Source organism: Panthera leo, chromosome B1 (genome assembly GCF_018350215.1).
Source record: "Panthera leo isolate Ple1 chromosome B1, P.leo_Ple1_pat1.1, whole genome shotgun sequence".
NCBI classification, from domain to species: Eukaryota; Metazoa; Chordata; class Mammalia; order Carnivora; family Felidae; genus Panthera; species Panthera leo.
This window is the reverse complement of record NC_056682.1, coordinates 99,729,647-99,873,825: the sequence shown is the minus strand read 5'-3', so window position 1 is coordinate 99,873,825 and position 144,179 is coordinate 99,729,647. Positions and strand designations below refer to the sequence as shown.

Here is a 144,179-nt window from a genome sequence, read left to right as displayed (position 1 = left end):
AAAACAGTATGGAGGTTCTTCACAGAGTTAAAAATAGAACTACCCTATGATCCAACAATTACACTACTGGATATATGCCCAAAGAGTACAAAAATACTAATTCAAAGGGATAAATGCACTCTGATGTTTATATCAGCATTATTTACAATAGCCAACATATGGAAGCAGCCCAAATGTCCATCAATTGATAAATTCATAAAGAATATATATATATATATATATATATATATATATATATATATGTATATAAAATGGAATTTTATTCAGCCATAAAAAGAATGAAATTTTTCCATTTTCAGTGGCATGGATGGAGCTAGAAAGTAAACTGCTGTGTGACATAAGTCAGAGAAGGACAAATACCATATGGTCTCACTCATATGTGAAACACTCATGTGGAAATTTAAGAAACAAAACAAATGAGCAAAGGGGAAAAAAAGAGGCAAACCAAGAAACATACTCTTGAACTATAGAGAACATCCTGATGGTTACCAGAAGAGAGGTGGGGTGGGGTGATGCATTAAATGGGTGATGGGAATTAAAAAGTGCACCTGTCATGATGAGCATGGAGTGAGGTATGGAATGTTGAATCACTACATTGTACACCTGAAACTAATAGAACACCGTAAGTTATCTAACTGGAATTAAAATAAAAATTTAAAGAATGATTATAACTTAAGCCCCAGAACAGGAACATAGAACACAAGAGTTAACAATGCTTAATCTAAATGCAAAAAAAAAAAAAAAAAAAAAAAAGGCAAACTTGAAATCTATAGCAAGTCAAGATTAGAAGATTCTAGAGAAGAGAGCTTCTGTTAGTACTCGTCTACTCTTCTTGATGCTATGATAATGTTAGTTGTCTGTGTAAGTGAGTAGAGGGCTACACTGCAACACCGCATCGTGTATTCTACTTGTGCTCCAGCCTTGTCTGGCTTATTAACACTGTCTCCTGCAACTAGGTTTGACATTTTGTTAATTGCCTCTCTAGAGCCCAGTTCAGCAAATACAGCCTGAGGGCTAATTCCAGTGTGTTTTTATAAATAAAGTTATATGGGAACACAGCCACACCCATTTGTTTATATATTGTGTATGGCTGTTTTCACAGTACTGCAGCAATGTCCAACAGTTGCACAAATCCTAAAATATTTGCTGTCTGTTCCTTTACCCAAAAGTTATGCCAACCCATACTGCACTGTATGTTATCTGCACATTTCTTGCTACCCCACTCTATTTAGTGCAATAATAGTGTTTTTATTTGTCTTATCCCTTGGGTTGATTTTAAGCTGTTGATATTTGCAATCTGTCTACTTATATGTGTGTCCTTTTTAATGTCTTTCTCCAGAAGAAAAGCAGTAACTATTTGTTGAATAAAGTTAAACTGAAAGTAAATCAAAATAAAATCTTGCAATTTTACTTAAGGAGAGCTATAATAAGGCCCTTATGTATTTTGGACCCAATATGTGTCTAACATTTTTACAAAGTTCATGCAATCACTTTTTCTGGCATTTTGTATTCTTAATCAAATAAATTATTTTATGTTTTAACATTTTTATTACTCTGGCAGCTATAGACAGCTATCCATTACAATGCTCAATTCACCTCTCAAGTATAGAGTTGTTGGCAAGGGGCTATTGGGGAGGAAGAACTTCCTGTGATCTTCAAGGTCCTTCTCTCTGGAATAAGAATCAAACTGACATGAGACAGATCAACAGGAGAAAATCAAATTTCATATTGTCTGTATGGGGAATCCACAAGGACCTGAAATTCCAAAGACAGTGAGGCAATATGAAGCTTATATGAGCTGAGTGAGAGAGTAGGGTCTGAGGATACAAAGGGTAGAAAGACTCTTAGCAGGAAGGTGAGAAGAGATGTTTGGAAAACAAAGGCCTTGTTATGTGGACAAGTAGGTAAAGAGGAATCTCTGATAATAGCTCTTTTCCGATACACGTAAGAGAAGTTGAGGGAGAGGTAAAGAGATTTTCCTGATCTGTTGGGTTTTGGTTGCTTTTTTTAGTTTACTTTTTAAAAGTTTTTAGATTTATTTTGAGAGAGAGAGAGAGAGAGAGCGAGGGAGCAGGGGAGGAGCAGAGAGAGAGGGAGAGACAGAATCCCAAGCAGACTCCAGGCTCTAAGCTGTTAACACAGGACTCAAACCCACAAACCATGAGATCATGACCTGAGCTGAAGTCAGACGCTTAACCAACTTAGCCACCCGGGCGCCCCTTTTAGTTTATATTTTTGTTCATAGTTGCTTCTGACTCAAAATAATGTTTATGCCAAAGTGGTTCATCTTGGGGTGGCCTGCCCTTGACCCTGCAGGGCCATCCAGGACACTTTGCAGTTTATGTGACCGTGTGACAAGGTGTTGCCACTAAATGCCACTTCCAGAGAAAGCATTTATAAGAAGTTGGTATACTATCTCCACTCTGTCTTTTTCCTTCTGCCACCAGAGTTCAGTGGATCCCAAGACCCTAGAGGGATGGCAAAGCCACAAGGTGGAAAGAGCCTAACCAAGATACTTCCACTAGGTGGTTACATGCCTGAGGAATAAGTCACTATTAAGCTCATCCTGTGAAACGTGGAGGTTTATTTGTTTCAGAGGCTAAGCTACATTAATGAATAATGTTACTTTACACAATATTTTCTTCAAGTTTTCCCAACAATTGACTATCCTCTGAGATATAACATGCATTACTTCATTAACAGGCCAGATACTATTCCCTTCAAGTAACATCTTATGTCTCTGGATTAATTTAAGATTCATATGAGATCTGCACAAGAGAAGCAGAGCATAAGCACTTCAAGCCCTTGAAATATGGCCTAAAGAATTGTCCACATTAAGACAATGTCCTGTATCCCTCCAACCCCCACTACTCATGTGTTGTCGTTCCCATTACATAGGACAGGTTCTCGCCAACATGTCTCTACATGCATAGGTATTTATGTAAGTCAATCCTCCCCTGAACCCCCTGAAACAGCCAGGCCCAGTGTCAGGCCTATGAGCACATTGTTTGACTGCTTCTTAAATCTCATCAAGTCACAGGCTATGACAACAGAATTGCTGAAATAACAAATTTAATTAAACAAGTTTACTTTTTTATAGGATAGCTGCAATCCAGTTTAATTTTTTGACATAAACTTGTGGTTTTATGTTTGCCAAATTAATCAGATTAAGTCATTTTTTTGCCATTGGTGAAAATAGAATTATTATTTTCACATATACCAAGTTAGTTTTGTTCAACCTATATTTAATAACAGACATCCAATGTCTTTTTTTAGCAATAAATCTTTGTTAAAATGAAAGGGATTGCCCAGCATGAGGAGGGATGAATGTCTATACATTCTGGTTGAAATAAGAGAGTGAATAGAGTCAGACCTTTTTCCTGCTGTCTGGGCAAAGGCCTCACACGGGTCTTCATAGAATCCCCAGTACTTTGTAGGGGACAGTTTTAAATCTATTGGAGTTGAGAATTAATTCATATAAGTGAAATTTCTATTGGAGAGTTGCATATATTTCTTTGGTTCAGTGTCTGGTGTTTTACAGTTTTTAAAAAATTGGCAGGGCTTTCTTCAGCTTTGGGAAATTAAAAATTTTTTTAAGTACCATTTACCAGAAAATCCAAACCATTACTCACCTTACCACTGCTTATGGATATAATCAAGATATTTCATTTTATAGTGCTTAACCTTTTAAAAGGCTGTATTTCTAAAAACCCAAGTAATTCCTTTAGTCAATGAGGGAAACAGAAAGTTCGCTGAATGGTAATATGACCCAGAAATAGCATCATCCCCTTCACATATTGGTTTGGCACATGCTTTCACCTTAGAGTAGAAACAGAAACGAAGGTGTTTGTATCCATTTTTGAGCCTTCAGTCACAGTTAAAATTATTTAAGTTTATTAAAGTTTCATTTTCAGTTATATAAAATAGGAATACCTATATGAGTAGTATTTTTTTTTCTCATTGACCTTATCACCATGATTATATCATAAAATATTCATTTTATCATAATTTGTGTTTGTGCTTACAGTCATAAAACAAATCGTAACAAGGTACATGGCAGGTATTCAGTAGATGATAACTTTTGCTGTTCTTGTTCTTTAAATAACTTAATAGAGCATCAGAAGTCTAGAATTTGAAAAGAAATGGAGCAACACAATATGCTCTACATGAAAGGAACAGCCATTAGGGGCCTTTTTCATAGAAGTAAAAATGGAGGACTGCTCTGCCATCTAGTGGACACAATGAGAAATGGAAAAGTTTTGTTTTGTTTTTTATTATTTCAAATAGAGTTGTATTAAATTTCACCAAAATGCTGATTTTTTTTTTTTTTTTTTTTTTTACTGAGCAAAGTAGCACCTGCTCTTTTTATTGCTTTTGGCAGATATTGTGAGGATTTCTGCATGGATGGGGTAAGATCATTTTTAGAAAGTAGTTTAGAAAAAATGGGATTTGGAGATTCCAGGTTAGAAGCTTAAAAGGCTACAGTGCTGGATAAATGTTTTCATGTGTGGCACATTACAAAGCGAGAACATGAGAGAGTGAAAGAAAGGAAGGAGAGAGAAAATGATATTTTTATTGAATTGTTTAAAAGGGGGAATGAATAAAAAAGAAGCATTGTTTAGCCAATTTTGAAAGCCTAAAACCGGAGCCCCCAGGGTTCAAGGAATAATTCTTTAGTCTAACATATGGAAAGTTTGGCGGAGAGGGAAAATGTCTTTTGGAAGAAGTGCCAGTGTCTGGGAAGAAACGGGCAGATGAAGAGCAGCTGCGGAAAGAAAGTGCAGCTTGTCAGGAATTCTGCAGCCTTGCAGCCGGTCAGAACGGTGCTTGCTTGGTGGCAGTTTTCCTTTACTTCACTTAAAAGTTCCTGGGTTGTAGTGGGAGAGAAACCGGGAGAGAAGAGTATCGCTGAAGGAGACCTTTCAATAAGCTGGACGCTAACTCTTTGTATTACCTCGTTAAAATGAAGCACTATCATAGAAAAGAAGACTGTCAAATCACACGACGTGGAGAGTCATTCTCCGAGTGTAAGCCCGTACCCTCTGCCAGCCCAGTCATTGCGAGGCCTGCAACTTGGGAAGCTTTGGATGGACCTGACGGGCTGTACTATCACGAATAATGAAAAGAGAAGGAAAAACAGGCAGTTGGATATTTTAAAACTTGCGATGGCCAAATCCAACGTACTAATGATTCTCAGTGCATTAGAATGGTTTGCAGTGTATCAGATACAAAGGAAGCTCTCCTGTGACCTTAGTTGGGGACAATATTCCTGTCCCTGGCTCTGGCCAGTGCCGAGGATAGGTTGGGTTCTGACCCAATTCATTTGGAATAGTGCGAAAGTCTTAGACAAGGGGATGATAAATAGGGAAGACAATAAAATTGGGACTACTACCATTGCTTTATGAAATGGAGAGAACATCTTCTGAGATCTATTGGAATGGTGTCCTACTGGCAGGAAAAAGATAGCCCTCACATCTCCTTCTCCAATTTATAGCCTTTTGAAGGGGGGAAAATTCATAGAGCATGGAGCTGACAGGATGGAAGAACTTACAGTAGCACAGGGATTTGGGGCCCATCCAGAGTATGGTGCGTTCTGTAGATAGTGGTGGGGGCCTAGATATACTGGGCAGGATAGGAGACTTCCAGCTACCTGGGAACTAGGAAGGTCTGAGAGGGGTGAGTATAGAGGAAACCCAGAAACTTCTCTGTGACAACCTTACATCGTGTGACAGTGATGTGGCCCTGAGTGTTGTATTTCTGTATTTTTTGGATACAGCTCACTGGGTCAGATGTGGAGCTAAGCAATATTGAACCCATCAGATTCTTTCTTTCAGAAACTTAGAGTTGGGACCACTTCCAACTTGGACCTGAGGCTGCAAGAAGCTAGACCTTCCACATAGAAACAGGAAAATTGTGCTCCATCCATGGTTTGCTTGTGGAAGAAGGAGCAGAAAAATCTAGTGTACAGAGAGACAAAGGGAAATGAATGCAAAGTGAGAAGCAGAGATGAGAAATATTGAAAGAAATATCTGAAAAGTTTTTAAATTCTTTGTTCTCTTTTCTTTCTACAGCCAGCTATATTTCTGCTCTTGGGTTTCAGTTAGATACCTCTCCATTCTAATAATACATACCCATTTTGCTTATGAAAGCCTAAATATCTGTTATTTGCACAAAGATTCTTAACCATATGGTGATTTTGCACCCCCACTGTCCAAATTCAGCTATTTGAGCCAGAAAGAGGAAATTTGAAAAGTTGGGCTTCCATCTGTCCCTTCAACTCCAGGAAATAGGGACTTTCATCTGAGCATGGCCTAAGAAACCTGACCTTTTTAGTTCTTCTTCAAACATTTTAGATCTGCTTCCATTGTTTGGGACCGGCAGGAACCTGCAGTACAGTTTAGGAGGGGCACCTGGTCCTGGTCTCTTTCTCCCCTTGAAGAACCTACTCTCTAGGACTCTCAATTGCCCCACACACTTTGAGGCAGTCATTTTCCTGGAAGATCTCCAGTATGAATCCTTATGGGGTTCCTTTGGAAGCCCATGGCTGGGTCCCCGTTCCAGGAGGGTGGCCTGGCAACTAGATGTATAATAGTGGTTGGTGGAGGGCGTGCACTCAGGCACCTTAAAGGAAATAAATAACATCTTGCTGGAATTTGAAGCTTCATTGGGACTACCCAAATGATTTGATTTAGTTTCTCCTAGTTAGAGGGTTCAGCCAAGTAAAAAAAGCCAGAGAAAAGAGAGAACTGCGTGCTTTCAAATACATGAAAGATTTTAATATTGACAGGGAGAAAAAAGATAGGAAAAGAATGAATAGGAATAGGGTAAGATACTGCCAGAATTCATAAGACGGAGGGTCTAAAAAAATTGGACTCTATCGTCAAGTCAATGGGAAGGTATTGAAAACAACTCATAATTCGTGTTGTAAGGAGTTGCTCTGGTCGCAGAGCAAATGCAGGAGAGTAAGTAGACAGCTTTTCAAAGGTGGTAGCCGTGAAGATGAGGAGAGATGATTGACTCTGATGAAGTATGTAAGACATGGAAGTGGTGTAGATTGGCTGAAAATGTGAGAAAGAGAGAGTTGCCAGTGCCGACCTCCAGATAGGCTGCACCATTTCCTGGAAGTGGAGGTAGGGATGGCTTAACGGGAAGAGAAGTTGAGGGCACGTGGAGTGTGGGATGCCCGAGGGGCTTCCCAAGGGGACACGTACAGTAGGAAGTTGGAGGCACGTGATTAGAACACTTATGATGAAATTGGCTTGTTCTCCTACTGGCAAAGCCCTGTTGTTTGTTGCTTTTTCAAATGGAGAGCAGAGTGTTGAGCCTGGACACATGCTTTCCTCTCTTCAGAAATGGCTTTCAAATGCAAAAGAGTACACATGCTGAAGTAGCTGATCTAGACCAGAGAAAACGCTCACTTACTTCACACATTGACTTTGCCCCAGGCTGTGTCTCCAAACGTAATTCAGAAACTTCACCCATGCTGAGGCTAGAAGTTTTACACAAGAGTGTTTCCTCTCGCATTGACAGGAAAAATACACAACCTTGCCCTTTATAAGCCATGGTCTGTCTCCAATGGTTACACATTAGCTGCCCTAACAGGACTAGAAGTGGTTCCTTATCATCATAATAGGCAGCCTGTTTATAGAAAAGAACATGTCTCTTATCCATAATATGAACTTCAAGGTAGCTATTTAGCTATGCAAATAACCACATAGAAGGGCCAGTACAAAATTTATATATTTTTGAATTTCTTGAAATATTTTCCCATTTCCAGATGTCTTCTGTATTTTTGGTTTGACTATCCAAAGTAAGGAAATCAATGTATTTATTCTCCATGCTGAGAAAAACATTGGCCTGAAGAAAATGTGAGAGGGTAGCTTAAAAAGAAGGATTTCCTTAGAAACTGTGCATTACCAACCTGATAAAAAAAAAAAAAAAAAAAAAAGAATATTCAAGTTTGAGTTTTCCTTCTGATATTTTTTTTAAATGATATTTTGCAAATTTAAGTTACTTTAAAACTATAATGGATCTTCACAAATGTGAAACAGTGTGGTTGATACAGCAATTTAACTCGCCTGGAAAGCATATGTTCAGATTATCTTTTATGTGACCAGGCATACAAGAGGGAACTTCATTCCCATTTATTTAATGGTCTTCACACTTTGATACTTTGAAGGTATAAAAGAAAATTCTCTTGGCCAAAAACCTAATGCTGAGAATTCTAGTTGTAGATACTGTGTTTACAGTGCTTTATCTTGGACTTGGTGTGTCTGCGAAAGAATAAAATGTGAACTGGAATGCTTCTGTATGTCACAATTGTTCCAATTCAAACTCACACTTAAGATAGGAGGGAACTAATATTTATGAAACTCACTGTGTTCCAAGGACTTTTGTATACTTGAGTTTATTATAGTAATACACTGAGTGGGGGATTTCTCATCCGATTTTTTGATAAGGAAACTGACTCTCAGAAGGGATATTTGAGTGATTCACTCTGCTAAGTAAAGGATGGAAACAAAAGGCTGATTTTTTTGCCCAACATTCATGCAATTTCCACTCTGCCAGAGGTTTCTAAATTGAGTTCCATTGAGTCCAGGGCCATGAGAGGCACTGTGGGAGCCACCTCGTGGTGAGAATGTAGGGGGAGGAAGGCTGTCTGACTAGAGCATGGTTCCCTGTGCTCATTTGAAGCAGAGCGGTTCTTTTCGTTGTCTTACTTATTGGGTTCACTTAAAATTGTTACTTAGGAAAGTGGCTTCTACTACTTAAAACTTATTAATAAACTATTGCACCATAAAATTAACTCTGATGAAGCTAATCAGTGATAAAACTAGGGAGTTATAGGTAAAAATAACATCAAATTTGTGGTATAGTAAACTCCACATGCCACTAATTCTATTTAAAATTGCTTTATGTCTTTTTGTCTAATGTTTCCTGAGAAATGACCAGTCAGGTATTACTTTTCTGTCTGTGTTTTTAGGATGAATACACAGGATTCTGGAATACTGAAAGAGAGGGTTCTAGGTATGCCTGAGAGAGCTAATGGTAAAGACTACTATGGAGTATAGAAAACATGGAGCCCTTTTTCAGCAAAAGATTAGAAAATTGTAGGTTGTAACCTTGGTTCAAGGAATGCATTGAAAGAGATCATGATTCTGATTAAGAGCAACTCTCAGTGGAAGCCTAGGCCTGGAAAGGAATTATTGGCTTTATTCTAACATTTAATTTTCAATCGGCTTTATTGAGGTATAATTTGCTTGATGCTTTGTTATTCTGACTTCTATGTCCAAAAAAAAGAAAAAAAAAAAAAAAAACTGCTTGTTTTATATCCACTGAAGAGGGACACAACCTAAATTATTTCTTTAGTAAAAGATGATCACTATTTGCTTTGGGGCAATTTTTTTATTGTTTACTTACTTAATTTGAGAGAGAAAGAGAGAGAGAGAATGAGTGGGGAAGGGGCAGAGAGAGAGAGAGAGAGAGGGAGAGGGAGAATCCCAAGCAGGCTCCACACTGTCAGCACAGAGCCCAACGTAGGGCTTAGGGCTGGATCTCACAAAGATCTCAGGAATGGTGAGATCATGACCTGAGCCAAAATAAAAAATCAGATGCTGAAGCAACTGAGCCACCTAGACACCCCACTTTGGGGCAGATTTTTAGAAATACAGTCCCTGGAACAACAGCATCAGCATCACCTGGGGACCTTTTATAAACACAAATACTCAGTTCCGCCATCCCTGGCCGAGGTCTACTGACCGGAAACTGTGTGGATGGGGCCCGGTAATCTGTATTTTTGTTTTTTTTTTTATTAATTTTTTTTTCAACGTTTTTTATTTATTTTTGGGACGGAGAGAGACAGAGCATGAACGGGGGAGGGGCAGAGAGAGAGGGAGACACAGAATCGGAAACAGTCTCCAGGCTCCGAGCCATCAGCCCAGAGCCTGACGCGGCGCTCGAACTCACGGACCGCGAGATGGTGACCTGGCTGAAGTCGGACGCTTAACCGACTGCGCCACCCAGGCGCCCCATAATCTGTGTTTTTATAAGCCCCCCAGGTGACCCTGATGCACAGTAAAGTTTGAGAACCCCTGCCCTGGCAGGTGCCCTCTGACCAAACAGAGTCAATCTAGAGACTGGCCAGAGGAAGGCAGGATTGCCAAACTTGTGCCAGAAGTAATTCTAATGAGCGAAATAATACCTTCCTGAATCAAAATGAGAAAACTGGAAGAAATTAACCAGCTGTTAGCAGAAAGAGGTAGAGAAGACACTTAAATAGAAGCAGAGACCGAAAGTTATTAGAATCCTGTCAACGGCAGGCTGCTAAAATTCCTCTTGGTGAAGGGATGAGGTTTGTGTTTCTCACTTCTACATGTATTCTTACAATAATCTTTCATCATGTGAGGTATCTCACAACCAAAATGGCTTCAATCATCTTGTTCCCTGAACTCACAGTCTACATGGAAGGGAAAAATTAACAGAGTAATTGAGCCAAGAAGATGGGGAAGGGGACAAAGAAGCAGTGTTCCTTTAAAAGGAATCAGACGAACACACTCTCTGATAAGACATCTCTTTCAGACAACAAATGCCTTCTGCAGAGCTGGTGACTTAATAACTGTGTGGGCTCAGTTGTGCACTCAGTTGTGCAGGATGCTGTTTTGTACCTGTATGTGTGTACATCTATGTATATATTATATATGCAGATTCGCTTAAGTCACATGCTAACCAACCATGTTTGTACTATTACTGTATTTGTTTTATAGAGTTATGTATAATAACATTAAGGTAGAGGGAAATTAATTAGCTTGCCCAGAGACATACACATCATCTGTTATGGAAAGAGGATTTGCATCCCGGCAACCTGGCACCACAGCCTGTACTATCAACTACGATGCTATATTGCTTGTTGATGGAAGTTATTAAAATTAATCCTCTAGGTTTGTGATTCTGTAAGTTGCTTGTTTGTCTCTACGGCAACCATATTCTAAGCCATGTGCTTCTAGACTCTCATTTGAAATCTCCAGTAACCATAAGAACCACATGGCTCCTGTGTGTCCCACCAAACATGTGCATATGATTACACTTTATATATGACTCCTAACATCTTCATCATATAAATGCTCTATATTGTGAACTCTGGTTTTAGTTTATATATGAATTGTTTATGTTTGATTTACTGGTTGTAATCCTGAACAAAAGAGGAAGAGAAGTAGGTACTGTTCTCCCCTTTCTCGATCATGAATATATTCGAAAGATTTGTGGTGGACCAGTTTGAAACCTTAGATGTTTTTGTTTGTTTCTTTCTTTCTTTGCTTGCTTATTTATCTATTTTTTTTTTGAGTTTATTTGTTTATTTTTGAAAGAGAGCATGAGCAGGGGAGGGGCGGGGCAGGGAAAGAGGGAGAGAGAGAATTCCAAGCAGGCTCAAACCCACGAACCATGATATCATGACCTGAGCTGAAATCAAGATTGGGATGCTTAACTGACTGAGCTAGCCAGGTACCTTGAAACCCTAGAGTTTTTTCTAAAAGATATGGAGGCCCTCACCTCCATAAAGACAGTCAACATAGTCCTGAGTTGATTCTGAGAAAGGCATGCCCTGCTAAGCTATTGGTCCTCAACACTTTTAAATATTTTTTAACACACACAGGATACTTCAAGGAAAAAACTGTATATAATATAATATAATATAATATAATATAATATAATATATAATATTTACATATATACGATGTAAATATATCATATATATTAGATATATATAAATGTTAATTTTATGTGTTAAAATGAAAGTGGCACAATGAAAGTGGCAACTCAATGACTGGTAAAGCAGAGCCTAAGGGCTTTGTCTTTTTTTTTTTTCTTTTTTCTTTTACTGCGGTCTTCATATCTGAGATATATCAAGGATTGCACCCGTCAATACAGGATTTTCAGAGAAACAGTTTGTCCCCACCCTACCCTCATCTGTCACTGTCCGGGCTTTCTCTGATGTTGCACTATCATTGCTGTACTCGGCGGGTCACAGCAGGTGCCCTGCGACTTGCACACCAGCAAGATCACAAGGGCTCTGGGAGAGTAGACTGCCTGCATCCTCTGCCTTCCCAGAGCCTCAATGGCAACAGCCTGATAACTCCTGCCACCTGGAAGCCTTTGTTGGGTGAGGACCTCAACCCAGTTCCGGAAATGGATAAAGAATGCTCTCACAAGGTGTAACATCCTTCACCTATCACTAGCCTCCACCCTTGGTTCCCTAGAATGTTCTTTCCATCAATCCATCTCTGGTATGGGTTAAAAGGCTGAGTATATTCTACTTGTAATCACAAAACCTAGGAAAACAGTGTGTATGTGTATATGTGTGTGCATGTCCCTATGCATGCATGTGGGTTGGTGAGTGAGTGGAGGGGATATCGGATAGGGAAGTGAAGCAATTTCAAGTACAGATAAAAGGAACTGAGCATGAGTTTCTGGCTTCTGGCTCAAGATATGGTTCTCAGAAGTTTTGTAGTATTTAGAAGCCTTCCCTGACATATCGGGTAACCCACATTTTCCCACTGGTCTGACCTAGTGGAAATGGAATGTGCATTTTCATAATCTGCTCAACCTGAATCCCTAAGTATCTTTTATCTGGTGAGAAAAATATATGATCATTTCAGAAATCCTAATTGACATTTAAGAAGTGCTTTTTTTTAATCTAAATATGACCCAGTGTAATTACAGCTTTTCAAATAAAACATAAGATATTCTGCTGAAATTAGGTGTTTCAAAGAGCAACCATTTGCAAATAAAAAAACTATAGAAAGCTTATAATCACGATCATTGCTTTGTATAATTTATATATATTATAGAATCATTAGATTCATTTCATTTGACATATTAGAAATTATACACAGTGGTTAATGGACTCCCTTTTTAGAAAATGCTATCACATACACCTCTCCACTTCTTGCCATTAAAAAAAATGATCCCACTTTCTTTCCATTTAGCATAAATCAAATAAAAATATGATATTAAACACTATAGCATTAAGGTCAAATAATTGGAAAAATGATGGAAACAGTAACTGTTGAATAATACTACTTTAAACAGAACATAGTTAATATTTTATAATTTTATTCAAACTATTTAAATTAAAAAAATAATGCCATGAACAGAAAGCTAAATGCTAGCTTTAAAACCATAATACCATCTGGGGGAGATGCCACTAGATGGAGCCCATGGTTTCTAAGATTTAAGGTCAGTCTCCTGCATTTTTGGGATAAGTGTTTTCGAGCTGTTGAACCACAGCATTGTTAGGGATAGTCAGCAGGCTGGTATATTGTACAATCCTTTGGCTACCACAATTAGGAAATAGAGGAATTTGAGAACAGGGCAGTCCATTGTTCTTTCTGTACAAGTACATAAAAGAATTTAAATATAATCTACCTATTTCTGGAAGTTAACAGTAATTTACACTGACCACCCGGAAAAGAATTGTCAATAATTTGATAACCTAATAGCAAAGAAAGTCAGCTATGGAATGGATTTATTAAAATGCAGGTTCTTTTCTTATAAGTGGGCATCCAGGGTCCACTTTAAACAGTTTACTACATGAAAAGTATAATAGAAACACACTGTACAGTGTATTAGTTGGTCATATGACAAATAAAAAAACCCATTGGGACACATTATTTAGATTGCTTTCATCAAGCAATTACAATGTGTTAAGTACACTCTGGGAAAAATGTAAATGCAATACAGCTATACTCTAGTAACTGTTCTAAGATAGTAAGTGAACAGCTTTCCATACTGTTGATACATGCTTAAGCCTATTAAAAGGGATTTTAAATTACTGACTTAACAGTCATTCTTTTTGAATTTATTTTTTTTAAAAAATTAAAAGTTTTATTGAAGTATAATTGACTTAAATAGACTATATGTATATTTATTTTTATTTAAAAAATTTTTAATGTTTATTCATTTTTGAGAGACAGAGTACAAGTGGGGGTGGAGCAGAGAGAGACACACACACAGAATCTGAAGCAGGCTCCAGGCTCTGAGCTGCACAGAGCCCAATGCTGGGCTCGAACTCATGAACCGTGAGATCATGACCTGAGCCGAAGTTGGATGCTTAACTGACTGAGCCACCCAGGTGCCCCACATTTTTTTAAATTATATACCTCGATAGATTTTCACATACACACACATACACACAAAATCACCACCACAAAGATTGTGAACATACTCATCTCCCTTGAAATTTTTTTTTTTGTGTTTTTTTGTCATCCCTTCCTCTCTCCTCTCCTTGTTCTCCCCTTCCCCACCCAGGTCACCACTAATCTGTTTTCCATCATTATAGGTCAGTTTATATTTTCAGTATGGATTTATACACCATGAACACTTTTTTGGGGGGTTGGTAGTCTGGCTTCTTTCACTTAGAATAATTATTTTGAGATTCATCCACATTGTTGCATGTGTTGTATTCATTTATTTTTATTGCTAAGTAATATTCCCAGGTTTGGATATTCCACAATGTGTGGAATGTGTTTATCCATTCATCTGTTTATCCAACAGATGAATGTGTTTATCCGTTCATCTGTTGATGGACATTTGGGCTTTGGGTTTTTTCCCCCCCACAGTTTAGAGTTATTAGAAATAAAGTTTCTATGATCATTCATGCACCAATTTTGTGCAGACACACATTCCCTTTTCTCTTGGCATGGGCAAACATAGTATCTGCTTAGCTTTTTATGAAACAGTTGAGCTCTATTCCAAAATGGCTGTCACATCTTCTTCTTTCATATATAAGTAAGCACAAATATCCATTTTATGGATATCAATAAAAGCAATGAATATCATGAGTTACTTAATTTAAATTAGAAGACAAAAGACATTTTGCTTTTCTGTTTAATACTACAATGTCCTGTACCGCAATATTGAATCTGTCTCTGTACTGTGCAGGGACAGAAATAAATCCATCATCACTACCTTTACTTGACTACAATAAATAATTTAAACACCATTGGACAATTTATGGAAAAAATAAAGGAACAAATAGGATTTTTATTTCACCAAAATACAAATGTGATGAAACACCCTAGAATTGTAAGCTGTGTGCAGAGTCTCATAATTCTGTCACTTTAGGTTTATGATGAATATACATCTTAAAATAAGAGAGCAGTTTCTGTTTCGATGTCTTATCTTAAACCCAGGCCATGTGTTCCTATTCTTTATTGCAGAAAATTCAATCACTGTATTTCCAGCAGAAAACTTTCTCATGAAACTTCTCCAGCATATTAACTTTTCCAGTAACAAGAGACCCTGGCACACTTGGGGCATGTCCTGGTCTTTATTCAAATAAGTTATGCTGTCCACCGTTTAAGGTGCACTTTATTGGGAAAATAGCTTTGTGTTCTTAAATTAATGAAAGTACATTGTAAGAAAGAAGGTATCAGTTAAATATTTTGAAAATATTCCCTTACTTACCAGTTCTGTGATCTTATATAAACTACTTAGTTGTCTATTTTGTCACCTGTAAAATGGGAATGATATTTTTGTATGCATTTTTGAGTATTAAGGAAGTTAAAACATATAAAGTACTTAGAAAAAGTACTAGTCATACAGTGAGTACTCAACAAGTATTAGTTTGTGTTATTTTTAAGGTCTCCAAATATATATGATAGTGTTACGTCAACTTGTATTATAAAGAACAAAAATGTATACAAAGAAACATATTTAGACACCCTCCCTTGCTTTCTTCTTTGTGGACACCTATAAAGACCATTCCTGTACTGCCCTTCAAATACAATTAGATATTGGGGCACCTGGGTGACTCAGTTGGTTCAGCATCCAACTTCGGCTCAGGTCATGATTTCAGTTTGTGAGTTCAAGCCCTGCATCGGGCTCTGTGCTGACAGCTCAGAGCCTAGGGCCAGCTTCAGATTCAGTGTTTCCCTCCCTGTCTGCCCCTCCTCTCTTGTACACACACTCTCCCTCTCTCTCATCTCTCTTTCAAAATAAATAAGTAAATATTAAAAAAAAAACAAATACAGTTAGATCTTTTATACATCTCTAGATTCCCAATGACTAGAACATTTTCTTAGTTTCTCTAAGTTCTGTGATTTGCTTGATGATTTTTGTGTCAAATGTGTTTCCTGATCCACTATGATGAGTTTATTAAGCATAGTGTTTGCTAAACTCTAAAATATGAAGGTTATGTATATTAAAATTAACATGACTTAAATATGTTTAATTTAGGAGTTATTTTAATGTGCCACAATGTATTACCTTGGTTAGAAAGATGTTAGATACTTTTTTTCAAAGGCAGAATAAGCCCATGCATACTAATTCTTTTTAGTTTCGAGCTATTGGATTGCTAGATATTTGTTTAAATACTAATAATTAAATACATGAATAAAAATATCCAAAACAAATGAAAAGTCTCCTGGCCCAGGAACAGACAGGAATTATAAGCAGTTTTTGTAGCCAGGAGACCTCATGGTGAGGTGGGACTACATGTCTGTGGCCACAAAAGGTTAATTCTGGATGAGAGGGAAGGCTGGGACCTCAGACTGACTCCCTGACTGAAGCTCCTGGACCGTCAGCATCCCAAGCCCTACAGTGTTTCAAATATAAAATAACCCAATATTACTACATTATTTTTGCAACTGCAGATGAAGTCAATTTTATGATGATGTCAGAATAAGGTAAACCACCAAATTAAGAGCATTCTGTATCGTGAGAAAGGCAGCCTAGTGTGGGGTTAAAGAACACAAACTGGAGAGCCAGAGTATTGAGGACTGAATCCCAGTCCAGTCCTGTTGCTTCTAGTGTGTGACTCCCAGCCTCAGTTTCCTCCTCTGAAAATGAGTAATAACGGTGCCTATAGCACTCTTGTGTGAGGATGAAATGAGGAAGCACTTAGAACTCAGCCCATAGCAAAAACTATGTAAGGTTTGTTATTATTGGTGAGAAAAATGCACTCACCCTGTATATGCAAAGCATCTTATACAGATCAAACGTTTGGGAAATTGATTATTATACGAAATACTTCCTTGGCTACTTTTGCATGCAATATTAAATACCCTCCCCCATAATTTTTTAGACTTCTATTCTTTTTTTTTAATTTTTTTTAAATGTTTTATTTATTTTTGAGACAGAGAGAGACAGAGCATGAACGGGGGAGGGGCAGAGAGAGAGGGAGACACAGAATCAGAAGCAGGTTCCAGGCTCTGAGCCATCAGCCCAGAGCCCGACGCGGGGCTCGAACTCACAGACCGCGAGATCGTGACCTGAGCTGAAGTCGGACGCTTAACCGACTGAGCCACCCAGGCACCCCAAGACTTCTATTCTTATGTTTGAACACCTATGTGAAATGATGATGCTGGATTGAAGTGTCCGCAAAAATAAACATCACCTTTCAATATTCAGAGAGAGAGAGTTTATGCATAGTTCTTCACCTCTAGAAAATAGATTTCTCTTAGATGGAATTCATTACCTCCAGAACGTGGTGAGAAGTTGAGTTCAAGTTCCTAAGTGCGCATTGTTCTCTCTAAAACTCTCTCTGCCTACAGTCTGTATTCTTTTACAGGAAGGATCATCACTCACCTAGTTTCTCAAGCTGAAGATCCCGGCATTTTCCTTGTAGCTTTCCTCACTGTGTCCCCACCTCATATACAATCACCCATTCTACACCCTGCCCATCTGATTTCTAAATATTTTTTAACTTTGAGCCCTCTTTTTCAGATTAGCACTATCCTCAAAGAGTTTCTCATCATTCCTCAAATGGTCAGGGTCCCCAGCCACCTAACTGGGCTCTCTGCCAGCTGACCCGACCCATGGATCCATCTGCCTCCCAGCTGCTAGAAAGAGCTCTCCAAAACAAAAGCCTGCCAGTGGCTTTGCATTGCCGCTGTAGGATACAGTTTCATCTCTGTCATAGCTCCCAGACTCCCTTTCCAGCTTCACGTGGGCTGCTCTTACATCTACCGGAAGCCAAAGCTGCCCACTCTCTATGGTTTTCCTCACGTTATGTGCCTTTTCTCATTCTGTCAATCTGCCCGCCATGCCCTCCTCTCATCCGTCACACTTCCGCTGTGGTCACCCTGTCACCACAATGCCTAGCTGATCACTATAGGTCTTACAGGATTTATTTCAGGCAGTACTCTTCATAAAAAAAGCTCTCCCCGAAGCTCCAAAACGACTTTAGGTGCCCTTCCTCTAGGTCCTAGAATTCTTGGTCATTCGTGTTTTGCCTGTCTGAATAATTTTTTTCTGGTAAAGTGGGTTCTAGACTGAACTATTTTTGATCTTTCTCCATAAATTAGACTTAGTAACTAGAATATAATATGCAGGACTTTGATGTTTAATGATAAAACACAGTGCATTTTAGCATTTAAATAAAAGCCTTTAACACGTATAAATGAGAGTTCAAAATATGTAAGGAATTTACATGTAAACACTGTCATCATATTTTTTTTAAATTTTTTTAACGTTTATTTATTTTTGAGACAGAGAGGGACAGAGCATGAACGGAGGAGGGTCAGAGAGAGAGGGAGACACAGAATCTGAAACAGGCTCCAGGCTCTGAGCTGTCAGCACAGAGCCCGACGCGGGGCTCGAACTCACGGACCGCGAGATCATGACCTGAGCCGAAGTCGGCCGCTTAACCGACTGAGCCACCCAGGCACCCCACTGTCATATTTTAAATGAAAAAAAAAAATGTATGGCATAAAGAGCAGTATGATAGTATGACACTACTAGTTGTGTTTTGGTTTTTGTTGTTGTTTTGTGGGCACTGGGTAATAAGGAGCTGCACCAAACCGTAGGACTAAAACTGTGGAAATTGTTTTTGGCTCTGTTCCCCTTTCCACCAGTTTCTACCTCCATCAGCAGCTGTGGAGAGGGTTAGGCAGAACTCCTTGGTTCAGCCAGCATTATATATATCACATTACAAACTAATAAAAACCAACGTCCCACACCCTGTGCTCTCCCTATCAGCCTTTTTCCTGTGTTATTATCTGTGGAGATGTTATTATCTGTGGAGTAGTGACTTCAAACTGAGGAGATGGTGGGGTTTATGATGTCTTAAGAGGGGCACTGGAAAAATTTATTCAGTGTGTCAGCTAGCAAAAATATATTAAGTACATGTAATTAAGCATGCTTTGTTATTTAAGATTAATTTGAAGAGAAGTTCTAAAATTGCTCTCTGTTTGCCTCATTCTCCTACACAAATAACACTGACATTTACCATGTGACATTCTGTTTTCACTATTTATCTTTCTTTTATTGACAGCAGAAGCCAGATGACTATTTTGTTTCCTCAGTGCTTTGTGTTGTGCTTGCACATAGGGTGTACTCAGTGTGATTGTTGAGTGAATTAAATTAACAAATTAAATAAATGCAGGAGTGATTGAATAATTCAATCGATCGCTCACTTCTTTAATAAGAACGTAAAGGGCCAAATGCTATATTGGTATTTACACCAGACAACAAATTAAATGAAGAAATGTCAAAAGCATATTCAAAATTATCCTGTTGGAGTTTCTCTTCATAGTCTAATTTGTTTTTAGTATTCTTTAACTCAAACAACTAATCATTATTTTTATATTTTGAGTAAAATGCATGAGTTTGAAACCTCAGGAGCTTCCCGGGTATAATCTAAAATCAGACCCTGTAGGGGCGCCTGGGTGGCTCAGTCGGTTGAGCATCCGACTTCGGCTCAGGTCAGGATCTCGCAGTCCGTGAGCTCAAGCCCCGAGTCAGGCTCTGGGCTGATGGCTCAGAGCCTGGAGCCTGCTTCCAATTCTGTGTCTCCCTCTCTTTCTGCCCCTCCCCCGTTCATGCTCTGTCTCTCTCTGTCTCAAAAATAAATAAACACTAAAAACAAATTTTTTTTTAAATAAATAAAATCAGACCCTGTATGTGGAGGGCAGGGAGAAACCAAAGAAAGAGGCAGGCCATTCCAGATTGGTAGGTGGCAGATTCGCCTGCCAGAATCTTTTTTTTTTTTTTTTTTTTTTTTTTTTTTTTTTTTAAAAGTACGGTTTTTTAAATTTTTTTTTTTTTTCAACGTTTTTTATTTATTTTTGGGACAGAGAGAGACAGAGCATGAACGGGGGAGGGGCAGAGAGAGGGAGACACAGAATCGGAAACAGGCTCCAGGCTCCGAGCCATCAGCCCAGAGCCTGACGCGGGGCTCGAACTCACAGACCGCGAGATCGTGACCTGGCTGAAGTCGGACGCTTAACCGACTGCGCCACCCAGGCGCCCCAACGCCTGCCAGAATCTTAAAAGTTTATACAGAGGCCTTAATGGTGTTTAGTCACACATACCGTCTAGATGGTCTCATACCACATTACCGTCTCAAGGCTATGACCTTGGGACAACTTTTGGGAGTAGGGGAGGCAAGGAGAATGCACATTCCAAGATAGGGGGAGGGGGTTGGTGAAGAACTTCGACTGCCTGGCTCCAGCTCATGGGGTCAACTGGTGGTCACATCTTCTTAATGATCTCTCCCAACCAAATGAGAAAGAAAATGACGTTCATTTCTACTGTCAATTACTGATTTTTTTTTAGAAAGTTCCTTTTTTGCCTAAATAAAAGCTGTTATAAGGAGACACAATAGCCCGGGGGAACTTGAGAGCTTCTAAATTCATAGTGAATTTAAAGTGCACTCAATCAAAACTTACATGTTGAATACAAACTACAAATAGCTCATTTTAACATAAGATAGACTATAATTTCAATAGATCGTTGTCTGGTTTTTAAAAAATAATGGAAAGTCGTTTCACCTATGACACCATTTCTTTGTTTCTGTGTAACTGAAACAATTATTAACTGAGGAATTTATGAGAATTTTTAAAAACTGCATACATTTTCAATATTTTTTTCTTATTGACTATTAGATGATTACTTTTGTTCCCCCTCCCCCTACATTATCAATTCACTGATCTGGTTGCAATATAGAAAGATTTAGTAAAAACAGTTGAAGTGCTATGAATGGCATGGTATATTTTGAATTATTTTACTTCTCAAGATGTTTACAGAAATTATACACACTCCTGGAACTTCCAAAATTTTGGGTTTTTTTGTTGTTGTTGTTAAGAAGGAAATTGTGTTATTGGATATACTGAAAAAGTTATTTGTGTTCTCTTTCTTTGAGAGATTGGAGGGTTTATTTTAGTCAGTACAATTAATAACATATATGTTTCTCTTATACCTAAACATAGTACTATGAATGACTAGAAATTTGCATTTTCTTTATAATTTGAAAGAAAATTTTACAACGTTTTAAGTAATTGAAATAAATGACGGAAGACCAAAAAAATAGAAAACAAATACAAAAACAAAAAAATCTTTTACTCTTTCAAAATATTTAATTTACCCAAGAATTACATAATTTGTTTCCAAATATATCTTCATATCCTAGATTAGGGCTACAGTAGTGTTAAATGATCATTCATGTCCTGTCAAATCCTTGGATTCTAACAATTTAGAGCACTATGTCTGGAAAATTCTAAGTAAAATAAATTCAGGCAAGACAGACATATATGGAGTTTTTATTCAGTTATTTCATATTTTTTTAAGTGGGAGATAAAGCTATTTTTAAAATTTATTTATTTTAGAGAGAAAGGGAGACAGAGCAGATGGGGTTTTGGGGGGGTGGAGAGAGAGAGAGAGAGAGAGAGAGAGAGAGAATGAATCCCAAGCAGGCTTCACCCTCAGCATGGAGCCCAACTTAGGGCTTGATCCCAAGACCCTGGGATCATGACCTTAGCTGAAATCAACAGCCAATGCCCAACCGACTGAGCCACCCAGGTGCCCCTCAGTTATTCCATACTTCTAATTAAACACTTTTTCCATGTTTAAATACTATTTTTGTTTATGAATTTGGAATTTCTTGTCTTCTTGCAAGTAACAGGAAATCCTACAAATAGTAGCAGAAATAATCCAGAGGTAGACGTACTAGAACGGCTGTGCTTATTCCATATTTACATTCCTTCTGTCTCTCTAATCTGCTCTCCTTATGTGTTCGTTTGTCCCTTTCCTACAAAACCTCATATCTCCACCCTTTATTACTGTCTACTACTGATTACTTCTAGCTACACTGAATAATTTTGAAATCTTTGGTCAGGATAGGCACACCTCCAATCCTCTGTTCCCCTTACTCCTGTCTGGCAAATTCTAGTAATCTTGCAGATCTCAGCTGAGACAGTGCTTCCTCTAGGAAGTCTTTCCTGATTACCAAATTCTGGATTCAGTGCCCTTCTGAAGTGCTCCTCTTCATCTTTCATAAATGTATTTATGTATTTCTATTGTCTTATCACTTGTTTGTTTCCCATGCTGAGCTGCTTGTTCTATGAAAATAGAGATTGTGCTAATCTTATTCACTGCTATGTTTCCACCCATTAACCAAGTAATAACACATACTTAGATTTTGTTTAAATATATTGTGCTTTGTAAAATTTGGAATAAATTCTAAATAGGGACTCAATAATTCTGAAGTCCAGTGGTTTTGATTCACTCAATCATTATTCTTCATATAAATATGTATTGTATCCTGTCATGTAACAAGAAGTGTGTGTTTTTTTAATTTTTATTTTCTTAGAGAGTGCACGCATGCACTTGTGGGTGGAGAAAGGGCAGAGAGGGAAAGAGTGAGAGAGGAAGAATCTTAAGCAGGTTTCACACTCAGCACAGAGCCGAACATGGAGCTCAGTCTCAAAACCGTGAGATCATGACCTGAGCCGAAATGAAGAGTCGGACACTCAACCGACTGAGACACCTAGGCACCCCAAGAGGTCTGTTTAATATTGGCATTCATGGGTTGTGCGTTATGAATGCACTAATAGAGACAGATACGAAACTAATAGAGACAGATACGAAATGCTGGAAGTGTTCTGAATAAATAGTCAGTAGCTGTACTTGAGGAACTCAAAGATAACTCTCCAGAGTAAGTAGGATTTTGAGATCATGAGGGCAAAAATTTTCCTATCTTCTTCCTCACAGAATCCTCAGTAAATAGAGTAATTTTTATCTTATAATCTTTGTTAAATAAAAGAATAATCCATTCAAGAGTAAGAGACAAAGTGGGATGATTTGCACATTAAAACATAAATTTCTTTATAAATATAAATCTCTGAAAAATGTTAGGTTAAAGTGTATTTAAGTTAATTATGTGGATATTTGAGGCAAAGATATGTCTTCAGCTTGAGATACCTGGATAATTCTCTAGCCCACCTATGACACAACCAGCTTTTCTTGCCTGATTCCAGATTATGGGTCTATGTTATAAAAAAATAATGATCATAGTTATGCCTAATAATATTGATGTTGTTTTCTGTATTCAATTTGGAATCTCTAAGAAGAAAAACATTTGTAAGGTCCTATTGATCAAAACATTCCTTGTGTTAATTACTGCCATAAAAGAATTATTAGGTTAACATAAATAGTGTTAAGGGTCAAGTTGAGGTATTATAAGCAGTGAGTCTTAGATTATATAATCTAGAAGATTGGTTTGTAAAAAGAAAACTAGAGTAAAGAGCATCCAGGGCAACTGAACACACATGTATGCTCATTTTTCTGCACACAAATACATCCAGATTTATGTTTCAGGACATAGAGTTTAATAGGCAATACTTATTTTCAACTGTACAAACTCATACCACTTGGGTGAGGCACAGGGTCTAAATGACTTCTCCATGGTTATGTATTTAGTGAGTGGCAGAGATATTTTACTTTTAGATTTTGAGTTCTACATTATTTTTAATACAATCTGCAGTCCCCAGGTTCCTGAGGAACTCACTGTGTATACCTTCCTTGTATATTCAAGGTGGAGAGCACTCAACTGTATTTCAAGTTGCAATCTGGTGAATTTTTCTATACCTCTGTATTGAGATCCAACCACTCTAGTGCTGAAGGAGAGAAAGAGTTCTCAGCTCCAAGGTAAGCTTAAAAAGTTCAGGAATTAGGGTTCTTAGTCAGTGAACAGTAGGATGGAAAGGCAAAACAGTTGGGTATAGGGATTGGCAAAAATTCAAGACCTTTTGCATTTTTTTCCTTCCCTAGTCCCTACTCCAAACTGCCCCACTGTTAATAAGTTTTAAAGCTGTTTAAGCAGTCATTAAATCTTGCTGGGAGATTTCTGGGTACTCTAAATTTACAAATAAAAGTTCAGAACTGGGAGCCATTGAATACTTTCTGGCACAACAGTTCATTGCTTTTTGTCCCGAGCATAAGCTTGGCTCAGGAAGAGAAGATGGGAGGCTCTCTTCCCTCCATGCTTGAGAATTCATATTCCCTGATGTGAAGAGAGAAAAGAGTAATATATGAGGGAGAGAGTGTAAAAGCACATTCTTTTATTAAATATAAGTTAGAGTTAGGGGATATAATGTGTGGGGTTTGTTTCAGTGTTTTGAAGTGGGCCCTGAATAAGTACAGTTTTATTCTAATGATACACATATGTTTGTACTTGGTATATTGAAAATATTATTTAGAACGTTTGGTTCAAGGGACTGAGGTCCTCAGGAAGACAGAAAGAAGTCCAAATGGACATTGGATAATTACAGTAGGTGCTTTGTTGAATGAGTCTTTATTTACACAAGTTTCATAAGATAGTTGAAAGTACACAAAGCCTTCCCAAGTGCATTTTCTCAAGATTTCTTGAGATCAAATTCCAAACAGCATTTCCTATATTAATGTCCCTTTTCAAGTTAACTTTCCAGGTGTTTCAGCTGTTTTCCAGGAAGTATAATTCATGTGGGGATGTGTGTGAATTCTTCCTTAGCTATTTTATGTTTAATATGTGCTGGGGCTTATTTATTTATTATTTCCCCATTGTTTTTATTAATTTTCTAATAGTATATTTGGGAAAATAGTGTGTCTATTTTTCTTTCTACAAGCAAATCCGGTTTGTGAGTAATTTCCAAGTCATTTTCTCATATTATTCAATAAATTATGTTTTAACATGAGACAGAACATTGGAGGAGACTTCTTTCCAAAAAATAATATAAATGGAAAGAAAGAGAATCTTGAGGCTCTAAAGCTTAGATTTTAATATTTTTATTAAAAAAAATTTTAATGTTTTTATTTATTTTGGAGAGAGAGACAGAGGCAGAGCTCAAGCAGAGGAGGAGCAGAGAGAGGGAGCCACAGAATCCGAAGCAGGCTCCAGGCTCCATGCTGTCAGCACAGAGCCTGACATGGGGCTCAAACTCGTGAACTGTGAGATCATGACCTGAGCTGAAGTTGGACACTCAATTGACTGAGCCACCCAGGCACCCCAAGATTTTTAATTTCTTATTAGTTTATCATATAATAACTACTTTTGTATTTTTAACTACTAGGACTGTGGGAAGACATGATAATTCCTAAATATTATGAGAATATTTTCAATATTAAACTGAATATGTCAATTACTAAGCGTCAAGTAATTTTTGAAAACAGAAATAAGCATGCGAATTGAGCTTTTTTTTGGGGTGGGGTATGCTATCTTAGGAACTTATTTTAAGTGCTAGGAATTTTTTTTAACTAACAATAAAAGAGTTTACAACTAAAGATAGAAAGAAACCCTGTCTGCATGCAGTGAATATTTTTGGATTCTAGGTTACAATCTCTTTTCTCAGCTATTTACATAACTGGCAAAATAACTTAATGTAGGATTGAAATAAAAACATCAAAGTGTTGTATGAAAAGCGTACTATTTGCTAGGCACTGTCAATTATACTAGCTCAATTCCTACTTCGAAATCTTTATTATGGCTTTCAAATTATTGTTTCACTGACTGCTGTTACCATTCTTTCCTTTTTATTAACTTCACATTTTCCAAGCCCACTATCTTCTCTCCAGTGTCTTCACTGTTATTCAATGACATCATGGTCTTTGCTCCATATTCATAATTCTTTTTATTCCTAACTCACCACCATCTTCTCTTGACCTCATCTTAAATGACTTTTGTGTCACTATTAATAAGATACTTATCATTATAAGTACACATCAACTTGATAGTAAACTGAACTACATTCCCCAAACCACATCCTGATCCTTGTTATCACTTCTGGAAAAAAGAAAATAGGAAGTCTTTACTATCTGATCTTAGCAGTGGCATGTGCTGGTAAATGTTTAACAATCAGCTCTCTGGGAAAAAAAAAGAGAGGGCCTGATTTGTAGTTGTTGCTGATTTTCATGGTGTAAACACTTCCACTGTGGCTGATTTCGAGTTACCACCGTGATTCCCTTGAACACACAGTTGGGAAGAAATGCTTACAATCTGCTCTCTGTAGCTGGAACTGGCTGCTGCACACCACTGGATCATAGATTCTTATTTCTACATTCTTCATGCCTTTTTCCCTATTTTTCTAATTTCGAGTTTCTTAGCTATTGCTGTCCTCACTCAGTTGATCATCCTAACTTTCTTTTCTTCCATGTTAAAGCTTATTGGCAATCCCTTCAAACACAACTCCCCAAGGGGAAGGAAAAAAAAAAGAAAGAGGTTAGAGTGGGAGAGAGCCAAAGCATAAGAGACTCTTAAAAACTGAGAACAAACTGAGGGCTGATGGGGGGTGGGAGGGAGGGGAGGGTGGATGGTGGGTATTGAGGAGGGCACCTTTTGGGATGAGCACTGGGTGTTGTATGGAAACCAATTTGATAATAAATTTCATACATTAAAAAAAAAAAAAAAAACTCCCCAAAGAATCGCATTTTCCAAGCCTTCCCATTGCACTAGACACACCCATCAAAACTAAGCCAGGATCAACCAAAGTCTTTTCCTTTTTCTTTTTTATCCATTTCTCCCACTTCTTTTTCTTGAAAGTGAAAGGGCTGAGAGAAGATTGTGCATCTGTGTGTTAGGATTGTGTTTTAATGCAAATCTATACATTCTGGGGAGTCTTTTGTGCCTTTATTATGCCTTTTAATTATTTCAATCAGTTCCTCCAATTACTCCTCATAATAGCTCTTACAACCCTTCATCACTCATTTTAGGTCTTGCTTTAGTTCTATTATTTTAGCAAAATCCGCCTCCAAGAACAGAGAGCTCAGGAATGATGTTATATATACTCCTCCCACCTTGACCTTTGTTTCTGCTCATCCCTCACTACTTCCACATCCCTCTTTTTTTCTAAAACTTAACCTTTACCTTTGCTTTTTTGAGGGAATCTCATTTTATTTTCTTTATGTGGCTCAATCCATTGTTACTCCAATTTCCCCACTGTTTTTCACACTCTCTTTCTATTCTTACCCTTCACTTTGCTTGAAATCGGATGGAAACATTTCCTGCCTTGAAACTAAAACAAACAAAATCCTTTTCTCAACATCTTCTCATAAAACCACCAAACGTTACTTCTTTCTTTTATTACTACCCTATAAAGAGTTTTTGTACTTTGGGTTTTTATTTTCCATATTACCCATTTTTTCCTTCCTTAATGGGAATATAACTTCTGTATGTTTGTAGGACCATAAACTTCAGAACGCTAACAGTGTATCTTGTTCATAGCACTTTGCAATATGTCTAGGCAATCAATAAATATTCAGTGAATAAATACAAGCCATCACCACTCCTAAAACTGTCTCCACTTAGTCAGTGACTTCTTGCAATTGTCAAAATGATGATTGATTGATTGATTACCACCTGTAAGACTTTCTGTAGCATGAAGCTTTCCTGGAAACTTTTTCTTCTCATAGCCCTTTCATTTCTTGATTTCTATGTTCATAACTTTCTTTTCATTTTCTTCTTGTCCTTTAGAATACCCTTTATTTTCTTTGGTAACTTGCTCCATAAAGTTTGATGAGCTCCAGTGTCCTTTCTTTTCTCAGTTTTATTTCTTCCCAGAGTGGTTTTCTCTTGGCATATATGAAGAATATATGTGTATTAACTTATCTATACATCAATGGACAAGTCTACATTTTTAAAAATTATATTAATAAAGATAGTGTGAAATTGATATAAGGATAGACAGCTCAATGGAACAGAACAGAGAGTACACAAATAGATTCACCTATACAAGGCTGAATAACTTTTGACAAAAGAATCAATGCAATAGAGTGGGCAATCCTTTTAAGAAATAATGCTGTATCAACTGGATAATTACATGAAAAAAAAAAAAGCATTAGCTCTAACTTCTTCATTAGAACAGACAAGCTATTAACTTGAGATACATTTTAAATCTAAATGGAAAAGGCAAATGATTATGCAAACCTTCAAAGTTCCTAAACATAAAAGAAAAAGAAATTAACTGGATTTCATAACAGTTAAAAACATCTGCTCATCAGAATATATAACTAAGAAAATGGGAAAGTCTACAGACTGTGAGGAAATTTCTCAACACATATATTCAACAAAGGATTCCTATAAAACAGTAGCTAAAAAAAATTAAAAATGGCTAAATGACAGATTATTTCAAAAAGTAAGTATATGAATGGCCAATAAGCACCTGAAAAAGTGATCAACACCATTAGTCATCAGAAATGCAAAGTAAAATCACAATGAGCTATTGCTACACACTCGGTAGAATGGCTAAAATTTCAAAGGTGAACAGTAAGCACTATTATGTTGAAGAGTATGTAAACCAACAGAACCTCTCATCCATGGTTTTTCTGAGGGTAATAGGGTGCAACCCTATTTGGAAAAGTTGAACATGTTCCTACATTATTATGCAGCAATTCCATCTTAAGCATCTACACATAAAGAGTGACAGAATTTGTCTCTCCCCCCAAAAAACTTGTGTAAGAATATTCACTGAAGTTTTACTTATAATAGCAAAATATTGGAAAAAACCTGAATATCCATCCGGAGAACTGACAAATAGATTGTAGCATATTCACGCAATGGAATATTACTCAGCAATACATTAAGTTAAAGAATGAGCTTCTAATGCACATGGTTAAATGTCAAAAATTACACATTGAGTGAAAAAAGCCAGACCCCAAAAGTTTACATGATCCCATTTATATGAAGTTCAAAACCGGGCAAACTAATTAATGGAGATAGAAATTAAAATAGCTATTGACCTAGGAGGAAGGCGATCTTCTTGAAGAGGGAATTGGACCTTTCAAGGTGGTAACAGTGTTCTGCATCTTGCTTGATTGGGATATTGGTAAGACAGTTGTATAAATTGTCAACACTCTTGAACTCTATTCTTAGAGTTATGTATTTTACTCTATTTAATTGTAACTCAAATAAAATTAATTAAAATATCAATATTTTCATCCCTCATCTTGCTCTCAAAATCCAAACCTTTATTACTATTGATTGAATGTCTCCACCTGCAAAGTTCTATTTCAAATGCAATGTATTAAATAGTAGAGCCAAGTATTTTTTTTTCCGAATTCTCAACTTTTCTTCTCTTCCTGGCTTCACTCTTTGGTTGATCGCATCGCCATAACTTCAATTAGTCACATCTCAGAATGTTGAGCCATCTGTCTTCTTCTCACCTATTTCTTCTCTTCTCTTTCTATTCTGGGTGTCCTATGGTTTCCACTTCTAAACCATACCTTGTATCTTATCATCTGCATGGTTCTGCTGGCACCTACAATGCTATGCTGCTCTTAAGTCAATTATGATCTAATCCTCTTGCTTTGAGTATCAATTTTTTCTATCTTTTATACAGCATTGGTCATTTTTCTACCATTCATATAGCCTGTGCAAACATGATATCATGTCAATACCTGTCTATAGGCCCCAGTGTCTTTATTGTCTACAGTAGACTTTGCAAACTATTGACCCCAAACTGGATTTAGTCAACAAACATGTTTGGCACTTATGAATTGAACCTTAGAATTTGTGGATAACTCTTGACAAACTGTAAGACCTCTCATGAAAATCTGAATTGCCAGCTTTTATGAACAAAATCAGAAGGTCTGACAATGCTGTGCTTCAATTCTTACAGATCACCAATTGGCTCATGCTGAGTTAGTCACTCTCCTCCTTTAGATGGGGGCATGCATTAGCTGCTCTCCATCATCCTCTTTACTCCCCCTGACAGGTTCTCCTTCACTTAGTCACTGTACTTGCTTGGTGTTTGAGCTTTAGTAAGACATGACAAATAATAATCTTCACAAAATTGGCCTCAGTTTTCTTTTTAGAATATATTCACACGATCCTTGAAAGTTCACAGGTTTCTGTGATTACTTTCTTCCCTTTCTGGAATTCTCATCTTTTTTTCTTTATATAACTCCATCTATCTTCCTATATACCGGTTTCTACTCTAGCAAAACTACAACTCCTACATATTCTGCAAAGATTAGTTAAAATTTAACTTTTCTCTTATCCCTCCCTGAACATTTTTACTTTTTATGTTTTATATGTTCCTGAAATAACTTATGTCACGGAATAATTTTGGCCCACATTTCTGGTTTCTCTGCCAAACTCTGAGCACAGGGTGAAGAATCATATAATGCTTATTCTTAGATCTCCAGGAACTGGCATCTGGTCTGTGCACTATGAACTAGCCTTCACAATAATCCTTGAAGTTGTGTATTACTGTCCCTATTATAGTTGTGGAAACTGAAGCTCAGGTCATGCATCCGGCCAGTAAAGGGGGCAGTGGTCTCTCTGACTTGAGTTCATGTATTTGTTCCATGAAACCAAACTGTCATTTTGAAGTCTTAATAAAAGACATTAATATAATAATTTTATTCAAGAGAATCTTAGGGACAAATTTTAATAATCATATTTATTTAAGTAAATACATTTCTATATAATGAAAATTATTTGAAAGCATGTCAGAAATAAAAACAGAAAATAAATTTGATAGAATGTGGGCCATTTCTTGTAAAGGAATTATAAATTATCAATACATTGAAATGTTTATCAATATCTTAATTACAATATAATTAAATTGCTTTTCTATTTAAAAAAAGTGTGGACAAATTTTAAACTTCACCTAAAGATACCATTAATGCAGAATTGAGTGGAAATAAAGATGATAATACTATCTTCAGAATGGTAGAGAAAAAAGAAGTCAATAAAAGGTGTGTCACAAATTTCATGATGATTTGGCCATTCATTGCATTTTGCTGCAGTAGAGCAAACCAAAGCAAAAAAACAAAAACAAAAACAAAACTATCTTATTGTGATGTTAAAAATAATTGAAGAGAATAAAATGTGCGATTATTAAGTCAGTAAATACATAGTGACTTTTATTTCAAGTTTTCCCTCAATAGTTGAAAAAGAAACAACAAAATTAGTCACATTAAATTAAAATTCATGTCAAATAAAAAAATTTTCAACAACATTTAACAGAACCTGAGAGTGTAACTTTGGACAGATTTAAAATGGCCTAGATTCTTGTAGACTCAAAGAAGATAAGATTTTTTAGATAGAAAGATGTTTAAAAAAAGCTGTAATTTCAGTTAAGGATGTTTTGCAATGGAATTATGAGGTATATTATTAACAACTGTCTTACCAAAATAAATCTTTCTAAAAATATTAAATGTCATTTGATTCAAAGTTCAAAAATTTGCAAGATTTTCTTTTTTAGCCTTAAATTAGTCATGTGGTATAAAAGGTACTGCCCAGTGGATACTTTGGGTGCATTTTGTGTCAGAAGACTTCCACACTTATAAAGAAAGTCAGTCCACAGCCCAAAATATCAGATGTAGAGTATAGATTTTTAGATTTTCTATTACTGTCAAAGAAGAATTTTAGCATGATATGGAAAAATTGGTTTTTATCATGACAATTTTGCATTTTACATTTAGCTCTATGATCCATTTTTTAGTTAATTTTTGTGAAGGATGTAAAATCTGGGTCTAGATTGATTTTTTTTGTATATCCAGTGTTTCCAACACCATGTGTTTAAAAGAATCTTTTTATCCATTGCACTACCTTTTGTTCCTTTTCAAAGATAAGTTGAATATATTTATGTGAGTTTATTTCTGGGTGCTCTGTTCAGTTTCATTGATTTATTTGTCTTTTTATTTTTGCCAATATCATACTATCTTGATTGCTTTAGCTTTATTTTTTTAATGTTTAGTTATTTATTTTGAGAGAGAGAGAGACAGCATGAGTGAGGGTGGGGCAGATAGAAAAGGAGAGAGAGAATCCCAAACAGGCTCTGTACTGTCAGCGCAGAGCCCCATGTGGGGCTCAGTCACATGAACCATGAGATCATGACCTGAGCCAAAATCAAGAGTTGGATGCTTAACTGACTGAGCCAGGCTGCCCCTACTTTAGGTTTATAGTAAGTCTTGAAATCAGATAGTGCCAGTTCTCTGACTTTGTTCTTCTCCTTCAATACTGTAGTGACTATTCTGAGTCTTTTGCCTCTCCATGTAAATTTTAGAATTAGTTTGTTGATATCCACAAAATAACTTGCTGGATTAAAAACTTTGGATCTGGATTGCATTAAATTTATAGATCAAGTTGGAAATAACTGGCTGACATTTGAAAATATTGAGTCTTCTTATCCATGAACATGGACTATATCTTCATCTTCATTTATTTAATTATTCTTTGATTTCTTTCATCAGTGTTTTGTAGTTATTTTCATGTAGATTTTGTACATACTTTGTTAGATTTATAATTAAGTATTTCACTCTGTGTGTGTGCTAATATAAATGGCATTGTGATTTTCATATCAAATTCCACTTGTTCATTGTGTATATAGGAAAGTGGTTGACTTTTCCATATTGTATTTTTGCAACCTTGCTGTGATTACTTATTAGTTCCTGAAGTTTTTGCTGGTTCTTTTGGATTTTCTACCCAAGTGATCATGTCATCTCTGAACAAAGACAATTTTATGTCTTCCTTCCTAATCAGTGTATTTTTCATTTCCTTCTCTTGTCTTATTGATTGGCCAGGACCTCCAGTATGATGTTGAAAAGGAGTGTGAGAGAGGCCATCCTTGCCTTGTTCCTAATCTTAATGGGAAAGTTTTGTTTCTTACCATTAAGTATGATGTTAACTGTAGTTATGTGGAAGGTATTCTTCATCAAGTTGAGAAAATTTCCCTCTATTTCTAGGTTCCTACATGTTTTTATCATAAATGGGTATTGGCTTTTGTCAGATGCTTTTTCTACATTTATTGTTATCTCCATGTCTCAGCCTGTTGCTATAATAGATTACATTAATTGATTTCCAAATATTGAACCAGCCTTGTATATCCAGCATAAATCCCATTTGATTATGGTGTATAATTATTTTTATATGATTTTGGATTTGACTTTCTAATATTTTTTGTGAGGATTTATGTTCATGAGAGATACTGGTTTGTACTTTTCTTGTGATGACTTTGATGTTGGTATTAGAGGAATGCTGGCCTCAGAAAATAGTTAGGAAGTATTCTATTTCAGTAATCTGGAAGAGATTGTAGAGAATTCATATAATTTCTTCCTCAAATATTTGACAAAATTCACCAGTGAACCTGTCTGGGCCTGGTGCTTTCTTTTTTGGAAGATTATTAACTATTAGTTAAATTTAATAGATATAGTCTTATTCAGATTATCTATTTATTCTCAAGGGAATTTTGACAGATTGTTTCTTTTAAGAAATCCCTTTTGTTTAGGTTATAAAATTTATGAGCATAAAGTTTCTCATAATATTCCTTTATTACCATTTTAATGTCTATGCAAAGTTTAATGATGTCCTCTATTTCATTTTTGGTAATAGTAATTTGTATCTTCTCTCTTTTTCTTAGTTAGCTTGTCCAAATACTCATTGTTTGAATCTTTTTAAATGGTTAGCTTTCGGCTTTATTGATTTTCTTTATTGCTTTCTTTTTTAAATTCCATTGATTTCTGCTCTAATGTTTATTATTTCTTTTCTTCTAATTACTTTGGGCTTAATTTGCTTTATTTTTCTAGTTTCTTAAGGTCAAAGCTTACTCCTCCAGTGCTCTTCCTTTTTGCTATAGATCCAAATTGCTAACCTATATAATTTTCCTTCTTTCTGAAGAACTTCTTTTGATGTTTGTTACAAGGAAAGAAAGTCTTTCTACATGAAAAGTTATTTATTTCTCCTTCACCCCTGCTCTGAGTCTGATTCTGATGCTTTCTCAGTCTCCTTAAATTGTATTTTTTGTCTTTTAGTATGCTTTGTAATTTTTTGTTGAAAGCTGTACATAATGTAGTAGTAGGTAAATGGAACTCTAGTAAATAGACTTTTGATGGTGTGCTGCTAAAATGTGAAGTGAGTGGGAGTGTTGTACAGTACTATGATTATGTCAGTCTTTTAGTGAGCCTGGACCCCTGTTCTGTGAATGTTGCAAACATATTCACAGGTTTCAAAATTTAAGATACAGGCATCTTGGGAGGGGGACATCCTTCTGTCTACACCTTGAAATGCTCTTGTTTTAAAAGTAAATTAAAAAAAAAAATGACAGGGGCACCTGGGTGGCTCAGTTGGTTAAGCATTCAATTTCGGCTCAGGTCCTGATCTCACAGTGTGTGAGTTCGAGCCCTGCTTGGGCTCTGTGCTGACAGCTCACAGCCTGGAGACTGCTTCAGATTCTGTGTCTCCCTTTCTCTCTGTCCCTTCCCCACTCTCATTCTATCTGTCTCTCTCTCAAAAACAAATAAAACATTGAAAAAAATTAAAGGCAAATCAATCCATGCAAGAATATGATCCAGCTTTATCAATATGCATGTAAATAATTTGGTTGTGAGAGGAGGCTAGGATCAGTATTTGAAAACATGCAAGTATTTTTGGAACGACTTGAGTATGTGAATTTATTACTTCAAATATGTATTTTATGAAATCTAAATACAACTCAATATTTCTACTGAAAATTTAGTACCCAAAAGAGATGTGGTATAAGCATAAAATATATACTTTATTAGAAAGATTTTGTATGAAAAAAGTAAAATATTTCATTATAATGTTGTATTAATTATATTTTGAAATTATTGGGCAAATTTGGGGCTAAATAAAATATATTATTGAAATTTATTTTATTTGTTTTATTTACTTTTTTCTTTTGAAATTTTTTAAAGTTTATTCATTTGTTTTGAGAGAAAGGGAGAGAGAGAGAGTTAAAGAGAGAGAAAGCAGGAGAGGGGCAGAGAGAGGGACTGAGAAAGAATCGCAAGCAGGCTCTGCACTGTCAGCACGGAGTCTGATGCAGGGCTTAAACTCAGGAACCGCGAGATCATGACCTGAGCTGAAACCAAGAGTTGGATGCTCAACCTCCTGAGCCACGCAGGTGTCCCCCCCCTTTTCCTTTTTCTAGTGTGGCACTAAGAAAGCACATATGCACCTTGCGTTTTAGTTCTACTGGACAAAGCTGACATAAGACCATCATGGTACACATTTTGTTTGTATTGTTACTTGACCTTCTCCATACTAATTCCATTTATTATGTAAAAGAACTGGGTGAAGCTCAGGCTGTAGTGTATGAACGTGCAGGGTGCAGCTGGCACAAATGCTATTGGCTGCTCTTAAGGAAGGAATGTTAGACACAGGACACAAAACTCATCAAGTCTACCCCGTGTGATAGCTATTGCCTGTTTGCTTCCAGAATCTATATCCAGTGTCTTTACTATTTCTTTTATATTCCATAGATTAAAAGATTGGAAAGCAAATTTGCCAGTCTCCTTCTCCATCAGAGTGTGATTGAGCTTCTGCCAATGAGACAGCAACTGCATGAGTTTTTGGAAAGCAGGAGGAAGGTAGGAGCCATCCCCTTTCCTTTGTCAGTGGTTTTTGGGGAGGTTGTATTCTACATTGAATTCCCTAGTCACCAGCTTTCTGGGCAGTGGTGGCCATTAAGTTGACAGCAGTTCCCTGCTATTCAGTCCCTGATCTCTGGCTGGCGTCTGTGGTCCTGTGACACAGAGTGACAGCCCTCTGATCTTTCAAGCTCTTAAACATGGTACATGCATTTAATGATCTATATAAAGAACTTTTTTAAAATGCAAGCAATTCAGTTGTGATTATCATTTTAGTTTCCTTATCACACAGGTTATTATAAATACTAAGATAACATGTATTAAATTTCTTGAAAAAATATTATAAGAAGTTAATAAATGCTCATGCTTTTTTTTATGTTGTGAATATGAGAAAGAAATAAATGCAGTACTCATCCTTAGGAATTAAGACGGGTGCCTGGGTAGCTCAGTCAGTTAAACATCCGACTCTTGGTTTTAGCTCAGGTCATGGTCTCATGGTTTGTGGAATCGAACCTCATGTCCGGCTCTGTGCTGAGTGTGGAGCCTGCTTGGGATTCTCTCTCTCCCTCTCTTTCTGCCCCTCCCCATTCATGCTCTCTCTCTCACTCCTAAATAAATAAACTTGAAAAGAAAGAAAAAGAAATTAAGACAACACATGAAATTCAATAGTCACTGGGAAGTACTTGTATGCAATATAGCCCATAGAAATTATATCACATTCAGTGATAAGAAGACACTGTAATTCCTTTATGTTCAAAGGCAAATTATGTTCAAAAGACAAATTTCATCCTTTAAAAATGGATGATTCACAATTTATTTTAATGTAAAATTTCCTTAAAAGCCTATTGTTAGCCGGGTTACCCTCAATTGGATGTTATTAAATTTTTAAAAATGCAATTTACTCTATGTTGATACAAGTTTTCATAATATTGATTCTGACTGCCAGAACTGCAAGGAGTACAAGGAGTAAAAGATCTTATTTACTTACTCAATATGTACCTGGAAGCTTCTAAAGTGTTTTTGAAGAAGAAATGACATTATTAGAAATGCCATCATATGGAACAACTATTGAAGTGTAGAGATTAGAACATTTAGGAGCAAACAACAGACAATTGCAAAGGTTCAAACAAATTGTCTCAAGTATTTAAACAAATATGGAGGAATGTAAATGAAAAGGAATCACTGGTGAGTGAAATTTGCAATAAAAAAATTAACAGAAATCGGGGCTTACTAAACATGAACCACTGGGGAAAGGACCATGGTGAGTTTGAATTTCCAGGGTTCATATTTGTTCAGATGACATTAGTTAGTAGGAGAAGGAAGAACAAGAATTTTACAATTTTAAGAGTGGCAGATGAATTAGGTTTATAAGATTCTTAAGAGAATATCCATATAGAGATTCTTGGCAAGAGCTGAGAGAGAACACATAGAACAGAGAAGAATTGATCCTGAGGATCTTAGGTGGTTCTCAAGAGTAAGCTATTTCTCAAGAAAAAAGAAATAAGGGAATATGAGCAAAGACAAAATTTTAGTGTCTTATTCATATTTTGGAATCTAGGTAGAGAAAAGAACTTGAGAAGGAGGTGAAGAGAGAGGCACTATATAAAGACAAGAAAATAAGATGAATTATTAAATCTTAAAAGCAGAGGAGATAAAATAAGTGTTCAATAAAGTGAGATCCTACAGAGAAATGAAGAAACGGGACTCCAGAAACACTAATGAGTTTGGCAATAAAATGGTGAATTTCTTTTGAATTATGAGAGTAGAAACCTAAATCTAAGGATAAAAGCAAACGTCAGTGGTGACTAGAGGCACTACATCCAGACATTTTTTATTTTAGCATTTTCAATAAATCATACATTATAACTTTATGGATACTGACAATATTATGCATTACACATCTGGATATCATAACTACATATGTCTCATTAAGGTATATTTTTTATTTGTTCACAAATTGCCTGCTAACAGTCACAATGTTAAAATTTTTGTGCTTCTTCAAACTTTAACTGTAGTCAGGCCTTCATAAAAAGGAAAAAAGAAAAATTTGGTTAATTTGGTTACTTTTTTGAAATGCCATGTGAGCCCATATTTGATTTCTGAATTCTAAGATAATTTATCAACACTAACAATTTTCTTTTTTTTTAAGTTTATTTATTTACTTTTAAGAGAGAGAGAGAGAGAGAGAGAGAGAGAGCACAAGCAAGGAGTGGCAGAGAGAGAGAGAGAGAGGGAGACAGAGAATCTGAAGCAGGCTCCAGGCTCTGAGCTGTCAGCACAGAGCCTGACGTGGGGCTTGAACTCACAAACTGTGAGATCATGACCTGAGCTGAAGTCAGATGCTTAATTTATTGAGCCACCCAGGTGCCCCAACACTAACAATTTCTAAGCTGATTTAAATTGTAATATTGTCCTTAAAATAAATAAATAAATAAATAAATAAATAAATAAGGCTATACAGCTCTATAGCATCCAGAAAGTAGTCATAGGAAAAAAAAGTCCAATATATCCTAATGCTTCTACCTGAAGGAGAGTTATTTGTTTGATAAAAAATAAAAAGCAATAACATAAGACTAATAGAACTTATTTATTTACCATTGCATTTGCTAGGGACACAGCTTCATAGTTTAAGTCATGCCATCTTGTCATATTATGTTCATTTCTACTTGAGCCTTAGGCAAAGCTACCAAATACAGGAGGCTCATATTATATCACTATTTAAATATATCTCTTTGAGAAAGGAGCAAGAAACAAAAACTGCAATGATACCTTTCTCAATTTTCAGACAAAATATTGAGATGACTTTTTTTGTTTGAAAATTTTTATTTTGTCTGAAAATATCTGGTCAAGATTATTTTTCTTAAAAATGGAAATGATAAACAAACATTTCCATATATTTTCATTTATATAACTCATCAATATACTTAGTCTTGATATAGTTATATGACATTTCAAAAACGTGATTTCATGAGATGTAAATAATTAAAATAAATATTAAATATTATATAAACTGAGCTTATCATATTTCTTAAATTAGGCATCTACATTGTTGTATTTGAAGGCAGCTACAGAACATTTGAATGATCATTAAGATATAGAATGTACTTTTCAAATATTTAAAGATATTTAAGTGTGTTGACTGAGCCTAACCAGGGATTTTAACTTTTATTGTGCTGGATAGGTTAAAGAAACAATTTATATCATTTTTATTTTATTTATTTATGGCTGTTTACTCTTGCTGTATTTTTAGGCTATTTTTCTAAGAATGTGGAACATGTTATGTCATTAGGACTACTTTATGGTGAGAAATATTTATTTTGTAGGAAGTGTGTGAATTTAGAGAATTAAATAAAAATTATGAAACAAATATTGGTTCTGTTTAAATTAATATAAATCCTAAAGGCTGACTCAGCATTTTATTTCACTATATCAGGCAGGATTAGAGTGGAAAACTTTAATTTTCTTACACAAATAAGAAAGAGTGTTGACTTCATCCAATAATTGCAGTTCTACACGATGTTATTTAAATTATGGTAAGAAATCACTATCGCAAAATAGAAGTCTGTTTATTGTTTAATAATGGGCTCTAAGTGTAAGAAAAACAATTATATGAAATCGTAAATGTGATATTTGGGTACTATGGCAAGATCTGACTCAAAGGAAATTTAGATGTGAAGTTTGCATCTAATAAATCCAAATGTTAATGAAATATTCCTAACACAAGATAAAAAACAAGTTTATGTGAAACTACTTTTGTTATTATATTCTTATTGAAAAACAGATACTAGGAACCTCTAATACTACAAGCCCTCAGAACAAGAATGCATGTTATCATTTTTAGGGTAATCACTAAAAGAACAAAAATTAAATATTAATGGAATAGAAAGTAAGTAATAAATTACTTGATTAATCAAAAATAAAGCAAAAACAGGAGAAAGAGTAACAAAACAGATAAACTAAATTAGAAACAATAGAACAATAGTAAGAAGATAAGTATAAATACATGTATGTCAGTATTTACATTTAAGATAAATTGACTATTCTTAGTATTAGTCTATGATTGTCAGATTAGAATAAACAAAACAAAGCCTGACTCCATGATTCATCAAAAGTCACTTTTATAATATAAGGACCTAAAGAGGTTGAATATAAAAGGAATAGAAACATACAACACAAATACTAACAAAAATAAAGCTGATGAAGCTGTAGAAATATTAGACAAAATAGACTTTGGGCAAAATAAAGAGAGTTATAATGAAAAGGATTAGTACAACTGGATGATAACATAATTTTAGGCCTAAATCACACAAAATAGAACTAAAGCATAGAAAATTGACAAAACTAAAAGAGAAATAGACAAGTCAGCAAACATAGAGAAAGACTTTAGTAAACTCCCCTCAATAGTTAATGGAACAAATAGAAAAAAAATATTCACAAGAATATACAAGATCTAAACAAAAAATTTTGAAAACTTGGTCTAATGGATTTATGAAGAATATTACATACAACAGCAACACAATTCACATATATTTTTTCAGGTGCACGTGCAAGTTACCATATTTGCAAGTGAATATATAATAGGATGCACCATGTTTGGGGCAATAGAGAAAATCTTAATGAATGATAACAATGGAATTAATTAGAAATTAATAAAAAAATAAGATAATAGAAAAACACTAACTTAGTGAAATTTAGAAAATTTGTGACCTCTACAGTCACAAATATATGCTTTAAATAAATATGTTAAAAGGAGGAAATATTAAAAATCAGTAATTCAAAATTCTATTTCAAGAAACTAGTAAAAAAAAACAATTTGCAAGAACATGGATGGAACTTAAGGGCACTATGCTATGTGAAATAAGTCATCAGAAAAAAAACAAATACCATACAATTTCACTTATACATGCAATTAAAAAAAAGAAGTTTACGGATACAGAGAACAGATTGGTGGTTGCCAGAGGTGGTGGTAGTGGGAGGGGGCAAAATGAGTGAAGGAGAACAAAATGTACAAACTTCCAGTTATTAAATAACTCATGAGGATGTAATATATGGCTGTTGCTATTTAAAAGTTTCTAGAAAACTAGATCTTAAATTTCCTCATCATACACAAAAATGTTATTATGTTTGGTGACATATGTCAACTAGACACTGTGGTGATCATTTTGCAATATATAGAAATATTGAATCATGTCGTGTAACTCAAACTAACACAATATTATATGTCAATTAAAAATAAAATTCAAAGATGGGAAAGCAAAGAAATTATAAAGATGATGACAGAAATCAGTAAAATAGAAAATAAATATTCAAAAAAGAAAATCAATAGAGCCAAAAGATGATCCTGGAAAGAACAATAAGCTGTAAGTAAGACTGATCAAAGTATAAGCCGAGAACAAAAGGTTACCAATATCAAGAATGCAGATTCTACAGATAACTAAAATAAACAAGAAAAATATTATGAACAACTTTATGTGATTAAATTTAATTTAGATAAAATTGACACTTTTTTTTCAAAAAATACAATTTACCAATGTTGGTTGAACGATAAATAGAAAATATGAATATTATTCTTTCTGCTAAAGTAATTCAAACCATTTTTATACCTTCCCACAATGAAAAACCCATGGTTTTGTATGGTTTTTGCCTGTGAAATCTTCCACAATTTTATGGGTGAATATAGACAGATTTTGAAAAATCTCCTCTATATAAGAAAAAGAGACAACCCCCCCTAACTATTTTAAAGGACTAGTTTAGCTCAATTCTAAAACTTGTGAAGAATCTTAAGAGAAAGGAATGACAGATCAGTCTCTGTCGATTAGAAAGGAACTTCCTTAATATCTACCAAAAACTTATAGCAAGCATTCTACTCAATGAGAAATATTGAAAATGTTCACCCTGAGTTTGGAAAAATAAAAAGACAATTCACAATTGACTACTATCACGATTTCCATTCATCATTATTTTGGAGATGCTGGCTATAACCGTAAGACAAGTATAAGAAATGAACCATATAGATTAGAAAGAAAGAAATTGTCATTATCTGAAGGCAATCTTATTATGAACCTAGAAAATCTAGGGGAGGCTAGTAGAATTAACTAATAGAATTAATAAGAAAATTTAACTTTTTGTCTTATGTACAAGTCAAAATATAATATCTAATTGTTTTTTTTTTCAATATATGAAATTTATTGTCAAATTGGTTTCCATACAACACCCAGTGCTCATCCCAAAAAGTGCCCTCCTCAATACCCATCTCTGACCTCAGCCGTAGCAATCTCTTACTCGGCACATCCCCAAAGGCAAGGGAATTAAAAGCAAAAATGAATTACTGGGACCTTATGAAGATAAAAAGCTTCTGCACAACAAAGAAAACAACCAACAAAACTAAAAGGCAACCAACGGAATGGGAAAAGATATTTGCAAATGACATATCAGACAAAGGGCTAGTATCCAAAATCTATAAAGAGCTCACCGAACTCCACACCCAAAAAACAAATAACCCAGTGAAGAAATGGGCAGAAAACATGAATAGACACTTCTCTAAAGAAGACATCCGGATGGCCAACAGGCACATGAAAAGATGTTCAACGTCGCTCCTTATCAGGGAAATACAAATCAAAACCACACTCAGATATCACCTCACGCCAGTCAGAGTGGCCAAAATGAACAAATCAGGAGACTATAGATGCTGGAGAGGATGTGGAGAAACGGGAACCCTCTTGCACTGTTGGTGGGAATATCTAATTGTTTTTTATGTACCATCAAAAATAAAAAAGGAAACAAAAATAAAAAACGTAATTTACATAGAATAAAAATATCAAATAAGCTGGGAATAAATATATCTCTAGATGCACAAGACTGCTACACTCAAATCTATGAAACATTATTAAAGGGCATGTTTTAAATGTATATAAATGGAAAGATATATCATATTCATTGATTGGAAGAAAATATGGCAATTCTCCATCAAATCAACGTATATATTTTTCTAAATTCTAGTGACAATTTCAGCTTTTTCTGTGGCAGACAATGAGAAAATAGTTCTAAAATTTATACAGAAACCCAAAGAACAAAGAAAAACAAAGCCAATTTTGAAGAATAAATGTGGAAGATTTACCAATACCAGAGGTGATGATGGTATGGTATTCGGCCAAGGTAGAAAAACTTAGCAATGGAGTAGAACAGTTAAGAAATAGAATATACAAAAGCAACACTGAAATACTATGAGAAAAATGATAGCTTGATCTTTTTAATAAGTGGTGCTCAGTTAACTATTCATATAATAAAGGTATTTACATCTCTACCTCACATCATTTATGAAAAAAAAAATCAACCCTAGTTGATTTGAAGACTTTTTTTTTTTTAAATAATAGGTAAATCATCAAATGGGAATGGTAAAGATTTCTTAAAAATAACATAATATGTGCTTATCAAAAAGAAATTGTAGATTGAATTTTATTAATTTTAGAAATTCTATTAACCAAAAGACACCCGTAAGAAAGTGAAAAGGAAGGCCACAACAGAGGGTAAAATGCAATACATGTATCTAACAAAGAATTTGGATTTAGAATACTGAATAAACTCTTAAAAGAATGTGAAAAAGATAGACTCTAAAATAGAAATATGGGCCAAAGACATTTCACAAAAGGATGCCCAAATGTTGGTAAACATGAAAAGATGTTCATCATTATTTACCAAGACATGCAAATTTAAATCACACTGAGATAATACTACCTATCAAAATTGCTAGAATAACAAGATCTGAAAATACCAAGTATTTGTGAGCATGTAAGGAACCAAAACTCTATTGTTAGTAAGAAGGTGATTTTGTATAATCTCTATGGGAAAATTGGCTGTTACATGTATAAGATGTATATTTCCCGATAATCCAACAATTCTACTCTACTGTATATACCCTGAGGGATGAGAATACTCAGAAATAGACGTGTGTTAGGATCCTTCTATTAAGATCTGTACCTAATAGCAAAAAACTACCAAAGTACCCACCAAGAGTAGAATGGATAAATAAATTTTGGTTTATTCACACAATAAAATGCTATACAGTAACGAAAATGAATGTTCAACAATGCTACAATAATAAAAATGCATGTAACAGACTATGTTGGTTGCAAAAGAAATAGGGGACGCCTGGGTGGCTCAGCAGGTTAATATCTGACTTCAGCTCAGGTCATGATCTCGTAGTTCAGATCATGATCTCATGGTTTGTGGGTTTGAGCCCTGTGTCGGGCTGTGCTGACAGCTCAGAGCCTGGATCCTGCTTTGGATACCGTGTCTCCCTCTCACTCTGCCGCCCCCCCACCTGACCCCTGCTCGTGACTCTCTCTGTCTCTGTCTCTCTCTGTGTCTCTCTCTCAAGAATAAACATTTAAAAAATTTTGAAAATTAAAATTAAAAAAAGGAAAAAGAAATAGAAAGCACACATATTATTCTTTCTATTAAGGTAACTCAAATGATGTCATATTATTAATAAAGTCAGTTCTAAATGGATCACAAATATAATTGTAACAGAAAAAAATTAAGCCCTTTGGAAAATAACTTATCCTACTCTTAACCTTTGGATAAGAAAGGATTTCTTGGAAAGAAATTATAAATGTGAACAATAAAGAAACATTTAAATTATTAACTGCATGCAGTATAATTAAGATACATTAAATATATATATATATATATATATATATATATATATATATATATATTATCAAACAACAGCATAAAGAGAGTGAAAAGACAAGTTACACCTGGGAGAATAAATTTGCAATACATTCAGTTGGCAAAATGTTTTATATTCAAAATAAAGAACTCACTATAAATAAGAAATAGAAAAATTAATAATGAAATTCACAGAAGACATCAATGTCTTCCTCAGAACAGGATATGCAAAATGTGTAGGAACATGAAGAGATGCCAAACTACATTAGATATTGGGTAACTACAAAGTAAAACCAAAATAAGGTATCACTTCACGTAGAACTGATTGGGACAAATTTTAAAGTTGGACAAAACCAAGTATCAGCAAGGACATGGATTAACATGAACTACCCATGGGGATCTACATTTTACCACCACTTTGGAAATAGTATCACATTACCTAGTAAAGTTGAATATGTACTTATCATATGGTCCCAGGATTCCATTCCTTTACATATTCTTGAAACACTAACAATAGATCTTTACAGCATTATTGTAACATTATAGACATAGTAGCATGGTTTATGATGACAAAAACCAATCCATTTAACCTTTGAATACTAGTAGGGATAAATACATTTTGGAATACCCATATACTAGAATTATCATACCTCAATAAAAAAAATGTAAAACTCTAAGTTATATGGACCAATATGTATGAATCTCAAAAATAGGACTGAGAGAAAAGAGTTAGCTGCAAAATAATTCCTATTATTCTTCTTTTTAAAATTCAAAAATGACAAAACTTAACAATATATTATTTACAGATGCATACATATTTGATAAAATTATTTTTTAAAGTAGGTAAATGACACATATCAAAAAACTGCCTTAACAATTCCGAAAAAAAAAATAACTAGATATTTTGACTGAAGTGTATACAATACACAGAGACATATTTCAGATATGTAAGGACCCCAAAATATTGTCCCCATGCACTCCTTTTTAATGAGTGATTAAAAGAAGTAGTAATGTAAACTAAGATAGAGAAAGATAACCCAGGAGAATGAAGAGAAAGAAGCTTTAGGGTGACCAGCAATCAGGTAGATTTCTAAAATATCCAGGGTAGTTTTTAGCTTAGGGACGAAGAACAAGCTCCAGGAAAATAAGAGACTTAGTAAATAGATAATTTGAGAAGTGATTTGTTGATGATTATTGTTGGTGATTTGGTGGTGATTCCATACAGAGACATTAGAAAAAAGAGAAAGGATGGCAGAAGGGAGAAGAAAGGGAGAGAAAGACAAGAGAAAAAGAAGGAACTGTTGACTTAAGGAAAACAAGTTTGTACAATTAAAAGTACAGTTCTTGGTGCTATAGTGAACAGTAGCATATAGTTATGATGATGCAAACACTGTTTAATTCAATAAATCAGTAGTTACATACTTATGTTGAGAGGGTGGGAAGAGACAGGTTGAAGAAAGAGATCTGTCTCCATCTCGCTTCACAGAAGTCCATAGATAAAAATGCTAAATTGCTAATCACTAAAAACAATGTAAGCATATTTTAGTTAGAAATGTGGAAATAATTACCAAGAAACAAAATTCTTGCCTCTGGAGAAGTTGTCTGAGTGATGAGACGACATATGGTTAGTGACCGCACTCTTTAATATAAGACTTTGATACATTAGAAAACAACTTTGCGTACCAACTTTTGATACTTAAAAAAAAAAAAAATAGCTAAAACAATGAATGAAAATTGCCCCAATTATAAATTTTCAAGTTTCTACTTTTATTCTGCAAAATCCCACTAATGTTGATTGGTCTGTTTGGTAAACAAGTAGTGTCTATCCTTGAGAATTTACACGACACATATACAAGGGGATGATTTTTTTAAGAAACTTACTTTGCAATGGGCAAGAAATTTAGAAGGCACTCTACCATCCAAGGTTAAATACTCCATACAGATGAAGTCAGTGGATGGTAGAACTCCAAAGGTCCTTCTGAATGAGAAATCTAAGCAAACAGTTAGTCTCTGCCAGAAAATAGCTGCTTTCTCTGAGATTCTTCTTCCACCCTGGGTTCCTTTGCTAGAGTACTTCCTTTCCATACAATTTTCCATACAATTTTGGTAGCTTGATGGGCTAAACACCCTAAAGAGTTATATCTCCTATTGTTTATGTTTTGTTGACATGGTTACAGAAACAGCAACTATGGCAGGCAATTAAACTGACTTCATGGTGTGCCTTTGCTGCAAGACTAAAGTCCTAATTTTCCAGTTGTACTTGGATCTGAAATTTGGCTCCATACGAGTGCAGTCTGTTCCAGGACAGAGTGAAGCCAAGTTTACATTGTGTATTAAATGCTCCAATGGTTGACACTTTTTTCAAACATGACATATACTTTATGGACTGGAATATAATAGTATGGTAGTAAAACCATAGAATTTATTTAAAAGCTTTTTTTTTCTTTTTGTCTTCTTTTATTCCAAAGCCTTTCCTCTAATGTTAGATTTCCCTTAGTGTTTCTACTGCTATCTTTTATTTGATAAAGTAAATATATCTTAAACTTTGGAGAGAAAAGACCAAAAATAAGAGCTAATCAATCTCTAAAAATTCTTTCCATTCATTTTGTTTACTCTCCTTTTAAGTTTTTCACTATGAGTCTCTGCAACTTTCAAATCAGAGTTTCGTTGACCTTGTATAAAGAACTACTGTTCGTTAACCACAGAAGCTTTAGATATAAGGCAGAAAGCTCTGAAGTTGACATAAGGAACTAGATCTCCTACAGAGATGTGATTGCCATTTCTTATTCCAAGAATTACACACTAATTCCAGTCTTGTCTTAGAGGTAACTGCTTTCCTAACTTCCAAAGGGAAAAGTTGGTGAAACTACTAAGAACTAAAATCTAATCTTGAGGCATATTATGAGATTAGAGTCCAAATAGACAAATTTAGCAAATCTGCTTATATTCAAATTCAATTTGAATTTATAAATGAAAACAAGGGACCCCAAGTTATTTGAAACAGTATATGGATATTTATCACTATCATGATTGGTGACCTTGGAACTTCAGTTGAAATTAAATCTGTACCTATGGCTGCTAAGTTATCTGGTGTTTTCAGAAAGAAAATAATACTAAATTCAATTTTTAAGAAAAGAAGAAAATTAAAATGCAAAACAGAAAAAAAAATTCTCAGTTTGATTGTTTTAGACTTAGGATATCAAGTTTACCAGTATATCAAGTAATATTGTGTTGAGACAAATGGAGTGATGAGTTTTCTTGTTTTAAATTCTTTTTAACATTTATTTATTTTTGAGAGAGAGAGAGAGAGAGAGAGAGAGAGAGGGAGAGAATGAGCCATGAACAGGAAGGGGCAGAGAGAGAGGGAGACACAGAATCCGAAGCAGGCTCCAGGCTTTGAGCTGTCAGCACAGAGCCCAACGTGGGGCTCAAACCCACGAACTGTGAGATCATGACCTGAGCTGAAGTCGTAAGCTTAACCAACTTAGCCACCCAGGCACCCCAAGGAGTGATGAGTTTTCTTAAATATTTGCTTAGACACACCAGGTTTTACCTGATACTTTTGGGGGGAATGTCAGCACTCATGAATGACAAGCAGTTGTGTGCTTGTGTATCACACTCAATATTAGAATCCAATTCAGAATGAACAGTGCTTCAAAGATGATCGAAATGGCCACAACAGTCCTAAATTGAACACTCTCTGTAAAATGAGGGGCTGGGGAATAGTGCCACTGGGAAGAGGTGAGGGAGCCCCAGTCACCACTACACTTTCTCATTAGTTCAATAAGCTCTGGTTAAACATAGGTTAATGTTTAGGTCAACATATTAACCAAACAAACTCATCATCTCAAAGAGGCATATTTCTGTTCCAGTGTTCCTTTTCACTGCAAAAGGGACCACCACCTCCAAGCTAGTCAAACTTGATATCTGGATGTAATCCTTGATTTTTCATTTTTCCTCATAGTCCATATCTAATCATTCATCAAGTTGTTCTTCATATCTCAGAAATATGTTTGGGATATTAATAATATTCCTTCTTACACCATCATTAATGAAGTTCAAAGGCTTGCTTACCTCTGTGAAGGTTTTTGGTCATTCACTCCGTGTCTATACTTGTCCTCTCTGATTCATTCATTCTTGGCCCAGAAACCAGAGGAATCTTTGTGAAAATACAAATCTAACCTTGTCATTGCCATTCTTAAAATCATGAGGTAGCTTCATTTTGTCTTAAAATATCCAAAATCCCTACACAACTATCCACACTATATTTCTTATACCTCCAAACTTATCTCATGTCATTTTATCTTTGATCTTTATGCTATATATCTTCTAACTTCATTTCAGATTTCAAGCATTATTTACAGAATTCATTGTTTTTTTTTTTTTTTTGTTTTGTTTTGTTTTGTTTTTGCAGGGGGATATATTTTTATGGGATCCTATCACTCCTTCATCCTTACCCTATTCTTATTTATCCTCTCATGTAAGACTCAATTCTTTAAGGAAGCCTCTCGTCACTAGACAAGTTTAATTCCTCATGATTTAATCTAATGACTTTTTACGCCAAACCTCTTCCTTCTTTTTTTTTTTTTTAATTTTTTAACGTTTATTTCTTTTTCACAGAGACAGAGCAGAGCAGGGGAGGGGCAGAGAGACAGGGAGACACAGAATCTGAAGCAGAACTTCTTCCTTCTTAATGTACTTCACACTTCACTTTCCAGGTCAGTGTCCACACTTGACTCTAAGCCCCATATCTACTGGGATATTATCTACCTTCTCCATGCTTGGCCTCCTTATTTGTGCTATAAATCCTGAAACATAGTAGAAATTTGATAAATATTATTTAATCAAATAGAATGAAGTATTTAAAAATGATTTTTAAAAATGTGTAGCAGCTTCCTTTAAAATGCTCAAGACTAGAGGTCTCAAAGCATTCTATCCATACTGTCATAATCCACATTTTACTTCTGTTTTGCATATTAGGATTGTCTGTGAGTATGTGCATGTTGGGTGTTTGTGTGTAGGTATGTGGTAGAGGGTGGAAAGTGTGGAGGGTGAAAAGAAACAAGGTATTATTGGCAAAGTCCAATTAATATGTATTTTGGCCAGTAGTATGGAAAGCAGTATGGGGGATAATTTGTCTTTCTTTTATCAAAGACCTTGCCATATTCTGAAGTCTTTTCTAGTCTTCTTGGTATATATACTCTAGAGAATCCTATATACCAAAACAAAAATACTTATAAAATGCAAATAGAAATTCCCTTGAAAATAAATCATAGCATACCCTGATACCTTTGTCTTCCTTCAAAGATGTGAGGATATGAGGAATATGTAAAACCTAATCCCTTCCTGTGGTTTTAAGAAAATATTGAGAACAAAATACATGCAACCCTCAGCACATATTTGCAGTCACTCCAAAGTAAATGTATCTTTATACCTTGTGGAAAAAGCAATTTTGGGACTCCCTGCTTTTGAAAATGAGCTAGAGTTTTTTTTTCAAAGACCACTTCATTGAGAGGCATATATACTTTAGAGGCAACACCCTTCTAAAATTTTGTACCTTTGAATGACATTTCCTTGAAATGTTTTAAGTTACAGAAGGAAATCCTACATCTTTTGGGGGTGGGTGGTTCATATCATATTGTATGATACAATTAAAAATTTTGAGAAGTATTGCCATAAATAAATTTGAGCAACATAGATTACTCTAGATTTTCTAAACATTTTATCATGCAACCAAACTGTGATGGTTATGTTTGTTTGTTTGAACCCCTGTTAAAATCTGAGTCACTCAGAAAAAATTGGCAAAATTTAGGTGTAATGGGACAGAAAATTAGTTCCAAACTAGCAACCGTATCAGTCTCTTTTATCCCTCAAATAACCTAGCATCTCACAGCCTATCTTCATTTGTACAATGGCAATAATCACACCTATTACTTAGTGTAATGAGAATTTAATGAGAAATGCCAGATTCCCTATTCAAAAATCTCATTTTCTCTTCTAAGCTCTAAACCAGAGGAGAAAATTGTGACCAGCCATTTTGTATATAAAAAAATACGTAGCAGCATTTAGAAATAAATATTTCCTCTAAAGGGAAATAATCAAACCTGCATTATTATAAATGTAATATTTATGTAAATCTCTCAACTGCAATATTTTTTTGCACTGGGGTAACTTCAAAGATGGAGGCTGTGAACAATTTTGGCTGTTACCATCCTATGTCATGTAGTGGAATGGCAAACAGCATCATGCGTGTGCTTGGGGAGAACCTGACTGGTGCTACAATCAAAGTTCAGGGAGACACGCTTTACAGACTAACAAAGCAACTGCAGAAACAATAACCCTGAACCCTCTTTTACATTCAAATCACTCTCAGCATGTCTGCAAATCATAAAAGGACTTTAAAGAATGAAAAGTCAGAAATTCGAGCACAGAGTACATGGGTTTCTGGACAAGTCTAGGTATAGAATTGGAAACGAGTGAATATGAGTTCTGTATCGAAATTGTGCCTGCACAGAAACCTGACCTTTATTCCTTCACCATTCCCTGCCCTTCACCCGATGTCCTACATACTTGTGTTTGAGTAAAGGGAAATTCAAGCTGAGAAGAAACTTCAAACACCACAAAGTAAACACTCACAGCATCCTCTGCCTAAAGAGTCACACTTCAGAGAGAACAAATGATTTTTTTTCCAAGAGAGAACTGCTGTTAGCAAATACATGACAGTTCACAGGCTTCCGCTCTAGTGAAGTTGACTGGAAATGGAAATCACTGAATCAGACTGGGAATGGAAATTGCCTGCGGGAGGCTCAGTTACTTAAATTTTCAATGATTGCCTCACGTACATTTTTCCTGAATTCATGTTTAAGAAACAAGAATGTTATAATGATTCCTCTTTTTAATTTTTTCTAAATGTTTTTATTTAAATTTAAGAGAGAGAGAGAGAGAGAGCAAGCTGGGGAGGAGCAGAGAGACAGGGAGACACAGAATCCCAAGCAGACTCCAGGCTCCAAGCTGTCAGCACAGAGCCCGACGCTGGGCTTGAATTTACGGACCTTGAGATAATGACCTGAGCTGAAGTTGGACCCTTAACCAACTGAGCCACCCAGGCGCCCCATGATTTCTCTTTTTAAAAAGCAAGAAAATAATACTAAAGTTTAAAGCTTTGAAATCATACATTGCTTTGTTTGATTAATTTCTGAGAGCCACATATCTGATTATATTGTATGTTTCTTCATTGTTTCTCAGAGGATAAGAACGGCAAAGATGTGAATAGATCTTTGGAATGGGTGAAAACCCTTTCATTTGATATTAAGGTGAGAGGAAACATGAGGCATAGGAAACAGACTCCCAGACCGGGTGTATTGGAGGAACAGTTCATCTGGCAATGGGATATTTCAGCTTCTGAAGCTAACATTTGTCCATAGGAACGATCACAAGTTCGTTATCTAAGTTATATTTGACTTTTTGTATTGATTTTTCATATATGACACACTGTCATCATTGGTCCAAGTGTGAGGCCTGCTTAGGCCTTTTTATAAGAGTGTATTTTACTCAGTCCAATCTCTCCTCTTCCTTCACTTTCTACACAGAAATCTTCTCAGATTCTGTTTTCCAGAGAACCCAATCTTTGACATTATCCCTGGGCTTTTTTCAACAAATGATGCAGAAGCACTTGTACATCCATAAGCAAACAAATAAAAATAAACTACGACTTAAACCTCACACCTTATACAAAATGACCTCAAAATGGGTAAAAGAAATTAAGTGTAAAATATACAATCATGAAACTTGTAGAAAAAAATAGGACAGAATATCTGGCATATGAAGAGGTTTTCAATATCATTAGCCATTAGGAAAATGCAAATTAAAACCACAGTAAGATCTCTTTACACATCTCTCAGAATGGCTAAAACAAGAAATAGTGACAATAACAAATACTGACAAGGATGCAGAGAAACTGATCACTCGTACACTGGTGGTGCAAGTGTGGAATTGTACACTGGCTTTGGAAAATGGTTCGACATCTTCTCATAATATTAAACATGTAATTACATGTAACACAGTTATTGAACACTTTGGCATTTATCCCAGAGAAATGGAAACTTACATTCATTCAAACAAACAAACAAACAAACCCCTGTACATGAAGAATGGCCGCTTTATTCATAATAGCTGAAAACTAAAAACCACCCAGATGGCTTTCAGTGGGTGGACAGTGGAACAAGCTGTGGTACATCCATACCACGCAATACTACTCAGCAATAAAATGGAAAAATGACTGATCCAGGTGGTGGCATGAGTGCACCAGCAGAGTTGTAATGAGAGAAAAAAGCCAGTCCCCAAATGTTACATACTGTAAAATCTCATTTATATAAGATTCTTGAAATAACAAAACTATGGAAATGTGGAACAGGTCAGTAGTTACCAGAGGTTAGGGATAATGTTGGGGAAGCGTGGTTATACAAGGGCACCCTGAGGGATCCTTAGGATAGAATGACTCTAGGGGCCCCTGGGTGGCTCAGTTGGTTAAGCGGCCGACTTCCACTCAGGTCATGATCTCGCAGTTCATGAGTTCGAGCCCCGCATTGGGCTCTGTGCTGACAGCTTGCAGCCTGGAACCTGCTTTGGATTCTGTGTCTCCGTCTCTCTCTGCCCCTCCCCTGCTCCTGCTCGCTCGCTCTCTCTCTCTCTCTGTCTCAAAATTAAATAAACATTAAAAAACAATTTAAAAAGAGATAAAATTACTCTATATAACTGAACAATCGATTCACAGACCTACACATATGATAGAGTTGCATAGAACTAAATATGCCCACAAAAATAAATACAAAGTAAACTTGGGAAATCTGAATAAGTTTGGTGGTTTGAGTCAATGTTAAAATCCTGGTTGTGGTAATATGCTATAGTTTTGCAAGATATTACTGTTGGGAGTAACTGCATAAAGGGTGCACAAGATTTCTCTGTATTGTTTCTTGCAATTGTATGTGAATCTACAATTATCTCAAAATAGAAAGTTTAATTTAAAAGTACAATGCTTGTTTTAGAGTTTTACCGTAGAGCACACTACAAATCGTCTTCCGGGACTTCTTTTTTTCTTTTCTTTTGGTTACTCCAGCTCATCCTATGTGACAGGTTAACTACCAGGAGATATACAGTTTCTTGCATGTAGATTTTTTTCATTCATTTTTACTGTTGTTTAATATTCCAATATGACTATAACGTGTGTATTCTCTTTGTTTGTTTTTTTTTAAGTTTATCTATTTATCTTGAGAGAGAGAGAGAGCAAGCAGGGAAGGGGCAGAGAGAGAGAGGGAGACAGAATCCCAAGCAGGCTCTGCACTGTTAGCACAGAGCCCTACATGGGCCTTGATCTTATGAACCATGATATTGTGACCTGAGCTGAAATCAGCATTCAGATGCTTAACTGACTGAGCCACCCAGGCACTTCTATATGTGTATATTCTTCTTCTGATTAGCATTTGTGCTCTTCGCAGCTGTTGTTATTATAGACAGTGCTGTGAACAGTCTTGCCTTGAAACGCATGGTAAATGTGTGCAAGTGTTTCTAGTTCTCTGATTTGCTCCCATCGTTCTTTCTAATTTGGGATTTATTTGGCGTTCCTTTTATAAGTAAGTTCATTCTTTTCCAACTGTTTTTCTTTTCTAGTTTAAGATTTAAGGCTATGTATTTCTTTCTAAACATTGTTTCTGCATTTTGATGTACAGTATGATTATTTTTTAGTTAGTTCTAAGTTATTTTAAATTTGCATTATGTCAACTTCTTTCGCTATAAAGTGTTTAGATGAGTTTTTTTAAATTTTCAAATATATGAAAATATTTATTCATCTTGTGTTACTGTTGTTTCTTTTACATTTTTAACTGAAGTGTATTATCCTGAAAGAACATGATCTATATGATATCTACACTTTGATATTTATTGTTACCTTATCTGTAGCTGAGTGAAATGATAAATTTTGTAAATGTGCCTCTATGCACTCAAAAAAATGTGGTTACTCTAATTTGAGAGCACAGAAACCTGTGTATCTCCATTAGAATAAACGTATCATTTTTACTATTCAAATAATACCTTTAATTTTGGAGGGAGTTTCTATTTGCCTCTTCACTGATTAATAGAAAGATATTGAACTCTCCCTCTATATTAGATTTACCTAAACTTGTCAGAAATTCTATACATTTTTTGATTTATATAATTCAAGGCTAGCTTATTAGAGACAAATGCAATCATAATTGTCATATCTTTGGGTGCATTTACACACTGATCTTTTATGTAGTGACCCTAAAAATGTATTTTGCCTTAATGTCTATTTTTTTCTGAAATCCTAATAGCTAAATTACATTTATTTTCTCTCCTGGTTTCCTAAAAAACTGAGCTAGTTACTATGAATGTAGAAAATTTTCTTTCATTCCTTCTAAGTGTAGAAAACAATAAACAATGAGTACCTTGGATTATACTGGGATTATCACTTATGATTAAAGATGAACCAAATTTAGTAAACATTTTAAATTAAACTTAACTTTACATTATACTTTATTATTTTTAAATATTTATTTGTAATCATGATGCATTGAAAATGTTGATATAATCATTTTAAATCATATATAATACAGCATAAGTCCCATTTTATTTCCTCTAGTCAGCTTTTTAACATTTTTTAAAAATTTTTATTTATTTTTGAGAGAGAGAAAGAGACAGAGGGTGAGTGGGGGAGGGGCAGAGAGAGAGGGAGACACTGAAATGGGCTTCAGGCTCTGAGCTGAAAGCACAAAGCCTGACGTGAGGCTTGAACTCGGGAACGGAAAGATCATGACCTGAGCCGAAGTCGGATACTTAACCTACTGAGCCACCCACATGCCCCCTCTAATCAATTTTTAATTACATGTGTGAAATCAAACAATACCCTCTCTTAAAAAAAAAGTAAGAAAAATGCCCGTATTTACTTTAAATCTTCATATTTAGATTCTTACGAGAATGAAGAATCTCTTGAATAGGGAAAGTTAGGTAGAGTTGTGTACCATGTAACATTCTACATTCTGATAAGTCTGTCCCCATCTTTATAATGTCCCTTAAGTAAGCCTTATGCTGTCCTATGTTGCCATGTTCATTTTAGGCAGATAAATATAGACATGGATATATAACTAAGGTCATTTAGAAGAAAAGACAAGCAACACAATAAAAACTTAAATGGATGAGTATCCTAATGAATTAATAAGTAAAGAAATAAAATGGTCATCTTTTCTATTAAAATAAGTCAGATAGGTTAAAAGCATTCAAAACAATGTTTTGGCCACTGGAAGCTATTTAGCTGATGTTATTAGAATCTATCCTAGCTGTAAAATACTGACCCTTTTCTGAGTAGCAAATTTTGTGCTTTTATCAAGTGATTAGAATATTTTGAAGCTTTCCACTTTGGCAAGGTTTGGGGAAAGTCTCTGCAAAAAGTAAGGTCATCGCTCTCCCTATTTGTGGAATTTTAAGGAGTCAATAAAATTTCTGAACTTGTTTTATTTGTGACTTTTTAAATTTGTTTAAATTGTTTAATTTTAGAAGAAGCCTGATGGAAACAGAAGAGACATTGGCCATGGACACGTGTCTAGTTTAACCTGCGCTTCCAGAGCAAGGTTGACAGCAATTACTACTCGCAGCCTTTCAGCTTTGTCTCCAGACACGCAGCTCCCTCATCCATCTTTCAAAAGCACAGGTCTTATCATGTTACACCTCGCACCTCCTGTCTTTAAAATGTAAGTGGTTATCTATTAATTTCAGATTTATATGGTCAAGTTTTGACCTATCTTTCAAAGCCAGGTCATCTCCTAACCAGGTCAGAATTTACATTTACAAATTAATTTTATACTCTTCCCCTGCTTTCATTAACCCTATGCTGCTGTCAAACTCAGGGATGGTATATATTCTTTTAATCATGCAAGTTTCTCTCTTTGGCTGGTTCTTTACCTCACTCTTTACCAAGGATGGCTAACGTCCTTTATTGTTCTGCTCAGATAGGATTTCACCTCTTCAATGAACTTTGGTTCAGACCCTTTGTAAGCTAAAAATATGCTCTTTCTTCTGAATTACATTATTATCATATTATGTGTAGAAAGTAGAAAATATGATTTCTATGATAGTATATATTTATATGTCTTCAATTTCCCAGCAACCTTTTGGCATTTGATGAACTGAGTCACTGTGCTGAGAATGAGAAGAGAACGGTGACCCTAATATAGCATTCCATGTAGACAAAAGGTTCATTCAGCCAGGTGTGGGAAGACTAAATCTTGTTTAGACCAATATAGGATAGTTCAGAATTATGAATGATGAAACAATAGGCCGAATTACTAACAACCTGCTAGAGTTGGTATAAACGGAGAAAAAAATCTGTAATATGAAACTGTTAACTCCCATTGTCCCTTTGGACTCTCCTCCTCTGGGCTGTTTTTTTGTGACATGAGACAGACTGTTGCCGTGGCTGTCATCAAAGCAGAAGATAAGAAGGCAGCTGGAGCTGGCAAGGTCACCAAGTCTGCCCAGAAAGCTCAGACGGCTAAATGAATATTGTCCCCAATGCCTGCCACCCCAGTCTTAGTCAGTAGTGGGAAAATGGTCTCAGAACTGTTTGTGTCAATTTATCCACTTAAATTGAATAGTATAAGACTGGTTAATGGTAACAGTGCCATCCTAAAGTCATCAGAAGGGAAGGAGAATGTTTAGTGGACCATTCGTGTGCGGTCTGTGTGGCAGTTTTAAGTTACTAGTTTTTAAAATCAGTATCTTTTAATGGAAACAACTTGACCAAAAATCTGGCACAGAATTTGAGACCCTAAACAAAAGTTATATGAAAAAACAAAACAAAACAAAACAAAACAAGGTTAAAGAGGTGTATACTCCAAGTAAAACCTCTTACAGTTTAGACTTTAGCTGAAGAATATTACAGTGTTGACAAAAGCTTTTTAATGAGGCAGACTTTCCTTCTAAAGCCAAAAAAAAGATGATGTATACACATATTTAGCAAATTATCCTCATGTGTTCAAAGGAGTTAAGATTAAAATTTGGGCTTCATTTTGTAGGCTAGTATATATCAAACTAAGTCTGCTGATACATTCTCAGGTGTTCAGATTGTAAAGAGGTTTTTAAAAATTAACTTTTTACATTGGAAAAGTGTCTATTCATGTCTTCTGCTCGTTTCTTTACCAGATTATTTTTTTTGGGGGGGGGGTTGAGTTTGGTAAGTTCTTAATAGATTTTGGACACTAACCCTTTATTTGATGTGTCATTTGCAAAGATCTTTTCCTATTCCATCGTTTGCCTTTTAGTTTTGTTGTTTGTTTTGCTCTGTAGAAGCTTTTTATCTTGATGAGGTCCCAGTAGTTCATTTTTGTTTTTATTTCCCTTATCTCTGGAGACATGTCAAGTAAGAAGTTGCTGTGACCACGGTCAAGGTCAAAGTTGCTGCTGCCTGTTTGCTCCTGTAGGATTTTGATGGGTTTCCAGGCTCACATTTAGGTCTTTCATCCACTTTGAATTTATTTTTGTGTATGGTGTAAAAAAGTGGTCCAGGTTCATTCTTCTGCATGTGGCTCTTCAGTTCTCCCAGCACCATTTGCTGAAGAGACTGTTTGTTTGTTTGTTTGTTTGTTTGTTTTATTAATTGGATACTCTTTCCTGCTATGTCAAAGATTAGTTGGCCATAAATTTGTGAGTCCATTTCTGGGTTCTCTATTCTATTCTATTGTTCTGTGTTTGTTTTTGTGCCAATACCATACAGTCTTGATAATTACAGCTTTGTAATACAGGTTAAAGTCCAGGATTGTGATGCCTCCAGCTTTGGTTTTCTTTTTCAACATTACTTTGGTTATTTGAGGTCTTTTGTGGTTCCATACAAATTTTAGGATTGTTTGTTCTAACTCTGTGAAGAATTCTGGTGCTATGGCAACAATAGCCAAATTATGGCAGAAGCTGAAATGTCCATCTACTGATGAATGGATTAAGAAGATATGGTAAATACATACAATAGAATACTATTTGGCAATGAAAAAGAATGATATCTTGCCATTTGCATGCAACAACGTGCATGGAACTGGAGGGTACTATGCTAAGCAAAATAAGTCAGTCCAGAGAAAGACATATGATTTCACTCATATGTGGGATTTGAGAAATTTTAACAGATTAACAGAGGGGAAGGGAAGGAAAAATAAAATAAAAACAGAGAGGGAGGCAAAACATGAGACTCGTAAATATAGAGAACAAACTGAAGGTTGGTGGAGTAGGTTAAATTGGTGATGGGTATTAAGGAGGGCATTTGTTGGGATGAGCACTGGGTGTTATATGTGATCAATCACTGGATTCTACTCCTGAAGCCAAGACTACACTGTGTGTAAACTGAGGGGAAAAAAGGGAGAGAGAGAGAAATCACCAGCATCCAAAGGAAAAAAAAATAACTTTTTACATTTATGTAATTACCTAAAATTAACAAAAAGATATTTTGACTCATTTAATCACCACTTAAAATGCTAACACAATTGCTAGCAGCCTACCTGTTTCTGTCCTACGACTTTTTCCTTCCCTTCCCTTCCCTTCCCTTCCCTTCCCTTCCCTTCCCTTCCCTTCCCTTCCCTTCCCTTCCCTTCCCTTTCCTTTCCTTTCCTTTCCTTTCCTTTCCTTTCCTTTCCTTTCCTTCTCTCATGGGCTAAATCCTTTCTGTGTGCCTGGAATATCACCCTGTCTTGCTCCCCAAGGACTCCCCTACTGCAAGTAACTTTTTTCCCCAGATTCTACATTCACCAATTTCTTCCTTTCATTTTACTTATTTCCATCTGTACACAAATATGATGTTTTGTCTCTTATCTTATAAAATCCCACCCATGGCCCTTTATACTCCTCTACATATTGTACTCCCTCTGTTTACATTCTAGAAAAAAAAAATCTCCAATGATAATACCTAGTTCCTGTCTCCATTTGATCACTTCTCTTTCTTTTTTTTTTTTTTTCTTTTTTTTTATTTTTTAATATATGAAATTTACTGTCAAATTGGTTTCCATACAACACCCAGTGCTCATCCCAAAAGGTGCCCTCCTCAATACCCATCACCCACCCTGCCCTCCCTCCCACCCTGCCCTCCCTCCCACCCCCCATCAACCCTCAGTTTGTTCTCAGTTTTTAACAGTCTCTTATGCTTTGGCTCTCTCCCACTCTAACCTCTTTTTTTTTTTTTTTTTCCCTTCCCCTCCCCCATGGGTTTCTGTTATGTTTCTCAGGATCCACATAAGAGTGAAACCATATGGTATCTGTCTTTCTCTGTATGGCTTATTTCACTTAGCATCACACTCTCCAGTTCCATCCATGTTGCTACAAAAGGCCATATTTCATTTTTTCTCATTGCCACGTAGTATTCCATTGTGTATATAAACCACAATTTCTTTATCCATTCATCAGTTGATGGACATTTAGGTTCTTTCCATAATTTGGCTATTGTTGAGAGTGCCGCTATAAACATTGGGGTACAGGTGCCCCTATGCATCAGTACTCCTGTATCCCTTGGATAAATTCCTAGCAGTGCTATTGCTGGGTCATAGGGTAGGTCTATTTTTAATTTTCTGAGGAACCTCCACACTGCTTTCCAGAGCGGCTGCACCAATTTGCATTCCCACCAACAGTGCAAGAGGGTTCCTGTTTCTCCACATCCTCTCCAGCATCTATAGTCTCCTGATTTCTTCATTTTGGCCACTCTGACTGGCGTGAGGTGGTATCTGAGTGTGGTTTTGATTTGTATTTCCCTGATAAGGAGCGACGTTGAACATCTTTTCATGTGCCTGTTGGCCATCCGGATGTCTTCTTTAGAGAAGTGTCTATTCATGTTTTCTGCCCATTTCTTCACTGGGTTATTTGTTTTTCGGGTGTGGAGTTTGATGAGCTCTTTATAGATTTTGGATACTAGCCCTTTGTCCGATGTGTCATTTGCAAATATCTTTTCCCATTCCGTTGGTTGCCTTTTAGTTTTGTTGGTTGTTTCCTTTGCTGTGCAGAAGCTTTTTATCTTCATAAGGTCCCAGTAATTCACTTTTGCTTTTAATTCCCTTGCCTTTGGGGATGTGCCGAGTAAGAGATTGCTACGGCTGAGGTCAGAGAGGTCTTTTCCTGCTTTCTCCTCTAAGGTTTTGATGGTTTCCTGTCTCACATTCAGGTCCTTTATCCATTTTGAGTTTATTTTTGGATCACTTCTCTTTCTATTGTAAATATATTCTAATTGGTCTTCCATACTTCCATACTCATAATTCTACTATGACTGTTTTGTGAAAATCACCAATTACCTTTACATTACCAAATTAACACTCTGTTCTTCACCTCACACAGACTTCCAACAGCAAACAGTAGAGTTGAAAAATCACCCCATAATGAAACACTTTCTTCTCTTTGGAGATTGTATTCTCCAGACTTTCTCTTACAATAAGGGTCTCTTCATCTGCAAGAATTTAAATGTGAGTATTGCCTAGGGCTCACCTTCTCCTCTTCTCTTCTTTACTTTCCTCTCTTCCCTTCTCCTTCCTTATCCTTGTCTGTCTTCTCTGAAGTTCAGTTACTCCAGCCACATGTCTTTAACCATCATCCCTATGCTAATGACTCCCAGTAGTCCTTACATCTTCAATGAACTTTCGTCCAAATGTCAACACGTCATTTTTACTTAAATGTCTAATAGTATTTCAAACTTAACATGTCTAAAACAGAACTCTTAATTTCCTTCCTCTCAAATCTATTCTTCCATACCCTTTTTCTACATCGCTCATCCAGATTTGTGAGGCCTGTTTTTTCCCGTTTCCAAGTTTTTACATCCAGCCCATCAAAAGGTTCTATTAGTTGTACCTCCAAGATTTTTCCAGTTCTTTATACTTCCACTTTTTCTCATCTCTGAGAAACCAATTCATTTTCCTACTTCCTTCTTTATGCTTTCATTGAGGAGTTTACATCAATTTTCCACAGAGGAGTCAGAGTTATTTTATTATTTATAAGGGCATCACCTCATATAACTCTCCATTTAAAACCCACTGATGATGGCCCCTTGTACCAGACTAATGTCTGTACTCTTCCTCGGTGCCTACAAGGCTCTCCAGAATCCCAGGAGAGCCCCAAATATGTTTCTCTTGTAATCTCACACCACTCTCCATCTAGAATGCTATTCTCTCACTTTGCTTGGGTGGCTGCTTCATGTTATCCATTTCTTGTTTGAGAGTCATCTCCTCAAAGAGATTTTGATCACTCATTTGAAATTAGAAGTGTCTGGCACTCTGTTTAAATTCTATCCCATCAGCCTATGCTTTATTTATAGTCTCTATGACCATCTAGAATTATATTACTCATTCTGCCCATGAATATATGAATTTGAGAAGAGTAGAGATTATACCAGTCTTGTTTCTGATATACTGTCTAAGACTACCACAGTGTCTGGTACATAGGAAATACCCAACGAATTCAAAATCAAATGATGACATGAATTTGATACATTTCTCAAAATAGGGTTCTTAGACTTCAGGGGCCTATAGAAATATTCCTAGAGTTTGTGAGTTCCCAAGTTTGAAAAGCAGTCTTAGATCATAAGGATCTAACAAGAGCTTATAATTCGAAAATATATTAATTTTCTAGGACTGTTATAACAAATTTTCATTAACTTGTGGCTTAACAACAACAAGAATTTTTGGCGCCTGCGTGGCTAAGTCAGTTAAGGGTCTGCCTCTTGGTGTTGGCTTAGGTCATGATCTCACAGTTTGTGAGTTCAAGACCTGCATTAAGCTTTATGCTGATAGCACAGAGCCTGTTTGGGATTCTATCTCATCCTCTCTCTGCCCCTCCCCCGCTAACTGTCACACTCTCTCTCTCTCTCTCTCTCAAAATAAATAAGTAAACTTAAAAATAAATAAATAAATAAATAAATAAAAAGCAGGAATTTATTTTTTTCACAATTCTACAGGCCAGAAGTCTGAAATCAAGGTGCTGGCAGGGGCACACTCCCTCTGAAGTCTCAGAGAAAATCCTTCCTTGCTTCTTCTAGCTTCTGGTAGCTCCAAGCATTGTTTACTCATGGTTGCATAATTCCAGTCTCTGCTTCCATCTTTGCATGGCCTTTTTCTCTTCTCTGTATGTTTCTGTGTTTCTCTTATAAAGATTTTTGTCATTGGATTTAGGGACTACCTGGATAATCCAAGATTATGTCATCTCAAGATCCTTAATTACATTTGCCAAGAATCTTTTTTCCTAAATAATGTTACATTCATGGGTTCTGGGATGTAGTCATATCTCTTGGAGGACCTACCGTTCAACACACCATAGGACGTATAATAGGCAGTTCAACCTGACCACAATGTGTAGTTGTCCTATCTGGGCAGTAAGTAATGACAGAAGCCACCAGACTATTGCAAAGTGGTAGGCAGTGATGCTCTGAAATAATTCTGTGACATAAAACAAGATGAAGAAAAGAGACTGACCTCAAGACACATTTATTAAGTAAAAAGCAGCATAATTTGAGGATCCATCCACTTCACAAGTTTTATTTCCTTTGGAAATTTTTTTATTTTATAATTGGCACCCACTAATCCTTCACCCTGCTATGAATGGTAGCAATGAGAGCAAACCTGGACAACTGGACGGAATGTAAAAAGTTTAGAAAAGAGTATCAGACAACCAGCACCACCAAAACCAGTCCATATGTTTAGTCATAGAAAAAATGTTTAAGATTGATGTTTCTTCTCTAGTCTACCTTCAGGCTACACGTCCATTAGTATATATTCCTTGCATAAACCCATTGTTTCATTTGTTTTTACATAGCATCACTTTTTGCTGTTATGAAAGCCCCTCGTTTATATTGAAGAAAATTTCATGAATACCAAAAGGTTAAAAAGAAATAGAAGCATTAATATTACAGTCCCCAGAATGAACCAATATTTTTATTTATAAAAGTTAAAAGGAGGGGTATTTGAGTGGCTCAGTTGGTTAAGTGTCTGACTCTTGATTTTGGTTCAGGTCATGACCTAATGGTTCATGAATTTGAACCCCACTTCAGACTCTGCACTGTCATTTCAGCTTGGAATTCTCTTTCCCTCTCTCTCTGTCCCTCCCTGCTCACACTTTCTCTCTTTCTTTCAAAATAAATAAATAAACTTAAAAAAAAAAAAGTAAGAAGGTAGTCATTCTCTGTCTGTTATCCCTATTATCACACCATGCAAAAATGGCTGTAGAAATGGCACCAAACTTTAACTATTAGGGCATGTGTGAAATATATTGTGAGCCCCTCATGGCTAGGCCTCACCCTTCAGAGGCAAAAACTCATATACAATGAGGATGCTACACGTTGTCAACCAAGAGAGACACCATTCAGAAGCCATAGAGAGGGGCGCCTGGGTGGCTCAGTTGGTTAAGTGGCCGACTTCAGCCGAGGTCATGATCTCATGGTCCGTGATTTCGAGCCCTGCATCGAGCTCTGTGCTGACAGCTCAGAGCCTGGAGCCTGCTTCAGATTCCGTGTCTCCCTCTCTCTCTGCCCTTCCCTCACTCACGTTCTGTCTCTATCAAAAAATGAATAAACGTTAAAAAAATTAAAAAAAGAAGCCATAGAGAAAATAAATATTTTATTTTTTTTAATTTTATTGTAGAGAAAGAATGAGCAGGGAAGGAGGAAAAGAGAGAGAGAGAGAGAGAGAGAGAAAGAGAAAGAGAGAATCTTAAGTAGGCTTCACTCTCAGCACAGACCCCAGTGTGGAGCTCAATCCACGGCCCAGGATCATTACCTGAACCAAATCAAGAGTCCGACACTCAACTGACTGAGCCACATAGTCACCCCAAGAAAATAGATGTTTTTAAAACATTGCTTTAAAATATATTCTGCATTTAATTCACCTGCCTTTGAATATGGGCTGGACTCAGTTGCTAATTTCTAATGAATAGAGTGCAGAAAAGGAAAAATAATAACTTTATAGTAGAGAAACCTGAATGCATCACCTTAACCATTGCCAGTAGTAAGTCATGTTGACTCCATGTACTCCTTGATATCATGTAGTGAGCAGGGCACTTCTCCTCTGTAGAAGTCTTGCAACAAACAACAAACCTCAAAAACAAACGAAACAAAAAAGTAAATACCTTCAGTCTAATTATAAGGCAATACCACACAAACCTAAATTTAGAAACACTGCCAGGACAGTGTTCTTCAAAAGTGTCAAGGTCATGAAAACCAGGAAAACATAGTACTGTCAAGACTGGAGTAGACAGAAGAAATAAATTAAAAAAAAAAAAATTGCAACTAAGTGCAATATGGTATCCTGGGCCAGAAAAAGGACATGGGGGGGAGGGGTCGGGGACCTAATGAAATCCAAATAAAATATGTAGTTTATTTAAATAGTGTTTTACCAATAATTTCTTCCTTTTGATAAGCATGCCGTCATTACATAAGATGTCCATATTAGGGGGATCTAGGTGTAGGGTATATAAGAATTCTTTGTATCTCATCTAAAATTATATCAAAATAAAAAGTTTAAAAAATTTCATGTTTTCCACTTCCGTGTACAAAAATAGGACCTCAGACTTGTGAGTGTACATTTTCAGTTGAGCTGTTTTTTCTAATTGACTACTTAATGAAGTTTATGCCAGGGTGACAAACTGTAGGAATATTTAAATTTAAAATGTTTCTTGATTCTTTAAGGCAATTCTGGACAGAATAACTTTTTTTAATGTTTTACTTACCTTTGAGAGAGAAAGAGAGAGAGTGTACAAATGGCGTGGGGGCCAGAGAGAGAGGGAGACACAGAATCCCAAGCAAGCTCCAGGCTCTGAGCTGTCAGCACAGAGCCTGACACAGGGCTTGAATCCATGAACCACAAGATCATGACCTGAGCCAAAGTCAGATGCCTCAGATACCTAACTGACTGGGCCAGCCAGATGCCCTCGGAATAGTTATTTTGGATGTATCTCCTTTCATATCTGTATTTATGTCTATCGATTTTTATCTTTCCATTGAACATACTGAAAGTGTTTTCCATGTCATTAAATGTTCATACCATCTTGATAGCAGAAGAACATTCCACTGTTCATTAGATTATGATTATTTAATTCTGTTAACTTTGATGTATATTCATATTATTTCAGTTTGTGCTTGTCCTGGGAATTAGATGAAGTTTGTTTTTCTTTGTTATGATTTATTGGGAAGCAACAATTTACAGAGAGGAGTGATGTTGCTGTCTTGGATGTAGAATCTTCAAGGGTTTATCAGCACTCAGACTCTGTAAAAGGAAATAACCAACTAAGTCACACGGGAATAGACATGACATTGTCACAGTTGTTACCATTTACACATTATAGAGCAGAGACCTGATAATTTAGAAAAATAGGTCACAAGGGACTGGTGTATCTGCAGAGTGTCTTTGGCGAAACAGAGTAAAGGAAAGAATTCACTAATAATGAACCATAGTGTGAAACTCCATAATCTGCAAAGCATCCCTATACCTAGTTTTAAAAACAACTATCATTCATATAGCTCTTTAGAATGTCTTCACGTACTATTCATTTATTTTAAGTCAATATATATTCTTTAAAGAGAATCTTTAGGTTGAGAGAAAAATTGAATAGAAAGAATAGAAAGGTCCCAAATACCCCCTTTCTCCATTACAAAGTATTACTGACATCCTGGTCAACTAATGTAGTACATTTGTTACAATTTGTGAACCAATGTTGATACATTGTTATTAACTGACATCCATAGTTTACATTAGAATTCACTCTTTGTGTTGCATAGTTCTATGGGTTTTGACAAATGTATTGTTCATTATTTGCCCCATAGAATAGAATAGAATAGAATAGAAGTCAAATGTGCTATCCACAAAGATAAAGATGCAAGAGTACAAGACTGAAAAACTCCTTGAGCAGTTATGCAGTAGGATACAAGATAGAATTCTCTTAATTACAGAGCTAAAGAAGATTGAGAATCACAATATTACAGACTTTACCTCTAAAGCAGTATTACTATGGCATCCAGGAAGTCTATGGACTTCATTCTTCATGTAATGACTCCAAAATGTAGATAATCTAGACAAATAATAAAGTAGGAATAACTAAGCAATTTTTTAATTGATGAATCTATGAGTTTAATATTATTAAAGAATAACTTTCCAATTCAGTGATTTAAGAACATGATTCCATAAATACTGGTCCAGTTGGTTCCATGTTAGTGTAAACAAAATCTTGGTAAAATGTTAATTTAAAAAAAAATCAGTTTATTTTGCTACCTCATTCTATACAACCAAATAACTTCTGAATTGGTTAGAGAAGTTAATTATTAGAAGGTAGTTCGATTATAAAATAAGCTAACCAATTCTTTACAAACTCTCCCAAAAATAGAAGAAGAGGGAACTAATTGCATTAGTTGGTCAGTATTACCTTGATACCAAAGCCACATAATGCCATCACAAGAAAATTGAAGACCACTATCTCTTACAAATATTGATATAAAAATCCTCAACAAAATCCAGAAATATTAATATAGGTAGATAGTATAGTACACCATGACCAAATGAGTTTTGCTCTGATAGATTGGTTTAACATCTTGAACATCAATTAATGTGATACACCACATCAATAGAATAAAAGACAAAAATCACATGACTATATCAGGAACCACAAACACTTGAAAAATTCAGCATCCTTCATGAAAAAAATAAACAGGCTATTATGCCATAAGGGAACTTTCTCACCTGATAAACTGAATTCACAAAGACCCACAGGAGTTAATTTCAAACGAAATGATGAAAGACTGACTGTTTTTTCTCTGTCTCTCACAACATCTACACCACAATGTATTAGCAGTTCTAGTCAGGGCAGTTCAGCATAAAAATGAAATAAAAGGCATCCAGATTAGAAAAAAAAAAAAAACTTTCCTTATTTGCAAGTAATATGATCTTGCATTTTAAAAAGTCCAAAGGAATATATTTAAAAATTATTAGATATAATGAGGTTAGAAAGGTCACTAGAATATATAGTCAACAAAAACAGGAAAGAATTGAGATCCAGAAGGAAACCCACACACTTAATAGTCCGTTGAATTTCTATAGGAGTATCCAGACAAATAAATGGAAAAAGAATGCTTTTTCAACAAATGGTATTGGAAAATAGATATCCACTATTGAAGGAATGATGCTTGAACCTCTACCTCACACCATCTACAAAACAAAACAACAAAAATGGCTTCAAAATGGATCAAAAGCCTAAATGTATAAAACCCTTAGTAGAAAATGTAGGCATAAATTTCCGTAGCCCTAGATTAGACAGTTTCTTAGATAAGACAACAAAAGAACAAGCAACACAAGAAACAATAAAAAAGATATCATCAAAATAATTTTTAATTTTATTTTTAATATTTATTTATTTATTTATTTATTTATTTATTTATTTTTAAATATGAAATTTATTGTCAAGTTGGTTTCCATGCAACACCCAGTGCTGATCCCAACAGGTGCCCTACTCAATACCCATCACCCATCCTCCCATCCTCCCTTCCCTCCCCCCCCCCCCCATCAACCCTCAGTTTGTTCTCAGTTTTTAAGAGTCTCTTATGTTTTGGCTCCCTCCCTCTCTAACCTTTTTTTTTTTTCCGTCCCCTCCCCCATGGTCTTCTGTTAAGTTTCTCAAGATCCACAGAAGAGTGAAAACATATGGTATCTGTCTTTCTCTGTATGACTTATTTCACTTAGCATAACACTCTCCAGTTCCATCCACGTTGCTACAAAAGGCCATATTTCATTCTTTCTCATTGCCAAGTACTATTCCATTGTGTATATAAACCACAATGTCTTTATCCATTCATCAGTTGATGGACATTTAGGCTCCTTCCATAATTTGGCTACTGTTGAAAGTGCTGCTGTAAACATTGGGGTACAAGTGCCCCTATGCATCAGTACTCCTGTATCCCTTGGGTAAATTCCTAGCAGTGCTATTGCTGGGTCATAGGGTAGATCTATTTTTAATTTTTTGAGGAACCTCCACACTGCTTTCCAGAGTGGCTGCACCAATTTGCATTCCCACCAACAGTGCAAGAGGGTTCCCATTTCTCCACATCCTCTCCAGCATCTATAGTCTCCTGATTTGTTCATTTTGGCCACTCTGACTGGTGAGGTGGTATCTGAGTGTGGTTTTGATTTGTATTTCCCTGATGAAGAGCGACGTTGAGCATCTTTTCATGTGCCTGTTGGCCATCTGGATGTCTTCTTTAGAGAAGTGTCTAGAGGAGAAAGCAAGGAAAAACCTCTCTGACCTCAGCTGCAGTAATTTCTTACTTGACACATCCCCAAAGGCAAGGGAATTAAAAGCAAAAATGAGCTATTGGGACCTCATGAAGAAAAAAGCTTCTGCACTGCAAAGGAAACAATCAACAAAACTAAAAGGCAACCAACGGAATGGGAAAAGATATTTGCAAATGACATATTGGACAAAGGGCTAGTATCCAAAATCTATAAAGAGCTCACCAAACTCCACACCCAAAAAACAAATAATCCAGTGAAGAAATGGGCAGAAATCATCGAAGTAATTTTTAAAAGGCTTTGTTCTTCAGAAGACAACATCAAGAAAGTGAAAAGACAATGCCCAGAATGGAAGAAAATTTTTGGAAAGTATCTATCTGATAAGGGACTTGTATCTATAAATAAAGCACTTTCACAAGCCAGTAATAAAGGTAAGTAATCTAATAAGAAAGGTAAATAAAAAAGGAGCAAGAAGGCATACTATGATTAAAATGTTCATAAAATGAAGTTCAATATTATTAGCTATAAAGAATGCAAACCAGAATATCACTATGATATACTTTCAGATCCATTAAGGTGGCTATAGTAAAAAATACAGAGAATAAGAAGTGTTGGCAAGAGTGTGGAAAAGTTGGACCCTTTGCTCACTGGTAGTGGGACTATAAAATGGTGCAGGTGCCTTGGAAAATAGTCTGGATATTGCTTAAATGATTAAACATACAGTTACCATATGACTTAGTAATTCCACTCTGAGGTATGTATCCAAGAGAACTGAAAACAAGCCATGTATATTTATAGAACTATAATTGTACATGGATGTTTATAGAACTGTTATTCATAACAGCTCAAAAAGGAAAACAATTCAGATACTCATCAACTGATGAATGGATAAGTAAAATGTGTGTTATTTACACGCATTGTGAAAAAATGCTCTAAGATTTTAAGCACTGAGGTGGGGTAGGAGGCTGGTTCATTTAGAACTAACTTTCCAAGTATTTTAAATGAAATGGACTTAATGCAGGGAGTTAGGTGCATATATAATGGTTACGAGGACTAGGGAAGCAAGTGTGAGGCACCTATTACTGGCTTTCAGTCACAGATGCAACTGTGATCCAGAAAATAGTGAAGTTACTGCCACTAGAGGTCAGGAAAATGCAAAAAATGACTATTAGTGTCTCAACTGCCCCCACACCCCCAAAGTGGGTGATTGAAATGGATTCAGACTGCCCTTGTAAGAACTCCTGTCTGCCAGAGCCTTTGTGGCTTTCACCTCTGGCAAAGAAAAACTGGGCTCTATGTTTTATCTTTCAAGTTACATACAAGACCATATTATTGGTAGAATCTAAAACCATATCCAGAAACATGGAAACATGCTATATCCATTAAATAAACACTAGATAGATAGACAGATAGATAGATAGACAGATAGACAGTTAGAGTAAATTAAATAAGGCACTTGTCTAAAGGCCAGGATAGCACAGATGCCAGCAGAACTGTATATGGTAATTTAATTCCAAATTGAACTAAGACTATATTCATTTGAGTTATTCACAGCCTTGTCAGAGGATTACAAGCTAATTTTTCTGGGGCACAAAAGCCCTAGCTGCAATCTGGGAATGTCTTACTCCTGTTTTAGAAGAATGGATTTAAATGTCATTAATTTCCCCTGATGACTCAGAGTTGATTTTATTTAGGTCTCAGTTAGTGCTAAACAAACATCCACACTTTCCTCAAATCTGTTAGTCATGATTTGCGTTGCTTTAAGTGGTGTTATCACCTGCAGTAAACTATTCTTTTTACTTCCTTGTGATGCCTGGGGGTGTTTGTGTCCCAGCTGCCATCTGGCAGCCATTGCTAAGCCGGTGGCCCCTTTTACTTTTCTTAGATTAGTCATCATAGGAAAGTGCAGTGTTCATATGAATGTCTGTTCTATAAATGAATGAAGAGGAGCCAGCTATGCTCAAAGTCAAAGATTTGAAAATAAATGAGATTATTTTCAGAAGAATTGAATAGGATTTGAATTGAAGAAGTTCTAGACTTACACATAACTTTCCAAGTTTTACGTAATCACCAGATTCCATGTGTGCTGTTTTATTTTCATTGCCTTTAGGTAATTCACTGGCTCTGAGTCACTTGATTTCTATTTACTTATTTCCTTTAATCACTTACCCCTCCACCCTCTGACCTCCCTTTTTTTAATGTATCTCCTTCCTACTTGGGCACGTTTGGCTTGCCTATGTGGCTCTAATCTTCAGTAAGTGGATGATTTTCTCAATAGGATGCTTTTTAGTATTTCCCTGGCATTGTTTAGCATCCTAACCAGAGTGTCAGCTTGCATTCTCATAGCTCTAATACACAATAGAATATACTCTTGGGTGAAGTGGAAAGGAAACTCTTGTCTGGTAGGCAGAGACATAAATACCAGGGCAGACTTAAGGGTGGTTATGGAAGATAAGTAACTGGTGCGGCTTTTGATCCTACCTGTTTATGTCAGGAGGATCTTAAGACAAAAGAATGAGCAGAAGGAAAGTCAGAGTGAACTTTGTTTGTGAAGAGGTGTTAATTAATGGTTTCCTGAGTAGAGAAGAGGCACGCAAAACTTTTGATCTTGGCAGATCCTAAGAGTGGCACTGTGAATTAAAGTTTCAGTTTGTAAGCATCTGAACAACAAGAGCTACATCTGTGCAACTGGCTTTGTACAGCCTTAGTAACGCAGTAAAGGGCTTCTGGTAGACTCTGAGACTGCATCCAATGAGACCAATATCTGTGATGATTAGACAATGTGCTAGGTTTCTCTCTTTCAACCTGGGAGCAGGTGATGCTGTTTACATTTATGTAAAAATTTACTTATAACCTTCAATATACTTAAATAATAAATAAAAAAATAAATTAAAAATTTTTATTTATGAGATTAACATTAATAAGAATGATTCAAGCTGTTGCCCACATCCCAGTGACTAAAAATATTAATGGTAATAAAGAAAGCCAAGAGGGGTGCCTGGGTGGTTCAGTCGGTTAAGTGTCTGACTTCGGCTCAGGTCATGATCTCACGGTTCGTGGGTTCGAGCCCCACATCAGGCTCTGAGCTGACAGCTTAGAGCCTGCAGCCTGCTTCAGATTCTGTGTCTCCCTCTCTGTCTGCCCCTCCCCCACTTGTGCGCTGTCTCCCTCTGTCTCAAAAATAAATAAACATTAAAAAAAAAAAAAAAAAAGAAAACCAAGAAATTATTTGGGGATAGAAGTGGACCAAAATATTATGAGAAAAAGCTTTTCCACTTGCTTATCCTATTCTTCCAACCCTGATTTATTTGTTCAGTGCCACATACTATTTCTGTTATGTACTTGCCAATCTCCCCTGCAAAACTGGAAACAACTCTACGTTGGAGGAAACTAGATCCAAATGCTACCATAATGACTAGGGCATTTTGACTAGAGTAGACTATTTTAAACATAACCTATGCCTAATACTAGTCGTGGGTCCACAGCAGGGAGCAGAACAGTGACAGGAATTTTGGAAAGGACACATAGTTCATGCAGGGATTTGGTAACAGAGAAATCCACAGGAAACAGTCCCCAGTCTCTTTATCTTCATTTTTCTTCTGATTCTTACTTGCTTCAACATTATTTCCAACATGCTGAACTCTTGAAGATAGGTCGTGAACAGTAGATAGGATTTTAACAGGCAGAAACAAAGCTGGAATGTTTTTGAGGGAACAGCCTGAATAAAATGAGGATTATGATTGGTGAAGTAGACTCGGTGAAGGAAAATATGCCTCTGACACAAAAATCATTTTGAGCTGAAGACAATAAGAAGGAAAAAATGCAGGGAAAGCTCTCTCTACCCTCCCCTTTCCTGCCTAAAAGCAGGATATAGTTTTTCTTTTTACTGGAGACAAACTCTTAGCAGCACAGAGGTACCAGAGGAATATGCAAACAGACTTTACTCCATTACTCCCCTCCCACAATTTGCTGCTCTTGGAAGCATGAAACTTTCTTTTCTGCTTTCTTTTCTTCTTTTCTGCTGTCATTTTCTACAAGTATGTTGTTGTTTTTTTTTTTTTTTTTTTTAAGATGCTATATAAGCTGGAGTTCTGACCACCACTCTGAGTTACTTTTGTCAAGATTTCTCCTGTGATTTGCATAGCATATATTAATAAACTGTTTTTCTCTTGTCAATCTTAGTTTTTGTTAAAGAGCCCAGCTAAAAACCTAAGATGGGTAAAGTTTTCCCTCCCTTAGAATGGTCGGAGTACAGACTATGTAAGCAAGAAGGGAAAGAGGTATAACCTTGGTAAAAGGTTGTGGGCTATGTTATGGGTAGGAAGTAAGTGATAGATTAAATTCTCAGTTGAAGAGTTTAAGCTTAATTCAGTATGCAGTGAGAAGTCATTAAAGGTTTTAATTATAGGGAAGTGACTAGAAAAGAGTTGTGCTTTAAGAAGTTTACTCTGGGGCACCTGGGTGACTCAATTGGAGTCTTGATTTCAGCTCAGATCATGATCTCACCATTTGTGGGATCAAGCCCACATTGGGCTCTGTACTGACAGTGCAGAGCCTGCTTGGGATTCTCTCTTCCTCTCTCTCTGCTCTTCACCCACTCATTTTCTCTCTCTCTGTCTCTCTCTCTCTCAAAATAAATAAACTTAAAAATTTTTTTTTTTTAAATAATAAGTGTACTGTGGTATTGGTGTTCACTCACATATATTTACTAGCCAATTATTTTCATAATAATGAAATATACATTAAATGCCATGAGAAATAAAAAGGATAGCATGATAAACCTTCTATTTCAACAAGCATACAATTTAGAGAACCATTATAAAATGTACATTGGACCTGTGCTACCTAACACCAGTAATAAATATCTTAAATGTATAGAAGAAATTGAGAGGAGGGACAAACTGCTTCTGGCCATTGGAAAGATCAATAAGGAGGCTAAAACAAGAGGCCAAGCAAGAGGAATTTAAAATTTTAAACCACCAAAGAAATTGCAGTCAGAATAGAGAGTGCATAGAGAAGGAATGCTGTAAAAGTACTCAAGAGACTTGGCCACCATTTTGATTAGTGAGGTAGTGGGAAGAAGAGTTAAAAATGACTGAATTTCTCAAGCTTAGATAAGCAGGATTCATCCATTCATTTTCTCATTCATTAATTTGGCACATATTTATATACCAAGGACCATGCGCCAGCATTTTTTTAGTTGTTCAGAGAGAGGGATGAACAAACTAGTCCTCATGGAACTTACTGTTTAGGAGGGGGATGATAACATGAACAGAGAAACAGTGTTGAATGATCAAAACTGGAAACTAGAAGGAGAGGTTGATTTGGAAGGAAATTTCATTTATAATATTTTGAGCTGGAAAAGCTGATGAGGTTTGAGTTTAGAAAAAGGGGAGCGCCGGAGAGATAGATGGTTATTGATTTGTTCAGTGGAAATAGTTCAAAACTTAAGGATAAAAGGACTCATCAAAGTAAATCACAGAAAGCAAAAATAGCGTTTAGCGTAGAAACAGGAAATACCAATACTTAGGACACTGAACACTTGAATAAGAGTCAATTAAAGAGACAAAAAAGGGATGAAAATTGTGGCAGCAGCAGCGCATGCCACAAATATCAAAGAAGAAGTGAACAAACAAACAAAAACAAGGAGCTCACACTGTTCAGTTGAACAGGGAGTGTGAGAATATAGACTGTCCAACATGGCAATTACAATATAGTAGTCAGGGCAGAGGCCAGATGGTAAGTCAGTCTTCTGTGTGAAAGGAAGCGGAGACTGGATAAGAACTTAAGAGAGGAGTAAATTATGAGAAAGTTGTTTTATGACTATTGGTCATGCATGGTCACAAATAAAGGAATAGGAATTTTTAGAGCCAGAAAGAAGGAGAAAGCAACATGAGGAAACAGGTACCAGTGAAGAAGGAAGTGTGAGAAAGTGAGATTGAGTACGCACACAGGGCCTTGGCAAGGAAGACGGGAACCTCTTCCTTAGAAGTGTGTCAGGCATGCAGAGATGGTAAGTCTAAAGTACGGGTGCACTGAGAGGGAACTCTGAGGAAACTGCTGTCAAATAGTCCTGATATTCTTGATAGCTTCGAGAGAGAGAGTGATTTGGAGGGTGTTGGATTAAGCATCTAAACATGAAAAATAGAGACAGTTTGAAATAACTACGGTAGCAAATGAAATTATGACTCAGTGAATGATGGATCAAAGGATTACTCCCTAGCCAAGAGGATCAGTTGAAATTAGAGAGTGTTTGTGTGGAATGGACCAATGTATATGATTTTATGATTTCTTTCAGTAAGCATTGGCTGCCTGGTGGCAGAAAAAAAGGTCCGGGTGATCCTAATTCCCCTTTCTCATATTCTACCAATCTTGCTACTGGCAGGGACTAGGGTGATCCATCTGGTGTCAGATGAGATACAAAGGGTTTTTCTCTTCATGTTCTCCATGGTTTGTTTTACTTCTTTGATGAAAAGACGCTGTATGCCAAAGTGAAGAAAGCAAAGTCACCAAAACATAAGCCCACTCATCTATCACTGACAGTGTTTCAGACTTATTTAGCCCAGTTGTCGTGCTGATGAGTTGGGATAGAATTGCCAGAAACCTGAGGAGAAAAGTTCTCAGAAAGTTAAACCAAGTGGGAGTAATTCATTTTCTCAAACATGGAGTGAAATGTCTCTCCAAGTAGCAGTAGGAGATCACACTCCACCTTCAGAAACTCTCTGTATTGCATAGCAGGAACCCCAAGTACTTTCTGTCGCATTTCTAACTCCTCCTGTGGGAGCCTGGAAGACTTGTTGCCAGTCAATGTAGCTGATCCTTATGGACATTTCCACCTCCAGCATTCTGAAAATTTATATAATATAAAGATGTTGAGCTTTAATATGCATAATTGTGACTCACATCTTAAGCTCAACCTCAGAATCCAACTGGGAACAGGGTAAATATAGTTTCTGATCATCCCAAGTGAATGAGTCAAAAATATGTAATGCACATAATAATAAGGAGTAAAATAGCCCAGGAGAATAGGTTTTTTTTTTTTTTTAACTTTAAAGGAGACCATTTTGATAATATAAGCCAGAAGGGAGGCACATATTCATTGTAATCCATCCACTGAAAATTAGGAGAAATCTCTCACCAGAGAATTTTTAAACTACTGTGGTCTCTCTTTTCACAATTAATCTTGCTAATGGTCAAGTTCCTAAGTGAGGCAATATCATCCAAGTTCAGCTCTATTCTTTCCCAAGCAAAGGGTCTGTTGAAAGGATGCTGTAATAGAGCAAAGATAGGGCTTCTTTGTGCCTTTTGATGGAGTGAGACAGAATGGCATCAGATTGGGGATAACTTTAAGCACTATCACTGCTACATGAGGAGATAAAACAGAAAGCAGTCAGTGTCTCTGAGTTGTTTTGAAGCAGAAGCCCTGTACTCGAGCAAGGGATAGTTGTAACTAGAACCGGCTGTAGTCTGAACTAAGAACTGCTGTTGGCTGTGAGTAATGAATTCTGTGCCTGGGGTCTGTGTTATTACTTCTGTTATCCAATATCTTGCTTCCAAGGTATATGCTATTGGACTTGGGCACATTTATAAGAGAACAGCATAGTATAAATTTCTAGAACTGATGGAGACAAGGAAAAAGAAGGACTGCAGTATAAAGCACTCTCAGCGACTTCCTCAGAAGGGAGGAAAGGAAGCAATCTAATACGTATTAATGTCTTTTTAGGTGGCTGGCTCTTTTTAATATATTATATCACCATCACTCAGCAACTTAAGTATATTAAGCTCATTTTTAAAATGACACTAAGGCTAAGTATTTAAGAACCTTGCTCAGTCACACAGCTGAACAGAACAAACCCAGTGATCCGACTTGTCAAATTTATCATTGCTTAGTGTGTCTCAAAGTATGGACTTTGGACCAGCAACATTAGCATCACCTGGAAACTTACTGGAAATGAAAATTCTCAGGCCCCCCAAAAAAACCCAAAAAACAAAACAAAACAAAAATCCTCAGGCCTTATGCCAGACCTTCTGAATCAGAAACCCTGAGAGTGGGGCTCAGCAACCTGTGGTTTAACAAGCTCTCTAAGTGATTCGGATAAATACTGAAGTTTGAGATCCACTGAACTAGTAAAAAAGTCAGAGTTCCCTCCCACTTTGCCACTCTATCCCCACTATATGAGAATTTTAGAAATTGGGATATTAAACCGGTATGTGTCCATACTATGTGTCCATAGCTCCGTCATCCACTTGGATGCATTTACTTCTGTACTCATTCATTCATTCATTCCTTCAACAAGTACTATATAAAGTATTCAATACTGATAACAGATAAAGAAGTTAAGACAAATTATGTGGTGTTAGAGAAATATGGCAGGCACACATGAAACAGTTATGTAACAACAAGAGGTAATAACCAGTAGCTGACAGAATGCAGAATTCAGAGAATTCCTCAAGATTTGGGATGAGAAGGATGTGATGGAATTGTCACAATAGACCTCATGGAGAATATAGGACTGCAGGATGATCTTGGGAGAATGAGAATATTAAAAGATAGTGGTGATGCTAGGGTGGTAGTGGGATATTTCAATGCTTAGAAAAATAATCTCTTTTCCTAGAAAAATATTTTTCATAATTCCCAGAGCAATATCCTGTTTTCCTAGATAAGGATAATTGCCACACTGTTTAAAGCATTCACAAGAGGAAGCTGAGGTATAAAGAGTCTTGGAACCTGAATGAAGAGACCTGGGTTCTATCCTCTCACAGCCAATGGCATTTGGCAAACCTTCCATTTCCTTATGTGGAAAACAGGAGTTTCTGCACAGCACTTGTTGACAGAATTGTTGTAAAGAGTAAAGGAGATCATACCCGTCAGGGTTTCCCAGTGTGGCTTTTATGTATGTACTAGGAAAAAAAGTTCTATTTTCAAGTAAGTAATTTTGGAGAACAATGAGTTAAATTATAAGTTCAAGAGATAATGACTCTCCTAGGGGAGAAATTGGTATGTGCTACACCCCAAACTAATTGTTCTATAGAATTCCTTTATTTGAGGAGAACCTTTTAGCATCTTCTAGGTCAAATATTTCAGAGAGCATAGTCTGAAAAATGGTCACCCTGATGATAGTATCTGGGTACAGAGTGATGATCCCTGAATGTTAATATAACTAGATTTTATGCAGACCAGTTATAGTTCATCTTTGATCTCATCGTACAGTAACGGAAATGACGCAGGAATATGAACACATGGCCAGCCGTTCTAAAGTCCCGTGACTATAGGTCAGCATAGACTCTCTGTATCTTAAGACTTTTGCCGACTTAAATTTTACACAGAATATATCGGTACCTGAAAGTGTTCAGCCTTTTAATATTTTGAAGCCTGAAAGATACAATGACATTGCCAAAAAGTACTTTTCATGGTTGATATAATTTATAAATGTAACCTGAAGGTTTTGTATGTAATAAGTATTTACATAGAAAAATTATATGCATATGCAATTATACATATATATGTATGCACACATAATATGTTTTATATGGGCAACTATATCCAAGTAAGTGTTGTGATTGGTGTACATAAATAGGACAGAAGTTATATATTGTATTTTATAGTCATCACATATTTTCCATTCCCACTCGGTATGTCAAACACTGGGCAGGTAAGTTTGAAAAGCATGACAGAATATTTCCCACAAGATATTCGTGAACTGGTGGATATTCGTGAACACAGCAATGCCCATGTGTACTGTAGTGCTAAGAGAGGGGCAAACATCCCATGGAAGTCAGAAGAGAAAACAATTAATTCTGTTGGGGAGGAGCAACAATGGGAAGTTTCATCAAGAAGGCAATTCTTGACCTGGGCCTCAAAGAATTATTTTAATATGTTCAGGACAGAAAAAGGGGTAGGTTCCAGGGAGAAAAAAAAATGGTAATAATTTGGAGAAAGTACAAGAGTATCAAAGTGCAAGTCCCATTCAGAAATAATAAATAAATTGGTATCATGAGATAATAACATGAGAGTCAGCAGCAGGAGGCTTTGACTGGGCATCCAGGTCAAAGCAAAATTGTGAGGATTGATAACGACAAGTTCAGGAATTAAGATTTATTCTGAAGAACATAAGGTGGTATCAGAAGGATGTGTAACAAGAAAAATCTTTACTTTTAAAAGATAAGTCAGTTAGTTGAGCATCTGACTCTTGATTTCAGCTCAGGTCCTGATCCCAGGGTTGTGGGATCGAGCCCTGCATCAGGCTTTGCACTGAACGTGGAACCTGCTCAAGATTCTCTCTGTCCTTTGCCCCTCTCCCTCACTCGTGTTCTCTCTCTTTCTCTCTCTCCCTATCTCTCTCTCTCTCTCTCTCTCTCAAATAAAAAGTAAACAAATTAAAAAATTAAAAGGTGTTTCTGACTTCTCAGGGAAATATTCTAGGTGAATCCAATATTTAAGTGTAAGGGATAATAATAGTAAAATACCTATCTAGAGAGCACTCATAATATGCTGGGCACATTACATTACTCCATGCCAAGTATTTCATAAATTTCTTTGCTTTAATACTCTCATAACAAAAGGTAGAAATTCTCTTCCTCATTTTAGACAGAAAGTAATGTGCTTAAATTCACATGGTTTAAAATTAAAGAGCAGAACTGCAATCCAAATTTGTGCAAATCGGTATCCTTAACAACTCTTCTATGTCTCGTTAAAAAAATAATAAAATAAGTAGAAGGAAATATAGTGAAAGTTTTTTTTTAACTTCTTGAGTGTAAAAAAAGACTTTCTAAACTTATAACAAAGTCATAAAGATAAGTGATTAAGAAAAAAAAATAAGAGATGTGATTATATAAACATTGATTCTTTTACATAGAATAATTATAAAAAGGTAGAAACATAAGCAACAAACTAGGAAAATGCTTGCAACTTTTATGACAGAAAAATAATTTTATAATATATAAATATCAAGTATTTCTAAAACATAAGTAAGAAAAATATGGGCTCCCCTTACAGAAAAACAGGCAAGGACAAAAACATAAAAAAGGAATACTATTGGGAATATTTAGAGATAGAATGTGAGGAAATAAGCACATTCATGCAAAATTGGTTGGGGTAAACCTTTTTCCTCTTTTTGGAATAAGGTTTGACAATGTGCATCATAATGTAAAATGCATATTCTTTGACCTGATAATTTCATTTCAAGATATTTTTCTTAAATAAAGAAGAAGATACAGTTAGATAAATAGAGACAAAATAAACTACTTGGGAGAAAAGAGACTTTGCAGGATTAAATAAAAATCTTATGGACGTGACATAACAATCCTGTTCCAATTATGTTTTTTTCTTTTAAATGTACTGAACGGACTCTGTGGACCTCGTTTTTCTTCTGAAATGGAGCAAACTTCCAAGGAGAGGTGATGGGTATTATAGAGAACAATGGGCTAATGAGGGACCTTTGTAAAATTTGGCTTGGAGACGGAATTCAAAGTCATGGCCCCCTTTTCATATGGGATATATTCTGCAACCCTCGACTACTCAAAATGTTGAAGACTGCTTGGGACTGTAAAACCGCATGCATTTTTAAAATACCATCCTCGCCTACATTCAACGTTATTAACCCAAGGTCAGAACTTTGAAATTCAGACTTTTGGATGCATTTGTTTTCATTTCACAATTTAAGGTTACAAGCGTTAAAACTTTCAGTATGAAACTATTCAATAGCAAATACCAGGTACTCGGTACCTGGTTTCCTGAATTTCAGCAACCAACTTGCTACATGAGTAGATATCCATCTAGCCATGTCACCTAGCCATCACTGTGAAATTTCAAAACTCTCTGGTCTTTTCTCAAAGACACAACTAAACAAAAAGTGAAGTCAAGAGATCCAAAGTATTTGAACTTGAAAGGAGTTAGAGTTTACAACCCCTATGGTGAAGGCGGTTGAGGAGCAAAGACATTTAAATAACTGGAAATGTTTCATTCTCTTAAAACGCTATCTCAGTTGTTAAAAAATAAACACAACAAACACTTCTCCATAATTTAACATCCTTTTACTGTATCTCTTAGCATAATGTTCCCACTCTTTTGAATTTCTGCCAGTCACTGTCTTTGGCTCCTCATCTTTTCTATTGAACTGAGAGAAACTTGTAATCTTCGCTTTTCTCCAAGAAATACGAATATTGCACGATGGTTGTGTTTCCTCTGTATGGAGGATAGGGAACAAGGAGTCAGCAGTAAATACTTCCAATTAAAGCTTTACTCTGACATATAGGAAGCAGCCCTTTCCTGACTGTGTATCCAGAGTCATTTTTATCCAGACAAGACTGTAACCAAAATCTCATCAAGAATCTAATACAGATGTCTACTTCCTACCTGAATCAGAGATGGTATTTTGGGTTTGGACATTTTAGATCCAGGCACTGTCGGACTGTGTTTGGAAGGCAAAAACTAAAATGAGAATGTATTAATAATATGAATGTACAACATTCCTTTTTGTTTCAGTTTTGTGTTTTTAGTTCTAGAATGTCTCTTTCAAACAAAACAGATTAGTCAGGAATTACTTCGTGGAAACATAATTTAACTACTTCTTACTACCGGGAACTAACACAGGACACCAACCCAATTCAGAATCTTAAGAGTTAATTCTGAGAAGTGTCCTATATTCTCACCAACACGTCTGATCAGCTGCCATATGGCTTCTACTGTTTCTTTCCTCTTTCTTTTGTCCAGATCACTTTTCCCTGGGAGAAGTTGTCACCACAGAAATGTTGCTACTTTTGCCACCTCTACTGGGCATCATTATTTTTTCGAACAAGATCTGCCATCCAATATTTATTTTCTTTTACTGTATATCAGCTTGTCTTTGAATCTTTACATCTTCTCTTTGAGCTTTTATTTCAAAGAGGAAACAGTTCCTCTCATTTCACAGAGAATGTACAGTCAAAAATTTCATCTATTTCATGAGGAATTTCCTCTTGTTTTCTCCTATTTCCTATGTCTCTCATCATTGTTGTTTTTCTTTGCTTCTTGTTATATATGTTTTTTTGACATGTTTGCTTATAAGTCCCATTATCAATGTTTCTAGCTATTCTGACTGTGACATTTAGGGATTTTATTACAGGAACACCTATTGACTGGCAAAGAGCTAGTCCAGTAGAAAGCTTGGATATAGAGCTTTTGTCTCAGAATATTTCCTCATTAACTTTACTTGGCAATGTGGAGTAAAGATTTCTCAATGTAAGCAGATAGATGGATGCATGGCATATAGTAAAGCCAAGAAGGCTACAAGTCCTTCTTGGAGAGATTTAGTGTTTACTTCCTTTTAGAAACTTTGGAAATTGTTCTCATGTACAATCATTCCTTTATCCTGCCTCACTAATAGTCTGCTTGTTGCAAAATGCTTCTCTGAATGAATAAATGAACAGTGGTCCCTTGAGGATGGCAATTTATCTTGTCATTTTCTAACCTAAAGAGGCACCATATTTAGACCCCACCCAGTGTGGAAACTTTTAAACCTCATGTATTGCAAATTTAAAACAAAACTTAAAAAGAACATGGAGCCACAGCAGCTTAAAGTAAAGGGGAAATGTTGTTTGCCAAGATTTTTACCATTTTGACCATCTTCTATGGTTTAGGTTTTTCCATTAGCTACATGAGACATTGCTGGGTCCTGTGTTCACATAGTCCATCAATAAGCATATTGAGTAACCTGAAACAAAACCTGAAACTTTGAATTCTAATTCAAATAAGAATCGCTAACATGTACAGAGTTTACTGCATGCCAGGCACCCAGCAAGTGCTTTAGGGGAGTTATCTTAATTTAATTCCCATAACAATTTTACAAATGGATATAATATGGAAAACTAAAGTAAATGTCTAAGCCAGTAAGTGGTGAAGAACATGATTCCAGCTCAAGCAGTTTGATTACAGAGAAGTACCACATGGACCATTATAATATGTTACCTTAAGATGTTAAAAATAAGGACATTGGCCTCGTGCTAAGTAACAAATTTTCTAACAATACCTTGCATAGACCTGCAAGTTTTCCATACCTATAGTCAACTTTTCCTGGTTTATTTAGAGGCCTTTGTTTACGCTTACATTCCTTTATTAAATCATTTGTAAAGCATTATTTTAGACACACATCAACTAGATTAATACCTATATTCAGGAGTAAATGTAACCATTAGATAATCTTTACCCAGTGCACATATTTTTACATCAAGAAAAGTATAGGCAGATAATACCAAAAAAAAAAAAAAAAGTCCTTTCTGTGTCTAACATTTCAGTTTTGCCTCGTTAGTGTAGCCAGGGAATCACATACCTGAGTACATTTGGGCTCAGAATACTGTTTTAGTTAAATACCAGCAGTGTCCAACATTCACTTAAGACTAACTATGTGGAAAACGATGTATGAGGTATTATGAGAGAAGCAACTGTACTATGACTTGCCTTGTCATGCTCATATTCAGTCAAGAAAGACAGGCACATAGACAGACACAATACGACCTCATGTGATGTAGCCCTGTGACTCTTAAGTGTACTCCATATCAGCAAGGTTCAGTCATGAAGGAAAGGATTTGTGCTATCTGGGAGTTGGTTCAGGGAAAGATTTTTGGGGGGGGGGGGGAATTTTGAGTTGGGCTAGGAGGAAGAATAGGAGTTTTAAAAGCACAGGGGTGCCTGGGTGGCTCAGTCAGTTAAGCATCTGACTTGGGCTCAGGTCATGATCTTGTGGTTCATGAGTTCAAGACCCACATCAGCTCTGTGCTGACGTTTTGGAGCCTGGAGCTTGCTTTGGATTCTGTGTCTCCCTTTCTCTCTGCCCCTCCCCTGATAGCGCATTCTCTCTCTCTCTCTCTCTTTCCCTCTCTCTCTCTCTCTCTCTCTCTCTCCACACACACACACACACACAAATAAATAAAAACATTTAAAAAAACACAAAAGAAAAGTATTCTGAGTCCCCTTATGAAACACGTTATTATATGAATTAGAATCACCTATTAGAAAATATGCCTTTAAACATAGCTATGTTGAGAAAAAGTTAGGTAAAACACAATAAAAAAATTGATTTATGAATTTTATAAAACCTCTGTATTATTGTACCTGGTGTGAACATTACTAGGTTTTCTTTTATTTTGATAAAACAATTGTCAAGTAGAAACCAATGTATAACTGTTCAGAGCACTATTCTAGAATCAGAGGGAGATGGCTTCACTTAAATCTTGGCTCTGTTACTTAAGTAGTAGTTGGGTGAGGTTATAAATATTGATTAATTTCTCTGAGTCTCTGTTTCTTCCATCATAAAAATTGGAGAATAATACTTGTCCTAGTGCATTGCTTTGTACATGCTTTGACATGATTTTGGTTCTCAAAATATATAAATTAATTATATTATTAATTGTTGATACATTAATTGGGTTATGGTTATATATAGTTATATTATATATTATATATAATATGTGAATATATATTTAATTAGCTTACTAACTACCTAGCAGATTTTTAGAATCCTCAAAATAGGGAAATATCTCACATCTTTCTAACCTCACTATACATAACAAAATTGTCAAAAAGTATTTGGTGTAAGAATAAATGAGTGCATAAATGAATAGAAGGCATGAAGGAGGGAGTGAATTTGGCAGTGCTTGAATTCTTCCAGTTATCTCCTTCAAAAAAGGAAAGCTGTGGGGCGCCTGGGTGGCTCAGTCGGTTGGGCATCCGACTTCGGCTCAGGTCACGATCTCACGGTCCGTGAGTTCGAGCCCCGCGTCGGGCTCTGGGCTGATGGCCCAGAGCCTGGAGCCTGCTTCCGATTCTGTGTCTCCCTCTCTCTCTGCCCCTCCCCCATTCATGCTGTGTCTCTCTCTCTGTCTCAAAAATAAATAAAACGTTAAAAAAAAATTAAAAAAAAAAAAAAAAGAAAGCTGCCCTTTGAGTATTTCTGTATAGTAAAATCAAAAATTTATTTTGGGGGCATTACATTTTTCTGTGCTGTAGCGGTGTAATATTATTCTGATACTATGAAAACATTTGGCCAAATGATCAGAACTACACAGATCCTGCCCTGCCCTGTCTGTTCTCTTTTGGATCTCCCTGAAATTTTACTATACTTGACTCGAATATACATAGAAATTAGAAGAATATTTTTCTTTAAAACTTTATATGGATTTAAAATGAGAAGGCAGTGAATGAAAATGAAAGGTGACATTTTGGGACAAAATTAGGCAACATTCTAAAGTGGCATATATTGGGGTGCCTGGGTGGCTCAGTCGAGCATGTGGCTCTTGATTTTGGCTCATAGCATAATCCCAGGGTTGTGGGATCGAGCCCTGCATTAGGGTCATGTTGAGCACAGAGCCTGCTTGAGATTCTCTCTCTCTCTTTCTTCTTCTGCTCCTCTCCCCCACTAGCAGTGTTCTTTCTGTAAAATAAAAATAAAAATAAAAAATATATAAAATAAAGTGGTATATATATAAAAAAAACATAATCTTTATTAGGACATTGAATCTGACAAAAGTCCCCACACACACACACTCAAGGAAAAAGTGGAAAATTGCTTGTAGGGAACATAGCTGATACCTGGAAAGGCTCTTCTATAAATAGTCCTAAAACATAATTTTACAGTGTTTCCCAAGAAGCATTGAAATATTTGGATTAAGGTGTATAACTTTAGTGGAGAGCTTACGTTTATATTGTGTGTTTTGCTGTTATATATTATCTCTTTTTTAACCTTAGTGGTTCTCCCAACTCCAGGCACAAGCGCGCGTGCGCGCGCACGCACACAAACACACACACACACACACACACACACACACACACACACACCCCTTTCTCATTCCTATTGAAAGGAATGTAAGATAAGACTGATTCTATAAGCACCAGAGAGAAAGATAATGGGGAGAATATTGGCAGGAATGATAGGGCATAAGATTGATACTGAATATAAAGCTGCTTTCAAGAGGAAGATTAGAGCAGCTGTGGATTCCTTTAAGAAGAAAGTAACTAAAAGAATTAAAGATGTATGAAAGTTAACGAAGTTAAAAGAGTGCAGAAATTGGTTAAAGAGACTATTCATAGAGGGGGTACTGAGTTTAGAATTGAAGGAAAGAAGTGCAGATTTAGGTGACTGTGGAAAAATATTATGTTATTGTGGGGGTAAATGTGGAGCCCTGGAAGAAAGGGCCAAGACTTGAATTTATCTATAAATCAGGCCCGAAAACAAACTTGCCAAAATGAGAGCAGAAAAACAGAAGATTAGCATTAAGCTTTGCCTGTGGAATTCAGTGAGTAAACCAGGCCTATAAAATTAACTTATTTGTATGAAGCATACACTGTAAAATTAAAAGTGCTTTAGCTGAATATATTTTGCCACCTAAAGAGTACGTGATATGCTGATGACACTTCCAAACCTGGATAACGTGTAAGAGTATGTGACTGTGCTGCCTTTGAAGCAATAGTGAATGAGTTCTTACCAAGGGTCAGTATCCTTCTACATGCTTTATATGTATTCTTGCATTTTCTCCTGGTTACAAACCTATGTCTCAGGCGCTATTATTTCCCCATTTTGCAGATAAAAATTGAATAACCAAGTTAAACATCCTAGCTATTTAGCTAAAGAGCTGATCTGATTCCAGGCTTCAGTTACCTTAACCACCAGCACAATGACTTTAAAGGGCTACCTCTCAAAGACAGCACAGCTCTCCTTTCATTTTTGTGGAATAAGAGACTGATCTTTGTACATTAATAAGGGTATCTGTTCATGTGCGCAAATGAATGTGAACTCAGGACTTTTCTCTATGTTTTTTTTTAATCTAAAAGGAAGTCCATGACCCAATTACCCAGTGCCCAAAGCCAGAGAAGTAGCAGTCTTTGTAGATACCCTCCCTCTCAAATTTTTACGTTCGATACATTACCAAATCTGATCAACATCACTTTAGATCTGAATCCACCCATTTCTGTTTCCACAGCCTCAAGAGACTTTTTTCTCACTAAGACTTCTGCAATAGCTTTTCTGTTTGTCTTTATTTTTTTCTCACCTAATTCTTTCTCACTCAGCCCGATATATTCTCCACTTTGCACTTTTCTTTGAAAAGAAATCTTTTCAAAATGTTGATTTGATCATATATCTCTCCATGTAAAAATCTTTAAATAACTTCCCATTACTTGTGATATCAGAACCAAATTCCCTAACGTTGGTTAGGTTAAGCAATCTTAGCCAAAGATCCCTCCAACTTTCAATGACTTAAAGCTGAAGTTTGTCCTTCTTCAATGTGACAATTGAGGATAGGGGCTCCGGGTTGGTAAAGGATCTTCCGCAAGCAATCATTTAGGGTCCTAGACCGAGAGTAGTACAAAGGCCTCTATCACAGAGCTTCCAAAGTCACCCTGCTGTTACCATTGGAGCCCAGAGGATGGGAGGTGAGCATGTGGAGGAAGTGCACCCATTGACTTAAAATCCTGTCTGAGATATAGGGACATCACTTCTACTTGCATGCCATCAGAGAGAGATGTATCTTGTGGCTACCGTTAATGGAAAGGGTAATGAGAAGTGCCGTTTCTGGTTGGGCAGCTCCATGCTCTTACTCTGGGAAGGAGAACAGATTGTGGCACCCTCTGGCCCACCTTTCCCCCAGTTTCATTCTCTACCGTCATCCACGTTGCACTCTCTACTCCAGACACAACTTTGTATTTGCACATGAGCATATTATCTGTCCCTAAATTTCTCCTGCTCTTCCTGCAGGTGTCAGTCAGGTCATGTATTACTTTCTCAGAGAAATCATTTCTCAACTGGGGATTAGGTTACGTTCCCCCCATACATCACATGGCTCATGATCCTTCCTCTACCAGCACTTATCACCATCTTAAGTTTTTTTCATCTTATATGTGGTTGCTTATTTAATGTATTTATATGGCACATGGATAGTAAGAGTGTGGTAAAAAAAACAGAAAAATGTGGTCCTTGATCTGAAAGGTTTTATTTTGTAGTTTGGGAAAAACACAAAAAGTCTTTCACTATAAGACACCTGAAGAAAAAAAAAAAATGTTGCAGACTAGCATAAGATTAAATGCTGAATGAGAATTATTGACAAAGTGTTATATAATCTCAGGTCAGCTGAGTGAGGGCTGCTGTATGGGTGGAAAATTTCCTGGAGGAAGTAAGGAATGGAGCTAGACCTTCACCTGTCATGCAAGAACAGTGCCCAGACATTTTGAATAAATGCGAGTCTTTGAAGATACTAGTTGGAGATACTCTCTGGAGCCTGAGCTAGTCTGCTATTTTCCAGTAAGTTCTTAGGGGTCAGTAGAATCCTTAGGGAACATCCTTTACCCTCCTGTGACCTCTGCTAGGAAGCAGCTCAAAGTTTGGACTAGAGACAGGAAACACCGATTGTTCTGGCCTGTGCCCAAGTAATTGGATGCAGGATGGTTGGCATTCTGTGCTGTGTAGCTCAGAGGCCCACCCTCTTGGCCTTAGTGAGATATAAAATCTCCACAGTTTAGTGGATTTGTTATAACTTGGCCAAAGTCTGCAGCTCAAAGGAGCTTACATCAACATAAAAATGTCTGAAGTTTTTCAGACTCTGGAGGAAGATTTGTGGCAAGTGAAATTGCTGGAGAGTGAGAAAAAATGCAACATACAGATGGTGAAAACACAGATGTGCTCATATGAGTAAGTATACACCCAAAGAATGAAAATAAATAAATCAATAAATAAATAAATAAATAAAGCTCTCACTCCATCAAACCAAGATTTAGAAAATAGATCACTAATTTTCCTTTCTCATAAAGGCTAATTGTGATGGAACTTGGTTGCTCACAATAGACCTATCCCCACGACTCCCCTCCATCTCTCCTGGCAGAACCCAACTCCCAGTTTAGAGGCTGAAAATGCCAGGCACAGACCCCGGGGAAAGCTAAAGCAATGGTATGCCATGTGACCAATGCTGACCACACAATTAGCCTTTATGAGAAAGGAAAATTACTTATCTATTTTCTAAATCTTGGTTTGATGGAGTGAGATCTTTATTTCTTAGTAACAAAAACAGAGACCCTGGAAGGGATCATCTCTTTGTCCTTCACTAGAGAGGTCATGTGCCTCATGGAACTATCACCGCTACATTGAAATCATGATGGGGGATGATGCAAACATGCTGACAGTGGCAGGGAATTCAGATGAAAAAATGATAATGGCATCAGGGTGCCAGACCTACATCACTATGCTGTCCAGCCCTATCTGGAACTCTGTTAATGTGAGGTCACAAATGCTTATTATGATACGTATCATTTTCACTTGAGTGTCCTCGTACCGGTAGCCCAAAGCATCATATTTGATTATCTAGTGCATAAAATTTAGTTAGATAAAGATAAAAGGTAGCATAACAACAAAAGTAAAGCTTATAAACCTGATTTACAGAAACATCTATTTCACATTGTGTTTGCTTGTACACTAAGTTAAATCTATCCAATATCCAACCATCAGAGGCTGACAGATTGCAATTATGGTTTTCTTCAACGATCTGAGCAACTGAAGTAAATATTCAGAAACTGTGTTGAATTTCAGTTTGCAGCATTTCAAGATTGATTGACCAGTTTTCCTTATGCAATGCATTAAAATATCCTTTTCAGTTTTCTAGACATTTAGTTGATATGTCATATGCCCTCTTCACATTGAATGTAGAAATTTGGCCTCCGTAGAGCTGGCAAGAAAGTGTTCCACCTACAAAATCTGTCAGTAATGCTGCAGTGACCCAAGTAGTCATCTGCCATCTTTATTAAAAAATTATCATTCATATTCTTTATGCAATTTGAAAAGGAATCAAAATTACAAATGCCAAATCAGGTACAGGGTCTTGTAAGGGCCAAAGTGAGGCAACCTAAAGTTTCAGCTGTTAATATTAGCTTCAGGGTATGTCTAACTCGGATAAGTTTTGAATAAAAAAAAATCAAAACTGTCAATCTAGTTCTTTAGATATTGATATCAAAATTCACATATTAGATTCCAGTCCCCCCCAAACAGAATAAACATCATTAACCTCAAAACCTGATCTGCAGGAAAAGGCTATTAGGTGAAACAGACTCAAGGCAATCTTTCTTCTTTTTCTAAAACTCTGTGCCCCATAATTTTTCTTTCTACAATGTCTTCTGTCTGAAGTATAGTCATAAAATCTGCTCCCAACAGAGGAGAAAAATGAGGACATAATGGTATGATCTGTGCTTCCTGCCAAGGTCGCCACTTCTGTGATGGAAGCGCTTTGTACCCTGTTGGTTATTGGATTACAGCCTCTGTTCCTGTCCGCATCCACCAGGGAACCCAGTGCCCTGCCTTTATTTCGTGACCTTTCTGTTTACACTATTTCCCCCTCCGTGCTATGTTTTCCTCTGAGCTATCAAATACTTCTAATTCCTATCCGCAGCCTCTGTGCTTCCTGCCAACTCCCAGAGGTAGCCAGGACACTCCTCACTTCTTTGGCTCTGAACGCCATACTTCCTGCTCAGCATTTAACTGTTTATATGTGTGCATAGAGAGAGAGAGACAGAGATCTCTATATCTCTATATCTTTCTCTCTGTATATTATATGCAATTTCTGTGTAACTACATAGGCTGTCTCTTCTAACATTGAGAAGCTTTGAAACCATGAAACGATTATCCTTTCTCTTAATTACAGAAGCCACCTCATTCTTCTCTCTCTCTCTCTCTCTCTCTTTTATTTTAAATGCAACATCTTTTAATTCATCTAGAGCTAGCCTTGGTATCTGTATTCCTCCAACATGATTCATTTCAGAGTGGAAAGTTTTCAGGAAGCCCGGGTGTTACCTTCATATAGATTTAAACCTTACATTTTATTCATTTGGAATGGACTTTTACAAAATGAGGAGTTACTAATCTATTAGGCTGAAAGTGATTCAAACAACTATGTTTTTTCTGTTTGCTCCCCTAGAATCCCATGTATTTGTCACACTGTGTGTGAATTGCCGTTTTCTCACCTGTCATCCCACTAGAGTAGGTTCTTAGGACAGGACCAGGATCTGTGTACCTTACTTAGTACATGCTTAGTGCCTGGCCCAGGGGCTATAACACAGTCAATTCTTGATAATTCCTTGTGTTAGGAATGAAAAAATTACCTAGTTAAAATTTTTTTCTTAATTTTTAGAGCAATTCATATTATAGAGAAATTCTAAAAATATAGAAAATTTAAATCTGTATAATCAAAACTGTTATTTCTTCCATAAATGATATCTGAAGCCATAAATATATTTTTAAACATGAGTTTAAATATTTTCTTTCATTTATTATCTAAAATGTGTGAAATGCCGATGGCTCACTTTTACTAAGTTTTACTATCTTGGTTACTTTGTAAGTAAAATGCCAATTTATTTATTATGTCAGAGAGGTGGCAATTAATTTATGATTTAAATTTTCTTCTTTACATTTCTTTCTACATTTCCCCAGTGCCTCTGCTCTTTTCTTTCTTCTCCCTTTAATTTTTATTACTAATATCACAGCATTGAAATAAAAGATAGGCATTTCTTCTTTCCAGCAAGTATCACTTGATGCATATTTAATTATTAAATTCAGTTCTAAGTAAAAAAGAGAATAGAGGCAAATAATGAATCTTTACTGTTTTTACATACACATCCATCATGAATGTCATTAAGGTAATTGATAAGCAGAGCAAGATAGTACGTTCCACACATGCCTTCTAAGACAGAGAGGAAGTGGAAAGTTTAAACACACTTGGCTTCAAATCCAGCTCTGACATTTTTTAGCTGGATGATGTGATGTTCAGCAGTTACTGCTTTGAACTTTAGTCCCCATTAGGAAAGTGGACTGTGTGAAGACCTCAGCTGGTGGCTAAGAGGGCTAATGGTATTAAAATATATAAAGTGCCTAAGACATAGTCGATGATATTTTGTTAATTCCCTACTCTTCATTGCATGGAGTTTCGTTGTTTCTTTTTAAGTCAGACAGACAACTGACTGTAAATACTAGAACTTGATTTTAACATCAAAAAGGAAGCTATATTTAAATAATCTGTTTCAAATGGTTTGTTTGCCTATGACTAACATAGGATACTAAGACTGTTCACAACTTCGTGTTTTTGTGGAAAAGTTTGGTATTTTACAGATAAAAAGTGAAACATACATGTTCTTGTGTGCATTAAGGTATTATTTCTATTTACAAAGGAATTTGTAAAACTGAGGAAAAGACTTAGGGAAAGCCAAAGGGAGAAATGCACTTCTATTTGCATTGGGTAGAAGGTACAGGAATAACCAAATCTAAGTGTAATCGGAACACACAGCATCCGATACAGTATCTTTGAAGTTCTAGACGACTCGGATATTTTAGAAGAATTTTTGCTCACACTATTGCTTTAAATTTGAGCACGGATAATTGCGTTTTTACTTATGATATTTCAGTTCCATGAGTGTGGCAGGAACTATGGCCTGACTGTTCCAAAGCCATTTGAAACCTCTTTCTTACGTTCTGTTACTATGGAAGCTCCAAAACTAGAGTTCAAATAGTCCTGTTCCCACACTCACTTCCAGTTAGGAATGACTGTGTGAACCAGTTCTACACAAAAAGATGAGTTTGAGGGGCACCTGGGTGGCTCAGCCGGTTAAACATCTGACTTAGGCTTAGGTCATGATCTCACAGTTCCCAAGTTTGAGCCTCTCGTTGGGCTCTGTGCGGACAGCTCAGAGCCTGGAGCCTGCTTCAGATTCTGTGTCTCCCTCTCTCTCTTCCCCTCCCCCATTCTCTCTCTCTCTCTCTCTCTCTCTTCAAAAAATAAATAAATATTAAAAAAAAAATTTTTAAGTTAAAAAAAAAAAAGATTAGTTTGAAGTCACTGTGCTTACCTGCCAAGAAACTTTTAAAAAGGGACATTTATAAACTGAGCTATCTTTTGGCTTTTCCTTACCCATATTTCTTCCTGCTTCCACCTGGAAAGCAGATGCGAGCTTGCTGAGGCAGCTGTCACAACTTAGAGACAACATCTGTAAGCACCTACCTGTACATGCTGAGAATAACTGAAGGAAAAAAAAAGGTGAAAGTTCCTTGGAGCACTGAACTACTAAGCCCTGACTTCTGGCTGTCTGAAATAAGTAACCCTTATTTGTCTAAGTCCCTGAATAGACTTTTGGTTGCTTAAATCTGAATTCATTCCTAAATAATACAAGCTTCTACTTGAACACAGAAGACAAAAAGTGATTTAAAGACTATTTTTCTCAGTTCTCTCAAGGAAGGTGCGTAACTAGCACATTCTAGAGACATTGAAGTGAATACATAATCGATAATTAGGTCATTAGGACATAAATGGATGATTAAGGCATCAGGACAGACTTTTCCTCCAGATCTGGTTGAGAAAGACTGCACAGAACACTTCTTACATGAGATATCATCTGCAGACCAACAGCATAAGCATCATCTGATAACTTATTTGAAATATAGGGTCTCAGAATTCTTCCTCTCCACCAATTCAGAATCTCCATTTTAATCATGATCCCCATGTGATTCATAGGTATGTTCAAGTTTTAAAACTGTTGTATAAATTGTGACCTTTTTGGAATGAAAAGACCACTCTTTAAAAAAAAATATTTTTATCTTTTATATCTCTAATTCCTAGTAAGTATCTAAATAGAATATAATAAGGTCAGCCAAATATTTGATGAATGACACATAATACTGGCTCAGAGTCAATCGTTAAATTTTATTATAGATTTGGTTATCAGAAATCTAACCATTTTTTGCAAAGCAGAGCTTATGGCTATGAGGAAATGAGTAATGGGACAAACATGATGTAAAACAGGAAAACTGGTTGAAAATTTACAAAGCTTAAGATGAAAAAAAAAAACAATAGGCTCTAGTTTTGCACTGAAATTAAAAGTTTTAAAGAATATAGGCACCTCTAAGAGAAAAAGTTAAAGGTAGAATATTGAGGAGCAAGTCATGGAGAGATGTCCTTGCCAACATTCATTATTTTTCCTTGAACCATCTTGATTTAGCTAATCTAGTCAGTGGTTCTCCTATTTGGAAGGATGATGAATCACTTCACTCTGAGGAAAGCTAGGAATTCTGTCCCAGGAAAATACATTTATGCACACACACACACACACACACACACACACACACACACGCTTCATACAGTTTTAAGAAGTGCACAGAATATTCTAAAGTCTATCCATCAAAGGTACAGTGGACTTCAGATACACAGCCCTTCATGGAGTTTGAATTTTCTATATAACCAATTAGGTAGAATGATCTATTAAATCTAGAAAAGGCTTAGAAAAATAGCTTGAGACTACCTCCTCACATATCCTAAATTTTAAATTAGTTCTCAGTTTAACTTTTGACTAAATGGAAGCATGATCCTTCTACTAGATTCTGCCAGCTTTTTTCTGCAGGCCTATTGTCACTAAATGAATAAGCCAAGATTGTGTAATAAATGCTTGTAGATAACACTTACATGTTGGACCAAGGAACACTTAGACTCTGGCACAAATGAAGTGTAATCATCTTAAAAACTTATACAAGGATATGTTAGGGACTTACTTTTATTATTATAAGGATTTTAATGTTTGTGAGCATTATGGGTTGAATTGTGTCCCTCTCAAAATATATTAAAGTCACAAACCCTAGTTAGTACCCAGAAGGTGACCTTATCTGGAAATAGAAATAGGGTTGATGTAGATGTAGGTGCACTTGAGTGGAGTGGACCCTTAATCTTGTATGATTTACAAGAATTACAGAAGCTATAAGAGGGGAGAACATAGCATGACTACAGGGCTGGAGATTTCAATCAGCTGCAAATAGCTGCAAGCTAAGGAATGCCTGGGGCTACCAGAATTTGGAAGATAAGGAAGGATCCTCTTCCAGAGGTTTAGGAGGGAGCTTGGCCCTGGTAATACCTTAGTTTCTGACTTCCAGCCTCCAGAACTAGGAGAGAGTAAATTTGTTGTTTCAAGCCATTCAAGTTTTGAAAATTTCTTACAGAAGCGCTAGGATACTATTAGAGTGGGAAAACCAAATGCTAAGTTATAAAAGTCTATTTCAAAATGTCTGTCATGGTTATTAAGGAAAGCATTTATGCAGCAAGTATTCATTGATCTTCACTATGTGTAAGACACTTTGCCATTTAGGATATCAAAATAAATAAGCAATAGACTCTATGCATTTTTTTTTAAATCAATCATAAGCATGCTGGCTATTCCTTTAAAAATCCTTGAAAGTATGTTTTTCTCTGGAGTTTAAATAAGGTCAAAACTACTCTTTCATATATGCACATGTGAGTGCATACTTACCTTCATTGTAGTAAACTTAGATAAATATAGTCTATTTTTATTTAAAAGTTACTTAGCCAATGTGGGTCTCAGTTATTTCATCAATAGAATGGACATTAAATATTAAATGTCAAAATTTTCTCTGAGTTTTTTTTTTTTTTTTTTAAGTTTACCTATTTATTTTGAGAGAGAGTAAGAGAATCCCAAGCAGGGATTCAAACACATGAACCACGAGATCATGACCTGAGCCAAAGTTGAAGGCTTAACCCACTGAGCCACCCAGGCAGCCCTCTCTGAGTTTTAAATTTCTGTCAGGTTACAGATCATAAATGATTGGTACTTTATTTACTAGGGAATCATCTAAAATGGATTGTAGTATTTAACCTAAAGAAGAGAAAACTCAGGGGGAAAATAGCTCTTTTTAAATACCTGAAAAGCAATAAATTGCAAGTCATTGTTGTGTGTGGCTTCTTATAATAAATGGGGACTGGTAGACATGGAGTTGGATTTCAATATATGAAAGAACTTGTTAACAGTTTTAGCTTAAATACTATATCCTGATCCTTAAATTAATAAATTCTTTGCCATAGAATCGTTCACCTTAAAATTATACAGTGCTGTGTTGTGTGTCAATTATATCACAATGAAACTGGAAAAAAAAAAATTAAGACCATATTTAAAAAAATAAATCATTTGCCAAGACAGCTTTAGGCCATTTCAAGCACTGCAAGTTTGTGGGCGGTTTCCTGGATCATTTTCCCCTGATATCAGAGGATCCAGAAGGGTGTATTTGAAAGGTCATTTACTCTGGAGGTGGAATGGAATTCAAACTCTGTGTCTCTCCCTTAGTAACTGTGTAAACTTAGTTTTTGAATCTCATCTTCCCTGCCTATAAAATACAGATTATGAATACCCATACTAATGAAATAATTCTGAATTGCAAGTAAAATAATGCATATAAAGTATCTATCTAGTCACTAGTTAGCATTTAGTCCACACTGGTTCCTTTCCTTTGCTCTGTAACTCATTTGCTACTGTTTACTATTTTAGGATACAAAATAAACTCTTAAATAAAATGAGACCAACATTAAAAATATGTTTTTACAAATTATTAAAAAAACAAATCTTATACACATACACATGCACACATACAATGGAATATTACTCAGCCATCAAAAAGAATGAAATTATGCCATTTGCAACAACATGGATGGAGCTAGAGTGTATTATGCTAAGCAAAATAAGCCAGTTACAGGAAGACAGATACCATATGATTTCACTTTTATGTGGAATTTAAGAAATAAAACAGATGAACATATGGGAGGGAAAAAAAAGGGAGAAAAACCATGAGAAACTCTTAAATTTAGAGAACAAACTGAAGGCTGATGGAAGGAGGTGGGTGGGGCATGGGCCAGGTGAGTGATGGGCATTAACGAGGCCACTTGTTATTATGAGCCTTGGGTGTTGTAAGTGATGAATCACTGAATTCTACTCCTAAAACCAATATTGCATTGTATGATAGCCAACTAGAATTGAAATAAAAACTTGAAAAGAAAAAATAAGAAAGACAAGTAATAACCAACTAGAATTGAAATAAAAATTTGAAAAGAAAAAATAAGAAAGACAAGTAATAAAGTACAGTCTGCCACATGTTAATGTTTATAGTTGTAGAAATATAGAAGTTTGCCACCAGTCATTCAAATTTGCTCTACATTTCATCCTTAAAAGGAACTACAGGATTTACCAAAGCATTTATAATGATAAATCCCAACTAATCATTTGGGAGACAGGGAAAAAGAGTAAAGGCGAAAAAATATTGTGAAGTTCTGCTCCCGTGAGGTACTAAGAAGTTCAGAACAATTTAAGAGTAAAAATAACCTCTGATTATTCTATCTTTCAAGGAAGTTACTTCTTCATGAAAATTATTCAAATATTAAATTTAAATAAACATTGTCTTCCTAGTGAGAATATCTGGAATGGTATATTGAACCTCTTCAGGTTAACTACTATATGGTATAATTCCATAGCTATTTCATTTTCAGCTATCATATTCCTGACACGGGTGTTTCTTTAAAATATTTTGCATTTCTTTGTTAGAGTTAGAATGCTTGTCTACACATTCCTGAAAGCAAAGTGAAAAAAATAAATTAAATGAAATTCCAATGAGGCTTCTTTGCAATATTTGCATATTTTCCCATCACTTTCCCTATGTAAAATAATGCCAATAGTAAAATCGTTTAAAAATCATTTTGACTCTTCTGAGAGTTTGTTTTATTTTGGTATAGTTACTAGACCCTTCTAATTAAACATATTTTCAGTATTGATTTAAGAAGCTTTAATTTTCCTGTTACTATAACATTGACTTGAAAATAAGTTATTCCATAGTGAGTTTGTGAAAAGTGAAAGGAACATGGATTCAAAATCTTAAGATTTGTGTTCAAACTTTAGCTCTCTAATGTACTAGTAGTGTGACTCTAGACAAATCACATTAATTCTCTGAACTTTTGTTTTCTTTTTCATAAAAAGGAAATTATATGTACTTTCTGCAAATCTGAGGGTGGTGAAATTCAAATTAAGCAAAAGACATTATTATTTACTGTGTTATTATATCTTGATCACCAACTACCATATTTGTATTTTTCTCCTATGCCTGTCTTTTCCATTTCTTACTTAGCACCTCTTACAGTATTAGACTTGGTCTATTTTATATTTGGCTCATTGCCATTTTGATAGCCTAAAGAAAATAAAGACCCCTTTTTCCCAAAAGAGAGCATCTACTTCATATTCAACAAATGCATTAATGCAACAAATCGCCATTAACTCCTAACTATGTTGCAAGAACTTTTCTAAACCTTGGGTCCACAACAGTAGAAAATACAGACCAAATTTTTGCGCTTATTTATCTTAGGTTCTACTGGATGAGATATAAAATAAACAATACAAATAAGTAAAACATTGTATGTGAGATGATGATAAAAGTTAAGGTGTAAAAGTAGAGCCTGAGTTTGTGCTTATGGATCTTACGCGGTCTTACATAAGATGACCAGGAAGGTCTCTCCAGCAAGGTCATAGTTGACTAAAGAACTGACTGATGAAATAAGTGTAGACAACCTACACAGTTACCTGGAGCAGCAGGGTTACAGGCAGAAGGAACGGTGAGTACAGAAGCTCCAAGACAGGAATATATTTGCACATTAGAAGAAGAGAGGTGGCAAGTGTAGCTGGATAGAGCGAGTGAGAGAACAACAGGAGCTGATTTTGGAGAGGTAAGTGGGGGAGGCAGATGATCCATAGGATGCGAGCCATCATAAGAATTTTGACTTCCTTGTGAGGTGTGAGGTCATTGCGTGCTTTGGTGTAAAGGAAAAATATGATCTGACCTTTGTTTTAACATAATGCCATTTGGCCATTGTGTTGGGAACAGATTAAAGAAGATCAAGGTGAGACAAAGATAAAGGGTAGGAGCCCATTCCAATAATTATTGGCTTGGATGAAGTATGAGATATGGAAGTAGTAAATTGGTCAGATTCTGAATATGTTTTCAAGGTTTGCTGATAGACTAGGCATGCAGTGCAACATAAAGAATCAAGAATAGCTTTAAGAATCCTGACCTGAACAATCACAAGAATGGGGTTGCCATATTCTAAGAGATAACATGGGAGAAGACTGTTTTAGAGAAAGATCAGTCATTGTTTTGGAATTAAAACTGATTATTAGACATCAATATCCACCCACCTCCTCCTGAGTTTTCATTATGAACCTAGAAATAAACATTCTGGTGAATTCTAATGAGAAGCCTTGGGTCAACCAGTAGGAGAATTCTCAAAGCAATCCCACATATTTTGCTGTAAGCCCAGGCTTTCACCTTTCACCATATGAATAATAATGTCAAAAATGATAGTTATTCCCTTCTCAAGCCTTCAACATACATTCTCTGACAACAGGAAGGATATTGCCAAAACCAACTATTCACATCCTTTGAGCCCAATACTTAATACCTCTAAGTCACTGATTTGAGGTAATCTTGGAAAAGTCACAAGATTCTCTGATCTCCTACTGTAAAGTAGAAACAATAACACTTACTATGATCACCTGCCTTTCTTACAGAAATATGGCAAGGACAAACTCAGATAAAGTATGCAATATAATATATGTGCAAAGTAACTATGCCTCTGTTTAATAACAAAGCCATAAGTAAGAAACCGTTTTGTTGCAAGTGGATTCTTTTCAACTATAGATGATAGAATTGGAAGAATGTAAGGTGTTTTGTAACATCAGACAATGAACAACTCCAAATAAGTTATTTTTACATAGTAAAGTCAAGACAACTAGTAACCTTTTCCCACTGCATAGAAGACATTAATAAGATGAACATCGCAGCAGAACAATATGGTATTCAAGGATGTCTGCAGTGCATACATCTAGGCAAGTAGCAAATGGAAATCAAACAGCAAGAGTAAGAAAAATGTTTGCATGATATCTGTCCACCTGAACTTGGAGGACATGTGAAGGGGTTGAACTAACTGCAAGAGATATCAACCACAAAACAGGGAATAATATAGTCTCCTGTGGAGACTCCTCCTCCTCCCATTGTGTATCAGAGATATGTGAAAGTGATTCATTGGACACATAGAAACTTATGGAAGTGGTGGGAGAGACACAAGACTGAGGTGAGGAAGGAAGAGCTTTTGGCCTTGGGGACTTATCCACAAGGGACTCGTGTATTATATCAGCTTCCAAATAAAAAGGAATTTGTGGTAAATGTTAGAAACATAGGCAGAGGTACGTGTGGGTCATGTGTGTGTGTGTATATGCATATACTGTATAGCACTGGTTCTTAGCCCCATCTAATATTGCTAGACACGTCATTCCTACAAGTGCCAGGTATTCAACATGTCCCCAGGAATGTTTCATTGGAATATAAATACATCATTCAGCTGATTCATAGCACCAGACGTTCTTTCCTGCTCTCCAGATATGGCCGTGTCACACTGTATCTTCTGGGCGCTGCTTCCACCTGTGCTGGTGTCCCCAGTAATCATGCCTGGTGTTTCTACCTCTGTCGTGCAGAATAGTCCCTCTTTGTGGATATTACCATGTCCACAGTTTAGCCTCCCCAACCTGCCACTGCCATTCCTGTTGGGAGGGCTTGAAATAAGCAAGGTATCAATTTTTCCACTGCATCTAAAGTGTTGTTTTCAAGATGGCAAGACAAGACTTTTCCAGAATCTCCATGTGATAAAATTGTACCGCATTCTATGTAAAAGTAGCAGAGATGCCTCTAGGTCTGTCTTCTCATTCAAAGAACAAAATACTACAATTCACAAAATAACGTTTGATGCAGTTCGCTTCAACTTCAATGATTTGCACATGTCATAAAGTAAATCAAGGAAGAGATAGCATATAAATTAATCAAGCTCAAACTGGATGTTGAATTTTTTTTTTTTAATGCTAGGAATTACCAAGCAATATAATATTACTATTTCCCATATTTATTTCTAACATCATAAAACATGAAAATAAAGTTTATAGTCAAGTCACAAGCTTTTAATAAATTCAGACTACATTTCAGAGTGCCACTGTGAGCAGGCTGCACCAGCTGTTTTACAGCTGCAATGAATTTGACATGCTCTGGAATCACCATGGAATGCTCCAAATCCTTTGGAGATAACCGAGTAAAGCCGAAGGAATAAAAATTGTAGTCTGCCGTGGTGGACAAAATAAAGGAAGACATATTTTAGAGAGTATGTGTGTATAATTATTTTAGAGAATTCCAAATATGAGTAGCCACAGTATTTAGAAGATATAATTTCATGCATATGTATATATATCATACATGCTAATGATACCATTTTACAATGACATATTACAACATTTTTCAAGTAGAGAAAAATTGAAATAATTTTACAGTGAGTACCTGTATATTTATCACCTACTACTGACATCTTATTATACTTGCTTTATCACATCTTTCTATCAGTCCATCAATTTATCTTATTTTCTATATACTTTTGATACTTTTACACAATGTGCAAGCATATGATTTTAGAGCCCAGTGTATATCCCAGAATATAACTGTTAGTTCCCAATCTGAGTTATGGATATTTAATACTGGAAGAGACCTTTAAAACCCCTTTATTTTAAGCACCTTATTTTTCAGCTATAGAAATTCAGGCATACTGATTTGAAAGAGTTTGAGTAAGAACATCCATCTAATCACCTAATTAGTAACTAAACCAAGCTAGAATCCTTACTTTGTATTTTACATAAGCATGTACTTGGATAGTAAGAGAAAGCTGTGAAGTGTTAGTAAGATGAGGAGGATCATTGAAGCGTGCTCTTTGTTAGAAAATTGAAGCGATTTTAAGTTAATAGACCAATGCCCAGTTGAATTAGCAGTGAGATTTCAGGAGGAAGTAGAGTTAAGAGCTGAACATCTATGAAAATCCTCCCATTGTGTAAAAAAAAAAAAAAAAAAAAAAAAAAAAAAAAAAAAAGCCCTGCTAAAACAGCTGTATTCTAGCATCAATCTTATGTGTGTGCCCAGTTCTCAAAGTGATGGAATGTCATGGGGATGAAGGATTAAAGGCTAACTGAGTATTGGAAGCACAGAATTTGAGTGGGAGACAGGATCTGCTGCTTCAGTCCAGTTTGGCAAACTCACAGACTGTCACAACAGGAATAGTTTAGAGAGCAAGGAGGAACATGAACTGTAGCTTACACACCCTCTTGAATCCATTGCTGGAAGAGTGTTCAAAATTAACTTCCATATTACCCACAATCAATCTGCATTGTGTTCAGGCACATGCTGGCCTGAGTTGCAATTCTGTTTAGAGAATGAACGGGTCGCAGATTAACTTCTTTGTTGCTTTTATGTTTCTGTGTTTTGACATAAATTTTTTATTTTTTTATTTTTATTTATTTTTAACATTTATTTATTATTGAGAGACAGAGAGACACAGAGCGTGAGCAGGGGAGGGATGGAGGGAGGGAGAGACACAGAATCTGAAGTAGGCTCCAGGCTCCGAGCTGTCAGCACATAGCCCAACGCGGGGCTCGAACTCACAAACTGCAAGATCATGACCTGAGCTAAAGTCGGTCGGTTAACCAACTGAGCCACCCAGGCGCCCCATGAAATAATTTTTTTAAAGGAAATTTGAGATCAGTGGGTGAACAAATGTTAGAAAATTGTTAACATTTAGAAAAGGTAAAATTCTTTGCATTTCAATTCATACTTCAATGTTAGTAGAGCATCAAATGCCTCTCTCTCTTTTTCCCCTCTTCTTCCGCTTTCATCCTTTCAAACGTTTCTTCTCCAGGACTATTTCCTCAGGTGTCAGCTAAGTGACTAACACATTTTCCCCAAGACCACAGTTTTAGTGATTTAGAATGCTTAAGAATTTATTGGGAAACACATAAAATTTAGCCTGAGCTCTATCCTAAAGATACTAGTGTTCTGTACTTTTTAAAGTTTATTTATTTTGAGAGAGAGAGAGAAAGAACAAGCAGGAGCAGGGGAAGGGCAGAGAGAGAGGGAGAGAGAGAATCTCAAGCAGGCTCCACACTGTCCACACAGAGCCCTGTAGCCCACAAACTGTGAGATCATGACCTGAGCTGAAACCAAGAGTCAGATGCTTAACTGACTGAGCTACCCAGGTGCCCCTCCAACCTTCGATATTTTTAACAAACTTTCTGGGTAATTCCTTAGGTGATCAACAATTAAAAACTACCAGTATGAAGAATTCTGTATTAGAAGTTAAGAGGTCTGACTTCTAGTTCTGGTGCTATAATAATTATTGATTTATTGAGTGGTCTTATGTAAATCACTTACATCTAGAATTTTTTCCCTGGGAAAATATTCCCTGGGAATATAAAACAAAATTGATGGAACTCTTCTTTAGCATTACAAGTAATACAATAGTGATCTTGTAGGACACTGGAAAGATTTAAATCAAGTCATGTATTTAGAAACCTAATATACTATCTAATGCTTAGCAGTGCTTAATAAATGATAGTTATTATCATAATTATAAGAATTCTTTTTCAAGTATTTATTTAACTTCCAGTTAGTTAATATACAGTATAATATTAGCTTCAGGTATAGAATTTCGTAAGAATTTTTTATATTACTAAGAAACAGGCATTAAACTCATCTGCTATTCAAGACTGGCCACCTAAAGTGCTGAATTGATTAAAATATGTATGAAGAGCAGGGTCATCCTCTCTCTAAATGTTCCATTGATCATAGTTTTAGACTCAGTTTTGGGTATCATAAAGGAAGGGCATGTGGTCTACATAAGGAAAAAAAAAGGTAGCAAAGAAAATGTTTGGGTTTTAGGCACAGGAAAAAGACCACAGGAAATGAATACAGTTAGCCTTAAAAAGACAAAGTGAAGAGTATGTCAATCTCTGACTATCAGTTTACTCATCTTGAAAGTTTGACTAACGATTCCTGTTCTCAAGTTCATGAATCAAAAACAATTTCTGCCACATACTAGTTGTATAAATTTGGTCCAACAAATTTACCTCTCTGAACCTAAATACCTTAATCTGGAAAATATAAATAAGGCTGGGAAATAACTCATAGACTGTGAGACTTCTTGGTGTATAATACACGTTTAGCACTGGGTGAATGTTAGCTAGTGCCATGGACTCCTTCCTCTGTTTGTTCCCTGAGGGCTGCCGTAGCAAAGTACCACCAACTGGGTGACTTAAACCAAGAGGAATTTATTGTCTCAGAGTCCTGGAGACTAGAAGTCTGAAATCAAGGTGTGAAGAAGACCATTGTCCATCTGAAACCTGTAAGGGAATCCTTCCTTGCCTCTTCCTAGCTTCTAGTAGTTTGCCAGCAATCTTCATCATCCCTTGGCTTGCAGCTACACACCTCCGTCACATGGCATTCTCCCTGTGTGTCTCTGTCTTCACATGTCCATCTTCTTACAAGAACACCAATCATGCTGGATTCAATGCCCATTCTACTTCAGTATTCCTTACTTCAACTGATTATATCTGCAACAACCCTCATTCCAAATAAGGTCATTTTCTTGAACACGTAGGAAGTTAGGGCTTCAGTATATCTTTTTTTGAGGGGGACACAATCCAACCCATAACAGTACATCGCTGTCTACTTTACCAGGGTCACAATGGGCATTATGTGAGATGACAAAGATGAGAGAACTCCATCTACAAAACATAAACGTTATATATAGTTTTTTCCATAAAAGCCTTCAGATAGATGGGGCACCTGGGTGGCTCAGTCGGTTGAGCATCCGACTTCGGCTCGGGTCATGATCTTGTGGTTCGTGAGTTCGAGCCCTGCGTCGGGCTCTGTGCTGACAGCTCAGAGCCTGGAGTGTGGTTCAGATTCTGTGTCCCCCTCTTTCTCTGCCCCACCCCTGCTTGTGCTCTGTCTCTCTCTTTCAAAAATGAATAAACATAAAAAAAATGTTTAAATCCTTCAGATAGATGAAGAGGAATTTTTGGACTGAGAAGGAACACCAAATGTAAACATATTTAAACCTAACCCAAAAGAATTTAAATGACACTAGAAAGACATGACAGCAATAATTTTTCTGAAATGACAGGATGAACTGTTTAGTGGTTGTCTCTTTTGGAAATACATAATAAGATGATGAAGATGAGTTTGAGAGAAAATGTTGGTCTAGAAATATTAATGAGACCGTAATGTTTTAAATTGTAAGGTTTGTATCTTATCCTACTATCTACATGTAACAAATAATAAATAAATATTTTATAGGTATCCAGCTTATTCTTGAACCATACGGGTTTGAACTACATGGGTCCACTTATATGCAATTTTTTTTATCAGTACAGTACTATAAATGTTTTCTCTTTCTTACGGTTTTCTTACCAAATTTCTTTCTTCTAGCTTACTTTATTTTAAGAATACAGCATATAATATGTATAACATAGAAAATATGTTTTAATTGACTCTATGTTTATCAGTAAGGCTTCCAGTCAATAGTAGGCTATTAGTAGTTAAGTTGGAGAGTCAAAAGTTATACATGGATTTTTTACTGGATGGGGTGGAGGGAATCAGCAGCCCTAACCCTCTCATTGTTCAAGGATTAACAGTACACCAATTGTTTTCCTTGTTAATGATATTAAAAAAATTCCCTTTATGCCACAAAGAGTAACTATTAGTACCCCATCTTTCTCTTTTCTATAAGAATGGGAAAAAGGGTATGAAATATCTTACCCACAAATCTATGGTTAGCAAATAAAAAGGCTGGCATTCAAGCCCATCATTTTGAATAAAAATCTTGTCTGTTTTGTTTTTGTTTTTGTTTGCTCATATATGTATATTTTTATTTTTCTTGTTGCTGGTTTGTTCTTTTCATAATACTGGTGTACTAGATGTGAAGTTCCACAACAGCAACAACAGAGGATGTAACCAAGACCTTCACTGTAATTGCCCTTTGAGCAGAACTCCCCATAAGAATATAAGACCACACACACTTTCCTCTCTGAAAAAGTTTCCTGTCATTTTTTTGTTCTTTAGTACATTTTCTAAATTATATCCAATTACCTTATAAGAAATAGAAATGATTCTGTGATAACAATTTGTTCCATTGAAATGATTTTATACAACACACACACACACACACACACGCACAGGCACTAACCATTTCATTTTTATGCAGTGACCAATTATCTATGACTTTGGATTTACTTGAATCCAAATGTAAACTCAATGAGATATGAGCTAAAATCAATAAATGTCAAGTGCAGGTAGAAGAAACAACATGTCAACTAAATTCTGCTTGTTTTATTGCTTCCCTAGAAAACACTCAACCAGATTTATGCCATAATTTTACTGTAGTGGGTTGGTTTACAAAAGATCTTTTCTATACCAAAATGCAAAAATTATGTTCGTTTTGGGAAAACATAAAGATCTATCTCCAGAAGCTGTTTCCAGCTGGCTTTCCCTAACCAAATTTCAATGTTTAGACCAAAGATGCATGCTTTATGTGAAGATCCAGCAGAATCCAAACTTTCAAAGTAACATCTGCAGAGAAGTTGCAAGCCAACATAAAAACATGTTCATTGTTATTGAAATTTTGAAGCTTGCATTCTTTTGAATTTTTCTGCTTCAATGGGTATTCTTTATTCATAACCTCTCCAAGGCATTTTCTTTGGAACACAAAAGGATGGCTCCTATTCTGTTTTTTTTTTGTTGTTGTTGTTATTCTCATAAATTATTTGTTAGTTGCCAAAGTCTCAAGTTCTAAAATGATACTTTATTTCCCTTTACACCTACTCACCTAAATCTCCAGTTCCAAAAGGAATCAACTGGAAAATTTATACACCACACATTTTCTATGTTTCTAAAGAATTAACAAAACACTGATTGAATTTCTTAAGGGCCATGTGATATATATGACTGTATTTATGTGATTAAGGTAAATATATTTGGCTAAAATGTCAGAGATTAAGGAATGTGACCCAGGGTGTCTTAATTTAGAAGAAACTTCCAGTTCCATAGAACTAGTTGATTGTCCTGTCTTCAGATGAGTTTCACCAAAGTTATTCCATTTGACCCACGTTTATTCATTCAACTGGTGTGGACTTTGTGCTTACTGTATACCAGGAGTTATGGGGAGTGCAAAGGAAATAGAAGTGAAGGTCAATTTAGGAAACTTAAAATCTCTACAATGGATACTTTTTTTTTTCAACAGTTAAAACATGGGAAACATCTTGAAACAAACGAATAAAAAACAATTCATACCCTCACGAATAGCAAACCCCATGATGAAATGCCAAAATACATGGTACAGAAAATAAATATAAAAGGAAGGTTTATGTTCTTTAGTTCTAATCAAAAACTGTAGTGGTTTAAGTCCATTGTTTATGTTCTAAAACAATAAGTAAAACATGGTCTATATAATTCATTAGTTATCTTTACTAAAAAATTCTTCCTTAGCTAAATATTTAATTAGAAACTTCTTTGGGGAAAATTTTTCAGTGTTGAGTAATTAGACAAAAAAACATTTTATCCGACCATTGAGAAACAAAAAGGACTTTTTTCTGTACTTCATAAATGTGTGCAATTTACAAGAGTGAAGGGGGAGAACATAGGCGGGATTAAATTAACTCATCTTGAATCTGTGATATTTATAGTTTTAAGGCTTTCGCCAGGTTTTCGTTTTTCACAAGAGGACAAGTCTGAAATATAAATCATCTGTTTTTCCTAACCACATCTTAGCATGCCCATAATTTAGTCTCCTGATTTTTGATATTAGGAAATGGCTGAGAGATTGATTTGAGAGGTAGTAGGTAAGCAAATTGGTCTCTGGCTGTTTCTCAATAAGTCTTACATTTCCTTTTAAAAATATCCGTAAACTTTAAACATCTGTTTAGTTTTGCCACCTCCAATGTTCTGCTTTATTCATTCTCACTCAAGTCCAAAGTCAGTCTCTTTTATTGTGCTTGGCTTTTGTCAGGTAAGAATGACAAGTAAGGGAGGATTATCTCTAGACTTCAAATCTCCTTTGCCATAAATGCACACATGTACACATCCCTCATATACCAAGAGATGATTTTAGAAATTAATTTTTCAATTTCTCTTCTATACTACTCCTGAAACTTCCTTAAGGAAAAGAGCTGATACATCACTGAAAAATCCAAATTCCTTTACTGTTCAATCATTAGATTTGAATTATGCTACTTTAGAACAGAGATCCTGTCCATTTTACTCACTGCTATATCTTCAGTACCTGGGGCAATGACTAGCATTTAATATATGCTCAATACATGTTTGTTGAATGAGTACATGCATGCAAGATAAAGTCTTTAGTCAAACTGAGCAACTGCAGGCATCAGGGAAATTTCCTTTTGTTGTCCCTGAAATACTTCTTTCAAGGCTGCTTCTAATTTTATGTAAGACCACACATGTCGTGAGTGTCCTTCTTTGCCAGCTGCTCGTCCCACTTCTCCATCTTCATATTAAAGAGTGTAAATCTTCACCTCTATCCTGAATCTAAACACAGACATGATAAGCCTTTCTGGGAATATTGCAGTATATTAGGTGAGTCTTGGCAAAGAATGAATTGCTAATCCTCTGAGCTCCACAACCCCACCAAACCTTACAACTGCTGAAGATTAGGTCCTTCAGCAGCACAGAATAGATTTGTGTGGGGGTGCATTAGATTGATAAAGGAGAAGGGGCACTGTGTTTCTCCTAGGATCACCTATATAGGGTCTTCTAAGTATTAAAATAGCTATATGCAAAGGGGCAACTCTGAGGCAGAAAATGTGGGATATAAGTGATTTAAATGTTTGGTTTTTTGTCATTGGCTCTTTACTTCTGAGTTGGAGAAGCCAATGAGAAGAAAGTATTAAGCAATCTCACAGATTGTATCCTCCCATATCGTAAGAACTTCTACTCTTGCTGCATAAATAGTAGGAAATAGTCACAGGACTGGCCGGTACTCACAAAATAGTCCTTTATTTCCATACTGACTGTTGGGACTGGGTCCACCCTCCTGCACCACTGTGAAGCCTGCCAGAAACAAAGATGCTAACATTAAAGTTCAGTATTTCCTGGCTCAGATTACAGCCACGTAAGCCAAATTTTCATAACAAATTCTAATCTTGAATATGTCTACTCCTCATACATATATGTGTATGTATATGTATATGAGCCCAAAGAATTAAGCCTCCTGTGCAACCTAGCTTTTAGTCAGTCACTGGCACTCCCTCTCTGTCCTCTGCATTGTCTGAGAAGTGACAGCAGCAGCTCTTAAATGAAACCATTTCACACACACAATGCAAATCCTTAAAGTCCCTGTGTGTCTGTGTCTGCCTTTGTCAAGGGGAACACAGCATGTATGTAAACATGTGGCATGGAAAGAAGATCCAGGCAATGACAGCAAGCTTATGGCCCACCAATTTCCTGTTTGTCTCTGAAATTATTTTACCCCTGGAAACTAGTGGAGGAAATAATCTCCAAGAGAACAGCACTTCTTTTCCTTATTATAAGTTCAGAGTTTGGCAAGTAAAATAAATTAAAACCTTCTAACCGTCTTCTTAATTGCCAAATGCTTTTATGTCCCTGTTCTTTCTTTATTAACTTTCCTCCTTCCTTCTCTCTTGAAACAGGAGAAAAAGCAATAGAAATAGATTCCAAGATACAGATAGAGAGATGGAGGGACAGAAAGAGGGGATGCAGAGAGGGAGTTCTAGTTCAGTATTTTAAGCTGCTGAAAACTATGATGCATTGAGTTTGTGCAGGTGAAATATTTTGTTTAGTTTTTTATTTATTATTTATTTTTAAAAAAGACTGTGAGCAGGGGAGGGGCAGAGAGAGAGGAAGAATCTCAGACAGGCTCCATGCTGTCAGTGCAGAGGCTGATGTGGAGCTCGAACTCACAAAACCATGAGATCATAACCTGAGCTGAAATCAAAAGTTGGACACTTAACCGAGTGAACCATCCAGGCGCCCTGAGAAACGTCCAATAAAGTTCATACAATATCTGCAGAGTTGCAATGAATAAACTTTGTTGTCATATCATAAACAGTGACACAGCTGGGGAGATCAATGTATCTTGGGTGACTTTTTCTGTCATATAGACAGGCAAAACAAGTCACATAAATCCATTCATTCATTTAGTTGGTGCTTGCTGCATAGAGAGCACTATGTGGACGTGTCCATTCTTCCTTTATCCTCTTGTAAGTAGAGTTGAACCCACCAGAAAATGGAACACTGAAAAGGTGAGATAACTTGCCTTTGGTCACATTATGGTGGATTCAGGGCCTGTTCTATTTGATTCAAAGTTGGCATGTTCCCCGCACTACGCATTCTCTCCATACTGTGATGCTTGGTGTGTTAGGTAGTGCAGAGATAAGATAGAGAATATGAGGGGAACAAGCCAAAATAAGGAAATTATCATTAAGAAAACTGAGCAATTAAGTACTTAACTATCTTGTTTACTGTTCTCTTAATGAGCAATGGGAGAAGGAAGGAAGGAAGGAAGGAAGGAAGGAAGGAGAAAGAAAGAAAAAGAAAGAAAGAAAGAAAGAGAAGAAAGAAAGAAAGAAAAGAAAAAAGAAAAGAAAGAAAGAAAGAGAAAAAGAAAGAAAGAAAGAAAGAAAGAAAGAAAAGAAAGGAAAGAAAGAAAGAAAGAAAGAAAGAAAAAGAAAGAAAAAGAAAGAAAAGAAAGGAAAGAAAGAAAGAAAGAAAGAAAAAGAAAAGATAAGAAAGAAAGAAAGAAAGAAAGAAAGAAAGAAAGGAAGAAAGAAAGGAAGGAAGGGTGGAAGGAAGAAAACTTAGAGACTGATGACTAAAAATTATCTTTCAGAATCTAGCACATAGATTAATGAAAAATGGAAAGAATATTTAGTAAAAATAATTATCCGATCCATTTTTATGTTTATATTCATGTCACACAAAACAAGGAGCAAAATCTTATTTTGGAGTAGTGATTTTCAGGCAACTGTATCATTATAAACTGCATTTTTCACCTCATGGAAGTATTTCTTAATAAATGGTAGCCAAAAAGATTTCACCTACATATCAATTTCATCTTAGGATAGGTCATCCCATTGACAGAAGTCCCCAGACAATATTCCCTTAGATATTCAGACTTTTGATAACTATTTGTACTTTTTTTTTTACTATCACAGGAATACCATCATATTCCGAAAAGTGCTCAGATTTCTCATTATACTAGTCAAACACTTAAGCATTGTATTAATCAGCCATTTGTTCCACAACCTCAACTGTAGGTAATGCCTTTTAAATCTTTTACATTATTGAAAATTTGATTTGGCAGACCTAGTCTTACATTAGAATCTACTGAACATCAGAAAAGTGTTTTCTCAGTGTTAAGATTGCCATTCATCCTTCATATTGTTGTGGTACATATGTTACTAAAACAAACTCATTAATTGTTAATTATTTATGTCATGGAAAAAGGATGCCTATCAAGAGATACCTTAATTTCTAAATTTTACATAAATTTTAGTACTCTAAATTTTATATAAATCTTTAGTTTCTTTAATTTGTTAAATTTAGCAGAGACAAATGATTACTATGATTTAGCCCCTTACTTATACAGGCTCCTTGACAGAAGGACCCTAGCAATGTTTACAGGGTCACAATTTTTGTGAAATTTATCATTATAAGACACTTTAACTGAAGTTGATTAAGACCACTGTCTTTCCGAGTGCCATAGTGGCTCAGTTGGCTGAACATCCTACTCTTGACTTCAGTGCAGGTCATGATCTCATGGTTTTTTGTGAGATGGAACCTGAGTCAGGCTCTGCGCTGAATCAGTTGGGATTCTCTCTCCCTCTCTCTCTGCCTCTCCCCTGCTCATGTGCACACAGATGCACTCTCTCTCTCTCTCAAAATAAATAAGTAAGTATTTTTTAAAAATTCTGCTATCTTTCCATCCCCACTTCCCCCAATGTCAAGCCATATTGGAGTGGCCACAAACATGTGTGGGAATCTGGATAAAGGTAGTTACTTATCCTGAGGATACTTTGAGTTTGGGTTTAGTGGGATACATTTATGTAGTTCACAATAACTTTCCTATACACACAGAGTAATTGCCCACTGTCTGAATGCAGAGATGGCTATTCAGGAATCTTAATCCTGACTCAAAAGACAGAGTAGAGGTCCTTTGTCATCAATTCAAAGACCATGTGGTTACATTGCATAACAAAACTTAAAATACCCTAAAATCATAAGGTTCTCTGTGAAAGGCATTTGATAAAGATGTTCTCCTATTCAGTAGTCCCCCTTATTTGCAGGGGATATGTTCCAAGCTCTGGTGGATGCCTGAAACTGTGGATAGTAGTGGACTCCACATATACAGTTGGCTCTTAACAAGAGTTTACACTGCACAGGCCCACTTATACAGTACTATACTATAAAAAAAATTCATGAAAGTGTATTTTCTCTTCCTTATAATTTTCTTCACATTTTTTTCTCTAGCTCACTTCATTATAAGATGATCGTATATAACACATATGCAGAATATGTGTTATCGACTATTTGTGTTATCCGTAAGGTTTCTGTTCAACAGTAGGCTATTAGTAGTTAAGCTTTTGGGGAGTCAAAAGTTAAACTCAGTGGGGGTTTGGCACCCCTAATCCCTGCATTATTCAAGGACCAACTGTACTACTTTTTTCTTCTTGTACATACCTACCTATCCTAAAGTTTATTTTATAACTTAGGCATAGTAAGAGATTGACGATAATAAGTAATAATAAAATAGGGCACAAAGCAATGTACTTTAATGCAAGTTATGTGAATGTGGTCTCTCTCTCTTTCTCTCTCTCAGAATACTTAATGTATTATATTCACCCTTCTTCTTCTTAGAATGAATGATATGAGATGATAAAATGCCCACGTGATGAGATGAAGTGAGGTGAATGGTATAGGCATTATGATGTAGTGTTAGGCTACTGTTGACCTTCTGATGACATGTACAAGGAGGATCATCTGCTTCCAGGCCACAGTTGTCCATGGGTAACTGAAGTCACAGAAAGAAAACCACAGATAAAGGAGAGACTAATGTGTTTGACAGCTGTATAATGTTAATGGTCCTGTATAACATTATTGATGATGATGGGTAGAGGTAAGGGAGACTTTCTAAACTATTGGGGGAAAAAGTTGTTCACCAATACTAAAACAAAGACTAAATTCTCTTCCTATTATTCTCTCAACAGAAAATAGTACAAAATTATTATAATATAAAAGTGTACACAAAAAAATTAGGAAGACAATAAATTAATAAAGCTATTATGCTTTTTCTGATATTTTGATGCTTACTATATTTATAACCTCAGAAAAATTTGGAATTTATTGAAATTCTTTTCTTGTTTTATATATATATTTGTTATGAATTTTTAAGGGGTCCCCAATTATATAAACTTCTAAACTGACAAAACCTGGATTCAACCCTGTAGGTCAGGAAACCAAAATAATTCACCTTATTTTTATAAGAAGATTAAATGTTTATTTCAAGTTAAATACAGTTATTTTTTTTAAAAAAATAAAGATTTGCTTAAATTTCTCCCTCTTTATTTTCACTAGATTCTACCAAGGTGAAGGACATATTTAGTTTTTCTTCATATGGCAATTCTGTTACATTGCTCTGTGGCCTGACAAATTAAATCAAAGAAAGTGGTTTAGAAATTTGCAAGGACTCAGTTTTGCCATCTATTAAGTGACACTATGAATTAGATTGCCCACTTTCCCTTTCCTCTGGTCACTTTGGTTATACATTTTGCTAAGTGAGAAAAAAAGAGACAGATATCACAAATAGTACACAATAATTATATAGTGTGTATTTTAACTTAGGACAGACTTCCAACTTCTCTGTGGTTTAATTTCAGAAATAATGTGGTACCATTGATACATGCCTCACAGGGAAACTCAGAGGGTTGGTAATATAATACCAATAAAAGGTCCTGGAAGAAAAATGGCCCTTATGAGTGAGGTGGTATTATACATGATGTGTGCTGAGCAAATGGGATTATTCCAGAATGGCTGCAGTCCCTTGGTTTCATGAATAATCCTTTAAAAGCAAAGAGATAAACCCCTGAGGTTAAGTTACAGCTTGATGAAATACTTGAAATGACCAAAGTTGGAATTCAGACATTGTTGTACTTCAGAGATACGGAACTACTACCATTTCTTACACTTGTCCAGAATAATGTTGTATTATTCTGCCCTCTCTCCATAAACTGGAGCTTATTAGGCTAAGCAACTTTCTGTCTAAGTTCTACAGGCATAACACGGTGGCTGCCACCAGATAAAAGGGGTGCTGAATATGTTTTCATGCACCACTGGCCACAGCCTTAAATTTTTCATCACTTCTATTTCTTTCCTACCTACCCAGTACCTTTTTTTTTAAATAACAAAACACAGATGTTAACATTTAAACATTTCCTCGTATTACTTATATATCATAAAATGACAATACTGAGAACAAATGTTGAAGAAGTCAGAAATTTTAATACACTTGAATTCTTACTAGCCATTGCAAATTCAAATCTTATTCTAACTCATTCAAGGCATTTTCCTAAATGCAAAGTCATTGGAAGACACACTATGGACTCCCAGTACTTTGGTGTTTTGGAACAACCTTGATAAAAATAGCCCTCACAGAAAGTTGACTCTGAACTTACTTGGGAGGTTTTTAAGCACTGCTCACAGCTGATCAGAGACAAGACATTAAGTTGCCTCCTTAGGACTTCTGATTAGCTATTAGCTCACCTGGCTGGGATTTCCAGATTTTTACAGCTTTTTGCTCCATGTGGCCTGAGGTAGAAAAGAAATATCCACCTCAGTATATAAATATTTTCAGGAGGCATCAGTGCCCAGATTTACCCAAACCTCTCAGAGACTTTCTTCCTGGTAAAGGGTTTATTTCCTGTTTCTTCTAATTTCTCTACTTTTCTAAGAGATTCTGTCCTTTAAAATGACCAACTGGCATAAAAAGCTAATGTACACTAAAATTTTTTTATAAGCTATTCAAGCCTTTTCTTTTTATAAGTATTTCTTCCTAGAAGCTCCTAGCACCAACTTACTTCTTAAAGAGAACATAGATTTTTATCATAGCTTTTATTTTAAAAAATGAACAGCATACTCAAGTTTTGAATAGTTTATAGAAGTTCCCTCTCTTAACTAAAGAGCCCGTTGTCTAAACAAAAACTCAAATATCAAGATTTTCTTGATAACCAGAAAAACCATATCGCTGCAAACTGTTTAAGTTCTACTGATAATGGAACTCATTCAAGCAAAATAAAATGAATATTCTTACAGATATCTGTTATGAAAATAGGTTTTCTTTTGTCTTTCCTGGTAAGCATGTATTGTTTTGAACGTTAGTGGTAAGAAAAACTAAGCTACATATATGGATATAATTTTCTTTGATGTAAATTTCTGTTACTTTCCTCACCTCCCATTTGCAATTATGTGTTGTTTTATGAAGCACCTGTGACACTGTTAACTTTATGTCTTCAAATAAATACGGTCATTTACTCTAGTTCTGCTCCAATAGCTTGAAAAGTTCCCATTAAACATCCAGGTATCTTCCTAATTAAAGCAAATGCTAAACTCATAAAGGCCCATTGGAAAATTCCTCTGATGTTTGACACAGTCGGCAAATCAGCAATGAAGGCTTCTGTTTAAGCTTCCTTAAACTACAAAGGCATTTCTTCAACTGTGAGCCAGCTATCTAGCCGGTGTAACTTTTCCAAAGAATTTCAGAAGTAACCCTTAGCTTCTTGGGTTGGAAAAATATCTCTTATTTATACGAAGAATCAAAAGCTTTAAATGAAACCTTATCTTAGGAAAGTATCCCTGGAAGCTTACTGCACAACATTTTGTTATACAAAAACCCAGTTTCAAAGCAAATGCATCCATAGTTGAAAAAAAAAAAAAAATCTTAGTGTGGATAGTGAAAATGGTCTAGCCTGAACTCTTAAAAGGACAGCATCTCAACTGGTTATTTTTTAATTGACTCAAATAGCTATGACTGGGGTGCCTGGGTGGCTCCGTCGGTTAAGCGTCTGACTTCGGCTCAGGTCATGATCTTGAGGTCTGTGAGTTTAAGCCCTGCATGGGGCTCTGTGCTGACAGCATGGAGCCTGGAGCCTGCTTGAGATTCTGTGTCTCCCTCTCTCTCTGCCCCTCCTCTGCTCATGCTCTGTCTCTTTCTGTCTCTTAAAAATAAATAAAAGTCAAAAAAAATAAAAAAAAAAAATAGCTATGACCTTGGCATAATTCCGGTTAACGGAGCCAGGCAATTGCTTTTGAATTACCTCGCCACTTAAGGTAATCACGAATAATGCCAGACATGTGTTTCTTTTCAGGATGTTAACAAAGATTCCAGATTCAAAAATATGTGAAAAGAGGCATGGGATGTATCTGCTTTGGAGCTGTCTTTGCAGGCCAGCCCACAGTTTAATATTTCTGCTCTGGCAGTTAGAGCCAAGGTTCGTGTAATCCTCCCTGTCTCACCGTCCTAAGTGGCTTCTCATGCCAATCCAGCCTTTATACACCCATAGAAGTATCTTCTGAACATGTAAACATGGGTAGAAGATTTTCAAATTTTCTCAAATTTTTTTTTTATAGAAAAAAGTTCAAAATCCCTAGCACGATGTCCAAATCCTGATCTGGTTTGGCTTTTTCTTGACTAGGTCTCTTCTCCGAACATGCTGTCCTTCTCTTGGTGCCCCAGCACCCCACCCAGCCTTAACACACCCTGAGCTCTTCAGACACTGCCTTGTGACTCAAGCTGATCTCATTGTCTAAATGGCCTTTCAATCCATAGATACCCTTCAGGTATCTGTTCTTATAACACCTTCCCCAAAGACACCTTCTCAAATATTCCTACACGCAAAATATCTTTTCTTCTTCTACTTCATATAGCATGTATAAATGTCATGTGCACTTAACAAAATCTATCACATGATGCCTTATGTTGTTTAAGTATGTTTCTATCTTCTCCACTACATCATAATCTGGAGCACAGAGAGCTCTCTGTATCTTAGCCATATCTATAGAATCTTTTATGACTTCTTCCCGTTGCTTCCCCATCCAATGACTAGAAAGGGGGTTTGCATATAGACTTTTTAAAATATTTGCTATTTAGTTGAAGTATTGCATAGCTGCTTGTGATGGTAGTTTTCTATGTATAAATAAAAAATTAGTTTACTTGAATATGTAAGGCATGTTTTGACTCCTATAAAAGAATGAACAACAAACTTTTCTACTTTCATTTGATTCCGTATAGAGAAGTTTCTTTTCTTTCTTTCTTTCTTTTTTTTTTTTTTTTTTTTTGGAAGTTTCTATCCAAATATAGAAGAACTGATTGTTGGGAATGCAACTGTGGCAATGTACTTAAATGCTATTTCTCTTCAATTTCTATTTATTTCAAAATAAGAAAGTAATTGTAACAAAAATATGTACACACACAATACCAAAATACAAATATATAAAAAGGAGTTTCTTCATCAGTTCGGGCTTCTATAACAAAGTACTATAGACTGAGTGACATTTATTCCTTACATATCTAGAGTTTGGAACTCTCAGATGAGGGGGCCAGCATGGTCCAATTCTGGTGAGAACCTTCTCAAGGTTGCAGACTGCTGACTTTTCTTTGTATCCTCACATGGCAGAGAGCAGAAGGGAGAAGCAAGTTTTCTCATGACTCTTGTAAAGGGCACTAACCCCATTCATGAGGGTTTTATTGTGACCTCATCTCATCCTAAGTACCTCCCAAAGGTCCCACAATAGGGTATAGCATTCCACCATGTGAATTTTGGGGGGATACAAACATTCCATCCATAACAGAGGAAAAAGTGAAAATTATGTCTTCTCCCACTTTTGTCCACCATTTCTCCTTCCTAGAGACGACCTTACCAGTTTCTTATATAGATTCCCTCCCCCCACCCGGCCCTGTCTGTCTCTATTGATCATGGTATTTTGTTTCAAGGTTAGAATGTTTGCTTGATTTGGAAGAAGTGCCGGTTTCCATTAGTTCATGTAACTACCAGTAAATTCCTAAAATCCTTCAAATACTATCTGCAAAACAAGTTCTCAGAGTGATTCTCTACATCTTAGTCTTCGCCATCTATGCTTGCACATGTAAAGTTACAGGATATTTGCGCTCTTGCACAAAAATTATCTTTCGAATATCTACAATTTATCCAACACAGCACTGTATCAGGCGATCTCATTTGTTATGTCCATTAATCCTCACAACAAAGATATAAATTTTTGCCTCTCATCCACAGGCACAGATGCAGATTGAGGTTTAAGATTCTAGGGCTGGCCGGTAACCAGAATGCAATTCAGCACAGGTTTATCAGACTCCAAATTCAAGTAGAATCTCCAATCATGGGACTGTATGACTCCATTATTTGGCTGTATCGCTTTATAATTACTTTCTTTCTTCCTTCCTTTAGCAGTCAGTATCAAGTTATGTCATTTATATGTGTTTCATGTTGCTACAGGATTATTATAGAAATAACTCTTTTAAATAATAAAATTATAAAATGATCCAAGGAGTGGTTCTAAGTAGTTGGGGGGGGGCGGGAACCCTAAAAGTCATTTTTAATACCCTACTCCTTAATTTCAAAGTTTCTAGAGAGAAATTAAAAAGTCTACTGGAAATTGATCTGCTGCAAATTCATCCTAAGAATTTCAGGGTTGTAGGCTTGTCACAAGAGTAGCATGATAGCCGATTCCTTGTGAATAACAAAACTTGATGAAGTTAATGAACATGCTCTGAAAATAAAGACTACAGTGCAATGCAGTCAAGCTTTTTATTTGCCTGAGTAATTGTCCTACGGTCCTTTTGAGCTTGTCTCCATCCCTTCCATTTTTTCTGTTATTATATTGAGATATACTTCACATTTTGTTTCCCTGATTTGAAACATAACAGCCATTAACTGAAGCACACACTTAATATTGATGTCTTTCTTTTGTCTCTCTTTTTAAATATGAGGCTATAATTAAACAATTAAATGTTGATTTAACAAATTATTCAAGAGACTAAAAACAAGATAGTATACTAGAAAACATACTAAGTTCAGTCTCATTTTGAGACATGGATTAAGGCTTTCTTTTTTTCTTTCTTTAATCTGCTTATTTGTTCGTTGAATAGACTAAATCTACTTAGAATATGACAACAGAATAAGTCACTATTGTGTATTATTATTACTGTCATTATTATTTTGCACCTTGGTCTCTTTGTAGAGAGCATTAAGCCAGCTGAGAAATCTCCAAGGTCATTTCAAGGACTGATATTCTACTCTGTTGCTTTCCTTGAGAACTTGTGACTTTCGATGCTGTACAGCCTGAGACTGCTGGAAAGAGGGTTTTGTGACAGGAGCACCTGGAGCTCCCTAGAGGGTAATCTTTTTGGCTTTACTGTTTCCTTGACTTCTTAAATTGTGGTGGTAACTGAGTCCTCCGCGCTGCCTGGGCTTTAATTAAAATAAGACCTTTGATACCAGAGGAAATGAAGTACTGAGAGTTCTGGCATGGAAAGCATTTCACATTTCCTTTGGGCATTTGGGAGTTGGAGTGCCATGTTGCTTCTAGGGATTTGATGACACCATCCATTTAAAATTTTTTTTTAATATTTGTTTATTTTTGAGAGAGAGCACAAGTGGGGGAGGGGCAGAGAGAGAGGGAGACACAGAATCCGAAGCAGGCTCCAGGCTCTGAACTGTCAGCACAGAACCCGACTAGGGGCTCAAACTCACAGACTGCGAGATCATGACCTGAGCCAAAGTTGAACACTTAACTGACTGAGCTATCCATCGGTGCCCCGATGATACCATCCATTTTAAACCGTATCCTTCTCCCCACTTCATAGCACAGGGTACAGTTTAGGATCTCATTGTCTTACATGCAAGATAACAATGAATACCAATATTAGCTCTGCTTTTTTATAGCACTTATATAAAGTGTTTTAAATATTTAAATTCAGATACAATGGAGGGATTCCTATACACCGTATCTGGTTAATAGTCAACTCAGAAATGCTGATGGCAAAATATATAAAACGGATTACTATTAGTTTATTCTTCTGCATACTTTGCACAAAAGCTGTTAATTAGGAGAGGAAACAAGACATGAATTTAAAAAAACTAAAAAGATATTTGATCTTCATGGTTCTTTAAGCTGGCAAAACAGGTCATCCAGGTATATGCTTATTCAGGAAGAGTTAGAACATCCATGGGAGAAATCACTTCCTTGAGAATAAGGTTGATTTGCAACACCTTAAATTCTAACCCTGCAACTTTGCTACAGGTATGGGATCATTCTTCACGTATTTTATACGATCTTTTATCCATAGTCTGAATGTTCTGCCAGGCATTGATTCATTATCATTAAACTGATAAATGGTCTTCAAGATTCCCCACAATCATTCTGTAAACCCTGCTGAAATAGCCCTTTCCAGAATGGATAGCTATGAAAGGGATTGGAATGCCAGTCAAATTTTAAGATTTAATCAAAAGGGAGTTACATACATTTATGGCTGTAAATTCTGTTTGCTAAAGACAATTTATTTTTACCTTTTCCTTTGGATTTCGTAGTTGTTTTTGCTGAAAGATACATGTATTAAAGCAGTACAAACATAATGGAAATATGCTTTAAATTTAATAATTTACTGTTCTTCATGGAGTTACCAGGACATACATAAGTTAGAAAACTGTGTTTGGGTTGTTTTTTTTTTTTTTTTCTGTTATGTTTCACTGTGTTTTCTCCAGTGCAGTTTGATTTTTATCAGTAGGGTGTTGACATCATTTCCTTTATAAGTGGCCATTGTTTAACACTGGTCAAGAAGGACAGGAAAGGGGCAATATATTTATTTATATAAAAGGCTCTAATCAGGAAAATGTTTTCTTGGGTAATTCATTTCCTCATTGTCAAAAGTGAGGTTCTTATAAAAAAAAATAGTGATGGTATTTTATATCTAACACAAAAGCATGGTAGTTTGTTTTTGTTCATGAAGCTCTTACTTACCTCTACATCACTTTTGATAGACAGTTTTTATTTTAGATATTACTTTTTATCCTCTCATAGATTCCAGAAAGAGATTTTGACATTAGGATCCCCTGAAATTAAAAAAAAAAAAAAAAAAAGAAAAGAAAAGAAAAGCAAAAATCAAATACATTAATGCTTAGCAACGATTGAGTTGTCTTCTATAATTTAACAGTCTCTTCTTAGTGCAAATCCAGCTAAAATGGAAAGGATTAAACTCTGAGTTGATCAAAAGATTGGAGGAGGCTTGGGGTTTCAGTTCAACTTAGAGGCTGAATTAGAAAGCAGGGAGAATGGAATAATAATGAGAAAGTATATGATTCCCTGAAGTATGCTTTAATCCCCTTTTCTTCTTCTGGCCATAGTTTCTTTTTCAAAAGTAGAGTTCAGAAAATAAGGGCAAAATATGATCTTTTAGATCAAGCTAAAAATATTTCTTCTCCATATCTTTAATGATAGTGCACTATGAGACACTTCTTTGCACATTAGTGAATCTACAGCTAATTTTTTCACTCAATAATATGTACTTATTGACACTTATTATGTCTTAAGTTACTTAACTGAATGCTTTGCATTCACAAAACAGAAAGAGGTTGGTTCAGTTATCAACTATCACAGGGTAAGGAACACTGAGGCCTGCCTAAGATCATGGAGCTGGTAAATCACAGAGCAGGGATTTAAACCCAGTTAGCCTGACCAGAGCCTACACTCTTAAAACTGTTATGATGATTGCCTAAGGTGAGATGCTATTCACTACGCATATTGTTCTCAATGGACATTGTTTTAAATATATTTAAAAGAAATTGATATATAAATATATGTATTCTCAAAATATTAGGGGCGCCTGGGTGGCTCAGTTGGTTGAGTGTCCAACTTCAGCTCAGGTCATGATCTTGCAGTTCGTGAGTTTGAGCCTTGCGTCGGGTTCTGCGCTGACAGCTCAGATCCTAGAGCCTGCTTAGGATTCTGTCTCCCTCTCCCTCTGCCCCTCCCCCACTCACTCTCTATCTCTCTCAAAAATTAATAAACATTAAAAAATTTTTAAAAAATAACAAAATATTTATCACCAGGATTTCAGGGCTAAGTCTTAGAGACATAGAGATGAATCATCTAGAGATTTGTCTCTCCTCCATCTTAGAATCTGGTGATGGAGGAAACCACTTTATATACTTATTTATTGGACAGTATAGTTATAAAAACAATAACTGTGGGCTCATTTAAGATAATAAATTGTAGTAAGTTTAAAAATAATTCTTTAGGGTGCCTGGGTGGCTCAGTCAGTTGAGCATCTGACTTCGGCTCAGGTCATGATCTCGCGTTCCGTGAGTTGGAGCCCTGCGTCGGGCTCTGTGCTGACAGCTCGGAGCCCGGAGCCTGCTTCGGATTCTGTGTCTCCCTCTCTCTCTTCCCCTCCCCCCACTCATGCTCTGTCTCTCTCTCTCTGTCAAAAATAAATAAACATTTAAATTTTTTTAATAATTGTTAAATAACTTACATGTGGCTAATATAAAAATCTTATTTTTTATTCAATAACATATATATCTATATGATTGCATAACAATAGATTGTTCATATTGTTCCATAAAGAAAGTGTGCCATTTTGTCAAGCAAACTATAATATCTGACAGACAGGTGCATAATAGTTTTAATCCCTATAGCATCCTAATAAACTTTCCCTTTAGCTCATAGTCTCTATGATACTACAGGTGTGACAAGGTATCTTTATTATGTGAAAAGCATTGTGATGGAATGGGAAAAAACAAAAACACAAACAAACAAACAAATAAACATAGGATTGAGGGTCAGCAGGTAGTCTTCCTATACCACATCTGACTTTATTTTTCATTTTTGTTGTTGTTGTTTGTGTGTTTATTTATTTTTTATTTTTTAAAATTTACATCTGAATTAGTTAGCGTACAATGAAACAATGATTTCAGGAGTAGATTCCTCAGTGCCCCTTACCCATTTAGCCCATCCCCTCTCCCACAACTCCTCCAGTAACCTTCAGTTTGTTCTCCACATTTATGAGTCTCTTCTGTTTTGTCCCCCTCTCTGTTTTTATATTATTTTTGTTTCCCTTCCCTTATGTTCATCTGTTTTGTCTCTTGAAGTCCTCATATGGGTGAAGTCATATGATTTTTGTTTTTCTCTGACTGACTAATTTCACTTAGCATAATACCCTCCAGTTCCATCTGCGTAGTTGCAAATGGCAAGATTTCATTCTTTCTGATTGCCGAGTAATACTCCATTGTATAGATATACCACATCTTCTTTATCCATGCACTACTAGGCATTTATCCACGGGATACAGGTGTGCTGTTTCGAAGGGACACATGCACCCCCATGTTTATAGCAGCACTATCAACAGTAGCCAAAGTATGGAAAGAACCCACATCTGACTTTATAAGCACTGGGACTTTAGGCTGTCTATATCAAAATATAGATACATGTCTCCTATCTCATGGATTGGGTAGTTTTAAGGATTAAATGAAATGTAGGTAAAGCATCTTACAGTTTAAATAGCTAAAATGATGTCTATCATAACATGGGCTCTTAATGAACACGAGTCTCTGTTGCTAAACTTCAGATCTTTCCATTTCATGACAACATGAAGAGTACAGTTTTTACTGTCATAGTGGAAATGTATCTGATGGGGAATACAGAGTCAGAGTAAAGCAGACTAGGCTCAAGTCTTTCTCTGGTTTGTGTTCTTTCCGTGTGCCTGGAGGAGAGGCTGTCCTCCACCCTCCTGCCTGTCCTGTCTTCCTACTGGAATTTCATGATGGACAAATGGCTATTCAGTGGGCCATTCCTAGCTTCCAGGGCACATGGGCACAGATTCTATTTGGGCATTTCCTGTGCTGATATGTTGCTTATAGGGAGAGCATTTCAGAAGATTAAAATTAAACACACACACACACACACACACACACACACACACACACCAGAGAAACCCTGAGCTATGTTCCCCAGCAATCATTCTTTCTCCTTATCTATGACAACTGAAATGTTCTTTAGAGGTTTTAAAGTCCTACTTCTCAAGAGAATACAAACCCAGAAAGAGAAAATGGCTTGCTCAGAATTTGGTATGTGACTCAGATGTCCACTTCCAAACCATTATTCTTCCCAGGCAATAGAATATCGTAAGTGTCTATGTAACCAACTGCATAGAGCTAAGCAGACCTGTGGCCTAATATCTGTACTGATTTACCTTCGGGAAATGTCAATCCAATGAGTTTGAACAATCATAGATATCTTTACTGTGGGTTTTTCTTTGGGAGAAATATGAAGGATTTAGAGGGCACTTAATTCAGCCTGACTTCTTGAAATTCATCTGGGGACATTTCTTCCATCTCCAAAGTATAATTTCTTACCAGCCAAGATTGTACCCAACCTCTGTGCACAATTTCCACGCACACTGTCTTCCATGCCTTTCCATCTACTCCTCACACACAACTGTCCCATCTTGTCTAATGGGAAAGGTCATCCTTCTCTGCCTCTGATTCTTCTTTAGCAAGGCATATCTCCGCTAAAATTAGGGGAGTGATGTCCTCCATCATCTTGTTATGTTGATTTATATTTATGATTATGACACATGTCACCTTTATTTTACAATCTTCTAAATATTAAAATGAAAAATCAAACTTGTCAAATAACTATTTTCTCAGGCAATGGTCGGGAAAATGTATGCTGTTCCAAGGAAACTGCCTAATAACCTGGAGCCACTAACACCTCCCTCCGAATCATTGTTGGCAAAGAAATAAAACATAGGGGGACCGTATAGTGAGGGCTTCTAGGGAACATGGGGTTGGGAGTCAGTGCGGCTTATTGCATTTTCTCTATTTTTTTTATCGTGTTTTTGTATGTGTGTTTTCTTTACTAGATTGGGGGCCAGATTGTTTTGTTCCCCAGGGCTAGTATTTTGCCTCGAAAAGACTGGCCACTCAATAAGTGTTCAGGAAAGAATGGATGAACAAATGAAAATATCTATGAAAACTATTTTTTGCTTTTTGGTAGGAACTGAGTACAGGGGGGAGCAAAGGGAGAAAGAATTGCCCAAATCCACAGCTTCTAGCCCAAGATGGTGGCAGAAGTCTGAGTTGAGCTGTATTAAAGATATCCCTCCCTCCTGCTTTAAACATCCATGCAAGGCCTGCAGCCCCAGAAGCCATCTTGGTTGCTGTCTGGGAACACAGAGGCGGCTTCCCGTCTGGTCTGTTGCTGGAGTCCATGGGGGCTAACAGACCCCATCTGCCTGGAGCAGTGCTCTAATCCCTTTGCTGGATGCTCCACTGTGAGGACACCACTCCACAGTGCCAGGTTGAGAGCCTTCACGCTCTCTGTTCTCAGCTGCTCGTTTCCTGCAGAACCTGCCAGGTTCCCATCGTCTCTCCTCTGAATAGATAGCTAGTCTACCAGGCCAGCGAAATTTTTAGATTTTGCACTTTTAGATTTTGACCGTTAGAGTCAAGAATAGCATAAATCTGAGTCCCCTACAGCTGACCTCCCCCCTCCTCCACCTCCACTTCCACCATCACCTGACACAGGGCCTTTCTTTACATTGAGAGCCTCCAGTTGTCCAAAGGGGAGATAAATTAGCAGCTCTCCCAGACAGCAGTTCAATAAGGTGAGAGCATATTGATGACATGGGCTGTGGCTGCAGCACCGAGCTTAGAAAGCCAGTTTTGAAATTGCGAAGGTGCTTTAATAGCATAAATAAACACTATAAACATTTTAAAAATTCCATCTCCCTTATCTGATTGAGACTGATCCAGGTTATCTCAGCAGCTAAATGGAAGTGCATTTTAAATGAAACAGGAGGCAAACCTAAATACTTTAAGCACAAGAACAGAACTGGGGGAAGGGGGGGACCTCTAGTGCCTTATCTCATTTACATAGTCCCTATAAAAAATGGTGTTATTCTTAAAGAAAAATTTTCACTGACAGAGTGGCCTGTTGATAGTTCTATGTATTTTAATAATGCACGTACCAAATGTTAGCTTTAAAAATTCCATGAGATAAATTTGATTTTAAAGTTAAGTATTATTTGAGTCAAGATAAATTGATAAAAAATTGCAAAATGACTCATTGCTCTCAAAATTGCTTTTCACTGATATAAAAATAAAAGTGAGATTGAACATGGATGAACTAATTTGAATTTATAACATTTTACTCCCAAAGGAGCATTCTCCTTTTTTAGATAAAGGGCTGACAGCTGCACATTTACATTGTGATATGCACTCATGTGATTTCAAACATTTCTCACCTAGATGTTTAGCAGACATACCTGACCAATGGTAATTCCCAAGAAACAGATTTTCCATTTCTTATTTTTTTCTTAGTCCAAAGTTAACAATGCTGCATTTTATACAAAGGCAGTGGCTCAATGAATTAGCAATTAGCTACATCCAAAGAAAACTGCCATTGAATAATTAAATGCATCACACAGTCATTATTGAAGAGATAGAATCCAAAAGCTAAATTTTTTTTTTAACATTTTAGAACAGATCTTTATTTTTTTTAAGTTATTTATTTATTTGTGTGTCTGAGAGAGAGAGCATAAGCAGGGGAACGGCAGAGAGAGAGAGGGAGAGAGACATAGAATTCAAAGCAGGCTCCAGGCTCCAAGCTGTCCGCACAGAGCCAATGCAAGGCTTGAACTCACGAACCATGAGATCATGACCTAAGCCGAAGCCAGAGGTTCGACTGACTGAGCCACCCAGGTGCCCCTAAAAGCCAATAGTTTTTAACACTAGCATATTCATGCCCTAATATGGGCTGGCTTATAATCACCTGCTATGATTCATAATCATTTAGATAGCATCTCGCATTCCTAATAAATCATCAAATGTACAGCATAAGGAATAAGGAAAAAGCCAATTAAAAATAGAATTAATAAAAACCAAAAGTATTTTTAAATGTTAGTTCAAAGAAATTGTGATCATTTTATGTTTTTCTGACCCTTACTGGTCATTTATAGGAGCAACTTGGTGCCATACTCAGTGAACATGAATAAAAAGAAAGACACTTGATGTGCATGCAGTGTTGATCACTGCATAATTTTAGAGAACTGCTAGTCTCTGAAATATAAGTATAATAGGATAATGAGTGTTACAGTCTTGAATAAAATTCACAGAAGTGGTGTCAGGATATTAAATTGTCTACAGATTCTTGCATTGTGGAAAGCACTCCAAAATACTAAATGACATCCAAGAAATGTGTATATAACTGGAGTTATCCACCCACAAGTCTAAAATTCTTTTAATCAGTGTCATAATTCTTTTATTTGATGAGAGATCTCTTTTCACATTCATTCTTATCTCTTCACATCTTTTCATCTCTATATGTTATGATTTCTTGTAAGACAGTTTTTTCAACCCGTATCCCTGTTGTATTGTGCTAAATCCAATAACTCTATACCATCCTGCTGTGTGACATTGAATGATGTAGTTCCTATCTGGACTAATGTTTCTTTAGGCCAGTGCCACCCCCCAAATCATCAACTAGCAGTTCTCTGGCTTTTCAGTAATATTATTCATAGCAATATTCTCACAAATGTTTTCATTCCTTCTCCATTAAACATTTGCCAATTGTCCGTTATGTAAAGGCATAATATTGGTATTATCATAGAAGGAGTAAGTTATTTTTAAATTAATGATTAAATACATCTTCTATTACGACTTATAGAAAAATGAAGCCGAAAACATGGGAATGCATCTTGAATCCTGATATTAATCAGATACGTGCAAATTTAAAAGATAAGTTACTGCTGTTTAAATATTCCTAGTGATTAAACAAAATGTTGTGTTGAGGTACATCTGGGATTATTATAATTGGCCCAACTTTCTTAGTGGACCACTTGGTCTTATGTTTTAAAAGCACTAAAATGTGTGCTATCCTAATGAACAAACCCCATCTCTAGGAATATTTTCTTTTTTTTCCTAAGGATATTTTCTAAAGCAGTATTAACAGGCATGCAAATATTTATTTATAAGATTTTTCATTACAGTTTTATTAAAAATGCACAAAAATGGCTGTATATGTAAATTGTTTCATTCAAGTAATAAGGTGATATGATGAGTTTAAGATAACAATCTGAAAATATATCTATTACTGGTAAGGAAGGGTGTTTATGGTTTATTTTGAGTTAAGCTACTGGTCAATTATAAACAACTTGTATAACAATTGTTATATGTATTTGGGGGAGGAGTCTAAAATATATACACCAAAAATAGTTTACAATGGTTTTCGCTAAACAATGAATTATAGAAGATCCCATTTTTTCGTTTCCGTTTAACAGTATTTTCTGATTATCTATAGTAACTACGGATGGCACAATTTTTCAAAACTTCCTAAGATAAAAATTCGCTTACAAAGTGAGAATTTATTATCGGAATATTTATTCTACTATGTACTCATCAAAGATAATAAGCAAAAATACTTCATTCCCTAGCTAAGCTTGAAATAAACTCTGTAAATATACAGGATGTTGTGTAACAACCACATCACCTCACTTCTAACAATCATCCTTAAATTCCCCTCTTCCAGGTAGTCTGTGTGAAACTATTTATAGGGATTTCCATTTATAATCAGACAAGGAGGCAACAAAATAGATCAAGTCCAAGGAATTATGACTGATTAGAAGGGATCCACAGGAAAGAGAACACATATTTTGGGGGGCCCCTGAAGAAACCTTTCAAGTCTGCCATCAGTGCTACAGTGACTCTCTGACACAATTCAGTAGGAGAAGAGTCATCGTCACTATGGGATATGATGAAGAAAAACAGTCTAATCATCTTAGAAATAAGAGTCCCTGGTTGAATAGTCCAAATCCATCATCTTCATTAGTAAAATGAAAGTACTCATTCTGCATGTTGTCAGCAAGACAAGTGCTTTATTCTTTAATTATTGTTCCTACTGTTCCATACTCTGAGTGGAGACCCATGATGGACATTTTCTCATGATAAGACATGTTTTTTCCCAAACAGAATACATGGAAAACTGATATGTAAATGCTGAGTTTCTACGTCATGGTACTCCTTGTTCAAGGTCATGTCCTGTGGATTGTAATCTATATACTTAGTTTATTCATCTGAAAATAAATAACTTCTACCAGAAGCAGAATGGTTTTATCTACCATTTTATACCTAGCATTAGCTTACAAAGAAGACATTCAGTTAATACTTATTGAATGAATGAATGACTCAAGAATGAAGAATGAATGAGCACATGATTTAAACAATTCTAATGAATGTGAAGTGTTTATACGTGAATAGTCATGAAGAACTATTGAGTTATGAAGCCCCAAAGAGACTCAATTCTACATAAACATTTAATTCATGATGAATATGACATAAGAAAATGACAAAAAATACTAAAATCACTTTCTAAAGGTTGTTGAGTTAACCCAAAAACAATTAGATAAAGCAATTTGATCCACATTATACACCATGCAACAAAATTCCATATGATCTAAAGTGCCACAGAAAAAAAGACAATTAAGTATTCATCAACTGTCTGAAGGAAGGGCTAATGAAAATGTAAGCTGATAAATACCTAAGTTTCCTAAGCAAAGAAACACTAGAAGAAATGCTAAAGTAAATAATCTTTAGCTATATAGAAATTTTAATCTATTATAAGATTTTTAAATAGTAAAAATATCTAGAAAAATATTTACAAAAAACATGAAAAAAGTTTGCATTTTTAAATATAAGTTTATTGTAAAGTTGGAAAAAAGTACTCCAATGCCTAGGTAAAAACAAAAAAAACAAAAAACAAAAACATGATTAGTCACTCCCCTCAGGAGAAAATGCATTTAGTAAACCAACATATTGAAAAGCCTGCACTTTCAATAAAATTGAAATAAATAAATTCTATTTATAAGCAATAAATAGAATTAGAAAAAAAGTGGCGTAGTACCATTTTTCACCTATTAAATTGACCATTAATAGCTGTACTATCTAGGGGGGCCTGGGTAGCTCAGTTGGTTAAGCCTCTGACTGGCTCAGGTCATGATCTTGGGGTTTGTGAGTTTGAGCTCTGCACTGGGCTTTATGCTGACAGCTCAGAACCTGGAGCCTGCTTCGGATTCTGTGTCTCCCTCTCTCTCTCTGCCCTCTCCTGTTCATGCTCTGTTTCTCTCTCTCTCAAAAATAAATAAACATTAAAAAAAAAAAAAAAACCTGTACCATCTAATGCTCTTTAAGAGCATGATAACAATGATAAAGTAAGTCATACTCAGCTGATAGCAAAGTAAATTAGCACTATCATTTTGACAAATAATTTGGCAATATGTTTTAAGTACGATACTATAATAATGCTTGCATTCTTTGTTCTAATATTCCGATTTTGTAAGATTCACCCATTTGAAAGTAACACGTAAGAAACAACTCTCGGGTGAAGACATTGCATTTTATTTGTAGAAGCAAAAACAGTCAAAAAATGTCCAAAAATAGGGAACAAGTTGAATAATTGGGGACGCCCATTCAAAAGAGTATGAAGGGGCAGTGGGAATGGATATGAAAAACATTACAGATAAAAAAGCATAGCATTACATGCATAATATGATTGCAACTATATAAAATATATGCACCTGGGACAGGTGGCATGAAAATATTTTCATATGAGAAGAGGAGAAGCTATCTTATGTCTTGCTTCTTCCATCCTGTTGTCTGGAATATTTATGAGTTCCAGAGGCTTCCTGAAGGGAAGGGGAGCACTTGAGGGACAGCCATGCCTAGAGCTTGAATGAGATCTGAGGTCCCAAAGACCTGATGGAGCTGCCACTCTCGCCATGTGCCGCTTACGTTGGACAACATATCTAGGCTTTTATTTATTTAGGTCTCAGCTGCCTGGGTTTTCCTGTTTCTGTTTGTTTTTCTGTAATCATCTGAACCCAATCCTAACCAATATGTAATAAAAAATAATCTAGGATTGATTCTATATGTAGCATAAATAAGAATTTGAAGTTTTAATTTTTAAACTGAATAGTAACATCTTTTTTTAGAACATAGTCCTATGTGCTACATCCTTGAATATCACACACAATTTTTAAAATGCCCTAAACATGTTATTTATCAAGGTATTTACTAAAATAAAAGTAGTACACTGCAATATTTTACCATTATTAATAATCATTCAATTCAAAAGCTTTGAGGGAAAATGTTTTGAAAGTAGTTAAACTGGCCCGATTCATATTTTTTTCTTGTGTTTCCAGTTCATTTCCCACCCTCACAATGACAATTGTCCTCTATTTTCAGTTTTCTCCCTTTTGTTTCAGAACCATCATGTTCCTCTCACGGGAACTGGCTAACTCCATTTAGTTTTGGCAGTCACAAAATATGTTCCCAGGACAAATGGCCCATGTATACTCTGAAGTGTACAGAATTCCCAGCTCAGAATAATGCTACACGCTAACAAGCAGATGCATACAGCTGGCTTTTCAGAAGACTTGGCAAAGTTCACTCTTTGTTCAGCTTTCTTATGATTAATCCTTACAGGACTTTTTGGAATATTTTACACCGACCTTATTTGATACAAGAACATTTCAATTGAAAAAACAATTAAATACATATACAAAAATTAAGTTTTGACTTGGCCCACCGAAACCGTAGTGTCACTATTTGTAGAATTAAATATTGCACATTCTACATATAATAAATTAAGTATAATGAGTCATTAAAAATATCAGAAATGTTTATTAAAATAAGTGCTAAGTTGATGGCATAAAAAACAAAAAGTAGATTCTATTTTTGGCCAGCAAGCTAAAAAATATGAACATGAGGAAAAGCAAACTTTGCAAAGTTTCCATTTGATTATACACAAAAAGAATAGCATGTAGTTTTAATTATTACTTTGCACCAATTCTGGGCTACATGGTCAAAACAAACTAGCTTCTCCTTAAGGATTTGTGATCTAATTGGTCACAGCTCAAAGAGACAGAAAGAAGGAGAGAAGGAAAGAAGGGACAGAGGGAGGAAAAAAGAAAACAGACACAGTGCTATGTTCAAGTTATGTTTTGGTTAATTTCTCTAGCAAACATATATAAATGTCCAGCAAATTCTAAAGACAAGAATATTATATATACATATACACACATACATATGTGTATACATATACATATGTTATGTACATATGTGTGTTATGTATATATAATTTTATAAGCTAAAAAAATCACCTTGAAAGAACCATAAATGTATCCCTCACCACGTTTACATTATTTATGAACAATTAAAAAATGAGTTTCAGTATTAAAAATCATCATGAAGTATTTATTTTTTATTGGGTGAATTTTATCAAAATTGTATTTAAGTGCATGAGTCAATTGATTCTGAACAGTTTTTGTGATACAATTCTCAGTGAGAAATTATTCACTAAAAAAATTCATTATTCCATAGTTATTATTTATATAAAGCTAGTAGTGTGGCAAATTTTTTTTCAAAACTACGATGAGAAATACAGTTTAAAAAAAGTAATAAATATGATAGGAAATATGAGTTAACGTTCATAGGTTCAGCTCAAATGGCATTTCCCCTAAAAAGCCTATCTTAATAGTCTGACCTGTTCCTCTGAACAAATATGGCAGTTGGTCTGTGCCTCTGCTGTCACCTGAATCTTCTAGCTCACCTTGTAATTATTTGTGTAATCTTACATAGGTTTTTGCCCCAATCTCTTAAACAGTCTCTTCCTCCAGTCTTGTTCTTCTTTAATCTAGTGGCTGTCAAACATGAGGCGTGCAAGTTCAAGTTCAGGTGGAATTGCCTGAAAGGCTTATGAAACCATGTATTGGTGAGTCCCCATCTCCACAGTTTTTGGTTCAGTAGCTTTGGGGTGGAGTCTGAAAATTTGCATTTTTAACAAGTTTCCAGGGGATACTCCTTCCGCTCGTCCTGAGACTATTTGGAGAACCACTGTCTTTTCTCAACAAGGAGATGGAGAAAGTTTTAAAAACAAACACCCAAGCATGTTTAAAAAACTCTAATAACTTAACCAGTGTGTACTACAAGGTGCTTCCATTCATTCATACCACACTTCTCTACTGAAGCCTATTTCTTGGCAGTCCCCTTCTTCACACTGCTGAGACTGTCTTACTAAACTTCGTTGAGATTCTCAAATGCGATAAGCTTTCTTCTCTTCAGGACCTTTATGTTTCTTCCTCCTAGAATACTCCTTTCTTCCTCTACCTGGCTAACTCATACTCATGTTTCAGGTACCAGATAATTCTTTCGAGAAGCCTGTCTCCTTAGAAGGTGGTGCTTGTATGTATTTGCTGAATACTCTTCCTGTTTCAGTCTAGCAATAATACAATAGCTCCTCACTCATTCAGGAAGTCTATGATGGACAAAGACAGCATTTATTTTGTTCTCTACTATCTCGCACAGGACTTATGTTCCAGCTGCTCATTAAAAAAATGGTGGAATGAGTGAAAAACGTAATAAATGAATGTCCTGACTAACCTATCATACTATAAGTTTATGGGATAAAGAATTTGGTGACTGAATCTTTATCTTCTTCATAGCATCCACAATAGTGCCTTACACCTGGTAATCACTAGAGAGTGATTATTTAACTAAAGGAAGAGATATAGGGATGGGTGGAAAAAATGTTAGTGGGTGGAAGGAAAGGAGAAGCATGGGAACAAAACACACAGTCCAACACCAGAAAGTAGGTAGTATTTGAAAAAGCTGAGTAGAAATCCTCTTATATTTACTGAAACAAACAAAGCAAACAAACTCTCTGACATGGATTCACTGAGGCAAGCCTATAAAAGGAAAGCGATGGCAAATATCTGTCATAGAGAATTGAAAAATAATTTTTGTAATGTTTGTGTTGAGAGAGAGAGGCACGGAGGGGCAGAGAGAGGGAGACAGAATTCCAAGCAGGCTCCACACTGTCAGTGCAGAGCATGACATGGGGTTCTAACCCACGAATCATGAGATCATGACCTAAGCAGAAATCAAGGGTAGGACACTTAACCGATTGAGCCACCCAGGTGCCCCGAAAAGTAGATTTCTGAGGGAGTATTCCATCATCTGAAAGTTCAGGATTACAAAATGTTATATCTTACCAGAAAAGTACTCCTGGAAGATGGATAAAGAGAGATGTTCCCAACAGAAACACATCCATATTAATAGAGGAAATGGCAATATCGCATTACATTTATGTAAGTCAAGAGCCATAACACAAGGATATTCAGACATTGACTTCAGCTGTGGCTGCCATCTGGTAGGTCACAGTGTGGGAAAAACAGAGCTGTGACACAGGGGAATAAATCATGAGCCTGGGAACTGGAAAATCAGAATTCTGTTCTTGATTTTAGCTGCTGAATTGCTATAAGAACTTGAACATGCTGAATGCTTTAGTTTCCTCATCTATGAAGTGGGGCTAATAAAATCTTCAGTAACACAATGCAGGGATGAACGAGTATCTGTGAATACTAAAAGCCCTCTGGACATTTTACTATTTTGAGGCAACCTCAGACACTGTTTTTTTCCCCCGGTCTCAGTTTTTCCTGTATTGAAGTACATCCAAATTTCCTGTAATTTTGCAGTTTTATGGAGCCTGTGTTTTATATAAGACTGCATTTCCCAAGCTGCTGAGTACAGTGATTATTCTTGCCTTCAGTAAGAAATTCTGCAGATAACAGAAATAATTGGAATTGAGCAGCTGCTAGCTTTCCCATTTTTTAAACAATTATGAATGGTTTCATTTTGTGTATTATTTGCTGCTCTTACATTCTCTCTTCTCGCAGCCTAGAGCCAAAGACTTTCTGTTATAAGCCTATAGAGATTAAGAATATAATTAAGCAGCAGAACTGTATTTGGCACAACCTCCAGCAAAGATAGCAAGAAAAAAAAAAATACCATTGAGCAACTTAAACCAGCAACCATCCCCAAAAATGCAGAACTAAAGTCGAGGGAAAGGAAACCCAGAGAAAAACATTTGATACACATGAAAGACTTTCCAGCTCTCGGGGGAAACGCAGCAACAGAAACAAGCAAATACAGCCTATAGCAGGGAAGGTACACGTAGGCTTTTCCATACACCTTTAGCAACTATAGGATTGTCTTTGGCTTCGCTGCTATTTACTTTGGGTGAGTCGTGCAGAGCGTTTGCTTTCTACCAGACAGAACTTTTTCAATGGTAGTTTTGCTCACGTGATTCCCTCAGCCTGAAATGCCATTTCTTTCCATTGCCTTTCCCCAGTTTCTTCCACACCTCACTGGAGATGTCTCAAGCCCTTCCCAGGTAGAAATATCTGTTCTAACTATTCATGTCTATAAGAGAACAAAAATCTCATTATCAAAATTAACTTATTTTATGTCTCTAGATTTACAAGAGCTTCTTTTGAATAGGGATCTTCTCCTTCATGTCTGCACTGTCTGTTCTTTGTCCCATGCCCGTCACATAGCAGATACTCTATAAATGTGGCGTGGCCTCTAGGCTTCTGGATAGGAAGATGGTTTTTAAGAAGTGAAAACTGTATGACTCAGGGTCATCTGACAACATAAGTGCCACCATCTTTACCTGACTTAAGACTAAGCACATTTCCATTTTATCAGGAATATCATCTGTGTTTATGGAAGCTTACTTACTGCCTTCTTCAGAATTCATTAGTAGCTGTTCTTTCCTCATATTACTACAAAGTCAAAGCAATAAAAGCATCTTACATCACAGACTTGGCATTAGATTAGCTCAGTGAGAGCATTTTCCATATGAAGATGAATGAAGAAAAATACAGAGCAGTTACTAATTAAATGGAAACATTTTTTTTTTTCTGATTCAGAGCCAATTGATGATTTTCATTGAGGAGATGTTCCAGCATCTTCTTCCACATAGTGCCCTAATTTTTATGAAACTAAGAATGTAAACATTTTTTAAAGATCTTATTTTTAAGTAATCTCTGCACCCAACGTGGGGCTTGAACCTACAACTCTGAGATCAAGAGCTACATGCTCTACCAACTCAGCCAACCAGGTGCCCCCAAGAATGTTAAATTTTTAAAAAGACTTAGGTTACCCTCCTCTAGGAAGTGGATTTAGGCAGGTAGATGTCCAGTACTAGAGAAATACAGTACTTTACTTTTTATAGTAGGTACTCAACAGACTCTTAGCAAATAATTGTGAGATCTAGAGGATAGAGATGCTAGAAAAAAATCTGCTTGGGCTATACTAAAATAATCTGGGTGATTTCAAACTGAAGCAAACCAGATATATTACATTCTTCAGTGAAGTCACTAATGCAGTGTACCATGCCAGATATTGAGCTGTAGAAATTATGATGCTCATTTATGAAATGATACCCACTAAATGGCACCCTGGTTTTCATGAATGACTAAAAATGTAATAACATTGGAAACTTTACCAAAATTGTATCTTGTCACAATTTGTTGACATTGAGACAAAAATTTATAGAAGTAAAACAAAGATTTTGTGTTTTGTATTTACATTTTTCTTACTTTCTCACTTTCTCAAACTGCTTTTTGCTCTGTGCCTTATGCTATTTGGGCCTCATTACTCTCATTTAAGTAATGATGAGTAATAATTTAAATAGATATCAGTTAGTGTCTAAACTACTTAGCTCACTGTCTCTCCAGGTGATTTCTGGAGAAATTCAGATTTCTCCAGGACATTTTTAAAGACTTAGGTCAAAGCGAGTGCATGGGAATGATGATTAATGATTGATGATTGATGGTCATGCCACGAGATTGGCCCGTGTAGGTGCTGGTTTCCTAGAGAGGTGCTTACTTCTTCACCAAGGAGTAGAATGTGCAAAGACTGATTAAGTTCTGTGGTTAAAGGAATGCCTGAGAGGTAAATGGGTAAAATACAGCATCTGTACCTTAACAGCCATTTTGACTATAACATCAAGGCCAATAATGAAGGGAGCCATCTGCAAGGGTTATATCTTATACTTGCTGTGTTCCTAATGTAATGAAGCCTCTTGCAAAAATTGTATCATATCATACATACTGCTTCATACATCTATCATATCATATGCAGACAGACAGACATAGACATACATAGACATACTCATGTAATTAAATATTCTTTGATGATGTGATTATAAATGAATATATACTTTCCATTGTAGACTTTATCATCATTTGTTTAATCCTTCTGTGGAGGGTCATTTAACTAAATTCCATTTTTATCCATTATAAACAATGCTCTGTAATATATCTTGTGAGATAAATATTTGCCTTCATACTCAATTAGTTCCTTAAGGAAGATTTCAAGGAATGTAATTTTTGGAGGGCAATGGAATGCTTACTGTTAGAGATTTTGGTAAATACTGCTAATTTTCTCTCCAGAAAAAAAAAAAAAAGAAAAAAGAAAAGAAAGAAACCATGTGCTTCTGTTCCAATTCAAGTTAGGCATTTCCTTTCTTTCTTTTTTTTTTTCTTTTTTTTTGTCTTCATACTGTATTTTAAAATTGCTTTTATTTGTTATGTTTATTTGTGAGTTTCAAAAAAGGGTAGAGTTAAATTTGCCCATGATATTTAGATACTTAGCAAGCCTATTCTCCACATATATGCAAAGTAATTCAAAATTGATTTTTAAAACTCGTTGTTTATCCTAACATACATAAAATAACAGTTTATTTAATTTTTGTCCATTGGATATTAGTGTAGTTAACATGATTTCTATGAGTCTATGATATCTTTGTATTTCTTCTGTTAGAAATCCCTGTCCTGCCCTTTGCCTATTCTTCTGTTAGTACACTTACATTTTTCTTATTGATTGACAAAGCTCCTGTATATTAAAACCATTAATTCTTTGCTGTCATATATTCAATAATTTTTACTAGTTTTCCATGATGTATTTTTTATGAAAAAAATAAGAATTGGTGCTAAGTAGTATACAACTTTCCCAATAATTTGAAGCATATTTTTATTTATTTTTGGGACAGAGAGAGACAGAGCATGAACGGGGGAGGGTCAAAGAGAGAGGGAGACACAGAATCGGAAACAAGCTCCAGGCTCCGAGCCATCAGCCCAGAGCCTGACGCGGGGCTCGAACTCACGGACCGCGAGATCGTGACCTGGCTGAAGTCGGACGCCCAACCGACTGCGCCACCCAGGCGCCCCTGAAGCATATTTTTATTATGTACTAATATAAGCATTATTATATACTACCCATACCTGGTTCAATTTTAGGACTTTATGATATGTTTTGTTTTATTTTCTGTTTGTTTTGATAGTAGTCCCATAAAATGATATTTTTGTTTGTTTTATAAAATAGTCCCAATCTATTCTACTGATTTTTTAGATGTATCATATATTTTATTTTCTATTAGTGCAATTTCCACCTACTACCTTATTACATAATTAAAATTTTTATTTATGCTTGCTCACTTATTATTTCAAATAAATGTTTTAATAATTTTATAAAGACAAAAGTCTTGTTAAAATGTTGATTTGGTTTGTATTATATTGTAAAATAGTTTAAACAGAATTAATATCTATAAAACAATATTGCTTATTATACATGTTTCTTTATTCAAATAAACTTTTATATCATTAATAAAGTTTACAGTCTAGGATTTTCATAGATTTTGTTTTAATATTCTCATACAATCAAAGTTTATTATATGGTGTTTCTACCATTGTACTAAAATAATCTATACAAATGTTCAAGATTGTTAACAAAGTTGAGTAATTTGATATCGTGAATATATCACTGCTAAACACAATAAGACCTCAAGGGCTATTGGTAAATCTAATCTGATTATCATGTGTAAACATCCACAGATACACAATAGCCATAGAAAGTCCTCTATTTCCAAAAATGCTTTTTAGAAATGCCATTGAAAACTACTTATAGATAACTGTTACATTTTCTTTTTAAGTTTATTTATTCATTTTGAGGGATAGAATACAAGTGGGAGAGGGACAGAGAGAGAGACAGAGAGAATCCCAAGCAGGTTCTGCACTCTCCCAGTGTGGAGCTTGATCCCATGAACCACGAAATCCTGACCTGAACTGAAACCAAGATTTGGACACTTAACTGATTGAGCCACCCAGCCGCCTCTCAATGTTACATTTTCAATGCAAATAATTTATTGTGTGAACATTATTGAACATAATTATTAGGTATTAGGATTAGTGCTGATGATATAGATAGGATAAGAACTTAACTCTTATCCTGGATAAGTTTTAAAGTAAAGAAGACAGGCAGCTTCTGGGTGGCTCAGTCAGTTAAGTGACTTCAGCTCAGGTCATGATCTCACCATTTGTGGGTTCGAGCCCCGCATGGGACTCTACACTGAAAGCTTGGAGCCTGGAACCTGCTTCAGATTCTGGGTCTCCCACTCTCTCTGCCTCTCACTCGCTCACACTCTGTCTCTGTCTCTCTCTTTCTCAAAAATAAACATCTATAAATAAATAAATAAATAAATAAATAAATAAATAAAGTAAAGAATACGTAAGATGAGCATTCAACTTACAAAAGAGGTGGAGTAAATGCTGTTATTAGAAGTAAGAGCAAAATGCTGAGAGAGTAGAGGTTGTTTTCCACGCTAGGTAAGTAAAGCTGATTTAACCCTTCAGATGTTCTAAATATTCCAGGATATTTGGAAATTATTCTATTTTTATAACAAAAAACTGATGAAAATCATCATATTGCAATACCAATAAATTTTGTAAAAAAAAAAAATATAATTGGAAATCTAATGCATGTGGAAATGCTGTTTTAATTAGACTCAAATGTGGATAAATAGGAAGAAATATATTTGAAGATTCTAAGATTTGAGATCTCCACTGCACCAAAAGTCATATTTTAATTTTATTTTCATTATTAACCTCGTGATTAGGTCTATTGGTCACAATTAATATCGAATTTTGACTTACAAATATAATGAAGAGAAATGGAGAAGGAATAGGGCAGGTAGCAGGTATCAATTAAGAAAATTAACTAAACATTAGAGGAAAGGGCAAAACAGAAAAAAGTTTAAAGAGGAATATTTGTGCATTGTTAAAGATTGTGGAAACAGAAAGATGTGCTCATATATATACAATATCCTCAAATTGGTCGTCTATTAATATTAACAATGCTTTTAATTTTAGGGCTTACAAAGTGTTTTCACTTGCTGGATCTCACATCCTTATTCCTGTGATTTAGGAAGTATTATTGTGGCTATTAAAAAAAAGTCTGAAACTCAGATTCAAAGTAATATGACATTGCACATCCAAAGTCTCCTAGCTAGTAAATGGTGGAGTCAGGCCTTAGAGTTGCACCTGCGGTTTTCAGTATTTCACAGCAGCCTGTGGTTCTGGAGGGTGAATTCTTAGGGTAATAGAATTATATAAACTCCTAAACACAATCAGTTCATTGACCTCTCTCTTTCACTAATCTTCTCTTACATACTTATGCTGCTTATATTCTGCACTTGACACAATAAAAATAAAAGTGCCATCCCATTTACTATTCCACTTTTCTCCCCATCTAGCTCTGTTATAATACCTCATAAAAAACGAAGTTGACTTCAAGGAAGGTATTGCCTAATTGCTAGAATTGTTGTTTATTATTGCCTGATCAGAAAGATATAATCACTTTGAGAACTGAAATCGTTTGGCTGTTATTTCTATCTTTTGATTAATTCACTAGTGTTATAAAAAAAGACTTTAAGCCTATTGAGGATAAAGGGTGGGTGGGCCATTTTATTCAGATGTCTATCCCTATTATGTAGCTCCATACCTGGCATGGCGTGAACACTCAGTGATTATTGAATGACTGCATATGTTAATTAATAACTGATAGAGGCACATGGGTGGCTCAGTCGTTAAGCATCCAACTTTGGCTCAGGTCATGATCTCACAGTTTATGGGTTCAAGCCCCACATCAGGCTCTGTGCTGACAGCTCAGAGCCTCGAGCCTGCTTCTGATCCTGTGTCTCCCTCTCTCTCCCTCCCCCTCTCATACTCTCTGTCTTTCAAAAATGAATAAATGCTAAATTTTTTTAAAAAAATAAAAAATAATAACTGATAAATGTCAGTAGACTATAATCAGATTATTTTGCAATTATAGCTATAATATTAGTGATAGTCTTCTTAGAATTACATTACTTTTTCTGTGATTATATTCTCTGAACATTCAAATAAACAAACAAAGAAACAAAAATAACATCCAGGGTAGATGGTGAAATGTGGAGGGAACCCAGGATTTGGATCTAATTTTCTGACATTTTCACCGGGTAAAACAAATTTTAAGTTATAGCTCTACTCTTCCTCCCTTTCTCTTTCATTTGGGTTTTGACTTTCTAACTTATTAATTACTACTTAGGTCATAGAAATCTTCCCACAAATCTACATTCTTATTTCCAAGTCTATGATTATTTTAAAAATTATTTTTAATATTTTTATTTATTTTTCAGAGAGAGAGAGAGAGGGAGAGAGAGACAGAGACAGAGCATGAACGGGGGAGGGACAGAGAGAGAGGGAGACACAGAATCTGAAGCAAGCTCCAGGCTCTGAGCTGTCAGCACAGAGCCTGACGTGAGGCTTGAACTTGTGAAATGTGAGATCATGACCTGAGCTGAAGTCAGACACTTAACCGCTTAACTGACTGAGACAGCCAGTGCCCCAAGTCTATGATTATTTTAATTTTTGAATTGGAATAGATGTTTTCATCAGAGACGAAGAAAGAAAGAAAGAAAGAAAGAAAGAAAGAAAGAAAGAAAGAAAGAAATGAAGGGAGGAAGAAAAGGAAGGAAGAAGGAAGGAAGGAAGGAAGGAAGGAAGGAAGGAAGGAAGGAGGAAGGGAGAGGGGAGAGAGAGAGAACATAACCCTAAACTTTTCATCAAAAAAGTATAACTCTCTTAAAATAATAGATGATCCCAAACATAAATCCCAAACTACCCATTTTGCCAATTATGGTAAGTGTTTTCTGACTCAGATTTTATAGAGTGCATCTTTCTTTCCATACTCTTGCTGCCAAGCGGTTTCTCGTTCTGGACAAGAAGGGTGAAGAAATCTCCACACATACTTTATATATTTAAGTCACAATCATACAAAAAGAGAGAGAGAGAGAGAAGGAGAGGAAGGGAGAGAGGGAAGGAGGAAGGAAGGAAGAAAGGAAGGAAAGGCTGGTTTTTCTCTAAAAGAATAGGGTGGGGGGGGCATGTGGGTGGTTCAGTCAGTTAAGCATCCGACTTTGGCTCAGGTCATTATCTCACAGTTTGTGGGTTCGATCCCCATGTCAGGCTCTGTGCTGACAGCTCAGAGCCTGAAGCCTTCTTCAAGATTCTGTGTCTCCCTCTCTCTCTGCACCTCCCCTGCTTGTGCTCTCTCTCTCTCTCTCTCTCCCCGCTGCCTCTCAAAAATAAATAAACATTTAAAAATTAAAAAAAAAAAAAGAATAGGGAAGACTTCCATGGCAGTCTATATGTTTTTCCAACCTCTTCCCCAGTTTATACCTTAACTCCACATATGTGTGGTATAGCAGACACTAAAAGACCATGCCATCTAAATTCGCAGCCCACAGTCCTAAAACCCTAGTGAATTTTGACTTAGCTTTCTTTAGGTCTCCCATGGGTAAAAACAACACAGCACAAAACAAAAAACTGTCCTGCCGTGGATACTCCATTTATAACTCCTTTCCTTGCCACCCTGATTCCCATTTTCTTCATCTTTACCAGCACAATAAAAACTTGAGGAAAATTCAAGGGAATACAAGAGAAAAAATAAGCAGTATCTGCTTTCCTTCTCCTTAGACTGCCGAACAGGATACGTTGGGAAATTAATTTAACATCAGTTAACTCATGTGATCATAGCTTTTGGGAAGCTGTAGCCTAGAAACAAATCACTTCCCCTAAATGTAATGTGACAAGATTCCACTGAGAGACAAAATGCCACTATTAGAATGGCAAGGAGCACAAGGGTGTCTGGATGAAACCTGTCCAGAATCCCTAATGTGTCTAAGAAGCCCGAGTGCTATTCAGCAGCCTGAGCGGATGGCTAACCTGGAAGAAAGATTAAAGCTTGCATTCGAAGCTCCCAGAAATCACCTTCTGGATGTGACATTGTTTAAAACATTTTCTTTCCATTCTGCAGTTTCAAAAAGAGCTGGCAAACAAGAAGCACGTCATAAATCAAAGCCACAGGCAGGGCACAAGTTAGAGTCAGGCCATTGTGATAAGAATTTCCACCGCAAAAACCCAGTTCATCAGAATTCAAATGGATGAATGTAATCATTAACAGGAACACTTAAAGACAAAATTCTTCTGATTTTTCAATTAGTTCTTTCACTCAGCATTAGACCTATTGTGAGAATAAACATCATACTCCCAGCAACTCCATTCACGTTGTGATGCATGCATAATCCAGCAGGGGTGAGAGGTGGGAACTTTGCAGCTCAGTAAAAAGAGCACTGAGTTCTTGTCTGTTTGATTTAAACTCTGTTACTCACTGACGGAGATTAGGGAAAGCAGTTTTCTTCATGTTGCCCTTCCTCAAAACATAGGAAAACACAAGAATTTCAAAATTAAAGGATTAAGAATAGCAAACTCGGCATTGTCTCCCAAATCAATTGAAAAGTTGTTCCATTCTGCCTGCAGGTTTAGTCTTGATCAAGGGCAAGAGAACCCTTGGGGCAGCCAGAGACTGAGCAGCAGGGATTCAGACAACTCTTGGCAACTGTAAGGAGCTGGCTGCAGCATTGAAGGTGAGGCAGGTAAGCTAGAGAAGTCCTTGGGGACCTACCTTTCTGTCCGGGCACTGTAGTCACCTGCTAAAGAGAGACTAACAGAACCTTTCACTACTAGACCTCAGGCATATACATAATACTATTCTAAACCAGAGATCAGTAAATATTTTCTGTTGAGAGTCAGACAGTAAATTGCAACCCATGTGATCTCTGTCATGACCATTCACCTCTGCCATAGACAATACATCAATGAATGACTGTGGTTATGTTCCAATAAAGTTTTATTGAGAAAAGCAAGTGGCAGGCCAGGTTTAGCCCATGGGTTATAGTTTGCCAACATTTGATCTAGATTGTTTTGTCCATAGCTCTACTGAAGGGGATTCTATATGCATCTTCTCCATGTAATAAAAAAATAGAAGAGTAGGGGGTTTTACACAACAAATACTAGGAATGAAGAGACCATGGATGCATACAAAACTCAAAAACTAAAGAGACAGAGAGCTACAGTAGCTCAGAGCCATTTCCAAGTTATTGAACAGATAATAAGAACATTCTGTAATAACTAATAAGGTTTTGGAGGCAAAAAGCCACCATCTTAGACCAAATATAACAACAAATTAGAATGCACAGTAGAGTCTTTATTCTGTTCCATACGTATTCCCTTAAATTCATGGATTGAAGTTTTTCGACAGTTTAGATTCAGAAGAAATTGCAGGCTGATCAGCATGTATTATCCATCATTCATAATTCATTGTGTGTGTCATAAAACATAGAACTTATTAGAAGTTTCTTTTTTGCTATTCTCATTTTGCTATTTAAAAAGAAACTCTGAGGTCAAGATCCCCTTTAGATGTTGTTAAACATACCCCTCTATCAGCCATATCCTACCCATGTAATAGAGGGAAAATTTTGAAGCTCAGATGAGCAAAATTGAAAAGTGTTTTTAAAATGGTTCAGTAATGTTTCACTTTCCTTCTCATTTAGCTCATTTTTCATGACTCTCCACTATAACTACTTCCATAGAAACACCCTTGTTTACTACCTCTCTTTCTGATGGACTCACTTTGGAAAGCTCCATAGTAATTAAATCCAACCATTTTTGCTTACTCTGTAACTGTACATATTAAATCACGGGACCTGACTGAAGAAAAGTTTGTGTTTTGACTCCCTTCAAATTAAAGAGCAAAATCTCAAATAAGCA

The 144,179-nt window shown here is 36.0% G+C and overlaps 1 long non-coding RNA gene across 1 annotated transcript; it reads left to right on the top strand.

Moving 5' to 3' along the window:
* Positions 1-48,876: 48,876 nt before the first annotated feature.
* LOC122217012 lies at positions 48,877-142,999 on the top strand. Its single transcript, XR_006201252.1, has 3 exons — positions 48,877-48,968; positions 55,816-56,009; positions 142,890-142,999. It is a non-coding gene; the product is annotated as an uncharacterized LOC122217012 (long non-coding RNA).
* The last annotated feature ends 1,180 nt before the right edge of the window (positions 143,000-144,179 follow it).